At 40.8% G+C, this 121,826-nt stretch overlaps 4 protein-coding genes and 1 non-coding gene across 5 annotated transcripts; 4 read left to right on the plus strand and 1 right to left on the minus strand.

The window, feature by feature from the left end:
- The first annotated feature begins 31,614 nt into the window (after nucleotides 1-31,614).
- Nucleotides 31,615-35,668, plus strand: LOC125229527 (uncharacterized protein DDB_G0286299-like). The gene is made up of 6 exons (XM_048134390.1): nucleotides 31,615-31,701; nucleotides 33,266-33,316; nucleotides 33,602-33,662; nucleotides 34,336-34,365; nucleotides 34,760-34,786; nucleotides 34,888-35,668. The coding sequence occupies exons 1-6, from the start codon at nucleotides 31,660-31,662 to the stop codon at nucleotides 35,460-35,462; spliced, it is 786 nt and encodes a 261-aa protein (XP_047990347.1). The 5' UTR covers nucleotides 31,615-31,659; the 3' UTR covers nucleotides 35,463-35,668.
- Trnak-cuu lies at nucleotides 34,607-34,678 on the plus strand. Its single transcript has one exon. It is a non-coding gene; the product is annotated as a tRNA-Lys (tRNA).
- An 11,603-nt stretch (nucleotides 35,669-47,271) lies between the features above and the next one.
- On the plus strand, nucleotides 47,272-55,228 carry LOC125229521. Its single transcript, XM_048134383.1, has 7 exons — nucleotides 47,272-47,378; nucleotides 48,769-48,801; nucleotides 49,571-49,607; nucleotides 52,149-52,178; nucleotides 52,454-52,480; nucleotides 53,348-53,599; nucleotides 55,028-55,228. Exons 1-7 carry the CDS (start codon nucleotides 47,337-47,339, stop codon nucleotides 55,198-55,200), a joined length of 594 nt encoding a protein of 197 aa, XP_047990340.1. The 5' UTR covers nucleotides 47,272-47,336; the 3' UTR covers nucleotides 55,201-55,228.
- A 1,320-nt stretch (nucleotides 55,229-56,548) lies between these two features.
- On the plus strand, nucleotides 56,549-105,120 carry LOC125229588 (organic cation transporter protein-like). The gene is made up of 8 exons (XM_048134463.1): nucleotides 56,549-57,240; nucleotides 74,709-74,904; nucleotides 79,364-79,464; nucleotides 84,665-84,819; nucleotides 85,436-86,080; nucleotides 86,433-86,614; nucleotides 97,241-97,360; nucleotides 104,175-105,120. Exons 1-8 carry the CDS (start codon nucleotides 57,086-57,088, stop codon nucleotides 104,232-104,234), a joined length of 1,614 nt encoding a protein of 537 aa, XP_047990420.1. The 5' UTR covers nucleotides 56,549-57,085; the 3' UTR covers nucleotides 104,235-105,120.
- A 5,561-nt stretch (nucleotides 105,121-110,681) lies between these two features.
- On the minus strand, nucleotides 110,682-116,602 carry LOC125229361 (organic cation transporter protein-like). The gene is made up of 8 exons (XM_048134183.1): nucleotides 116,583-116,602; nucleotides 116,231-116,327; nucleotides 115,244-115,344; nucleotides 114,551-114,717; nucleotides 113,816-114,203; nucleotides 112,675-112,913; nucleotides 111,787-111,968; nucleotides 110,682-110,852 (listed from the first exon to the last, which is right to left on the minus strand). Exons 1-8 carry the CDS (start codon nucleotides 116,600-116,602, stop codon nucleotides 110,712-110,714), a joined length of 1,335 nt encoding a protein of 444 aa, XP_047990140.1. The 3' UTR covers nucleotides 110,682-110,711.
- Nucleotides 116,603-121,826: the final 5,224 nt, after the last annotated feature.

Below are 121,826 nucleotides of genomic sequence, written 5' to 3' on the forward strand. Positions count from 1 at the left end.
CTGGCCGACCTGTGTCTCAGGTGACGTGATGTCTTGTACACAGTACTAGTCTAGTATCGCGGCTAGTCGCTCTGTCTCTCGTCGTCCGCGTCGGCCGCGCGCGGCAAGCGGCCCCCGCTCGCCACGCACCGCGCGCAGGCGTGGCTGCTGCTGGCCGACCTGTGTCTCAGGTGACGTGATGTCTTGTACACAGTACTAGTCTAGTATCGCGGCTAGTCGCTCTGTCTCTCGTCGTCCGCGTCGGCCGCGCGCGGCAAGCGGCCCCCGCTCGCCACGCACCGCGCGCAGGCGTGGCTGCTGCTGGCCGACCTGTGTCTCAGGTGACGTGATGTCTTGTACACAGTACTAGTCTAGTATCGCGGCTAGTCGCTCTGTCTCTCGTCGTCCGCGTCGGCCGCGCGCGGCAAGCGGCCCCCGCTCGCCACGCACCGCGCGCAGGCGTGGCTGCTGCTGGCCGACCTGTGTCTCAGGTGACGTGATGTCTTGTACACAGTACTAGTCTAGTATCGCGGCTAGTCGCTCTGTCTCTCGTCGTCCGCGTCGGCCGCGCGCGGCAAGCGGCCCCCGCTCGCCACGCACCGCGCGCAGGCGTGGCTGCTGCTGGCCGACCTGTGTCTCAGGTGACGTGATGTCTTGTACACAGTACTAGTCTAGTATCGCGGCTAGTCGCTCTGTCTCTCGTCGTCCGCGTCGGCCGCGCGCGGCAAGCGGCCCCCGCTCGCCACGCACCGCGCGCAGGCGTGGCTGCTGCTGGCCGACCTGTGTCTCAGGTGACGTGATGTCTTGTACACAGTACTAGTCTAGTATCGCGGCTAGTCGCTCTGTCTCTCGTCGTCCGCGTCGGCCGCGCGCGGCAAGCGGCCCCCGCTCGCCACGCACCGCGCGCAGGCGTGGCTGCTGCTGGCCGACCTGTGTCTCAGGTGACGTGATGTCTTGTACACAGTACTAGTCTAGTATCGCGGCTAGTCGCTCTGTCTCTCGTCGTCCGCGTCGGCCGCGCGCGGCAAGCGGCCCCCGCTCGCCACGCACCGCGCGCAGGCGTGGCTGCTGCTGGCCGACCTGTGTCTCAGGTGACGTGATGTCTTGTACACAGTACTAGTCTAGTATCGCGGCTAGTCGCTCTGTCTCTCGTCGTCCGCGTCGGCCGCGCGCGGCAAGCGGCCCCCGCTCGCCACGCACCGCGCGCAGGCGTGGCTGCTGCTGGCCGACCTGTGTCTCAGGTGACGTGATGTCTTGTACACAGTACTAGTCTAGTATCGCGGCTAGTCGCTCTGTCTCTCGTCGTCCGCGTCGGCCGCGCGCGGCAAGCGGCCCCCGCTCGCCACGCACCGCGCGCAGGCGTGGCTGCTGCTGGCCGACCTGTGTCTCAGGTGACGTGATGTCTTGTACACAGTACTAGTCTAGTATCGCGGCTAGTCGCTCTGTCTCTCGTCGTCCGCGTCGGCCGCGCGCGGCAAGCGGCCCCCGCTCGCCACGCACCGCGCGCAGGCGTGGCTGCTGCTGGCCGACCTGTGTCTCAGGTGACGTGATGTCTTGTACACAGTACTAGTCTAGTATCGCGGCTAGTCGCTCTGTCTCTCGTCGTCCGCGTCGGCCGCGCGCGGCAAGCGGCCCCCGCTCGCCACGCACCGCGCGCAGGCGTGGCTGCTGCTGGCCGACCTGTGTCTCAGGTGACGTGATGTCTTGTACACAGTACTAGTCTAGTATCGCGGCTAGTCGCTCTGTCTCTCGTCGTCCGCGTCGGCCGCGCGCGGCAAGCGGCCCCCGCTCGCCACGCACCGCGCGCAGGCGTGGCTGCTGCTGGCCGACCTGTGTCTCAGGTGACGTGATGTCTTGTACACAGTACTAGTCTAGTATCGCGGCTAGTCGCTCTGTCTCTCGTCGTCCGCGTCGGCCGCGCGCGGCAAGCGGCCCCGCTCGCCACGCACCGCGCGCAGGCGTGGCTGCTGCTGGCCGACCTGTGTCTCAGGTGACGTGATGTCTTGTACACAGTACTAGTCTAGTATCGCGGCTAGTCGCTCTGTCTCTCGTCGTCCGCGTCGGCCGCGCGCGGCAAGCGGCCCCCGCTCGCCACGCACCGCGCGCAGGCGTGGCTGCTGCTGGCCGACCTGTGTCTCAGGTGACGTGATGTCTTGTACACAGTACTAGTCTAGTATCGCGGCTAGTCGCTCTGTCTCTCGTCGTCCGCGTCGGCCGCGCGCGGCAAGCGGCCCCCGCTCGCCACGCACCGCGCGCAGGCGTGGCTGCTGCTGGCCGACCTGTGTCTCAGGTGACGTGATGTCTTGTACACAGTACTAGTCTAGTATCGCGGCTAGTCGCTCTGTCTCTCGTCGTCCGCGTCGGCCGCGCGCGGCAAGCGGCCCCCGCTCGCCACGCACCGCGCGCAGGCGTGGCTGCTGCTGGCCGACCTGTGTCTCAGGTGACGTGATGTCTTGTACACAGTACTAGTCTAGTATCGCGGCTAGTCGCTCTGTCTCTCGTCGTCCGCGTCGGCCGCGCGCGGCAAGCGGCCCCCGCTCGCCACGCACCGCGCGCAGGCGTGGCTGCTGCTGGCCGACCTGTGTCTCAGGTGACGTGATGTCTTGTACACAGTACTAGTCTAGTATCGCGGCTAGTCGCTCTGTCTCTCGTCGTCCGCGTCGGCCGCGCGCGGCAAGCGGCCCCCGCTCGCCACGCACCGCGCGCAGGCGTGGCTGCTGCTGGCCGACCTGTGTCTCAGGTGACGTGATGTCTTGTACACAGTACTAGTCTAGTATCGCGGCTAGTCGCTCTGTCTCTCGTCGTCCGCGTCGGCCGCGCGCGGCAAGCGGCCCCCGCTCGCCACGCACCGCGCGCAGGCGTGGCTGCTGCTGGCCGACCTGTGTCTCAGGTGACGTGATGTCTTGTACACAGTACTAGTCTAGTATCGCGGCTAGTCGCTCTGTCTCTCGTCGTCCGCGTCGGCCGCGCGCGGCAAGCGGCCCCCGCTCGCCACGCACCGCGCGCAGGCGTGGCTGCTGCTGGCCGACCTGTGTCTCAGGTGACGTGATGTCTTGTACACAGTACTAGTCTAGTATCGCGGCTAGTCGCTCTGTCTCTCGTCGTCCGCGTCGGCCGCGCGCGGCAAGCGGCCCCCGCTCGCCACGCACCGCGCGCAGGCGTGGCTGCTGCTGGCCGACCTGTGTCTCAGGTGACGTGATGTCTTGTACACAGTACTAGTCTAGTATCGCGGCTAGTCGCTCTGTCTCTCGTCGTCCGCGTCGGCCGCGCGCGGCAAGCGGCCCCCGCTCGCCACGCACCGCGCGCAGGCGTGGCTGCTGCTGGCCGACCTGTGTCTCAGGTGACGTGATGTCTTGTACACAGTACTAGTCTAGTATCGCGGCTAGTCGCTCTGTCTCTCGTCGTCCGCGTCGGCCGCGCGCGGCAAGCGGCCCCCGCTCGCCACGCACCGCGCGCAGGCGTGGCTGCTGCTGGCCGACCTGTGTCTCAGGTGACGTGATGTCTTGTACACAGTACTAGTCTAGTATCGCGGCTAGTCGCTCTGTCTCTCGTCGTCCGCGTCGGCCGCGCGCGGCAAGCGGCCCCGCTCGCCACGCACCGCGCGCAGGCGTGGCTGCTGCTGGCCGACCTGTGTCTCAGGTGACGTGATGTCTTGTACACAGTACTAGTCTAGTATCGCGGCTAGTCGCTCTGTCTCTCGTCGTCCGCGTCGGCCGCGCGCGGCAAGCGGCCCCCGCTCGCCACGCACCGCGCGCAGGCGTGGCTGCTGCTGGCCGACCTGTGTCTCAGGTGACGTGATGTCTTGTACACAGTACTAGTCTAGTATCGCGGCTAGTCGCTCTGTCTCTCGTCGTCCGCGTCGGCCGCGCGCGGCAAGCGGCCCCCGCTCGCCACGCACCGCGCGCAGGCGTGGCTGCTGCTGGCCGACCTGTGTCTCAGGTGACGTGATGTCTTGTACACAGTACTAGTCTAGTATCGCGGCTAGTCGCTCTGTCTCTCGTCGTCCGCGTCGGCCGCGCGCGGCAAGCGGCCCCCGCTCGCCACGCACCGCGCGCAGGCGTGGCTGCTGCTGGCCGACCTGTGTCTCAGGTGACGTGATGTCTTGTACACAGTACTAGTCTAGTATCGCGGCTAGTCGCTCTGTCTCTCGTCGTCCGCGTCGGCCGCGCGCGGCAAGCGGCCCCCGCTCGCCACGCACCGCGCGCAGGCGTGGCTGCTGCTGGCCGACCTGTGTCTCAGGTGACGTGATGTCTTGTACACAGTACTAGTCTAGTATCGCGGCTAGTCGCTCTGTCTCTCGTCGTCCGCGTCGGCCGCGCGCGCAAAGCGGCCCCCGCTCGCCACGCACCGCGCGCAGGCGTGGCTGCTGCTGGCCGACCTGTGTCTCAGGTGACGTGATGTCTTGTACACAGTACTAGTCTAGTATCGCGGCTAGTCGCTCTGTCTCTCGTCGTCCGCGTCGGCCGCGCGCGGCAAGCGGCCCCGCTCGCCACGCACCGCGCGCAGGCGTGGCTGCTGCTGGCCGACCTGTGTCTCAGGTGACGTGATGTCTTGTACACAGTACTAGTCTAGTATCGCGGCTAGTCGCTCTGTCTCTCGTCGTCCGCGTCGGCCGCGCGCGGCAAGCGGCCCCCGCTCGCCACGCACCGCGCGCAGGCGTGGCTGCTGCTGGCCGACCTGTGTCTCAGGTGACGTGATGTCTTGTACACAGTACTAGTCTAGTATCGCGGCTAGTCGCTCTGTCTCTCGTCGTCCGCGTCGGCCGCGCGCGGCAAGCGGCCCCCGCTCGCCACGCACCGCGCGCAGGCGTGGCTGCTGCTGGCCGACCTGTGTCTCAGGTGACGTGATGTCTTGTACACAGTACTAGTCTAGTATCGCGGCTAGTCGCTCTGTCTCTCGTCGTCCGCGTCGGCCGCGCGCGGCAAGCGGCCCCCGCTCGCCACGCACCGCGCGCAGGCGTGGCTGCTGCTGGCCGACCTGTGTCTCAGGTGACGTGATGTCTTGTACACAGTACTAGTCTAGTATCGCGGCTAGTCGCTCTGTCTCTCGTCGTCCGCGTCGGCCGCGCGCGGCAAGCGGCCCCCGCTCGCCACGCACCGCGCGCAGGCGTGGCTGCTGCTGGCCGACCTGTGTCTCAGGTGACGTGATGTCTTGTACACAGTACTAGTCTAGTATCGCGGCTAGTCGCTCTGTCTCTCGTCGTCCGCGTCGGCCGCGCGCGGCAAGCGGCCCCCGCTCGCCACGCACCGCGCGCAGGCGTGGCTGCTGCTGGCCGACCTGTGTCTCAGGTGACGTGATGTCTTGTACACAGTACTAGTCTAGTATCGCGGCTAGTCGCTCTGTCTCTCGTCGTCCGCGTCGGCCGCGCGCGGCAAGCGGCCCCCGCTCGCCACGCACCGCGCGCAGGCGTGGCTGCTGCTGGCCGACCTGTGTCTCAGGTGACGTGATGTCTTGTACACAGTACTAGTCTAGTATCGCGGCTAGTCGCTCTGTCTCTCGTCGTCCGCGTCGGCCGCGCGCGGCAAGCGGCCCCCGCTCGCCACGCACCGCGCGCAGGCGTGGCTGCTGCTGGCCGACCTGTGTCTCAGGTGACGTGATGTCTTGTACACAGTACTAGTCTAGTATCGCGGCTAGTCGCTCTGTCTCTCGTCGTCCGCGTCGGCCGCGCGCGGCAAGCGGCCCCGCTCGCCACGCACCGCGCGCAGGCGTGGCTGCTGCTGGCCGACCTGTGTCTCAGGTGACGTGATGTCTTGTACACAGTACTAGTCTAGTATCGCGGCTAGTCGCTCTGTCTCTCGTCGTCCGCGTCGGCCGCGCGCGGCAAGCGGCCCCCGCTCGCCACGCACCGCGCGCAGGCGTGGCTGCTGCTGGCCGACCTGTGTCTCAGGTGACGTGATGTCTTGTACACAGTACTAGTCTAGTATCGCGGCTAGTCGCTCTGTCTCTCGTCGTCCGCGTCGGCCGCGCGCGGCAAGCGGCCCCCGCTCGCCACGCACCGCGCGCAGGCGTGGCTGCTGCTGGCCGACCTGTGTCTCAGGTGACGTGATGTCTTGTACACAGTACTAGTCTAGTATCGCGGCTAGTCGCTCTGTCTCTCGTCGTCCGCGTCGGCCGCGCGCGGCAAGCGGCCCCCGCTCGCCACGCACCGCGCGCAGGCGTGGCTGCTGCTGGCCGACCTGTGTCTCAGGTGACGTGATGTCTTGTACACAGTACTAGTCTAGTATCGCGGCTAGTCGCTCTGTCTCTCGTCGTCCGCGTCGGCCGCGCGCGGCAAGCGGCCCCCGCTCGCCACGCACCGCGCGCAGGCGTGGCTGCTGCTGGCCGACCTGTGTCTCAGGTGACGTGATGTCTTGTACACAGTACTAGTCTAGTATCGCGGCTAGTCGCTCTGTCTCTCGTCGTCCGCGTCGGCCGCGCGCGGCAAGCGGCCCCCGCTCGCCACGCACCGCGCGCAGGCGTGGCTGCTGCTGGCCGACCTGTGTCTCAGGTGACGTGATGTCTTGTACACAGTACTAGTCTAGTATCGCGGCTAGTCGCTCTGTCTCTCGTCGTCCGCGTCGGCCGCGCGCGGCAAGCGGCCCCCGCTCGCCACGCACCGCGCGCAGGCGTGGCTGCTGCTGGCCGACCTGTGTCTCAGGTGACGTGATGTCTTGTACACAGTACTAGTCTAGTATCGCGGCTAGTCGCTCTGTCTCTCGTCGTCCGCGTCGGCCGCGCGCGGCAAGCGGCCCCCGCTCGCCACGCACCGCGCGCAGGCGTGGCTGCTGCTGGCCGACCTGTGTCTCAGGTGACGTGATGTCTTGTACACAGTACTAGTCTAGTATCGCGGCTATTAGTCGCTCTGTCTCTCGTCGTCCGCGTCGGCCGCGCGCGGCAAGCGGCCCCCGCTCGCCACGCACCGCGCGCAGGCGTGGCTGCTGCTGGCCGACCTGTGTCTCAGGTGACGTGATGTCTTGTACACAGTACTAGTCTAGTATCGCGGCTATTAGTCGCTCTGTCTCTCGTCGTCCGCGTCGGCCGCGCGCGGCAAGCGGCCCCCGCTCGCCACGCACCGCGCGCAGGCGTGGCTGCTGCTGGCCGACCTGTGTCTCAGGTGACGTGATGTCTTGTACACAGTACTAGTCTAGTATCGCGGCTATTAGTCGCTCTGTCTCTCGTCGTCCGCGTCGGCCGCGCGCGGCAAGCGGCCCCCGCTCGCCACGCACCGCGCGCAGGCGTGGCTGCTGCTGGCCGACCTGTGTCTCAGGTGACGTGATGTCTTGTACACAGTACTAGTCTAGTATCGCGGCTATTAGTCGCTCTGTCTCTCGTCGTCCGCGTCGGCCGCGCGCGGCAAGCGGCCCCCGCTCGCCACGCACCGCGCGCAGGCGTGGCTGCTGCTGGCCGACCTGTGTCTCAGGTGACGTGATGTCTTGTACACAGTACTAGTCTAGTATCGCGGCTATTAGTCGCTCTGTCTCTCGTCGTCCGCGTCGGCCGCGCGCGGCAAGCGGCCCCCGCTCGCCACGCACCGCGCGCAGGCGTGGCTGCTGCTGGCCGACCTGTGTCTCAGGTGACGTGATGTCTTGTACACAGTACTAGTCTAGTATCGCGGCTATTAGTCGCTCTGTCTCTCGTCGTCCGCGTCGGCCGCGCGCGGCAAGCGGCCCCCGCTCGCCACGCACCGCGCGCAGGCGTGGCTGCTGCTGGCCGACCTGTGTCTCAGGTGACGTGATGTCTTGTACACAGTACTAGTCTAGTATCGCGGCTATTAGTCGCTCTGTCTCTCGTCGTCCGCGTCGGCCGCGCGCGGCAAGCGGCCCCCGCTCGCCACGCACCGCGCGCAGGCGTGGCTGCTGCTGGCCGACCTGTGTCTCAGGTGACGTGATGTCTTGTACACAGTACTAGTCTAGTATCGCGGCTATTAGTCGCTCTGTCTCTCGTCGTCCGCGTCGGCCGCGCGCGGCAAGCGGCCCCCGCTCGCCACGCACCGCGCGCAGGCGTGGCTGCTGCTGGCCGACCTGTGTCTCAGGTGACGTGATGTCTTGTACACAGTACTAGTCTAGTATCGCGGCTATTAGTCGCTCTGTCTCTCGTCGTCCGCGTCGGCCGCGCGCGGCAAGCGGCCCCCGCTCGCCACGCACCGCGCGCAGGCGTGGCTGCTGCTGGCCGACCTGTGTCTCAGGTGACGTGATGTCTTGTACACAGTACTAGTCTAGTATCGCGGCTAGTCGCTCTGTCTCTCGTCGTCCGCGTCGGCCGCGCGCGGCAAGCGGCCCCCGCTCGCCACGCACCGCGCGCAGGCGTGGCTGCTGCTGGCCGACCTGTGTCTCAGGTGACGTGATGTCTTGTACACAGTACTAGTCTAGTATCGCGGCTAGTCGCTCTGTCTCTCGTCGTCCGCGTCGGCCGCGCGCGGCAAGCGGCCCCCGCTCGCCACGCACCGCGCGCAGGCGTGGCTGCTGCTGGCCGACCTGTGTCTCAGGTGACGTGATGTCTTGTACACAGTACTAGTCTAGTATCGCGGCTAGTCGCTCTGTCTCTCGTCGTCCGCGTCGGCCGCGCGCGGCAAGCGGCCCCCGCTCGCCACGCACCGCGCGCAGGCGTGGCTGCTGCTGGCCGACCTGTGTCTCAGGTGACGTGATGTCTTGTACACAGTACTAGTCTAGTATCGCGGCTAGTCGCTCTGTCTCTCGTCGTCCGCGTCGGCCGCGCGCGGCAAGCGGCCCCCGCTCGCCACGCACCGCGCGCAGGCGTGGCTGCTGCTGGCCGACCTGTGTCTCAGGTGACGTGATGTCTTGTACACAGTACTAGTCTAGTATCGCGGCTAGTCGCTCTGTCTCTCGTCGTCCGCGTCGGCCGCGCGCGGCAAGCGGCCCCCGCTCGCCACGCACCGCGCGCAGGCGTGGCTGCTGCTGGCCGACCTGTGTCTCAGGTGACGTGATGTCTTGTACACAGTACTAGTCTAGTATCGCGGCTAGTCGCTCTGTCTCTCGTCGTCCGCGTCGGCCGCGCGCGGCAAGCGGCCCCCGCTCGCCACGCACCGCGCGCAGGCGTGGCTGCTGCTGGCCGACCTGTGTCTCAGGTGACGTGATGTCTTGTACACAGTACTAGTCTAGTATCGCGGCTAGTCGCTCTGTCTCTCGTCGTCCGCGTCGGCCGCGCGCGGCAAGCGGCCCCCGCTCGCCACGCACCGCGCGCAGGCGTGGCTGCTGCTGGCCGACCTGTGTCTCAGGTGACGTGATGTCTTGTACACAGTACTAGTCTAGTATCGCGGCTAGTCGCTCTGTCTCTCGTCGTCCGCGTCGGCCGCGCGCGGCAAGCGGCCCCCGCTCGCCACGCACCGCGCGCAGGCGTGGCTGCTGCTGGCCGACCTGTGTCTCAGGTGACGTGATGTCTTGTACACAGTACTAGTCTAGTATCGCGGCTAGTCGCTCTGTCTCTCGTCGTCCGCGTCGGCCGCGCGCGGCAAGCGGCCCCCGCTCGCCACGCACCGCGCGCAGGCGTGGCTGCTGCTGGCCGACCTGTGTCTCAGGTGACGTGATGTCTTGTACACAGTACTAGTCTAGTATCGCGGCTAGTCGCTCTGTCTCTCGTCGTCCGCGTCGGCCGCGCGCGGCAAGCGGCCCCCGCTCGCCACGCACCGCGCGCAGGCGTGGCTGCTGCTGGCCGACCTGTGTCTCAGGTGACGTGATGTCTTGTACACAGTACTAGTCTAGTATCGCGGCTAGTCGCTCTGTCTCTCGTCGTCCGCGTCGGCCGCGCGCGGCAAGCGGCCCCCGCTCGCCACGCACCGCGCGCAGGCGTGGCTGCTGCTGGCCGACCTGTGTCTCAGGTGACGTGATGTCTTGTACACAGTACTAGTCTAGTATCGCGGCTAGTCGCTCTGTCTCTCGTCGTCCGCGTCGGCCGCGCGCGGCAAGCGGCCCCCGCTCGCCACGCACCGCGCGCAGGCGTGGCTGCTGCTGGCCGACCTGTGTCTCAGGTGACGTGATGTCTTGTACACAGTACTAGTCTAGTATCGCGGCTAGTCGCTCTGTCTCTCGTCGTCCGCGTCGGCCGCGCGCGGCAAGCGGCCCCCGCTCGCCACGCACCGCGCGCAGGCGTGGCTGCTGCTGGCCGACCTGTGTCTCAGGTGACGTGATGTCTTGTACACAGTACTAGTCTAGTATCGCGGCTAGTCGCTCTGTCTCTCGTCGTCCGCGTCGGCCGCGCGCGGCAAGCGGCCCCCGCTCGCCACGCACCGCGCGCAGGCGTGGCTGCTGCTGGCCGACCTGTGTCTCAGGTGACGTGATGTCTTGTACACAGTACTAGTCTAGTATCGCGGCTAGTCGCTCTGTCTCTCGTCGTCCGCGTCGGCCGCGCGCGGCAAGCGGCCCCCGCTCGCCACGCACCGCGCGCAGGCGTGGCTGCTGCTGGCCGACCTGTGTCTCAGGTGACGTGATGTCTTGTACACAGTACTAGTCTAGTATCGCGGCTAGTCGCTCTGTCTCTCGTCGTCCGCGTCGGCCGCGCGCGGCAAGCGGCCCCCGCTCGCCACGCACCGCGCGCAGGCGTGGCTGCTGCTGGCCGACCTGTGTCTCAGGTGACGTGATGTCTTGTACACAGTACTAGTCTAGTATCGCGGCTAGTCGCTCTGTCTCTCGTCGTCCGCGTCGGCCGCGCGCGGCAAGCGGCCCCCGCTCGCCACGCACCGCGCGCAGGCGTGGCTGCTGCTGGCCGACCTGTGTCTCAGGTGACGTGATGTCTTGTACACAGTACTAGTCTAGTATCGCGGCTAGTCGCTCTGTCTCTCGTCGTCCGCGTCGGCCGCGCGCGGCAAGCGGCCCCCGCTCGCCACGCACCGCGCGCAGGCGTGGCTGCTGCTGGCCGACCTGTGTCTCAGGTGACGTGATGTCTTGTACACAGTACTAGTCTAGTATCGCGGCTAGTCGCTCTGTCTCTCGTCGTCCGCGTCGGCCGCGCGCGGCAAGCGGCCCCCGCTCGCCACGCACCGCGCGCAGGCGTGGCTGCTGCTGGCCGACCTGTGTCTCAGGTGACGTGATGTCTTGTACACAGTACTAGTCTAGTATCGCGGCTAGTCGCTCTGTCTCTCGTCGTCCGCGTCGGCCGCGCGCGGCAAGCGGCCCCCGCTCGCCACGCACCGCGCGCAGGCGTGGCTGCTGCTGGCCGACCTGTGTCTCAGGTGACGTGATGTCTTGTACACAGTACTAGTCTAGTATCGCGGCTAGTCGCTCTGTCTCTCGTCGTCCGCGTCGGCCGCGCGCGGCAAGCGGCCCCCGCTCGCCACGCACCGCGCGCAGGCGTGGCTGCTGCTGGCCGACCTGTGTCTCAGGTGACGTGATGTCTTGTACACAGTACTAGTCTAGTATCGCGGCTAGTCGCTCTGTCTCTCGTCGTCCGCGTCGGCCGCGCGCGGCAAGCGGCCCCCGCTCGCCACGCACCGCGCGCAGGCGTGGCTGCTGCTGGCCGACCTGTGTCTCAGGTGACGTGATGTCTTGTACACAGTACTAGTCTAGTATCGCGGCTAGTCGCTCTGTCTCTCGTCGTCCGCGTCGGCCGCGCGCGGCAAGCGGCCCCCGCTCGCCACGCACCGCGCGCAGGCGTGGCTGCTGCTGGCCGACCTGTGTCTCAGGTGACGTGATGTCTTGTACACAGTACTAGTCTAGTATCGCGGCTAGTCGCTCTGTCTCTCGTCGTCCGCGTCGGCCGCGCGCGGCAAGCGGCCCCCGCTCGCCACGCACCGCGCGCAGGCGTGGCTGCTGCTGGCCGACCTGTGTCTCAGGTGACGTGATGTCTTGTACACAGTACTAGTCTAGTATCGCGGCTAGTCGCTCTGTCTCTCGTCGTCCGCGTCGGCCGCGCGCGGCAAGCGGCCCCCGCTCGCCACGCACCGCGCGCAGGCGTGGCTGCTGCTGGCCGACCTGTGTCTCCGGTAACTCTTGCAATTATATACAGGGTGTAAACCTAATACGGGCGAACCTCTTAACGGTGGTGATTATAGGACATAAAAAATGGAATTATTGGACTTTTACTTAAAATTGAAATATTTTTTTTATCCATACAAAATAATTCGGCCCGCAACGTAATGCAAACACACTCGCGTTAACCGCTCGTTGACAGTTGTCATTGATTGTCATCGCAACCACGTTTACAGTACATTGCTGCTGGGAAATTTTTCAAAAATTCATTATGAGGTGAAAATTAAAAGTAACTAAAAAACACCTCTTAATTAATGATAACAATATTGAATTATATGCCTGGTTTCATTTATCGCCCTTATTAGGTTTACGCGCTGTATAACTATCTAACGCCCGCGACTTCGTTCGCGGTAAATTCAAAAATTGCGGAATACTCCATACAAACTTCCACCCATATTAGGAAAGTGGGGGGTTACAAGAGACAAAAAGTAGCTTATGTCACTCTCTATCCCTTCAACTATCTCCCCCTTGCTCTGTTTTGCCGTGAAAGACGGACAAACAAACAGACACACACACTTTCCCATTATAATATTATAGTATGGATATTGGATTATAATGTTATTGTACTACTCCTAACCATACTATATAAGTTGCGGCACAATAAACTTGTATTCAGTAACAGTCTCCACGTCACATGGCGACCCTGCCAGTGCGGCCTCATGCTGCACTGGTGGCCGGGAGTTTTAGTCCCCACATCACACCTTTAATCGACTAATTCTTAACTATTTGTTTATTCATGTGGTTTAATTTTGTAATAATAATGTCTGATTCACAGCATTTTACAAATACTCTTTATAAAGATTATTGATAGGTACATAACATTTGTAATAATATCGAATTTACAAAAATGAAAATATACGTACAACAGTGATAGAACTTTGATTGTTTGTGTAACACCTATATCAATATTGGAAAACCCATTCGTTTGATTAATCACTTCGATACGGTAACCCTATAAATAAATAATAAGTAAATAAATAATAAAATAAATAAATCCTTTTGCAATGTAGGTTTGGAGTAAAATGGGGTGATGATAGCTTAAATGTTTACCGCTTACTGTTTAGTAGGGTTACTCTACTCCCTAATTTGTTGTTTTTGTGTGTGTACGTTAATGTTAGAAAATACTATTAGGAATTGATAATTATCACTTCCTGACTATTTTCGCCGGCCGTAGCTTGAGAAATTAAGGTGTGTTAGGGAGACTTTAGCCACAGTGCTATGTTCTTGCCGGTGAGTAAGGCTGTCAGAGCTCAACGAGGGTCCGGTGCGCTGGCGACGGAAGGACTTTCGGAACTAATATGTTCCACCCGTCTATTGTCCTTTGAGTCGTCTGCAAACACTCCTTTTTGCGGTGTACTTAACACAGCAAAAAGGAGTGTACAAGTTTGTAATGGATTGGCAACGCGCATGTGACACTTCTTGAGTTGCAGGTTACAGTGACCGCTTTTTATCAGGTGGACGGTATGCTCGTTTGCCACCGACGTAGTCTAAAAAAATACTTTCAAACGTGTGATAAGAATGTCCTATAATATTTAATCGATTACTAGTAAAGTACCTATTTGTTAAGGTAGGTTTCTTTTTGCTCAGTGTTGCCACTATTGCTGCCTATCGGGCATCTACTGTATAAGAAAGGAACCTCGACACGATAAGAAGAAGGAAGTTAAAGGCTCTGGCTCTCGGTCTATTGTAAACGAACCTGGAGTATAGTGCGGCCCTAACGGGATGTTCTGTCGCAGGCTCGGGCGCGCGGCGGCGGCGGCGGGCTGCGTGGCGGAGGCGGCGGCGCTGGCGCCCGCCAGCCACGAGGTCCTGTACACGGTCAGTATTCATTCAAACCTCGCCAGAGGTGGCGTGCGAGCTTGACGCCTTTGAAAAAGACTGGAGACTTCAGGGGATAAGGATACGGGACAGGGGATAAGAATAATTTGAGGGAGGCCTTCGCTCATAAGTGGAACGATAATATTGGCCGTATTATGAATGTCTGTGAAGTTGGCATATCAAAGTCTAGCAAATCAAGTTTTTATTGGAGTTCTATTAGCATGCACAATAGTTCTAGAGTTCCTGATACTTTATAACAATAGTTCTGGCATATTTATACAAAAAATCGTTACTATGGATTTTGACAAATTGATATGCTAACTTCCCACTCCAGCATATCATTTGTTCCCGAATGGATTAAAATTTAGTAGACAGCTCCACCACACGAAAACCAGGAGTTCCTGACAAAAATAAACCAAAGCACTGACCATCACCAGGATTTGGCAGTTATTTTCAAATAAATTGATATGCTAACTTCACACATGCTCTGCTGGTGTAATTTATAAACACACAAACGTAATTTTGGACCCAAATAAAAGATCTAGCTCCATCGTTTACAGAACTCACGAGTTCTAGGCTCTTACTCAAGTAACAAATCCAAAAAAAAACAAAACATTAATAATATATAATTTTTCAAACATAATACAGTGCTATGCTCAAATATTTCATGGAGTTCCAGGCCGTAATTAGGTCTTAAATGATAGCTGTGGCCCTAGACTGTACAGAACAAAAGAGTTCTAGGTATTCAGGACCCTTTTAGAATTTTTTTAAATCAAGTTTGAAATTTCGATTTTGTCAAGTTACAGGTGTGATCTGCTGAAAGATTTTCACGAGTTCCAGGAGAGAACTAGGTCTTAAATGATACCTGTGGCCCTAGACTGTACAGAACAAAAGAGTTCTAGGTATTCAGGACCCTTTTAGATTTTTTTTTAAATCAAGCTTGAAATTTCGATTTTGTCAAGTTAGTTGATAAATAATAAAATATATACGTATTCATTAATCAATAAAAACTGGCTAAATGCCTGTTTTAGGATATTCGAAAAATTGTAAAGTAAATTACGTAACATTTGCACTAACCATATATGACTAAAACAGAGTGTTATCTTTATAACTGGCAATCCTTTATAACATAGGCTTGCTATGTAAAGAAATATCATTATTTTGTTAAATGCTACCTAGACTTTACCCCTCATTTCATCTTAAAAACATTGTGTAGTCAGTTGATTTGCACCGCCGTGCGCTTGATGGATTTACGAAAATTTGTAAAAAATTGGGCAAAACTAAGGTTCAATCAGCTATATGATCACTTGCATTCTCTAGCAGTCCAACATAGGGCCAAACAGAAACACTATTGGTGTAGGGGAAAACAAACGATTCAATAAAGATAATGAACAAATACATTATAAATGGTAACATTGTAGCATATATTTTCAAAAATTGCCGGTTAAGAAAATGACAACCTGTACAAATATGACTGTAAAGTAATTGTGTTTACAGCGCGGCTTGGTCCACGAAGCAAACCAAGAGTGGGAAGAAGCCAGGCAGTGTTTCCAGAACGCTTTAGCCTTGCATCCCACACATCTCGACAGTATTGTGCATTTAGGTAAGTCCAAAAACATATTTAATTTCGCATAGGCATAGACAGATAAAAGTCTAGGAAAACGTACCTCAGAACCGTCAAGTATGGTCGTCTTCGTCGTCTAGATGGCGCTACAGTTTTGGTTGATACTCCGCTAGTTGGCGCTAATAAGAATACAGTAGAACCCGGTTAAAACGATCACGTTTAATACGATTTCCCGCATTATACGCCATTTTACGCCGGTCCCTACAATTTGAGACTTGTTTTCAGACATTTTTTCACGGTTAATACGACTCGCGTCCCCGCTTAATACACCATCTAAAACCACTCACCTTGCATTACTTTACAACTTTATTTATGCGGGTGACAATAATCGGAACTAACTGTACTGTACTAATTACGAGATTCTGGCGACACCGCCACCCGTAAAGATTAATTTGTAATTTGTCGTCCTAACTCAGCGGTTAGTGCGATAGTTCGTACCTACCTACATACACTTCGCTCATTATCACTGCTGCGGTGTTGAGTGTCGGTGTTGAGTCTCTGAATTCTTTGTCCCATCTTTGGTTCAGTGATGTCAAAAATAAGAAGAAAAACATTAATGCTCCAAGAAAAAGTAACCATATTAAAAGTTTACGATGAAAAATCACAATTTTTTCTCGTTTAATACGATTTCCCGTATAATACGCTTTTTTGGCTGGGTCCCCTCAGAATCGTTTTAAGCGGGTTCTACTGTATTAGCCAAATTATCAAAACAGAGGTTCAAAGTTTTAATCCTGTGTCGAGAGATAGAAGTTTATACATTGTAATTGTAATAAATAAATGTCATATATAAAGAAAAAAAAATACAAAGGCCTTCAAATGTCCAAAGCTGGATTCGTACCAGTGTCCTCCGTTATAGTCACACAGTTGTGGCGCTTCTACAAGTCTTCTGTGAGTCACAGAAGACTGTAAAATGTGTAGTCACAGACTGTGACTACACATTTTACTTTGATAGTACTTTCCTATATACAGGGTGGAAAAATCGAATGCCACATGGATGGCAACTACCTTAAATATTGTAAATACCACATTTTGTGTAAGGGAGACTTTCCTCTGTTTTTAAAAACAATAAATTCTGCATTTAAGGATTTATGAAAAATCGCTTGCCTCAGTTGGGACTCGAACCGGTCAAATGTGACAAAAAATAACGTGCCAAGTAATGTGCCAAATTTTCATGGTCTTCCGTTATTCTGATTGTATTTGTTATTTAGAGAAAAATGAACCTTATCAGTAACCCTTTCTATCTGCATTATAAAATAGGGCACGTTATTTTTTGTCACATTTGACCGGTTCGAGTCCCGACTGAGGCAAGCGATTTTTCATAAATCCTTAAATGCAGAATTTATTGTTTTTAAAAACAAAGGAATGTCTCCCCTACACAAAATGTGCTATTTACAATATTTAAGGTAGTTGCCATTGATGTGGCATTCGATTTTTCCACACTGTATGTGTATAATCAGAACGGTGTATTGTAACTATTGTAAGAGAGATGGCCTATCGGTGAAGGGCATTCATTAAACCACTTCAAATGAGATTAATAGACTATATTTTTTTATTCCATTGGAGTTAAATTACAATCAACTGCTCTCAATCGCTGCTTGTAAAAACAGTATACACCGTATTTCCGGTATCACTCAAAACCTCAGACACCCCAACTGATTTTTATTTTTCTAAACGTATCTAGGATAACTATTTTTTAATCTGATGATATTTTTTTTAATTGAATTTTTAATTTCTGTACAGCTCTACTCGATTTTTAACTCTACACTCAATAAAATAATTGCTAGCTACCATCATAAACCTTAAAACTATTTATTTGTGTACGTTACTGCAACGACATAAGGTTTACCAATAGATAGCTATGTCACTGTAAAGCATTTTAAAGCTTTGTCACAGTAAACTTCAAATTGAACAGGTGACGCAGTAAACAGACTATTTAAACCCAATATTCAAAATGACAAGGTTGTAATTAGGTACGAGTTCAACTTGTTATGACTTATGATAAACTTTAAAATGGAATTGACAAACAACGTGAAACTTGTAGCGGAAAAAATAATCGTCTAAGTAACCAGCCATTATTAATACCCCTAAATACTAAAAAAGGTATACGACCTCTAGCAATGTGACATGCATAGTTTCGTATTACGAATTTGTAGGATGGGCATGTAAAAAATAACTAATAATACAAATCAAAACAAAAAATATTAACCCCATCAAGATATAGCTCAATCCTTTTTGCTGTGTACTTAACACAGCAAAAGGGAATGTACAAGTTTCTAATGGGGTGGCAACGCGTATGTGCCACTGTTTGAGTCGCAGGCGTCCATAGGTTACGGTGACCGCTTTACATCAGGCGGGCCGTATGCTTGTTTGCCACCGACGTAGTATAAAAAAAAAACGATTATACTCTCGATTCTAAACGAACGGTTTTCAGGTTTTTAGTGTTAAGTGAAACACGGTGTATTTTCAGGTGCAGCGTACTACAACCTAGGTTGGCTGCGGCTCGCGGAGAAGACGCTCCGCGAGGCGGGCGCGCTGGAGCCTCTGCGCGCCGACACGTGGCGCCGCCTCGCGCTCGTGCTGGCCGCGCTCGGCGACCACGCCGCCGCCGCCGACACCGCCGCCGCCGCGCTCGCGCTGCACCCGCTAGCTCATCTACCGCTATGAGGTCCTGCCAGTGAGACCACTGTCCTTACCCATCATTGTGTATCTTCTAGCGCTCCGCTGAACGTTTATTGAGCGAGGCATACTACGATCCTAATTACGGATAGGCCGAATATGGACTTTGAAGAATACGAACATTCGGTTACGCCATATTTTTAAAGTGGATATTAAGATTAAAACCGTTAAATGATTGATAACGGTTACATATGTTACTACAACTATGTTTTTATGATTTAGTGGATAACTAAAACGGTTAAAACGACTCTGAAATCTCCTCAGGTCTCAAACTACCTACGGTTTTTTTTTAACTTTTTTACAAAACAGTTGTATTTATATTTTTACGCATAGGTTTCTCTCTTTTTAGCAGTTCCTTAAAAGCTACTAAAATAGGAGCTTATTATTCAATGGAATACGTAAAATCTTCATTAGTTATTTACTTTGTTTATTCGATAAATATTCGGCAATGCAACCGAATTATTCGGCCGAATACGAAACATTCAAAAACTTGCCGAATATACCGAATATTTACCGAATATTCGGCCCATCTTTAATCCTAATCGGACTTTTAATAACAGATGATTTAAGCGGCCTCCTTCCGACACGTTCGTGGCTGTATAGCCCGATTCAAGAGATGATCCCTCGTCCGCACACATGACAGGTGTATACTCCCCCAGATGGGCGAGAGGCTCGTGAGGCCTCATACGTTTATCATTCGAGGAGGAGAAACAGGCATTGTCGTGCTCGGATTGACCGTCCTGGACAACACGACGCCACGTGGGTCGGTCTTCGGCCAGTCACTGCCACTGGTTGCATGGAATATCAAATGTGACCATGTCACGCTTCACGCGATCTTTAAAGCGAAGCATTGGCCGTCCGACCGATCTCTTTGCGTCTACGACCTCTCCCAGCAGGATTTGGCTTATAAATACAATATACGACTGTTATAGATGGCCACGATTGAACGCATCTGCCGCTATGAGAGATAGGGCCGGTGCGTACTGTAGTTATCAACCTACACTAACTATATCTAAGTTCGACTGTAACATTAGCCGTTGCGCTCGCGCTGCACCCACTGGCCCATCTGCCGCTATGAGGGATACCGGTACTCTAATCATTATCGTTACTGTTACCGATCATTGTTTACGTTTTAGCTAAGCTAAGTAAATCTTCACTGAGGACTGCCAGTACTGTAGCTAACCATTATGTATCTTTTAGCGTTCGACTGTTCGATCCTAATCCGACTTTTAATGACCTTTTAGACCATGAAATATAATAGACGACCTAAATTCTTATTTTAAAACGTTCAACTGTAACTTTGATTTAGATACAGTGATTTTTAAGACCACGAACATATATGAACATATATGTAACTATCTAGCTCACATTACACCCGCTGCGCGAGCTATGAGACACTTCGAGTGAGAGTACTATACCTACCCATCATTGTGTATCTCTTAGCATTCCACTGAAAATTTACTGAACGGATTCGTCAGTTCTTTGACCGGTTTGACTTTTACAAATCATTTGGCTTATAAATCTATTTTCTTAGACAACTTCTTTAGACGACCAAGATTCTAATCTTACAACGTTTAATTGTCAATTTTGTTTAAAATTAGCTACCAAGACACTTAACAAATATACAGCGTGTGGATTCCATACGGGCGAATAATGTATCCAGTTATAGTATCTAATCATACGAATCATATAGGACAATCATTTTATTAAAAGGTGTTATTAATTAAGAGTAATTATTTTTTTTTAATCTGACCAAGCAGCAATGTACGCCGTCCATATTAACTTGACATGACATAAACGTCATGTCGTAATGACGTTTAGGTAGGTACGCTAATTGATGTGGACGTAATACATTGCGTGCTGAATTATTATGTATGAAAAAAAATATCTCATCTATTCAATAAAAAAACCATGTAGTTAGGCTCCTTAGGTCCAATACTAATCGTTATTCAAATATTCGCCCGTATGGAATACACACGCTGTATATCAACTGACGAAATAATTTAGTGCTGTAGCTACTCAGTAAATTATTATTCTAGTTCGATTTCAAAAGCGACTTATTACAGCAATAATTTAAATTTGACTGTTTACCATTATATTGACGTCGGATACTAAAAAATCGTGTATAAAACTTCAGTAACTCAACTGGTTACCATATTAGCTCGGTTTTATTAAATACTGCGAAAATGCTAATTTGATTTTTAACAATCACATTGATAAATGAGCATTTTCAGAATTTGGGACACCCCAATTAGCGTAAGTTGTTGCTCTCAGTTTTATGACGACAATTAAGCATAAAATCTGTCTAAAAAAATTAGTTTTTTCACATTCTGAATGTAGATTATCGCTCAAAGTTTATGTAATTAACACAAAAACAATATTTTGAAAGAAATTTCATGCTTAATTATTGTCACAAAACTGAAAGTGAGTTATTTTTTTGTTAACAAAATCTGAAAATGCCCAGATACTAACAAAGCATGCAAAAAAACTTCAGTAACTAAATTAGTTACTGTTCTGGTTCGATTTTAATAGCGACTTATTGCAGCAATAATCCAATTTTGACTTTAACTATCATAATGACATCGGATGCTCATAACAACCTAACCACAAAATTAAAATTTTGAAAAAACCCTCGACCGCGACATAGTGGACCTATTTTCATGAAACATGGCTAAGAACACTCCCGACTAACTCAGCTTTCAAACAAAAAAAAAACTAAATCGAAATCGGATCATCCGTTCGGGAGCTACGGTGCCACAGACAGACACACACACAGACAGACAGACAGACACGTTTTTGCGTTGGGGGTTAAAAGCCATAAACAGTGACGACCAAGACGCGCAATATTTCAACAGGCTAGTTTCCTATACTTAAAATAAAATATTTTAAGCTGTGCACGAAATAAAGCATCAACAAACTGGAAGAAAAATATGGACACTAGTTATGTTTCAACATAACTTCTATTTAATTAGTCAAATAGAAATATATAAAGTAAATGAATTGACCGTGACGTCACTCCTCAGTATTTCATATTAATTCCATATTAGCAAATCGTTTTGACAGTTCATAAAAAGAAACTGATTTGACTACTAGGAAACTAGCCTACTGTAAAAAATACTGAACTACGATATTACTACGCATCTAGATATACCTATCTTTAAAGTTAATCAAATGCGTTGCAATTATTTCATCGAATGCAGATAATAAACAGATTACGTGTTATCTCTACTAGTATTACGTTTAATATTTTATTTCGCTTGAAACTTCAATACTGAAGATAACCTTGACGAAGTGAAAAACGTAATTGAATATTTTCTAGTTACATTTAGCGTACAACCAACCCTGGGCCACTCTACAACCATGTCAAAATGACAGGCAGTAAGAGATTTATTACAATTTGATTTATAACGTCACTATGACATAGTTCTACAGTGGTTCTAATTGGTTGACTGTACTGTGTTGTTGGGTTTGGGCCTAGTCTATGCATTGCCAATTCCTTGTTAAGTTTTATTATACTGTTTATTCTTACTAAGAGTTTGAATAATAATTTTCAATACTAAATAAGGTACAGCGGGACAAATTTCGACTGGGGTGCAAATGTAACTGGTAAATTTTTTCTATGTTTTACGATGTTTGCATTATTAAATAGAGTGTCCACCGGTTATATATGGTAGGCGTGTTCAGTGGATACATGTAGAACTCAACATCATAGTGTAATAATGGAAAAAATGGATCGGTTACAATTGCCTCCCAGTCGAGATTTGCCCCGCTGTACCTTACACAGTCTAACGTGCTATATTAAATATTTAAATATTGAGATGTAGGTAATGTAAATAAGTATATAACCTTTTGACCGCGACATTAAAGTATAGATAGTGATAATAAATGAAAGGAGCAAAACGGCTAGTGGTGTTTGTGTCGTGGTGGTTAAAAGGTTATATACTTTCTACAAAAATGGATTGAATATAAATTATATGTTTATAATTCACAAGATAATAATTTTAAAATATTATTAATACACTTACTTACATATACATACATATAATCACGCCTGTATCCCATAAAGGGGTAGGCAGAGCACATGAACTACTAAGTTTCAGTGCCATTCTTGGCAAAAAAGGGTTGAAAGAAATCCAAATTGTGACATTGCAGTGACAGGTTGTCAGCCTCTCGCCTACGCCACAATTTCACCCATATCCCACAGTCGATTATTAATAATAAAGGAAATTGTCCTTTTTTTGATCTGTTATCGATCAATATACTACTGTTTTTTTAAAAACAAATTCGTTTGCTGTTTTGGGCATTATTTTATTGGGCATAGTTTAATGGTTTGCGGGTATCGGTGTTTGATCGTTACGGTTGTCAAAATACATTGGCATTATCTAAAAGGGCTTTAATTAAATAAACGATTTACTTAAAATATAACTGGGGTTTTGTCTGTCTTAGACATCTTTTTATATCGAATTTGACAGCTAACTTTAACATTTTCGCCCTCACATACTTCAAAATTTTATGAAAACATCAAAAGGATTTTAATTTTTTAATTGTATCGGGACCTATTCGTAAAACAACATTTAAACTATTGACCCAAATGTAAACGATAGTGTTTAAACATAAGTAATGTATAAAAATCGTTTTACTTAATCAACACACCATGAATCCTGCCACATGCCGCCAATGCTTTGTTAGTTCATTTATCTGTGGTAAAGGTTTATACGTATCAACGACCTCTGGGTGTGTTACCTGTCATATTTTTATATTTTCCTGTAAATATTACATGTAAAAAAGAATATTACTGTCGTTCAAAATTATCTGTGTTTTTGAGATCATCTGTCAATATCTAAATTTAAAAAATAGAATACCTATTTAATATGAATAAAAAAAGATACCTTGACTGTATTCAAATGTGAATCTTAACGTAATGTAAACAAGGTTGTTATTCGAACAGCGACGATTTTGAAAAAATATTTTAAAAGTAATATCTACCGCGGCTAGACGTATTAGTGTGGAAATGGTCAAAAGGTTAAACTTTGGCTTTCACATTTGTTGCGCAGGTCAGTTACCTGATGTGTGCGACTGAGACAGATATATAGATATTATAGCGCCGTCTCACTCACACACTGCATCAAAGTGATCGCCGTATGATCAAATGTGCCAATTTTCTTTGGAACATTGGCTTATTCATAACGTGTACGTTTTAGAGAACTACTGTATAATGTATCGATTAGTTACTTGTGAGGGATAAATAACAGTGTATCTGACCAAGTTAATTTAACTTAAACTAGGATTATAAAGTGTAACATTGAAAACGGGTTACTTTGTATGGCGAGTTGCCCATAAAGAAACCCGTTTAGTATCCTTGCGGAGGGATGAAAGGCATGTGACGAGAAAGGTATTACGAATGAATGTGGAAGGTGGTGGAAGTAACGGGAGGGGAAAACCGAAGAAGAGGTGGATGGACTGTGTGAGACATGATATGGAACTAAAACAAGTTAATGATGAGATGACGAGTGACAGAGATGTATGGAAGAGAAAGACATGCTGCGCCGACCCCAAGTGACTGGGATAAGGGCAGGAGAATGATGACCTAGTTATTTCTCCCCACAATTGTTTTCTTGTAACATATGTATTTAATATTATCATAAATAAATAAAAACCTGTTACTGTATAGAACTTCTTAGTGTTCATTAGTTACCCTTGTAATTAAAAAAATGTCAAAAAAAGTGTTTATGAATTGTTCGAGAAATATATAACTGTTGTTAGTAGAAACTTTTGTACAGTCAGCGTCACAAATATCTACACTAAATAAGTGAAAATATATAATTTAGCTGATTTCGCCGAAATCTGATAAGGGAGACAAATTTTCGTACAACTTCGTACCTACCGGCGAAATCAGCTTGGAACACGCTTGATAAAATTAAGTGGTTAAAAGGTTAAAGGTCACTAGTGACACCTTTGTGTCATTATTTTCATTATTAACGGCAGATAGAGTATTCTCCTATTTAATGATGCGTTTTTTTAATAATTTAACGTATCTCTTTCATAGAATAAAAAACATTATAAAAGAAAATTCATGGGAAGGAACTCTAGAATCTCGTGATCTTTGTTAATGTGCAGAGAGTAGAGAGATGTTGCATATACCTTCACGTAAGTGTATTTTCGATATCGAACGTAGGACCAATATCCTATATATTAACGTCGCCATCTTTGATTTTTGCCTTTGAAATTCTTCCTATATCCGATATCGGATAGTGTGAAAACCCTCTTAAAGTGATATATGTAACGCGGACTGTGCACTATTGACCAATCCATTCAATTTGTATACTTACATGTTATCACATTCGTGTTCCATTCTATATCATGTACATATTTAATATATTTATTACATAATATATAATTAAATTGTAATACATATGTCTTTTTAAAAAAGTCTTTAAATAGCTGTATTGTATTGACATTTGCATAATCAAATAAAAACGGAATTGCAAGCGTTCAATCTCTTACGAACAAGTGATATATGTTGTTTGCGTTTTGTGTGTATATGGTTATGGGCTCCGATTTCCGCACTTAGCCTCATAGAGAGCCATTATGCGTTTTGTGTGTACAATTGTACATATTACCTACGCTGTTAAACTGTTTTAACCTTTTGCCCACATACGTTGCGTATTTAAAAAATACTATTTTTTTTTTTTATACTACGTCGGTGGTAAACAAGTATACGGCCCGCCTGATGTAAAGCGGTCACCGTAACCTATGGACGCCTGCAACTCAAACAGTGTCACATGCGCGTTGCCACCCCATTAGAAACTTGTACATTCCCTTTTGCTGCGTTAAGTACACAGCAAAAAGGAGTGTACAAGTTCCAAGGAGGGTTCGGGTTGCCGACGACTCAAAGGACAATAAACGGAACAAGGTAGTTCCGTAAGTCCTCCCGTCATCAGCACACCGCACCCTCGTTGAGCTCTGGCAACCTTACTCACCGACAGGAACACAACACTATGAGTAGGGTCTAGTGCTATTTGGCTGCGGTCTTCTGTAAGGCGGAGGTACTACCCCAGTTGGGCTCTGCTCTAGATTCGAACGAGACGATATCCGCTGTGCTGTGCCCTACCACACAAAGCGGAATATCATTCGCTATGCCCTACCTCCTCCTAACTATTACTGAAGTTGCTTAGTAAAATTCTTACAAAGATGTAAATTATATGTGAGTGTGCTTAGTAAAACGTCCCACTTTGTCGGTTACCATTAAGGCGATATTTGCTTGTATCTTTATATGAATAAACTGACAAAGAGACTTTATAGCAATCGACAAAGTGGGACGTTTTACCGTGAACACTCACATATTACGGTATGTGATGTATGCAGATGTCAAAATCATACAGCATTTTGATGGAGATTGGTTCTTATTGTGTATGTAAAAGTCATGTAAATTTCAAAATTATCTTCCATTAAAATTACCATGTTTAACTCATGCAATAACATAATTTGTATTATAAAATTATACGAATATCTACATTTGAAGACTACTAGGAACATTTTATGTAGGTATTTATTTATTATTAAGACATATTTAAATATCTTTTTGATAATAAAGTCCAATGGATGAGCTAAAAATATGTATTATGTGTCCTGTATCTTTGTAGATTTCAAATGAAGTAAGTATCATACACTCCAGATAAATAACCTAACCACAAAATTAAAATTTTGAAAAACCCCCGACCGCGACATAGAGAACTGATTTTCATGAAACATGACTAAGAACACTCCCGACTAACTCAGCTTTCAGACAAAAAAAAACTAAATCTGAATCGGTTCATCCGGGAGCTTAGATGCCACAGACAGACACACACACAGACAGACAGACAGACAGACAAACAGACAGAGAGACAGATACGTCAAACTTATAACACCCCGTCGTTTTTGCATCGGGGGTTAATAAAAACTGTGGATTCATACAAAATGACCTGTTTCTATTTGTCTGGAGTTTCAATATGTACTTGTCTTTCCATTAAATCGGAATTTGATTTTATAGAATATGTTGTATAATATAAGGTATTGTCCGTAATAATTAGGTCACAGAACCACAGTCTAGTCGAAACACCCTAGACTATTTAATTATAATTGTATTTCTAAAGCCCGGTTTACACTTGACAAGTAACTCATCTAAGGTCGAAAATAATCGGGAATAAGGAGCGTCCTCAAGTGTGCGTGGATGGACAGGAACAGATACTTGTGCTTGTGTTAACCTTTTAACTAGGGTTACATTAGAAAACAAAAGGATTTGTTAACAAAATTTTGTCCTCGGTGTCACTCAAATTTCAACCGACATTTGGGCCATTTTTCCAAAGTTGTCCACCCCACTTTTTTATAACAATGGCGTCATCCATATATTACGTCACAGTGTAAGGGGGGGGGGGGTCATACTAAATGTGACAATCCCTGTTAAAGGGATACAAAAAAGCGTGACACAGGGGGGGGAGGGGTCCAAAAACCTGAAATTTGGTGTGACGTAATATGTGGATGATCCCCATGGGTATTTTTTACGCTATTCATAATCAGAATCGCGAGATCTTTGATCCTGATAAGAGAAAAAAAAAATGTCCCAAGATTTCCATACATTTTTCAGACCTTCCATTCCGTTACCGCCATACAAAACGTACGAAAACATGGTAACGGAATGGGAATTACCTTGGGACACTTTTTTTCTCCTATTAGGATTGAAAGAGTTCGCGATTCTGAGTGGAAATCACATAAAAATTTCCAAATCCAAAAAAAGTGGGGTGGACAACTTGGAAAAAAAAAACCGGCCAAGAGCGTGTCGGGCCACGCTCAGTGTAGGGTTCCGTAGTTTTCCGTATTTTTCTCAAAAACTACTCAACCTATCAAGTTCAAAACAATTTTCCTAGAAAGTCTTTATAAAGTTCTACTTTTGTGATTTTTTTCATATTTTTTAAACTTATGGTTCAAAAGTTAGAGGGGGGGGGGACGCACTTTTTTTCCTTTAGGAGCGATTATTTCCGAAAATATTAATATTATCAAAAAACGATCTTAGTAAACCCTTATTCATTTTTAAATACCTATCCAACAATATATCACACGTTGGGGTTGGAATGAAAAAAAATATCAGCCCCCACTTTACATGTAGGGGGGGTACCCTAATAAAACATTTTTTTCCATTTTTTATTTTTGCACTTTGTTGGCGTGATTGATATACATATCGGTACCAAATTTCAGCTTTCTAGTGCTAACGGTTACTGAGATTATGCGCGGACGGACGGACGGACGGACGGACGGACGGACGGACGGACGGACGGACAGACAGACAGACATGGCGAAACTATAAGGGTTCCTAGTTGACTACGGAACCCTAAAAATGGCCTATTTGCGCACTCTGTTATAACAGGAGACAAACCAAATTCCAGTTTATTTATGAAATGCAATATAAACCCATGCAGGTGTAAATGTTACTAGTTATGTGTAAGCCGGGTTTAATGTTTGCTACCATTACCCTTCAGTTCATTTTGATATTGCTGTTTGATACGGACATCAGTACAGTTACAAATCTAACATCAACAATAGTACATTGTGCAACAAGGGGAGGAAGTTGAATATTACTAACGAGAGTAAGTTAAATCGCGACGGCTTGCCGGAGCGATTTAAATACTCGAGTTACTAATATTCATACTTCCCGAGTTACACACAATGTTTTTCATTACACTTGCATTATAAAAAAATATGCAAAAAGGTGAAAAAGAGTTTAATACAGTACTAGAAATTTCTTAACTCCCTAGGGAGAACGATTTTTCTATAACTCACGCTCCGCCTGCGTGCAATAGCACATTTAGTGTGCGAGTGTGATGAAAATATTTGGAGCAGGCAATAGAGAAAGGGAAACGTCTTGTTGAAGTACTTTTCCAATATTGCTATCTTATGTTGTCAAACAAAGAATAGCGTATCTCAATTGATTTTTTATGCTATTGAGATAAGGGCTAGTAGTGGTCACTGAGATCTAGATGGATTCGATTGACAATATGTAGGTTAATAGGTTTATAATACGTAACTATTACAATAACAAATATATGTTTTATCAGATTTATCTTCAATCTTGTTCGTATAAAACAGGTAAAACTCGGTTTAAGGTACAGCGGGGCAAATCCCGACTGGGGGCCAATTGTAACTGATCTATTTTTTTCCATTATTACACTATTAAGTTGAGTTCCACATATGTATATCCACTGAACACGCTTGCCATATATAACCAGTGGATACTCTAATTACAGTGGGTTCATCTTTACTTGTACTATCATGTAAACAAACGAAACGTCAAATATTATCAAAGACAATTACTACTGTTTATTATGTAAAAATATTTATTAATTTAATATATAAAGTTAACAGCAATATACAAAATGTTCTGAAACTCAAAATACCAAGTTTTCAAAAGTGCATATTCCAATTAGATTCAAGATAGTTAAGACTAGAATTAAGTCTAGAAAAATAGCACTTTTGAAGCACCCAATCACTACACAGATCACTTCCACAAGATATACCGTAACATAAAACTTAGGCACTGGTCTCACAGTCACACCAAAAGCGATGAGCTATCAGCGATAGAAAAGAACAAAAGATGCGACTATCTTTTGTTATTTTCTATCCCGTGTGCTATTTATGATTCGAGCAATGAATTATAAATTGCTCACTCTCTCTTTTGGCGACGAAGTATAACTCGCTCGCTGTTTTACGGTATTTATTTTGACTGTATTCGCGACCATTACAATTGTGTTGACTAATAATTTTAGGGATGACATACGCTGTTTGCCTCGTGAGGTCCAATGCTCTTTGCATTATCTATGTTTACTTCGTTATAATCAGAGATTGGACAGTTGGGCGTCATTTGTATGACGTTTTCGGAATAATGAACCTTATGTTGTTAGAATCACGCGCAGTTGTTCGATCTCTGATTATAATTAAAATTGCGGGAACGTAGTATTTATTTTATTTAGTTTTATATTAAAATAAAATCTATCTAACTATTGTTTTGCATAATGGGTCCTAGGTAAAATAAGTAAAGTCGCCGTCAAGAGAATTTGTGAACAATGTAAACAAACCTTTTAGTCAAAATGTATTTAATTTCCATTCTAACTCATCAAATACTGGCTAAATCCATGTGTTATTTAATCAATTCATCTCACATTATGATCTTCAATTCTTCAACCTTTAAAGTAATAAAATTGTGCTAAAATGTTTATATTTTATATAATGGTTTGTCTACATTGTTGATAATTTCTATTGACAGCGATTTTAGTATAATAATTACACTGCAGTGATTTAGTGTTATTAGCCATTGTAAATGCTTCTTGATGCGGTGTCTGTGTAGTGTAATCTGTGACAGGTTTTATATACCTTCATAACCTACGTATAACTATTTCTACTGGGCAGATATTTATGTACCTGTTGTACGCTATATAATATATAACTGTATGTAGTAGGTGTTGTACGCGCATTTGATGTTTATGTAAATAAGACGGTTAAGGATATTATAATATTAATTGTTACAAATACTGTGTTTTAATTCGACCTCTGTTAGGTATCCTGGAGAGAGCCTACACTAGCACATCTCGGACACTGGCGATCAAATATATGAAATAGGTGCGTTCTTAGCACACATTCTAAGCTCGTGTAGGTGAACGCGTACCATGCTTGTGTGAGTGACATATGACAGGTGACTGACAAGAAAAGTCTTCGGAAATTCTCGCCGAGACACCTACCTATATGCCCCTTTAGGCCTAGCACATGATGGCGGCGAGAGTATGTCGCCGGGAGATAGATCACTCGTCTTCCAATTGTATCAATGACATAAGGACGAGTAGTCTATCTCGCGGCGACATACTCTCGCGGCACCATGTGCTAGGCTTACTGCTAAATAGAAATACTTTAATATGATTTTGTTTATTTCTATTTTTCTACGGGAGGATAGCCGTCCGAACTAAAATCAAGGCTAACTTGTCCCCATTCATTCATCAGATAAGATACCCTTGATTGGAAGCAGGTTATCAGAAATTAAAAAGTGCGTAACGCTCAAGAGCACTTGAACTACTTGACCTAGAAAAGTTTTCCTTCCCTTGAAGTCCCACTGCGCAATTACGAATATAGAAAACATAAATTAAACTTGATTAAACAGGAAAATAACCACAATACAAAATTTAGATTTTGACAAAATCCCCGAGATATTGGACAGATTTTTATTAAACATAAGAACACCCCCGACTAAATCAGCTTTCAAACTAATCTATAATGTATTTGATTTTGTTATATTTATTAATTAGTTTTAAATTCTAATTTATTATAGTTTATAGTTGATGACATGTAAGTACATTTATTAATAAACCATCTGAATCTGAAACAAAAAAAACGAAATCTAAATCGGTTCATCCGTTCGAAAGCTACGCCACAGGTAGACAGACAGATAAATAAACAGACAAGTCAAACTTATAACACCCCGTCGGGGGTTAAAAACTAGGCAGTAAGTGTGTAACATTTGAAGTGCTCGGAATAAAATTGGAAAGCAACGAAATTCCTTTATTCGTTTCCACTATTCTAATTACCACACCCGATCATTGGCGGTTCATCAGTGGAAAGTATCAGACCAGCAAAGGAGTTCCGTCAAATGCTGCAACCATTGCCTACCCTGGGCCCTGCCTAACATCGCCTGGCTCGAAAAATAGTGATTTATTGCCGAAAAGCCGTTTATAATAAGCTATTTATAATGGCGGTCACTGTTCTATCTCCCAAGAGTTCGATTTAGACACCTATTTTTATTAGAACTATAGAACTACCTACCGATTTAGACCCAGACAAGGCAAGGAGGCAAAGTTGCAGCATTTGGCGCTTTTAAAATATTGTAGGTATGTTAAGCTGTAAGATGACCACAGTCAGGGAAATGGACAAAATAATTGGGTAAACTACAGTTTTCAAATTTCCTCTGACGTTTCGATGTTGTCCCCGTGTGTCTTGTTCTCGGGGCATATGCAATTTTATGAGTACAAATGAAACCAGGCAGGCAAGCATGGTCGCGCGATAAATCATAAAACAGCAGGCCGTCCCTATCGCACTATTTGTAAGTTCGACATATTTTGTCGGATACAGCCGGCGTATTATGCTTCGAATTTTATCACTTATCCACGTGGATAAGATATCTGTCACTCTCTCACTGACATACTTGCCAAAGCGTGACGGATACTTTATCCACACAGCCGGCAGGTTTCTATAAACCAACGAAGTGTCATTGATCGTACCTAATTATGATGTTAATACAATTTTCTATAGGATTATTAATTGTTTACCTATCACTTTACGCGTAGTTAATTAGGTATTCATTAAAAGCCAACTACTATACGTAAATGATAAACAAACAATATTTGTTATTCATTTTTTATTACCACAAGTTGATAGAATGTTATGTCTTTTCATTTTCACCCTTATTAAAGTAACAAAACTATTAAAGCTGCATATGAATTAATATTTGCGTTGCATAAATTAGCGACAGTTGCACAGTATAAAAACGTGGCGGTATAGTCTGTGGCCGGAGACGACTTGGACGACATGCGGTGTCTATTGATATTTGGGTCTTTGTTCATAATATCGGTAAGTTTACCATTTATAAAACGTTTAGTGCGTAAAAAAACACCATCTGTACTAAAAAATATGTTAGAATTTTCTTGTAACTGAACGCGGTTTTTCAAGCTTGAATTGTTGAATTTTTATAAGGATCGCCAGTCTACCCAATGGCTTTCAGGATTTTTTTCAAAAATGCATTTTATATAAACCGTTCAGACAAATGAAACATCTGACAAACATTGCGAAATGTCATAAAAGATAAATCATAATAAATACAACAAGGAAACTTATTAAATCAGAAGAAATAAAGGAAGAAAGCGATAAATAACATTTCCACACTTAAATCAGCCCTGAAAACAGACCAATAATATTATTGATGGAATCGAACAAGGAACTAGTTTATCTAGCTTCGTGCTGAAAACAATCTATGACGTTACAGCACGACGAATTAAATTATGAAATATAACCTAACCACAAAATTAAAATTTTGAAAAAAAAACCCCGACCGCGACATAGTGGAGCGATTTTCATGAAACATGGCTAAGAACACTCCCGACTAACTCAGCTTTTAGACAAAAAACTAAATCTGAATCGGTTCATCCGGGAGCTTAGATGCCACGGACAGATACACACACAGACAGACAGACAGACAAACAGACAAACAGACAGAGAGACAGACACGTCCAACTTATAACACCCCGTCGTTTTTGCGTCGGGGATTAAAAAGAGCAGCAATTTAAAAAAAAAGTGGCTACATCGTCTTGTCATCCCTTTCTTACCAACATGTGTGAGAAAACGAAACGATGTTGCCACTTTTTAACCCCCGACGCAAAAACGACGGGGTGTTATAAGTTTGACGTGTCTGTCTGTCTGTTTGTCTGTCTGTCTGTGTGTGTTTCTGTCTGTAGCATCGTAGCTCCCGAACGGATGAACCGATTTGGATTTAGTTTTTTTTGTCTGAAAGCTGAGTAAGTCGGGAGTGTTCTTAGCCATGTTTCATGAAAATCGGTCTACTATGTCGCGGTCGGGGTTTTTTTCAAAATTTTAATTTTGTGGTTATTAATTTCTAATCTTTTTTGCCAGGTTGCACCTGTGCATTAGCCTGATCAGTTGTTTTGAATGTAGGTACCTAAGTAACCTGGGCTTGATGCTGAGAATACGCAAATGGCTCTGTCGCTGTAGTACTAATACAATTCTGTTGCTCTAGTTAAACAGGGTACAAGTCTCAAGGGTCATAAGTCATATATGTGACATACACCCTTTTTCACTTGAAATGAAATGAAATATTTATTTTCCAAGTAGGCATATTACAATGCGCTTATGAACGTCAAATAAAGCTACGTCGGCTCTAACCCTACGCCTCAGCCTCGTGAAGATTTCAGTCCCCCCTCAGTTGACTGTACCCTTTTACACTAGAGGCTCAGAATTATTATACTCTTGGCTACAGATCCTGTATTTAACAATGTATCGAATATTGCATACAATTTCTCGCGACAGAAATTTTCATAAATGTTAATAAATGACGCAGTACCTGTATTTTACTATAACGTTTTTCATGTTACTATATATGTAATGTTTGTGTTTTTATCAGGCAACCTACTGTTTGCCATCGCCATGTGAATGTGAAAGAGAGCCAGAACCGGTAAGATTTTTTTTTTAATCCTTTTTGTAAAGACCTTCCCCGTCTGAAATCCTAGGAATACTTGCAACTGAATATAATTATACTTAAACGTGTTTTAACAAAATACTTAAGGTAATGTGTAATTATTACAAAAAGTAATGATTTAGATGGTCTATCTATCCTCGTAAGGCCTTGGGCCCTACATGAGGTAGGTAATAAATACTTACCTATTCAGTCCGATGATATTCAAATCATGTAGTAGAGTAGGTACCCATATTTATTTACATTTTTTTCAATGTTTGTCAGGGCCCAGTTAACCCAAAAGACGAGCCGCCTGTAGTCCAGCCTCCCACTGACAAATATCCTGGTATGTTTTAATTTATTAATATAATAAGATTATTAATAGGCCTCTACGTGTTGGCTTTGGCTTGTCCTTTAATACCAGCGGGTAAAAACGCATTTTATCCACTAGTGGGTAAAGTAATTTGACCTTGAATAAAGTCAAATTAACTGCTTTAAAATTGATAAAAGTAGGTGAATCTAGTAATAAAGATGATTTACCACCTGTGGAACTACTGGAAGCAGTGATAAACGAATTTTTTGCATTGTAGTTTCCTCGCTATAGTGAGGGGAAAAGTTTTGTGTTACACTCGGGTGCAAATGTATTTACTTCTCGTGTCGTAAAAAACTCGCAAGTTTAGGATTCTATTCTCGAACCACTCGCTTCGCTCGTGGTTCAACTATAGAATCCTTTCACTTGCTCTTTTTCAATTCCACACTCGGCGTTAAAATACAACTTTGCCCCCTTGTATAACAAATAACTATTTTAGCCGAATTAAATTTTTCTATAGGACGTTATACATTGGCACCCACATTTTTTAAATTAGCCGGTTTTTTCTGGTAACAGCAATGGCTTCACAAATTGTATCTTCTGTCGCTAACCAAACAATATCGAATTCATTATTTTAACAGATGGTTGGTGTTCGTGCTGATTATTCGTGACAAATTTCCTTTTATTCTATTCTATTTTGTTATTACAGATGGAACTCGAACCGAAATTTTATCCCACGGTAAGAACCGCTAGTTACTTTCTAACAACGAATAAAATATCTCACTAAATAATGATTTTATCCTTACAAGTAGGGAACAAATCAAATTATTTTATTGAATATGTTTCTCGCTATATCGTAATCCTGCAAAGGATTCGTATAGGAGGTGCAAGCACTAATTGCTCGCCCTTAGAGTTGGTCAAAGGCACCTAGTTTTATCAGAGATAACATACACTAGAGAAATTTCGTCGGGTACCACGGCGGGCGGGTGGTCTAGTGGTGAAGACGTTAGCCGCTTAAGCTGAAGACCCGGGTTCGTTTCCCGGCTCGGCCACCAGTGGGCCTTGTCGTTTTTTCTTTCGTGTATGATATGTATTTAAATTTATGATTTTAACCTTGATTGTTTTGTTCACAGTTTCTAGAAATTCCTCACAACTCAAATGTAAGTCATAATTATTTTGTACTATTGGTTACTTTTTAATTTTAATGACCTTGGAAATTGATTCGGAATGGACTCGTTAACAAAGAACAATTTTTTTGCAGCCTCATCGAAGACCAAAAGCTCCGAAAAAGTAAAAATAAAGAAAAAGAAAGATGGCAGCACCGTCACTATCATCATCGATAAATCCAAGACGAAGAACAAAACGAAAGGCATCTCAGATTCCTTCGACCAAACCAACCATACGCTCATAGAAGGAGGGGTGGAAGAACAAGACAGTTTAACTAAAGAAAAACAGCAAAGAGTTAGAGAAGTAAGCGTAGCAAAGAATATAACTAAACAAATAATCGTTAGAAATCCTGACGGAACTATAAGATACGAAAAGGTAAAATCGAAAACTTCAGCGAAAGACAAAAAGTCGGTGAGGAGTAAGGAATCGGAATCTTTAGTGCGTACGAAGAAGACAATGACTACTGGAAGTACTGAAGAGCCGTGTGTGACCGTGACCGTCCCGCCGACGCCACCGCCGTGCGAGTCAACGACAACATCAACAACAGAGCCGCCGACAACAACAACAACAGAGCCGCCGCGGCTGCCGTGCGGATGTCTCCGAACGACGACGACAACTGATAAACCGGAGACGTGGCCGTGTGGTCACCCCAAGCCGACGGAAGACTAATCACCACTTGACCAGATATCGATATGTTTTCTAGCAATTTCGGTGCAGCATGGTAGAAAGAGCGAGTCGCTGAGCGATGAACTATATCACTCGGTCTCTTTTTTATTTGCACTGTGATGAGCGACTATCATTTGTTAATTTTCCCCTCACTAACTCGGAAACACGTGTTTTGTCCTTTAATACCAGCGGGTAAAAACGCATTTTATCCACTAGTGGGTAAAGTAATTTGACCTTGAATAAAGTCAAATTAACTGCTTTAAAATTGATAAAAGTAGGTGAATCTAGTAATAAAGATGATTTACCACCTGTGGAACTACTGGAAGCAGTGATAAACGCATTTTTTGCGTTGTAGTTTCCTCGCTTTAGTGAGGGGAAAAGTTTTGTGTTACACTCGGGTGCAAATGTATTTTACTTCTCGTGTGTTAAAAAACTCGCAAGTTCAGGATTGAATCCTTTCACTTGCTCGTTTCTCAATTCCACACTCGGCGTTAAAATAAAACTTTGCCCCCTTGTATAACAAATAACTATTCTATCGCCGATAGCACGTAGCTTTCGCTTGGGTACTTGTATTTGATTTACATTTTCAACATTTACTCAACATTTTTAACATTTTCGTGGTAGATGATCAATAAAGGTTTATATTATTGTTATAAACCCTAAATAACAATTCTATCTACAATCCATACTAATATTATAAATGGGAAAGTGTGTGTGTCTGTTTCTTTGTCTGCCTTTTACGGCAAAACGGAGCGACGAATTGACGTGATTTTTTAAGTGGAGATAGTTGAAGGGATGGAGAGTGACATGACATAGGCTACTTTTTGTCTCTTTCTAGCGCGAGCGAAGCTGTTGGCAAAAGCTAGTAGAACATAAATATGCCTTAATACGACAATACTGCGCCGAAATGTCTAGAAAATTTACGATGACTCCTTATTGACTGTCGCAGAGATCATGTGAATGATTTTCATGAAAAGAAGCAAATAGACGTTCACTCTTGTTTAATTGCTTACTACTTATAATATTCATTGAAAATAGTAACTTTGATTAGATAAAATAAATACCTAACCTATCTATTGTGAATTCGTGATCTAATATTGTGAAGTTAAATAAATGCATTTAAATCTCATGGTTTATTTATTGTGATTTAATTTTGTCTAATGTCTAAAGCATTGTACTTGATATACCTATCCTTCTAGCTGATAACCTATTTAAGAAGACCATCAAGTTTTATACAATGCAGTACCTATCCAAGAATATTGTTATACAGAATGTTTACGTTCATTGAAACTTCTTTCCGCCATCGCCCTACGCGACAACATTTCCATCGTCATCATTTAGATGGCTGGCAGTCCTCAACTGTGCGTTTCTCCAGAAACTTCCTGCCCCGCACAGCTAAACTGTGGAATGAATTGTCGCCTGCGGTATTTCCGGACCGATACGACCTTCAAATCTTCAAGAAAAGAGCGTACACCCATCTTAAAGGCCGGCAACGCACCTCCAACACCTCTGGTGTTTCGGGTGTCCATGGGCGGCGGTGATCGCTTACCATCAGGCGACCTGTCTGCTCGTTTGCCTCCTATCCCATAAAAAAAAACAACCTGTTTTCTGGTTTTCATTCAAAAACAGCTTTTATAAGAAATATAATTTTTAAGAAAAAAAAAACCCGCCGCTTTTGGTGTTCTGGGTTCTGGTGAAAGGTACTTGCGAATGTTGGATTATGTAGAAATGTGTAGGTATTTTTTAATGTAAATCTTTGATTATTTGATGGAAATACAAATGAATATACGTATACCGTTAAAGTTTAAGGAGTTTCCAGTATAAATACATGTCAATGTTCTGAACTTAAACGCACGCTGTTCTTACCAAAGTCACTATAAGTGCGCCGTTCAGATTTGAGGAGTTCCGTCCTGATCATCATCAGAAGTTCCACTGCACCAAATGTCACTGTTCTGAATGCAAGCTGTTCTTATAAAAACAGCAAAGTCATTATAAGCGTGTCGTTCAGATTTAAGGAGTTCCGTTCTGATCTTCATCAGCAGTTCCACTGCACCAAATGTCACTGTTCTGGATGTAAGTGCATGCTGTTCTTATAAAAATACCAAAGTCAATAGAAGTCTGCCGTTCAGATTTGAGGAGTTCCGTCCTGATCATCATCAGAAGTTCCACTGCACCAAATGTCACTGTTCTGAATGCAAGCTGTTCTTATAAAAATAACAAAGTCATCATAAGCGTGGCGTTCAGATTTAAGGAGTTCCGTTCTGATCTTCATCAGCAGTTCCACTGCACCAAAGGTCACTGTTCCGTATGTAAATGCATGCTGTTCTTATAAAAACACAAAAGTCACCATATATATGCCTTTCAGATTTGAGGAGTTCCCTCGATTTGTCCAGGATCCCATCATCAGAAGTGGGTTCTGATAAAAATGAGACCAATCTGAATACACATACATTCAATTAAAAAATAACATAAAACAAACAAACATATAATCACGCCTGTATCCCATAAAGGGGTAGGCAGAGCATATGAACTACTAAGTGTCAAAAATAAAATAATAAAAATCGGTCCAGTAACGACGGAGATAATTATCGTGAAACAAACATAAAAAAACCCAGACGAATTGAGAACCCCCTTCCTTGAGATTTGGGGCGGCGGTTAAAAAGTAAGGAATTTAATTCATTCTATGGGTGGGTGCATTCAAAAGCTTACGCATATATTTCTGAATAAACTGTCGTCTGCAGTAGGTAGTGTAGGGACTTTCATCACAAAGGCCAAGCTCCCGTCACTTCTCAGTATTTCATATTATAAAATCGTTTTGACAGTTCTCAAAAAGAAGATTTGACTCGTAGGAAACTAGCCTATTGCCAGCAATTCACATACGAGTACCATTGTCGTGTTTGCTCCATAGTTAGTTGGTGCGTATTGAACAAACGTGGCAATGGTATGTCAATTGCTGCCAATTGTGTTGCCCGTGTAACAGCACCGTAAGAGAATAGTATTTTATGCAACTGGCGTTTAAGTGAGGTCAAAAAAGACGAGTGGCGTGAGTAACAATTTGAGGCGAAGCCGAAAATTGTTAATAAAGATGCCACGAGTAGGTAGTTTTTTACTCAGTTAAACACCGTTGCATACAATACTTTTTCTACGACCATGCACTACTGCGACTGCGACATAACTTTCGTGAAATTCGCACTATTTCCTGTATTTTGTCTTGTCGGCCTCCCCTCTGTTCCTGCACTCACCCTGTCGCCCGCGCTCCCCCCGGCCCGCCGCCAGCCCCCGGCGCCCCGCGCACCCACGCTATATCCCTTAAAGGCTACCTAACAATACTTTAAGAGCTATATCGTATGCGTGGGTGCGCGGGGCGCCGGGCGGGGGCGGGCATCTTTTATGTAGGGTTTTAACGATTTATGCACGACACTGTAAATGACGAATAACAACACGGGAGTAGAAAAAGCTTTTAATGACGCAAAAAGATTTACGATAATGAAATGCTGATATTACAAGAAAATTAGTAGAATTGGTAGTGTAAATTTCTTTTGAGATTAATAAAAAAATCTTTAACCACAATTTAAGGAAGGTTATTTTTATTTTATACCACGTCGGTGGCAAACAGGTATACGGCCCGCCTGATGGAAAGCGGTCACCGTAACCTATGGACGCCTGCAACTCAAGGGGTGTCACATGCACGTTGCCGACCCATTAGAAACTTGTATACCTACTCCTTTTTTGAATAACCCCATACTGTTCTAATGAACACAAGTTAAATTATAATCTATTGAAAATATTTCAACCTGTGCTGTCTTAAAGTAGTCACACTACTATGTATATAAATTAAAACCGAAATAAATTACACATATGAAAGAAAAAGTGACCAAGTTCTCTGGTGCCTGAGGCTGGAATCGAGCCAGCGTACTCTCCAATCGCGGGAAATGCCTCTTTATCCGCTCGGCCACCCAGGTCACAGCTGTCGAGGGCGCTACGAGTCCTTGTATAGATTACTCATATGAGAGATAATTTCGACCTCGACAGCTGTGACCTGGGTGGCCGAGCGGATAAAGAGGCATTTCCCGCGATTGGAGAGTACGCTGGTTCGATTCCAGCCTCAGGCACCAGAGGACTTGGTCACTTTTTAGGGTTCCGTAGTCAACTAGGAACCCTTATAGTTTCGCCATGTCTGTCTGTCCGTCCGTCCGTCCGTCCGTCCGTCCGTCCGCGGATAATCTCAGTAACCGTAAGCACTAGAAAGCTGAAATTTGGTACCAATATGTATATCAATCACGCCAACAAAGTGCAAAAATAAAAAATGGGAAAAAATGTTTCATTAGGGTACCCCCCCCCTACATGCAAAGTGGGGGCTGATAGTTTTTTTCATTTCAACCCCAACGTGTGATATATTGTTGGATAGGTATTTAAAAATGAATAAGGGTTTACTAAGATCATTTTTTGATAATATTAATAGTTTCGGAAATAATCGCTCTTAAAGGAAAAAAAAGTGCGTCCCCCCCCTCTAACTTTTGAACCATATGTTTAAAAAATATGAAAAAAATCACCAAAGTAGAACTTTGTAAAGACTTTCTAGGAAAATTGTTTTGAACTTGATAAGTAGGTTCAGTAGTTTTTGACAAAAATACGAAAAACTACGGAACCCTAAACTGAGCGTGGCCCGACACGCTCTTGGCCGGTTTTTTCTTTCATATGTGTAATTTATTTCGGTTTTAACCCCATACTGTAGTAGTTCATCGGGAACACCTCGGCAGGGCGCTCATTCGACAGCCGGAGCGTTCGTGGGAGGAAATTCCTCTGAAACCGCACGGTGCGCGACCATTTAGGTTGCAAGGTGTGTGGATGAGCGCCCTGTCGATGGCGAGCGGTGCGATGATGAAAAGCGGCCGTTAGCATCATGTCAAACAGTTCTTCAGAACACAACCCATTTATATTTAAGTAGGTATATAACGAAGCACTGAAAGTGTTAACTGTGATTTTACTGTAATAATCCGACGGTCGCGGTTTTGGTGTACATATTAGGTAGGTAAGGTATATAAACACGGCTAAAATCACCTGGTCCGGTAACTCTGATGAAGTACCGGATTACCGGATCCGGTGCGGATTCCCTATAACGGTCGAGCAGAATATAAGTTTAGGAGTATGTACTTATAGTAAACATGTCTTAAAAATATGTGACGCTCCACGAGTTAAGATACCTTAAAGCAGCCTGTAGAATGCGACTAGAATTAATCCGCAGAATGAGCCTCGATTTATAATGCTTTATTCAGATTTGGAAACAAAATATCTCCCTAGCTTACTGCCGTGTTCTTTTTTTTTTTGTATGAATAGGTAGACGTTTGACCACGATCACACCTGTTGGTAAGTGATGATGCGGTCTACGGTGGATCACGCTTACCTATGAGATACCTATTTACTCTTGCTTTAAAGATACCTGGATTGTACTCATGTGGGAACACAGACTCAGGCAGGGCATTCCACTCCTTGGCGGTTCGCAAAATAAATGTTGAAGCGAAACGTTTAGTGCGTATTATGACTCCAACGCACTCTCCTCTGTTGTTGTGGGTGTCCATGGGCGGTAGTTGTCGCTTACCAACAGGCAACCCGTCGCCTCGTTTGCCTCATTTACCATAAAAATATGACTTAAAATATAGCTCCTTCTCCATTCCATTGACGACCGGTCTGGCTAGCGTCTGTCGCGTTATCGGCCAATCAGAGACGGTTATTACAAACAATTGGTTGCTGGGTAATTTGTGGGTAATTCGATGTTGATACAACGGTGCACGACTCTATTAAGAGGATACGATACCGAAGCACGAATTCAAATTTGAGATTTTTAGGTCTTTATCGCCGTCGCGCTGACGGGGGCGGCACCCACAGAGAGGCCCTGTGTGCGTGCGCGTGGCGCACGCACACACCCGCGTCCACAGCCGGCACAAGTACTTACTCGCGCTCAAGCGCTCTCTATATTTGTCTAGTTTCGGACTTCTGATGCAAAATGTTTTGGACTCCGTGAAGATATTAAGTGTACTGATTTGACTAAAATGCAAATTTGTAATGTTTTAAGGAATGGTAGAAACAATTCCTAATCTTATACATAATGTGATTATCTTAAAAGATGATTTCTTTTAAGAGTCACATTGTTAGCGAAATAAAGTTATTCGGTATGTAAAAAGCTAAAACCTTTTCGATTTCAAAGAGAAGCCATATTATAGGAGTAGGTACGTACAATCAACCAATTAATCTGAATCCTAGGTCATTGGCCAATCTAGACCCTTTCACAGTAAAAGTAAAACTGACTTCTGTAGCAAATAAATGACGGTGTCAATACGACAGGGTTCTAGAGTGGCCTAGGATTCTACATAATTGGTTGACAGTATCTACCTACCAAAAATGTATGTGAATCTTATTCTTTTTTTTGCACATGTTTGACAGAAGTGACAGCGTAGGAAAATTTAACTAGGTAACAATTTGGTACCTATTATATTACCAGACACCGGATTATGTTCCAAGGTAATTAGAACTTTTTAGCAGAATTCTAACAAAAAATCTGCCAAACAAAATCTTATTGCATATGAAGCATAAGGACCTTTTTCAGATGGAAAGCTACATATGCATCTTATATTTCTAATTTTCTAGGGTTGTGTATACATATTACCTACCTAGCATTAGAAATACAAGGCTTAGCACAGAACAAGACCAACCATAAAAATGCTTAACTAATTTGCCAGCTACTTAAATTTAAACCTAGGTATCGGTACTTAAACGTATAGATACTTTTGATATTTTTATTATTTAAAACTTATTTATACTTACATATTAGCATTTCTGTTACCATAGAATTAAAACGTATATAACACTCATTTCATCTACTAACTAAGGGCATCTGTAATCTACATACAAATAAGGCCCGGTTAAAAGTCTCGAAATGTTATGTACATTTTATAATTAGATAAGTGTAAATGGGTCAAAAAATTGGGTCCATGTGCAATTGTGCATTAAGTAGGTGCACTTTTCCCAAATTGCTGCATGTATGAAATAAGGCCCATCAGTAACTTAACAAAAAATAAGGTATTTCTTACATACCGAATTAAGCGTAATTGTGTCGCTTAACTTCAAACCTGGATAAATCCATTCTGCTACAAGGTTAATATATATTTTTAATATATTCAATCTTAAAGCAGAATGGATTTAAGTACCCAAGTTTGAAACTAAGCGACACACTTGATAGTATGTATCTAGGAGATATTTTCTTTACAAAATCGTATTATTCAAGAGCGCTATGATAAACGCACGTCGAAATAAAGTAAAATTGACAATATTTACCGATGAGATTGTGCTCTATGTGTAATGGTAAACATTAATAATATGAAAAGTAATTGTTTCAGTCAATTGACGAGTGAAGATGCTCATCTTCACTCGTCAATTTCGTCTTACTCTTTAGTTGTGAAACATGGGTGACAAAGGACGGTCGCCAGAAGGAAAAGAATAAAAATATATGGATACCTATATATATTATAATATTTTCAGTACAGATGGTGTTTTTTTACGCACTAGTGCGAGAAGTGGTTCATTATATGGCAGGTCGAAATTTCGGAGGCTCATCTGTACTGAAAAACGTCGTACGATACACGTGCGAAAAGGAAATTCGTAACTCGTGTCTATTTAAAACACTCCCTTCGGTCGTGTTTTAATTTATCGCCACTCGTTTCGAACTTCCTTTTTTACGCACTTATATCGTAATGTACTATTATCCCGTAGGACAGCAGGTTACTTCAAAGTACTTTAATTAACTACCTAATTTTAATGTTGTCTTCGATTCCCGTCGTCGTTCGTCGAATCCCGGTAAGGGTATTTATTTGTGTAATGAGCACAGATATTTGTTCCTGAGTCATGGATGTTTTCTATGTATATAAGTATGTATTTATCTATTTAAGTATGATTTTGTATTTATCTACGGGATATGGGTTAAATTGAGGCGTAGGCGAGAGGCTGGCAACCTGTTACTGCAATGTCACAGTTTCGTTTTCTTTCAACCCCTTATTTGCCAAGAGTGGCACTGAAGCTTTAGTAGTTTCATGTGTTCTGCCTACCCCTTTATGGGATACAGGCGTGATTGTATGTATGTATGTTATCTATTTAAGTATGTATTATTTATTTATTTATTAGTAAAAACATGTTTACATGACATTACAGTAAAACCAATGCGTCACGAAACTTAGATAACAAAAAAGAAAAAAAAAACAGTAAGTAAGAACATGAAAAAAAAAAACAAACAATAAAGTTTAAAACTAAACAATTTATTTGGGCGATGACGTAACAGCGTGGCTCCGTTGCATCGTTTGCCAGAAGTCTGCGCTCGCGATGGTGTCCTGCGCTATATCGTCGCCTAGCACCCATAGTATAAGCTTTGCTTAGTTTGGGGCTAAGTTGATCTGTGTAAGGTGTCCCCAATATTTATATAATTATTTAATTACTTACCATAATCATAATGTAATAAAATGTGCATTTTTTCGTGGTTACCAACATGCATACCAACCATAAAAATGCTTAACTAATTTTCCAGCTATATTTAAACCTAGGCTATTTAAACGTATAGATACTTTATATACTTTTATTATTTAGATCTTATTTATACTTTTCGGCAAAGCATTTTTGTTACCGCAGAATTAAAACGTTGGTAATACTCATTTCATCTACCTACTAAGGGAATATGTAATGTCAATGCAAACAAGGCCCGGCTATTAAGTTTCGAAATGTTATGTACATTTTATAACTTGATAAGTGTAAATGGTTCAAAAATTTCGTGCAGTAAGTAAAAAAGTAAAAAGTAAGTATTATTAAACAGAAAAACTATGGGTCTTATTTGATGCAGGTATGAAATAAGGCCCATTCCGCCCATGTGTCTACATGTTCACAACCTTCGATACCCAAGAAGTAGCGCTGCGGAAATAGAGATGGATCGGATATAATCTTCAAAGATGAGCTATCAACAGCGCCAATATTTGAGTGGTGGCCTCAGAGTGGAAGGCGACCCCGCAAACGCCCAGTACTTATGATACAAAATACACATAAACACAATACATTATAATATTTATTGCCCCGTAGGACAGCAGGCTACCCCACACTACTTTAATTAAGTACCTAATTTTGTCCCTTTAAACTTAATATGAAATAAAGTCTGCCTATCTTGACCACATTGACCTTGACGCACTGCTTGTTAAGACTTGAACCCCTCTAATTTAGAGTGCCATATCCTAAATGCATAGTCCTGAATAAATGTGTTTTAGACGACAGACCGTAGTATAAATACTATCACAAAAATTGATGATTGAATTCATGAACACAATGTTTACACAAAGTTATAAAACTTAAGAAGCGAGCGATGGGCCTTATTTAGAGAAGTAACTATTTAGGGCATTTTTTGATTCTATGTCTGCGAAGAAAATATACAAAACGGCATGATTGATAAAACTTAGAAGAAATATAAGCACTGGGCCTTATTAAGGGCAGGTACTGGTACCAACCTGAACAAACTATGTATTACTAAATAAGGCCCATCGTTTTTTTAAATATTTTAAAACATGACTTAAATTATTAATATTATGTCTGTTTTTATTGTGTGTAAATAAGTACATATAATATGACTAATATAACTACTTACCTAATTGGTGTTCGGCAGAATAGTAATAAATAAACAATGATGACCGAATACCAAATTTTCGGCAAAATGGCTGAAAAGACCGAATACCAAATAGTTGCCTAATATTCGTGGAATCTATCGTAAAATACAGCATAACTTTATAATTGTTACTAGTAAACCAATGACGAGAAAAGTTATGCATGTATAAAATAAACCTATACCTGTATGCAATTGTTACGTACCTATACTTATAAAAATATGGACTTAGTATTTCCACAGAATATATAAACAGATTCAAACTTTCACGATTTTTACACATATTTAAAATTGCAAACGGGACTTAATCGCGTATTTACTATGTTTTAAACACTAACCTCCGACGTTTCAAGGACGGCATTGTCCCCGTGGTCTCGGAGCAGACTGGTCTTTTTGGACCACCAATTTTAAATATGAACATATAATAGTACGTATTTCTAACTAAAAAGTTCGTCAAACACGGTATGTCGATATTTCGACGAAGTATATCGATAACTTTTCACATCACTAGATTATCGACATTAGATGTCGAGTATTTCCCATCACTTTATTTCAGTGTACGTATATAAAAACTTAGCCCCGCCCCTAAATTTGGTGCGATAGGGACAACTGCAGCTCAGGCGCGAAATCCCGCGTAAAAACTGCAAAAATCGAGGTTCCGCTCTCGACTGTTTCCTCCTCCAAAACTTAACCAATCGTTACGAAATTTGGAAATCAGAATGACAAGGAAATTATCTGTGTCGGACCGTTTCGTTTTTTTGGATAATTGATCTCAGTTTTGAATACCACGCCTTTCTTTCTGGCAAATTCAATTAAGCCGTTTTGGCCAACTTTGAGAGGCTCTAATTCCTTTTAAAACAAAAATATCAAAAAAAGCAAAACGGTCCGACACAGATATTGATAATAAAAGTCTATGTTGAAAAAACCATTGATCTAGCTTCAAAAACCAGAGAGGAAACAGGCGAGAGCGTTTGTATGGAGAAATGAGGGGTATCGTAGCGTCTTAACATTAATTTTAACTTGCATGAATGATGATATTTCCGTCCATTGATGATGAAGATGATGACTCATAGAAAAAGTATTGTATACAATAGTGATATAATTAAGCTTTTCACTCTCGTACCGTACTATTAGGCCACTCAACAAGCTTCGTGGCCTAAACATGGTACACTCGACTGAAAAGCTTTGTATTATATCACGATTGTATAAAATTTTCTTTTAACCCCTTATTTGCCAAGAGTGGCCCTGAAGCTTTAGTTTCATTTGATCTGCCTACCCCTTTATGGGATACAGGCGTGATTATATGTATGTATGTATGTATAAAATACTATTTCGCTTTTAAGTACCTGACAGGTCAATATCGCCCAGCGAACTCATAGGTACCTGTGACGGACGCACGTCAGATGGCCCGCATGCTTATCTGAAATTCTGAATGCACAAACGCTCATGAGACGAAAAGCTCGTAGATATCTATTTATCCCTATCGCTCTTACGTATTAACACGACAGAGCCAGACTACCTTTCGCGGCGTTTCGTTTTCGGTTTGCGTCGTAGAAATGCCATTCGGCTTCCATTCCAAATATAACATACGACATTGTTGTGTTTGTCTTAGTGATGTGTAGGCATATTTTGACATGTTGGTTTTGAAATCTCGGTAGTGTAGTAAATGACTCAACAGGTAGTTAACGTTTCATGCGAATTTTCAACGCATCATGTACTCTTATCATGTACAATTGTACATTAATTACTACTTAAACCGACGTTTTTAATAAATAAACAAAATGTGAGACAAATTACAATGACGCTTTTCATCAATTAGTTCATCAACCATGACAACTTCATAAAAGAATCTTGATCCATTTTCAATTGGCAACCTTAAACATTTACGATACAGTTCAAAATTCAAATTCTTGATACTTTGTAACATCAAAAGATCGCATTCTCGTGTCGATTTCGTGTCATCCAGGTTGTCGCGTAGACTTGTTAAATTACCTTTAATAATATGACATTATGAGTAAAAGCACGCGACTTCTTGAATAACACTGTCTCTGTTTGATCACCTGGGTAATTAAAGGTATGGTGGTGTATTGTATGGTGGTCGTGGTTGATAATATTTGCCATGAATATATTAGCGGTAGTATAAAGTGGGTTGATGGGTGGTTGACAGTCTGTATTGGTAGTCGGACCAGAAAATGAGGCTTTGTGTGATACTGGGCACGGGGCTGATATTGTCGGTGAGTTACTTTAAAATCCTAAAAAAATAATCATCACGCTTTATTTTTTTTTATACTACGTCGGTGGCAAACAAGCATACGGTCCGCCTGATGTAAATCGGTCACCGTAACCTATGGACGCCTGCAACTCAAACAGTGTCAGTGAAACTTGTACATTCCCTTTTGCTGTGTTAAGTACACAGCAAAAAGGAGTGTGCAAGCCACAGAACACCCCACTAGAAGCCAAATGCAAGCGATATTGTTCGAGACGCAAATCACCAATCCTTGCGGGGTGAGGCGGGCGCGCACGGTGCTGCCATTGGTCGTTTCAAATAATGGCGCGCCTTTATGATTAGCAGTAGGGATGGGAATGGGACATGTCTATTATAGACAATGGTACCGGTACCAGTACTGTGGTGAATTTGTTTTGCAACAAATTATAATATTATAATTAAATTATAATAAGGCCTAGTTAGAAGGTTGGAAGGTCAGATGGCAGTCGCTTTCATAAAACTAGTGCCTACGCCAAATCTTGGTAGTAGTTTCCAAAGCGGACCCCAGGCTCCCATGAGCCGTGGCGAATGCCGATGCCGGGATAACGCAAGGAGGATGATAATTGTGATAGCATCTCAATAAAAATCATTCTAGTAACTAATAACTAAACTTTGCATTTTTACTTACGTTTACTAAGTTAAATAACCAACTAAATATTCTAAACTAATCAATGAACTAAATACCACTACAGACTCTACAGATTCTAGATAATTATTCACTATTACAAATCTGCTTTCTTTTATATTTCATAAAATGGTAGCACATGGTACGAACGGCAGTACGAAGTTCCCGCAACAGACATAAACTAACATGGCCCCATGTCTAGTCGTTTACGTGAAAGGGATAGCATATCACATTGCTAACTCGGTAAAGAAGGATGGACGCGCCTCGGCGCCGCTCAGCACAACCATATTGACCAGTATAAATGAACTCCGCGGACAATAAACAATATTCAACAAAATAATTAATTTGACTTAACTGTGGAATGTTGTTCCATCTTTTTTACATGTAGAAGTGTTAGAAGACTTGCCACACCACTTTATGCTGTAAGAGACCATTGTTTGCAACCAAAATTGATTATTTAAGATTTTTTCCCGAGCGGACACGGACACTGTTAGCGGGTCGTATACTTGGGCGCTACTGATCGGTGTCGCACGCGTTCAAACTTTTATAAACCTGATTTGTCGTATGCTTGGTGACCGCGAGTCGCCCTGTAAGGGCCATCTTGTTGTATTGATCTGTGGTGCAAGCTTATGTTTATTGTATTCAACTTTACCTTCACTGGTGATAGTGGTGATGTATTCTGCTTCCCAATTTATTGATGTTGCAAATTCTTATTTTCTATGACATGTTTCAGGTGATCTTTGCCGGCGCAGCCCCCACTGACGAAGTAAGTCTATATAATTATATTGATTTAAAGTAAGGAAGTCTGTATTTAAGGTAAGTCTGGGCCTGAAGTCAAGTGGCGAGTTCACGCTCCAAATTGTATTGTAGCTAGCCACATGACATGTACCTCATCATCCTCCTTGCGTTATCCCGGCATTTGCCACGGCTCATGGGAGCCTGGAGTTCGCTTTAACAACTAATCCCAAGATTTGGCGTAGGCACAGTCTTTACGAAAGCGACTGCCATCTGACCTTCCAACCCGAAGGGTAAACTAGACCTTATTGGAATTAGTCCTTTCCTCACGATGTTTTCCTTCACCGAAAAGCGACTGGCATATATCAAATGACATTTAGAATAGAATAGAATAGAATAAACATTTATTCGTGAACACAGACAAGACAAAGAACACATAATAATAACAACAAGACAGAAAGTAATGAAGTGCCACCAAATGGCCTCATCTCAGCGTGTTGCTGGTGACTTCCAGACATAAATTCCAAAAAACTCATTGGTGCGAACCGGGGTTCGAACCCGCGACCTCCGGAACGAAAGTCGCACGTACTTACCGCTAGGCTACCAGCGCTTTCGATAATAACTATGTAACTAATTGTAATTATCTGTGTAGCACTAATATGGGTGAACTATAATAGAGAGGGATCAGTGCAATACTGAACGACTCGCTATTGGTTTACCTAGAGCAAATGAAAGCTGTGAAATATATTTCATTACGAAGTTGTATCCTTCCTTTTTTGTTAAGTCTTTTTTTCTCTCAGGTGCCATCAGAAGATTGCGATAGCCCAGCACCAGAAGGTTTGTGACTTTTTTATATTATATATTTTTAGTTTTATAGTAGTGTGGACTGTATATATGTACTTATCCCCTTATAAACGTAGGTACTCTAAAGTTATCAAGCCGATAAAGTTCGTTTGTCCTTTTCTATCACGCCAATACGTCGGAAAGGGACAACGAACTTTATCGGCTTGATAACTTTAGAATAAGTTTATGAATAAGGGGGTTATAGGTTAGTAATTACTAATTACTAATTAGTAACCTCATAACCTGCCTCTGAAATATTAAGTTCGGTTTCTTTCCACCCTTTTATTGCTAACGTGTTAATGAAACAGCGTTTGCATGTGTTCTGCCTTTGAATACAGGCATTAATTTATCTATTAACTAGCTTCTGCCCGCGGCTTCCCTCGCGTTAAATTCGAAAATTCCGGAATGCTCCATACAAACTTCCACCCTCCATTTTAGGGAAGTAGGGGGGTTAGAAAGATACAAAAAGTAGCCTATGTCACTCTCCGTCCCTCCAACTATCTCCACTTAAAAAATCACGTCAATTCGTCGGTCCGTTTTGCCGTGAAAGACGGACAAACAAACAGACACACACACTTTCCCAGTATGGATTATTTATTATGTTGACTCGTAGGTATATATACAGTAAGCTCGGCAGCAGCGATTGAACCGGTGTTCAATGGTCGCAAGTTTGAGTCTTGCTGGAGGTCAATATTTCGATACCGTCGTTCACAGTTGTACTAATTATGACGAAAATGATGATGCTTGTAATTAATTAGTACCTACATAGTGCATCCACATTAAGATATTTTTCAGTACAGATGGTGTTCTTTTTACGCACTAGTGCGAGAAGTGGTTCATTATATGCCAGGTCGAAACTTCGGAGGCTCATCTGTACTGAAAAACGTCGTACGATACACGTGCGAAAAGGAAATTCATAACTCGTGTCGATTTAAAACACTCCCTTCGGTCGTGTTTTAATTTATCGCCACTCGTTTCGAACTTCCTTTTTTACGCACTTGTATCGTAATGTACTATAGTTGGATAAACGTACTCTAAAGTTAGTCGGTAAAGTTCGTTTGTCCTTTTCTATCACGCCAGTACGTCGGAAAGGGACAACGAACTTTATCGGCTTGATAACTTTAGAATAAGTTTATGAATAAGGGGGTTATAGGTTAGTAATTACTAATTACTAATTAGTAACCTCATAACCTGCCTCTGAAATATTAAGTTCGGTTTCTTTCCACCCTTTTATTGCTAACGTGTTAATGAAACAGCGTTTGCATGTGTTCTGCCTTTGAATACAGGCATTAATTTATCTATTAACTAGCTTCTGCCCGCGGCTTCCTCGCGTTAAATTCGAAAATTCCGGAATGCTCCATACAAACTTCCACCCTCCATTTTAGGGAAGTAGGGGGTTAGAAAGATACAAAAAGTAGCCTATGTCACTCTCCGTCCCTCCAACTATCTCCACTTAAAAAATCACGTCAATTCGTCGGTCCGTTTTGCCGTGAAAGACGGACAAACAAACAGACACACACACTTTCCCAGTATGGATTATTTATTATGTTGACTCGTAGGTATATATATAGTAAGCTCGGCAGCAGCGATTGAACCGGTGTTCAATGGTCGCAAGTTTGAGTCTTGCTGGAGGTCAATATTTCGATACCGTCGTTCACAGTTGTACTAATTATGACGAAAATGATGATGCTTGTAATTAATTAGTACCTACATAGTGCATCCACATTAAGATATTTTTCAGTACAGATGGTGTTCTTTTTACGCACTAGTGCGAGAAGTGGTTCATTATATGCCAGGTCGAAACTTCGGAGGCTCATCTGTACTGAAAAACGTCGTACGATACACGTGCGAAAAGGAAATTCATAACTCGTGTCTCTCGATTTATCGCCACTCGTTTCGAACTTCCTTTTTTACGCACTTGTATCGTAATGTACTATAGTTGGATTGTGAACTAGGGTGACGATTTGTAGTTTTGAATAAGGAAAGGCATGGAAAAGCTAAATAATTATCAATCAATATTTTTTTTTATACTACCTCGGTGGCAAACAAGCATACGGCCCGCCTGATGTAAAGCGGTCACCGTAACCTATGGACGCCTGCAACTCAAACCGTGTCACATGCGCGTTGCCACCATATTAGAAACTTGTACACTCCCTTTTGCTGTGTTAAGTACACAGCAAAAAGGAATATAGTACATTACGATACAAGTGCGTAAAAAAGGAAGTTCGAAACGAGTGGCGATAAATTAAAACACGACCGAAGGGAGTGTTTTAAATCGACACGAGTTACGAATTTCCTTTTCGCACGTGTATCGTACGACTTTTTTCAGTACAGATGAGCCTCCGAAGTTTCGACCTGGCATATAATGAACCACTTCTCGCACTAGTGCGTAAAAAAAACACCATCTGTACTGAAAAAGTAGTTTTTATGGATATTCTTGGAATGTAGCAATAGAAAACTTTCGGCTGAAAGTGACGATTTTAATATATGATTTTTATTATTGGATTCGACTGACCATATTTTTTGACCTTTCAGTTCACTATAGGCAGGAGACGCTGGATACAGGTTAGTATTTATTTTATTACAAGTATGTTTAGTGTGTAGTTTTTTTTGCCAATTTTATTCTTCCTTTTGAAGTATACATATAGTTCTTGCTTTCTTTTATCTAAGCCCTTGATTTTTAATTACGTACCTAAATAGTATTTTTTAAGTACCTATCTAGTAGGAAATAGTGTAATATATATAATACGTGTAAATTTTGAAGTAATAGGCAATAGGCATAATTATTATACTAACTTGTGTTGGATTGTATATAACAATCGTACTTTTTCTAATTACAGTAAGCAAGAGTTCGTCCAAAGACACATGTAAGTATTTTCAATTGTTTTTGGCAAAAAACGTTTAGTACAGCATAATATAAGTTAACCGCGTACCTGACTACCAGTGGCCCGTTTCTCGAAAGGTACAAGCCTTGTATTACAAGTGTGTTTCCATGACAACCCATACGATTTGACAGTTCGCGCACTTGTAATACAAGGCTTGTACCTTTCGAGAAACGGGCCGCAGGGCCCCATTTCTCGAAAGGTACAACCCTTGTATTACAAGTGTGTTTCCATGGAAACCCATACGATTTGACAGTTCGCGCACTTGTAATACAAGGCTTGTACCTTTCGAGCGGGCCCCAGTTCGTCGCACGATATTGGTCTGTCAGGTAAAATGAAACTGTGCAGAGTAACTGACAGACGGTTATCGTCCGGCGAACTTGATGGGCCTTCTACATATAGCATGATAGCCATCGGGAATCGTCGGGATGAATTGTAAATTAATTATACGCGATATAGTCCGTTTCCATAGTTTTATTTCATGATTAGACATCGTTTATAAGTCGTTATTGAAACATTTTTGAATGAAATCAATCTGAACTATCCTTAATGGTTATTAAGGATAGGCATTATTCAGATTGATTTCATATTTATGACGTCCTTAAGAAAGTTTTCTTTTATTTCGATTTTAATCTAACACTGAACTAATTTTGAATTAAGACTAGTTTTTAATCCCCGACGCAAAAACGACGGGGTGTTATTAAGTTTGACGTCGTAACGTAGCTCCTAATTTAGATTGCGTTTTTTTTTTTGTTTGAAGGCTGAATTAGCCGGGAATGTTCTTAGCTATGTTTGATCGAAATCGGTCCACTTTATCGTATATTTTTTTTATCGATAAATTATGTATTCCAGCAAATACCAAGACCAAAACGAAAGAGAAGGTAAAAGTGAAGCACCTCAAAGGCGGTCTAACAAAGACCATTATAGTGGACAACACCAGTATCAAAACTAAGAAGTCTTCTGTAGAAGACGACTACAACCAGACGAACCATACTCTGAATGTAGACGGGGTTGAAGACGCTGACAGTCTGACTAACAAGCATAAGCATGTGATGAAGGAGACGGATTCTCTGAAGGATAAAAAGACCCACATCATTATAACAGGTAAATACGAACATTTAGATATTTTAGATATTATATCTACAGATGAGCTAAAAAAAATGAGCTAAAATTAAAAAAATTAGCTACGAGCGGCTGGTTTGAGCTGGAGCGAGGCCACAAGGGTCGCTGAAGATAGGAAGTCGTGGCGCGAGCTTGTGAAGGCCCTTTGCACCTCTGGGGTGCTTTAGGACTACAACAACAACAACATCTATATATTTTATATAAATTGTCACTATCGTAGTCCGTGGGTCCCACCCACGGACTACGATAGATGGTGTAGGTAGAGGTACAGGCAGACCAAAAAGGAGATGGTGCGACGACCTGGAAAATTTTTATCCCAACTGGTGGGGAAATGCGAGTGATAGGGTCGAGTGGAGGAAGAGAGGGGGGGCCTTTGCCCAGCAGTGGGACACTAACGCAGGCTAGAAAAAAAAAATTGTCACTATATCCATACTAATATTATAAATGGGAAAGTGTGTGTGTCTGTTTGTTTGTTCGTCTTTCACGGCAAAAGGGAGCAACGTATTGACGTGATTTTTTAAGTGTAGATAGCTGAAGGGATGGAGAGTGACATAGGCTACTTTCTGTCTCTTTCTAACGCGAGCGAAGCCGCGGGCAAAAGCTAGTATTTTATATAAATTGTCACTACCAGTGAGTTCCTGTAATTGGCTTCCCGTATCTACTGTCTCTTATATACTTATGTCATAGCTGTTGGATCTCGAAATTAATAAATATAAATATAAATAAATATAACATCTACCGATGTTTCGAGTCACACAGAGACTGAGGCATGAGTGCTTGCGGCCTAGCCAAAGTGACAATCGTTGACGCTGCGTGGCGATCGAAGCTCACTGTGCGTAGCCGAATGCACAAACGCTCACGAAACGCTCACGATAACTTCTCTTTCGTAGCTATCTATCTCTATCGCTCTTGCGTATTGGCGCGACAGAGCCAGACTACATTCCTGCAGCGTTTCTCCGGCGTTTCGCGTCGCAGAAACGCCATTCGGCGATCGAAGCTCAGTCTGGATATGGTTACGCTAACAGAAGAGCTATCGATAGGGATAGTTAGCTACAAAAGGCCATACTGAGTTCATCCAGATTCATCAGCAAAGGCTAGAAAGAGTAGAAAACAAACTTGGTATAAAAATCAACTAAGTCAGATATGTATATAAGTATGTATGTATCTATTTAAGTTTGTATATCGTCGCTTAGCACCCATAGTACAAGCTATACTTAGTTTGGGGCTAAGTTGATCTGTGTAAGGTGTCCCCAATATTTTTTTTTTAACTTATATGTATAGGTATTTTTATTTGGAGCATTTTACAGTAATTCGTGTATCACTTTTTAATAATCTCTCATTACTATCCAGTAATAAAATTTATATTCGTAACCTTCAAATATTTCAAAATATTCTCCATATTTCCCACAGACAAAAACGGCAACATAGTATCGGACACAACGAACGAGAAAAAGAAGGAGAAGAAAAAAAAGAAGGAGAAAGACCGTTCCTCGTCCAAGCTGGTGCACACCAAGAAGAATGTTGGTATCCCAAAAGATTGCGAGTCCCCGCCCGTCGAACCTGCGCCGGCGCCAGACTGCTGAGTTCTGACAATAAACTAGCTTTCTAGTGTTTCATTTGTTTCATTACCTAGACCAAAACCATAGAGCAACAAGCAAGGGAAAAGTAGTAACTCCATACATCTGTAAATGCAAGTTATTTGTAGTGACATCTAGCGACAATCACACGTCAATCACGCGTCAAATAGCGTAAATTATCACTACTGCTACTTGTCAATAGATGTCGCGACGAACAATAATTTTTAAGAAAAAAAAACCGCCGCCTTTGGGGTTCTGGTGAAAGGTACTTGCGAATGTTGGATTATGTAGAAATGTGTAGGTATTTTTTTAGAACTGCTTTTAATGTAAATCATTAATTATTGATGGATACAAAAATGAATAATATGTATACTGTTAAGGTTTGAGGAGTTTCCTCAATTCCTCATGAATCCGATTATAAGAAATCGAAGCTTGACAGAATTTGACTTGAAAAGTCAATATGCTTAACAAACATAACAAATCTCCTAACAAATAAATGTCACTGTTCTGGACGTAAGTGCATGCTGCAATGCTGTTCTTATAAAAATACCAAAGTGACTAATAAGTGTGCCGTTAAGATTTGAGGAGTTCCGTTCTGACCATCATCAGAAGTGCCACTGCCATGTTGTTCTTATAAAAACACAAAAATAAAATCACCATATATGTATGCCTTTCAGATTTGAGGAGTTCCCTCGACTTCTCCAGGATCCCGTCATCAGATGGGTTCTGATAAAAATGGGACCAATCTTCAAAATCGGTCCAGTAACGACCGACGAATTGAGAACCACCTTCCTTGAGATTTGGGGCGGCGGTTAAAAAGTCTTGCTAAACCACTTGTTGATATTTATTACTCACGTTTCATGTTTGTCATTTCACTGTTGATGGGGAGAAAATCGTAAGTTGTCAAATATAATACAATACCTAGAATAACTCCGGATGTATCCACAGTTGTACAAAAGTTTAGCGACCGATGTTCATAAGCAAATTCATCATTTTATCCGTACTAATGTAATATTATAAATGGGAAACTGCATGTTTGTTCGTCCGTCGTTCAAGGCAAAACGGACGAATTGACGTGTTTTTTTTAAGCGGAGATAGTTGAAGGAATGGAGAGTGATAGGCTACTTTTCGTCTTTTTCTAAACTCCCCTCCCCACTTCCCTGAAAAGGGGGGAGTGGAAATTTCTATGGAGCATTCCGCAATTTTAGAATTTTACACGAGCGAAGCCGCGGGCAAAAGTTAGGTACTTAAATCATAAACGTCTCGTCGTTTGGGATTTCGTTAACTATAACATGTTTCTATAGTATTCGTCCTCTCGGGCATACGTTCCATTTCATTGCGATATCGACATTCAGGGCATTCGGAAGTGAATCTCGCAGACCTTAAAGGTCCTGCCACACCTGCGCGCGCGCTTATCACCCGCTATCAGACGTCCGCGGCGCGTCGTCCGACACACACGTGTATCGAACAAAACGTGTACGGAATACGTGACCAAAGTTTACTTTCGTGTGTAGGTACAGAATTCGCGACCAAATTTTATTTTTTTTGGGTTAACAATTCGGTCGATTTTTTTTGATTGATTTAACTTGACCAGTAGGAAAAGTTACGACTAACGCCTTGTGTTTTGAATTGATTTTTTGTACCATATATGCCAACTACAACAGTGCTTTTTCTCTGTATTCAAACAAGTGATTTAAGCTTAAAACAGTGTTTTTATTGACTTTATAGTTTTTTTGGAAATTTTCTGTTTTTGGGCAGCTTTTACGGGCCAAATAACTACCTACAATAGTGCACTTTCTTAATCGTAAATCTGGATAAGTTTTTGAAGGGAAAAATTAAAGTGTTTTAAAGAACAATAATTTTATCTGACTTTATTGTGTGAATTGCTAAAATGGGGAAAGATGTGAACTGTGACGCTATTTTAGCGGAGTTAGGCCAGTTCGGGAGATACCAGATCCTGAACTATTGCCTAGTGGTGGTCCCTATTATGTTCAGCGCGGTATATAATGCGCAATATGTCTTCAATGCTGGCTTGGTCGATCACAGGTTTGTATTTTATACTTATGCAGTCTATTAAATTATAACCTATACTATAAGGTACAGCGGGGCAAATCTCGACTTGGGGGCAATTGTAACTGATCAATTTTTTTCTGTTATTACACTATGATGTTGAGTTCTACATGTATCCACTGTACACGCCTACCATACATGTGGACACTCTATTTAATAATGCAAACATTGTAAAACATGGAAAAAAATGGACTAGTTACATTTGCCCCCCAGTCGAGATTTGCTCCGCTGTACCTTAGTATATTTTTGTGGTGGCGACGAGCACAGGTCTCGTGAGCAAGGACCCTGCGAAGGGTACGTCCATACCAGCCGCCATCAGTTTTCCCTTGGCGCCTTATAAGACACCTACAGGGGCTACTGGATGATTTGGGGTAGTTCAATTCTTTTCTGATGCACCACACTACACATATGGCTTGCGTGACCAACACTGAATCAAGTGCCAATACTGTTTTAATGACTATGACGTATCGGGCTAATTTTACCACCCTCTTTCCTCCCATGTGTGTCATAGAAGTCGACTGTGAGAAGAACATTGGGTTCAATTCTGGTGTGGGCGATATGCTAGCAACCCGTCACGGTAAAAGTCGCACAATTTCGTTTTCTTTCAATATCCTAATTGCTAAGAGTGGCACTGATACTTGAGAATTTTCATGTGCTGATTTTCATAGACGTGAGATTTTGTGTGTATGTATGTAAACAGATATAGTTGAAACGACCGGCAGTCGGTCTCTTGACACACATCAGGACAAAAGTACGAAAAACAAAAGATTTTGAAGACAATAGCAATTTCGTGACATGCATTTTGAAAAGAAACAAAATTGTTATTAAACTCCAAATACAACCTGCACGGTTTTACAAAATAAGCGTTACCTTAATTAGCGTTCAAATCAAGAGTGAACAGGCATCTTCTGGGCGAGCTCACTCCATCGTAGGCCACGTCTTTGCCTTTGGCTAGTCTGTGGCCAAGAGTAAGCCCATTTATAAGAAAAAACCTTTGGACTTATTTATTAGAATAGAATAGCAGAATAAGAATAGTTTATTATTAATCCATACTAATATTATAAATGGGAAAGTGTGTGTCTCTTTGTTTGTCCGTCTTTCACGGCAAAACGGAGCGACGAATTGACGTGATTTTTTGAGTGGAGGTAGTTGAAGGGATGGAGAGTGACATAGGCTATTTTTTTCTCTTTCTAACGCGAGCGAAGCCGCGGGCAAAAGCTAGTAATAAATAATTTCAATTACATTTTGTCTATGGCCCCACACTAGGCTTAGCCTGTCACGTGGCAGCCAAATTAAAATAACTATACCTACGGGTGCTAGGAGTTTCTACGAGCATTGCAACCATGATTACATTGCTGTTGAGAAAATTTCCAAAAATATATATGTGGAGAAAATTAAGAGTATCTAACTTAAAACACCTCTTGAATAATCATAAATTCATAACACTAATAAATGTCTGGTTTAATCTATCGCCCGTATGAGGCTTACACACTGTATGATACTTCGTGGCAAAAAGAAAACGAAGCAGTTCAGACAAACAAGTAAACAAGTACTTTATATAAAAAAGCAATCAAGTAAGTAACTAGACCAATTCGTTCAATCGAATGCTTCAATGGATTATCTAAGTCCAATTGACTGAAATCACTGATGCATTACTTATACCTCATTATTTAAAACTATTTGTCACTAACAAATCGGTTATCTCGTATTGTTCGTCATATTGTTACATACATACATATAATCACGCCTGTATCCCATAAAGGGGTAGGCAGAGCACATGAACTACTAAGTGTCTGTGCCACTCTTGGCAAAAAGGGGCTGAAAGAAAACCAAATTGTGACTCGCTTCGCTCGTGGTTCAACTATAGAATCCTTTCACTTGCTCGTTTTTCAATTCCACACTCGGCGTTAAAATACAACTTTGCACCCTTGTATAACAAATAACTATTAAATCCTAGTAATGCCTCTATGACCACAAGCGTCGCCGCGAGATTATGATTATATTCTGGCTAATAGACAGGTAGGTATCTATATCATTGTAATAATAATAGTAAGGGTTATTGACCTTTGCCCAAATGAAGGCGGAATTGTGAGCATACAGAAGGCGTTACTACGCATTATTTTATTGCTTTGCATCAGCAATATCAATGATATTGCAAAAAATGCTGATAAGTTAATGCTAAGATAAAAAGAAATACCTTCTAATTGATAATGTACATGTACAAAGGTATCAGTCTCGTATCAGTCTATTTCATTTTCATTTTCATTTTATTTCATTTATTTATTTATTCTGCTATCAACATAGGCTCATAATTATATTATTAAAATTATAATACATTAAATTAATTAAAATATAATATTAATAAAATATAATTTAATTAATTAAAATATTGGGATATGGGTTAAATTGTGGCGTAGGCGAGAGGCTGGCAACCTGTCACTGCAATGTCACAGTTTCGTTTTCTTTCAACCCCTTATTTGCCAAGAGTGGCACTGAAACTTTAGTAGTTTCATGTGTTCTGCCTACCCCTATATGATTGTATGTATGTATGTAAATTAATTAAATTAAAATACACTAGAGCTAAATTATAATTATCATACTTAAAAATTAACTTAATTAAATTTATAATAGTCCAGAGGACTTTGCTACCAGCATGTGAATCATGTGACACTGTTTGAGTTGCAGGCGTCCATAGGTTACGGTGACCGCTTTACATCAGGCGGACCGTATACTTGTTTGCCACCGACGTAGTATAAAAAAAAAAAGACAATGGTTCAGATACTGGCAGTCAAACCTCTCCGCCAACGCCCTCAAGATGCTGCTGGAACAAGCCCGCAGTCTGCGCACCTGGGATTGTACAGCGTTTCCTTATTGTATTGTAGATCTATAATGACGTAAAAGTACCTTACATTCCGCAATGAAAACGTTCCACTTTGTCGATTACTATGAAGCCGTTTTGTCAGCTTATTCATAATAAAGGTACAAGTAAATCTAAATGGTAACCGACAAAGTGGGACGTTTTACTAAACACACTCACATATAATGGTGTTTTTATGTGACTTTCGAAATTAGACGACTTTCGAAATTACCCCAACGCACCCTATATCCCGGTCAATATAAGTCTAATGAAAATACATGTGATCAATGTCGTGGTGACATACTGAAGCGCAGATCAAATGCTAGCCCAGCAGGACTTGGTACAGTCAACCAATTTTCCAATTCTACAACCATACCCTAACCCTAGGCCATTCTACAACCATACACCACCACACCACACACTCACATAATAAAAAGTTTATAATTGATGTGATTCTCCTCCTCCCTTCGATTGGTATCAGTTACATTGCACCCCAAGTACCTAAAATGAGAGCATATGTGGGACTCCCGGGTGGAAACCGACCGCATGGGCGTCCCAGATATCGCTGGTGCGAGGAAGCCCTGAAAGACCTATCCGCACTCGGTGGACCCAACTGGCGTGAAGTGGCGCAGGATAGGGCAGAGTGGCGATCTCTTGTGTCGGAGGCCAAGATCCTTTATGGGTCGCTGAGCCAGTGAAGTAAGTAATTGATGTAATTAACACTTTTAATAATATTTCTACAAATAATCAAAATTGCAATGATTGCAATGGTTTACTATCAAAACTTCAAAAAGACAGTTTAATTATTACAACCCATGAACCCACTTACAATTGACTTACAACCTTTGCTTACAACCAAATTATAACTATCAAACCTTCATAAATACTAAGATCACAAATGTCAAATCCTAAAATCTTCTGTCAACAGTCAAAATATAATCAAAATTTCTAAGTTTACATACGCGTTTCTACTTTAGATGATTTTAATGTCCATTTAGACGAATATAATTTCAATTTATCATTTAATGTGTTCAAAATACTTCGTACCTTGTACTTACGCGGGAATAAATACTTTTGTTGCAAAACTTAATAAAATGACGTTTAAATAATGCAAAACCGTGGCGACGCATCCCTCCAAACAGACTATTTAGTGTACAATAATGCGGTGGCAATGTCCAGCAATGTCCTATTTTCTTTGGACAAGATCCTTAGAGAGCTCGGCGAATGCGGGACCTATCAGAGGAGAACCTACTGTTTCATTGTGTTTCCTATTATGTTTAGTGCTTTCTGGAAGTCTCAGTATGTCTTCAATGCTGGTAAAACGCCTCACAGGTACTCTTCTTTTTATTTTATTTTATATTAAGACCACAAAATTAAAATTTTGAAAAAACCCCCGACCGAGTAGACCGATTTTCATGAAACATGTCTAAGAACACTCCCGACTAACTCAGCTTTTAGATAAAAAACTAAATCTAATTCGGTTCGACCCAGACAGACATACAGACAGACAGACACGTCAAACATATAACACCCCGTCGTTGGCGTCGGGGGTTAAAAATCAACACCATCAATCCTTTATCGCCCACTGCTGAGCATAGACCTCTTTTCTACGCCACTTGTCCCGGTCCTCGTGCCGTAGCCGAATGGCATTTCTGCGACGCAAAACGCCAGGTTTGCTGCGAAAGGTAACCTGGCTCTGTCGCGCCAATACGCAAGTGCGATAGAGGTAGATAAGATATCTACGAGCGTTTCGTTTCGTGAGCGTTTGTGCCATTCGGCTATGTAACCTGGGTGGCTAGCCGAATGGCACAATCGCTCACGAAACGCTCACGAAACGAAGCGCTAGTAGATATCTATCTCTATCGCGCTTGCGTATTGGCGCGACAGAGCCAGCGGCGTATCGCTTTCGTTTGGCGTCGGAGAAATGCCATTCGGCTACGGGGCCTGAGCTAGTCTCATCCAGTTATTATTTATCTGTAATTTTGTAAGTATACATACATGTCTCCTAATGGTCAGCGATCACCGCTGTAAAATCGTAGTGCTTTTCTTGAAGAGTGTCGCTGAAACTTGAGCAGTTTCATACCCCGTTTGGGAATGCAGGCGTGACTTTATGTATGTTTTAACTTCGCTCATCTGTGGGCTATTCCACCATAGTGACTCTTGACACTGACAATTTTGTGCCTATTTCTGGGTTGATAAATAAAATTTTAAATTTCGAGCTCACTCCATCGTAGGCCACGTCTTTGCCTTAAATGGCTAGTCTGTGGCCAAGAGTAAGCCCATTTATAATAAATAAATAAAAAAAAAACCGGTCAAGTGCGAGTTGGACTCGCCAACCGAGGGTTCCGTACAAACTTTCAAACTCCCCAGTTAAAATAATCTCATGTTTTCACATAACTCTAACGACTTGACTAGAAGACAAAAGTATAGGTACTAATGAGCATTATTGTGTATAGCGCCATCTCTCGGTGAATTCGCTAACTAATTTGCGCGACCATAGTATGTTGGTTTTTCAGGGATTATTCTTTATAATGTTAACCGAGTTAAACAATTTTTACTTTATTGGAAAGAAGATGATTTACATAACATCTCGTATTAATTTGAAGTACTATATACATCCGCAAAGGTGGGTAAATTAAAAGTAAAAATGTGAAAAGTTTTTTGTGAATTAAAAAAAAAGTATTCAAGATACAAACACGATTATATTTTTCCTGTAATATTTAGTATAAAACCAATGTTTTCTAAAATTTTCATAATTTTTCGTTGGTAAACTTCGGAGATAAGGGGGGGGGGGGACGGTATTTTTTTTTTTACATTTTCCTTCAAAATTCTTTTTTTTTCCACAACAAAAAAATTATAAAAAATAGTTTATTTACGTTCAATTTAAGCTCTTTCTAACGATACCCCACTTGACCTAGTAACTTGAAATTTACAGTTTGCCCCCCTTTCATTTTGGCCATTTTCTACAATTAAAATGAATAAATTAAAAAAAATTATACATTCTATTTGTAGAGGTTCACAATGTTCACAACTATTCCAAATTTCAAGTTGATAGCATTAGTAGTTCTCGAGATATTTAGGAATGTGACAGACGGACAGACAGACGGACAGAGTCGCACCATAAGGGTTCCTGTTGTACCTTTTTGGTACGGAACCCTAAAAATGCTGACGGTTCGAGCCGAGCGCCATCTTAGCGGTCTCGTGTCTTGGATAATTTTTTTTTTTTGCTCATTAATGTTGTTTAAAGTGTAATATCGATAGCTTAAGTTTTAATCTTATTACGCAGTAAACTAATTTTGTAGTGAGAAGCTGATGAAGAATTAATCTCGAAACGCGTTTAGCCTCTTTTTTGTCGTCAACGGCCGGTAGTCCACGTGCTCTTGTAAAATCTAGCTATCAATTTACAAGTGCTAACTCACCGTACACTGTCGTACTTACCGTACCAAAATCACTAATTAATATTAGCTGATATCACCTTGACACTGGCGAAATAGCACAGAATCTTATATCTTTAAACGAGCAATTCTTGTATATTTATTTATTTATATATTTATTTATACTGACGATCTCGGAAATTAACCGCTCTAACGATTTCGCTGAAATTTGTTATGTGGGGGTTTTTGGGGGTGAAAAATCGGTCTAACTTATCCTTAGGTCCCGGAAAACGCGACTTTTCGAGTTTTCATGTGTTTTTCTTCGCGCGCCATCTCGTGTGCAGTAGTTGATGTACTGTTAAGACAGAATTCTTTCGGTCGATGTAAGTACTATTTATTGCAAACACTAGATGGCGACACAGGTCAAGGCTAAAATGAATAGAAAAATACACTGAGTTTTTGTGGCGAATCGCGCGCCATCTCGTGTGGAGTAGTTGTGTTGTTAAGGCTGAGAATTCTTTCGCTCGATGTAGGTACTATTCATTTTTGAACTAGATGGCGACACATGTCAAGGATACGAAACAGAACCGAGCGAAGCTCGGTCGCCCAGATATTATATAATAGTACAAGTACAGAAGGCTCACTCCTTTGATGTTCACAAAATGCCGCCATTCTAAATTCGTACCTACATTAACAAACGGACCGCACGCGAGCAGCTAACATTGAATTTTATTGCGCCGCGCGAAGGTCGTCGCCAATGAATGGGCCGCGAACTCGCGGCCGCTGGCATGTACTTGTAGCGCGGCGATAGACTCGCGGAGTGAGCCGCCCCTGGAAATAGTCCCAATGATGGACTGAAGCCATTTATTTAAAAAAAGTTAAATTGCTACTCCGTGTCAATATTTCCTTGTTGAACAGGCAATGAACGGCGAAATCACTGTCAGGCGACAATTGTCACTCTGAAATAGGTCACAGTGAGTTTAATCCATTTCTCGACATCACAGTAGGTACGGAGAAACGATTATGGGCATGGAATACCGAACATATTTGTTGCGTCATGCTTTGTTTTAATATTGATTTAATGACCGATTCGTTTTTAAAATGGAGTTTTTAATGGCTGTTTGTTGTGTGGAATAATGTCTGACGTGGAGGGCTCGTCTTTTATTACACACCTCATAATAATGTACTCCATTGACATACATAATCGTCACTACTTTGAAAAAATCTCATATCTCACGCTGTTCCTCAAAGTTAAAACGCAGTAAGTCTATATGTATTCCATACATACTTACTACAATTTTCTTTTCATTGACAGACGAAGATACAAGTTTTTTTTTAAAGTAGTGACGATATGTTATCTTATAACTAAGACCTAAATAAAAGCCGTAGTTCACGCTCCATGGGATATAGTAGTTGTCTCTCTCTTATCTCTCTATACAACCTGGCAAAAAGAGTAGACAATAATAAGGGCGCAAATAAACCGTTTTGCATGTGGCAACTACTGAGTCACTTTTGTATGAGAACAGCAACTGTTGCTAAAGAGAAATTAACGATGAGGCGCAAAAACGACGGGGTGTTATAAGTTTGACTTGTCTGTCTGTCTATCTGTGTGTGTGTGTCTGTCTGTGACATCGTAGCTCCCGAACGGTTTTTTTTGTCTGAAAGCTGAGTTAGTCGGCAGTGTACTTAGCCATGAAAATGAAAAAATTAAAATGTAATATTTATTTTTCAAGTAGGCATATAACAATGCGCATATGAACGTTGAATAAAGCTACGCCGGCTCTAACCCTACGCCTCAGCCTCGAGAAGATTTCAGTCCCCCTCAATTGGGAGGGAGTATCCACTGTGGGACCGGCAAGAAACTCGGCGGGCCACTTCGTTTCAAAACATACATCTTATAATTAACATGCATTAAATAACAAGATACAATTTAAAACGGTGTATCATGTTTCATGAAAATCGGTCTACTATTTCGCGGTCGGGGGTTTTTTCAAAATTTAAATTTTGTGGTTAGGTTATTGCCAAGTAAGGTTTGCATGGGTAACCAATAGTAGCTGAAGCGATTTTGATGAATTCACGTCTACATCCTGGGGGGCGATTTTTGAATCTCGCATACGGGATTTTGTCACTACAATACCGGTTGAAAACGGTGACTTGCTTATTATTTTCAGTAACAATTTTCTGAATTCGAACGCGTGAGACTCAAAAATCGGCCCCCACCTATCTTTTGTTCATTTATCGCCCACACCAGAGTTGAACCCCCCACGGTCGACTTCTACGACAACACTCATGGTAGGACTTGTTTGTATAATTTTCTTTTTAACTGGTAATGAATACGCTGGTTGCCATCATCGTCGCATGCCGGTAAATGACAATTACTGCAATGTCATAGTGGTCATAGTACACTGACGACTAACTATACAGGTCATTTCGTATGGATGTATAATTAAACTATTTATTTCTTAAAAAAATAAATAATTCTGTGACTTGTGGTATGAAGAGAGATGATGAGAATAGAATGAATAGAAGCCTAAGTAAGCATAAGCATAGGGATGAAATACCTTCTTAAAAATACAGAAATTTGTAAAGTAAATAAAAAAAAAGTTTCCAACGAATTGAGAACCTCCTTCTTCGAAGTCGGTTAATGGAGTAATTTTATTTTATGAATTCATTGTATTAAACACAACCCTAAACAAGTCGTTGAAATTGAAAGTTCAAGATTCAGCGTTGAAATTATAAATTTTGAAACTATTGTCGGACTTCTGATTCAAAATACCTACACAGTTTATTTGCTCTCAAGTGTATATAATCACGTTTTCTGCAATCAGATGGGAAGACCCTATTGTGAACTAATCTACAACATTCTGTGGTACTGTTTGCCAGTTTTATCCCCACGGTGGCTAACAAGCACACATCCTGTTTGATTAACAGTAACCACTATAAAGGGTTATGTGTGCAGATCGAGTTTGGGCATTTCATCAGTAATCTCAGAGGAGAAATTTGTAGGAGTTGTAAGTCTTGAAATTTTAACCGTTTCTGTGCGTAGGTATGACACGGGAGCTGTGTCATTATTGTGTAATACGCCAGTTTTAGTAATACTATGACACGGCTAGCGTGTAATCTAAAGTTGTTTGCCGCCACTGCGTAAACTTTTAGTAAATGGGCATTTTCGCGAGAAGAATCATCAAAAAAATGTTTTGTAAGGTAGGTCAATATTACGTTTTTCCTACTCAGAATCACGAGCCCTTTCGATTCTTTTTTCACGAAAATGCCTAAATGGAACAAATATATCAATAAATTGACATTGAGTATCGAGTAAACAAGTATTTAGGTAAGAGTTTACAGTTTTACATACATACATACAATCACGCCTGTATCCCATAAAGGGGTAGGCAGAACACATGAAACTACTAAAGCTTCAGTGCCACTCTTACAGTTTACAGTTTTAACAGTTGTATATTAGAATTGACATTTAGCATGTAAACGACTTGGTGATATTACTATGTATAAGTTTATTATGTGACTGAATAAATGAAATGAAATAGGTAGGAGAAGAAAATGGGGATTTAAAATTTTTGAAAAAATTAAAGAATTATTTTCAAGAAAAATTCCCGATCTAGCTCCTGGTCGTTGTTTATTTAATTTAAATTGGCGGTAGGAAATACATCGTTAGGGTTTCTTGTAAGATACGCTTATGAAATAATGAGCGAATGATTCCATTGTGCAATAATCTTACCAACTCAGTTAAAGTGGATCAATTTGTTTATTATGCTGTCGCGTATTTTTATTCGGCCGTACAGTGGACTATTTCAACACAGCTACATGACACTTGATACTGAAAAGTCTGTGCCTATTTCTGGGTTGATAAGTAACATTGTTACTCAGCGTCAATATTTCCTTGTTGAACATGCAATGAACGGCGAAGTCACTGTCGGGCAACTGTCATTATTTGTGAAATAGGCCACTGATATATCTGATTGGCCGGGGCGCGCAGAAATATGCCTAAGAAACAACACAAACAGCATACTCACTGTGTAATGGGATATATGGACGCCGTGTTATGAAGCGTTTTCAAAGAGCGCGGGGCCATTAGACATAATTATGACAAATACTGTTAAATACCACAATTTCAACAATGCAGGTTCAAACCTAAAATATTTTTTTATAAATACCTATTTATTTATTTATTTATTTAAACTTTATTGCACAATACAAAAAAGTACAAATGGCGGACTTAATGCCAGATGGCATTCTCTACCAGTCAACCTATTCCTAAATTACACGAGCACTGGCCCCGTAGCCGAATGGCATTTCTGCGACGCTAAACGAAAACTAAACGCCGTGAAAGGTAGTCTGGCTCTGTCGCGCCAATACGCACGAGCGATAGAGATAGAAATCTACTAGCGTTTCGTTTCGTGAGCGTTTGTGCCATTCGGCTACGTACCCTGGTTGTGAACGTTGACACAACTATATCAAGGGATTGCGTTCCCATACTAAATTAATAACTATGAGAAATAATTATGCGACTATGAGTTGGCTTCAATGCTCCGTCTAATCTTACAGTTGAGGTGGTCTGTGGGAAGACCAATATTGTCGTGTGACACGACTCATGAGTCATCCTCAATTTGAATGCAGATTTAGTCTGTCTCGTAAGTTTGTCTACACCGGAAGAAAGGCAAGGCCGTGCGTGTCTAGGACAGGAAAATGGGGGTAAATCATACACAGATCTTGTAACACTTCCTATTAATTAGAATTAGATGAGGAAAACTATAGTATCTAGTAATTAGTAATGGTAACTGTAAGTTGCAATTAAAACTACATTTTCCTTCAAAAAGGCCGTGTAGGTAAGGTAATTCAGGGGCAGATCAGAGGTAGACTGGTGAATGATAGTAAAGTAATGTTAGTGAATGATACTTTTTTAACCGACTTCAAAAAAAGGAGGAGGTTCTCAATTCGACTGATTCTTTTTTGTATGTATGTTACTCGATATCTCCGAGAATCATGGACCGATTTTCAAAAATTTTTTTTTAATCGATCAGGTTAATCAGGTATAACCCCGAGATGGTCCCATTGGCACCAAGTCGGGGTCTGATGATGGGATCCTGGAGAAATCGAGGGAACTCTTCAAATGTTATAGGCACATGTAATGTTTTTAGTGTATTTTTTAAAGGTATACCAGTATTTACGCCTGATGGTAATAATTTTATGTGGCTGAGCTGATGATGGAAGGTCAACTCCTCAATGGTTAGGAGTTAAAGGATAATTCTTTCACTAGTGTACATATATTCGGACTGATACATATAATATCAATAGGAACCACTATTATTTTTGAAGGCGGTTTTATTTTTTGTTAAAAAGTTTATTTTTTAAGGTTACAATCTTACTATTGGAGTACTAATATATATTCTGTGCTATTAGCAATTAGCTGGCACTGATTGTCACAAAGTGAGGGCAGCACCAGTCGTAAATAATAATATGTGAGTGTGTTTAGTAAAACGTCCCACTTTGTCGGTTACCATTAAGGCGAGACTTGTATTGTGACTTTATATGAATAAACTGACAAAACGGCATTATAGCAATCGACAAAGTGGGACGTTTTCCCGTGTACTCTCACGAATTTACGTACAGTCAAGTGTAAAAATACGTATCGAAAAAATCGTCTCATAAATATGGTACTACGCTCTTATTACACCGGACTAAGATGCTATGGGACATATCTTTGAGTAAGATGTGTACACCCATTATGTTTAAACTTGACTGTTATTACTTTTAAATATGCATGCCATGCTCATAATGTAATTATAGGTACTTAAAAGAATGTAGCAGTCTCGAGATGCCATTGGTTACAAAACCGTCGGAACTAAACGTGACCTATGAAATGACTGCTCTTGACGTTCTAATGAACACAAGTTAAATTATAATCTATTGAAAATATTTCAACTTGTGCTGTCTTAAAGTATAGTCACACTACTATGTATATAAATTAAAACCAAAATAAATTACACATATGAAAGAAAAAGTGACCAAGTCCTCTGGTGCCTGAGGCTGGAACCAGAGGCCTCCAGCCTCAGGCACCAGAGGACTTGGTCACTTTTTCTTTCATATGTGTAATTTATTTCGGTTTTAGCTCTTGACGTTGTTACATTTTCTTAGGTACCTACTCTTATTAAGATGTTAATACGAGTAGGTTATGCACCACCCGCTTAACTCAAGGTTAGTGGGCTGTCAACTGTTAAATTCTATATAAAGTGGTGGGTTAGCCATGGGTTAACCCTCCATTTTCGGTGGTGCAAGTGACCCTAATATTTATATATTCTATGATTAAGGTAGCTAGCTAGCTATTCCACGTCTCGATTTTTCTTCTTGTAGAATGCTCCAAATTCTAGGTAAGTACGTTTCTTCTACAATCAGTAAAATATCTTTCAGAAAACAGCTGCATTCCGTTCCTGCAATCTTAACCTTGACCGTGACTTATCCATAAAATAGTTTTTAGGGTTCCGTCACCAAAGCACAAGAGCACTTTATTGCATGTTTATTTATTTATGATGTAAATTGAAATGTTAGTTTTATCTCTTGATAAACTTTTAATCATTAGATAAATTTAATAGATATTAACTTTTTCGCCATTGATAAAAAACCAACACTCAAAAACACAATATGACAATAAACATTACAAATTGAAATAGATATCATACACGAAAGAAAAAATGGCAAGGCCCACTGGTGGCCGAGCCGGGAATCGAACCCGGGTCTTCAGCTTACGCTATTTCTTTCGTGTATGTTATCTATTTCAATTTATAATTTATATATAGTAGTGTGACTACTTGAAAAAATAACAAATCAAAAAATATTCAATAAGATAATTTGATTTGTTCCCTAGTTGTAATAAACATTACATTTCATTAATTTAATTTCAATAATTTGGTAATATTACTATCTTACGTGGAATTTATCATCAACACAACATGAAACAAAAAACGAATATACAACTGAATTAAAAAAAGTGGATTGCCGTTTTTATAGTTTTTTTTTGTTAACGTACATATATACAATCACGCCTGTATCCCATAAAGGGGTAGGAAGAGCACATGAAACTAATAAAGCTTCAGTGCCACTCTTGGCAAATAAGGGGTTGAAAGAAAACGAAACTGTGACATTGCAGTGACGACAGGTTGCCAGCCTCTCGCCTACGCCACAATTTAATCCATGTCCCACAGTCGCCTTCTACGATACCCACGGGAAGAAAGGGGGTGGTGAAATTCTTAACCCGTCACCACACAGGTTTTTTTTTGTTATATAAGAAATCAAAAATCAAAATCAAAATCAAAATAATTTATTCAGCAAATAGGCCACAGGGGCACTTTTACACGTCACATGTACATAGGTATTTAAAAAAATATTTAAAATTGAGTTGAAATTACAATTGATACTATTATATACTAATTCTAAGTTCTAACTAAAGTTAACTCTATACAATTAATTAGAGATGTAGAAGGTCTCTAAATGTCGAATTACAACCAAGAACTACACTAAATTTTAATATAAAAAGTACAAATACAAAAAAAAAAAGTCTAAAATTACTTTAGAGGTGCAAATGACTCTAAATGTCACAACTAAAAATAAAATGTATATCTACTTAATCTAATTCTCCTTAGAGATGTATATGGTCTCCATGAGTCAAAATCATATATTTAAAATATTCACTAAAAGAAAGAAAACAAACGACAACCGAACAAAGTGTCCTAATTTAATAAAAATTAGAATTAAAGTTACTAAGTTATAACAGCCCCAGTAAGCTTAAACAGACCGGTCTTCACAGACGGCACCCGTTCACGAGTATGACGCGTATCTCAGCCATCGCCTCCCTCAACCTTTATTCGGGAAGGTGGCGACCCGATCAACGACGCCACCGCAGCAAAGACTTTTAAGTGTGCATGACATGTTCAAGCTGCCAGGCTAAATTAAATATTCAAATAATAAAACATAGCTGTAAGACACTATATTCTGTGCTCGTATGTTACAAAGGAAGGAAATATAGATTTATACAATAAAATTAAAGTAAGATAAACATTAAACACATAATCTTGGAGATGTATAAGGTCTCCAAGTGTCCACAACTAAACTTAAATAAAAACAATATAATCAGACGAGAATATGTTCTCATACGTCAATTGAACACTAGTATGCTTAATTACACAATGCAGAGAAAATGAAAAAATATATACGACTTCATTCATCTATTGACAAGCAACCACCTTAAAGGCATCCCTATCATCTATAAAATCCTTCACAGTGTAGTACGCCTTACATAACAACAAACGCTTAATGCATGCCTTAAATTTGTCAAATGGCAAATCCACTATATCGGTTGGTACTTTGTTATAAAAACGTGTACAGTTCCCGACGAAAGACGTACCAACCTTACGGAGACGGTGGGCGGTCACAGCAAGTTTATGTTTGTTCCTTGTGTTATAGTTATGGATGTCACTGTTAAGCTTGAATTCGTGGATATTTTTCCGAACATACATAATATTTTCGTATATGTATTGAGAGGCAACGGTAAGAATGTTCACCTCTTTGAAGAGGCAAACGAGTAGACAGGGTGACCTGGCCCCGTAGCCAAATGGCATTTCTGCGACGCGAAACGAAAACGAAACGCCGCGAAAGGTAGTCTGGCTCTGTCTCGCCAAAACGTAAGAGCTCAAGAGATGTCTACGAGCGTTTCGTTTCGTGAGCGTTTGTGCCATTCGGATAAGTACCCTGATAAGTAGTTAAGCGAGTTGGAGATGCGTTACCGGCCTTTAAAATAGTGGTACGGCACCTGTCTTGCGCGAGTCAGACTCGCACTTGGCCGGTTATTTATACCTGATCGCCACGAAATGCCCATATAAGTTGTAAGGATTCTTTACACCGACCGAGGTAACCTGCGGTATGTGGGTCGCGGTCGTTCTGTTTCGCAACTTTGAGCATCAACAGGAAACGCTATTGTGATCAAATAAAAGTCGTTTAGTAAAGAAATATCTGGTGCTTTATGAGTAAATACTAGATTATTATTAATAGAGATATTAGATAGATAGAAAAAAAAATGATTATTTGCATTATTAAGAATACTTTATTTGGAGTAGGTAAGTATTATAAGCAATAAACCGCCGCCAAAGATGGAGATTTGTTATTCTTTTTTTTAATATAGACCTGCAGTGTTGTTTATGGCACCACATGGTACAGTCACCGGCATAAATCTGTAATGATTTGAACCTTGTCACATTAACGTCTTGTTTGAAATGTCATACGAAATTAAGTAAAAAAGTAAGGAAGATTAAGAACTCGGGCCGTCTTCTTACGCATGCTTTTAGCGACGACGACGCGTAGGTAAGCGTCTTCATACTAATTTGGTCGGCTGGAGCCGATTTCACGTCGATAGATTTGGGGGGGGGGGACCCGGCGCCAAAACAAAACACCACATTATTCTAATGAGAGGTCGTTTATGTGATGGTATGTATGAGTATGTGTGACATTCTTCTTCTTCTTCAGGCCTTAGTCCCATCTCTATTTGGGGTCGGCTCTCCTAGTCCTAAGTCTCCAGAGTGGTCTTTTCTGGGTCGTCTCTGTGTTCGTGTTGGAATTCTTTAGGTCTTTCCTTATGACAGACATCCATGTAGTTCGAGATCCCCCGCGAAGTCTTGGTTTCGATTCCAGTTCCAGCACTTTTCGTGTCATGTGATTGACTGGCCTCCTCATGACATGGCCGTACCAGCGTAGTCGTGTTTCTTCCAGCTTGTCAGGTATTGGCCTTATTTTAAAGCTGCCACGGATATACCGGTTAGGTACCCTGTCTAGTAGTGTGACCCCTGATGACCACCTCAGCATCTTCATTTCAGCAACGTGCAGCTTGTCGGTCTGTTGCTTTTTCAAGGGCCAGCATTCCGCTCCGTATGTCATCGCTGGTCTGACTGCTGTTTTATAGACTTTTCCTTTAACCCTTACTGGCATTCTAGTATCGCACAGCGGTAGTAATGGTATGCCATAATAATGTCACACAGTATGTGTGACATTATTATGGCATACCATTAACTTTTATCTGTCATTATTTTATTACACCTAACAATTCTAACATGACAATCCTATATATTTTGCAGTTGAATAACCTAACCGAAAAATTAAAATTTTTAAAAATCGCCCGACCGCGACATAGTGGACCGATTTTCATAAAACATGGCTTAGACCACTTCCGACTAACTCAGCTTTCAGACAAAAAAAATCCAAATCGGTTCATCCGTTCGGAAGCTACGATGCCACAGACGGACACACACACACACACACACAGACAGACAAACAGACAGACACACACACACAGACAGACACGTCAAACTTATAACACTCCGTCGTTTTTGCGTCGGGGGTTAAAAAATGAGAGGTCGTCTATGTGATGGTATGAGTATGTGTGACATTATTATGGCACATGTTTTGACCATTAACTTTTATCTGTCATAATTTTTTTACACCTAACAATCCTAACATGACAATTGTATATTCTGCAGTTTAATAAAAACGTTTTACGAACAAGATAAAGTTGAAAATTACGACGAATTATATTTAATGGTACAGGAAAATCTAATGAAGGAAAATAGTCCTTTAGATAAGGAAGAGCTCACTTTATCTTGACACAGTTTTATTTTACATAAACCATGAATATAATTCAAACGTGTTGTTGTAATAAATTAGTACCTACTTATTTTAATTACTCAGTAAAGCGTAAAAATACTAAAGTGGCCTAGAATTATATTAACTGGGATATAGACCTTGATTACCACAGAGGAATACTGCTTGTAATATAAGTTAAAACTGTTCTAATATTATTTTTTTGGCAGACGAGACACAGTTGCTGCCTAGTATCGGGTAGTGGTACTATTTGATGCGCTATTTGATGCGTGATTGACGCGTGATTGTCGCTAGATGTCACTATAACTATGCCTATACAAATAACTCGCATTTACTGGTGTAGGGAGTTACAACTCTTCCCTTACTTATTCCTCTATGTTGATTACCTATTTTGTCAAGCAACCGATATTTAAAATACAGTGCATTTTTTTAGAGCAATGATCTGAAATTGTTTTGTTTCTATCACACCAAAGAGATTATATAGAGAATAACGGTCAAAATGTACTTTCCATTAATCCTTCAAATAATTTATATCTAAATTTGATCTTCTCCAGATGCGCCGTCCCAGAATGCGAGTCCCCACCCTACAAGTTCGAGACGGGCGAGTGGGGCCTCTGGGCCCTGGGGTCCCAGTGCCAGCGGCCGGCGCCCAGCGACGATGGCGCCTGTGCCCAGGGCGCCTTTAGCGCCAACGTTACTGTCACGTGCGATAAACATGTGTATGGCAGCCGAGATACTATAGTAGCTGAGGTAAGTTCAGGGGGCACTATTGTATGAGACGGCCGAGTGGGTCCTTTGGGTTCGGGGCGTCCTTAGTCCCAACGTTACTGTCACGTGCGATAAACATGTGTATGGCAGCCAAGATACTATAGTCGCTGAGGTAAGTTCAAGGGACACTTGTAAATGACGGACGAGTGGCGCCTTAGCCCAAATCTTACTGTCACGAGCGATAAACATGTGTATGGCAGCCAAGACACTATAGTTGCTGAGGTAAGTTCAAGGGACACTATTGTAAATGACGGAGGAGTGGCTCCTAAGCCCCAATCTTACTGTCACGTGCGATAAACATGTATATGGCAGCTGAGATACTATAGTCGGTAAGTTCAAGGTGATACTAAGAGACAGGTGAGTGGAGCCTCTCATCTGGGCCCGGGGGTCCCAGTGCCAGCGGCCGGCGCCCAGCAACGATGGCGCCTGTGCCCAGGGTGCCTTTAGCGCCAATGTTACTGTCACGTGCGATAAACATGTGTATGGCAGCCGAGGTACTATAGTCACTGAGGTAAGTTCAAGGGACACTATTGTATATGACGGACGAGTGGCGACTGGCGACTTAGCCCCAACCTTAATGTCACGTGCGATAAACATGTGTATGGTAGCCGAGATACTATAGTAGCTGAGGTAAGTTCAAGGGAGGTAAGAGACGGGTGAATGGGGTCATTGGTCCCAGGGTGCCTTTAGCGCCAACCGTAATATCACTTGTGAGGAAAGCATGTGTCCATACACCATTGCCAACCATTGGCTACCGTTAGCCATAATACTATATTTGCCGAGGTAAGTTCAAGGGTATGATACGATTATTGATAAACCACGAAAATTGGTTCGTATCATTAGAGTGTCCTTATGTTCAAGCGAACTTTGGTTTGAAAACAGCACATTTTATTACATACCTAAATTGTAAGTTACAAGTGATGTTAATATAAAATGTTGGAGATTATCGTCTCGTGTCGTCAAGTAGGGATTATTGTTTTGTAATCATTTTGTCTAAATCCCTTTAAGTGGCAGTAGTTTATTGACAGATAAAGTCGAGTGCATGTCGCGTTTGGTTGGACTAAAGAAGTCTGTACGTAGATTCACTTTCAGTGGAGTGGAAAACTTCATTTATTTTAAGACGATATGGTTTAAACTTATACTGTGTACAGTCAACCAATTGGAACCCTAGACCACTGTAGAACTATGTCACAGTGACGATATAAATCAGATTGTAAGAAATCTCTTACTGCGTGTTATTTTGACACATGGTTGTAGAATTGGTTGACTGTACCAAGTCCTGCTGGGTTAACATTTGATCTGCGCTTCAGTATGTCACCACGACATTGATCACATGTATTTTAATTAGACTTATATTGACCGGGATATAGGGTGCATTGGGATAATTTCGAATATTGTAAAGTCGTCTAATTTCGAAAGTCACATAAAAAACACCATTATATCTATCATATCAAGATTCCCCTTTCGAAATTACCCGAGCATTTCTGATGTACTTCGAAATTATCCCAATGCACCCTAGATCATGATATCCTCTTTGATTTCTGTTGAGCTCCTGATAACTCGACGCAGATACATGCATCATGATCACGGGAAAACATAATTCATCATGATCACGTGTATTATACTATGTTTTTTGGCAGAATGACGTGATGTGTCGCCAATCATTCGCTAGCCAAACTGGAGACTGGACAAGGGTGAACCATTTCATTATAATAAAAAAGAAAGAAAGAAAGAAACGTTTATTTGGTGTATAAAAATAAATGAAAACTTAACCTATTACATCTTAGTTTAATAACACTTTATACACCAAAATGGTTGCCACTCAGCTTTTGCCGATGACTAACTAAACTTAGTTAGTTAGTAGTGGCTAACTAGCCATGGCGTTGGTTTTCAGGGCAACCAAATAAATAAGTTAACTGAATAGAAACATGCAAAAATATTTATAACATGAGGGAGAGGTGGAGGAGGAGGTCTAGACATCAAATTACTTGTTTTATCAGCAATGTAATATCGACGATATCTATCTGGACAAGACACGTGCATGATAAACCCTCTGCCACCGATGTGAGCGATGTGACGTCCAACAGACCATTTTCACCTTTATGATTTTGATAATATTAATAAGACGTCAGGCTGGTTAGAGGTAGCAAAGGATAGAGAAACCTGGACGTCTTTGGAGGAGGCTTTCACCCGAAGGGGGTCCACACAGATTAATAAGAATAGTAATTAGCATATACATAATAAATAATATACATAATTAAAATGTTAATCTATAGCAAAATACATACCCAATTGAAATATCACATATAAAACATATATATATTGCATGCTGTTATTCAAATGTCTTACTAATTTATATTCGAATTACATTCTCTAAAAAAAAAAAAAATAATAATAATTAATTAATATTTATCAATAAATTTAATTAACGAAATTTTTGTTATGTACAACAAAGCATGTTAGTTAAAAAATAAAAATTAAAAAGTCAAATTATTTATGTAAAAAAAAATCTGTATGGAATATAATAAAGCTTTATTCATTCATTCATTCATTCATTCATTCATTCATTCAATAAGACGTCACATGGCACGTCCTTGGCAGAGGTTAAAGAATATTTAAATTTTAACTTAACAATTTCCTTTATTTTAAAATATAACTTTGAATTGAATCTACGGGAAGGGATTCCTCCTTACCTTGTGGAGGTTTGATGCGTTTATTACGCTTATAATGAAGCTCCAATACTTGGTTCATGATTCCACCAACGTCTAGGTTTAGAACAACACGCGCTTTTTGAAGACAGATGGACGGTGAACCCTTCATTTTTCATATTTGCCGGATTTCTTTGTGCCAAGATTTGGTTGGCAATCTATAGTTATGAATGTTATGATAGGCTTAGGAAGCGTCGGCGATGTGATGTTCGTAGCAGGATTCTTAGGATTTTTATAAATAATAAATAGTCTACGCTACTCAGATATTTATTACACGTGTGATAAGTACGGTTTTTATTATAAATACATAATATCTTACGCTACCGTAATTAAATCAATAAACACGTGTATCATAGCTACATACTAATGTTCTTATTAACCTATGTCTGCAACTTTGCATTCTTATATTTTATTAACCCCCGACGCAAAAACGACGGGGTGTTATAAGTTTGACGTGTCTGTCTATCTGTCTGTCTGTCTGTCTGTCTGTTTGTCTGTCTGTGTGTGTGTCTGTCTGTGGCATCGTAGCTCCCGAACGGATGAACCGATTTCGATTTAGTTATTTTTATTTGAAAGCTGTGTTAGTCGGGAGTGTTCTTAGCCATGTTTCATGAAAATCGGTCCACTATGTCGCGGTCGGGGGTTTTTCAAAATTTTAATTTTGTGGTTAGGTTATTACCTAGACGTACAAAATGTCCGTTTTCACTAATTAAGTGATAGACAAAAGAAGCAACTATAATTTATTTTTCCCCTCACTAGCTCGGAAACACGTGTTTTGTTCTTTAATACCAGCGGGTAAAAACCCATTTTATCCACTAGTGGGTAAAGTAATCTGAACTTGAATATAGCCAAATTTTCTGCTTTAAAATTGATAGAAGTGGGTGAATCTAGTGATGAAGATGTTTTACCACCTGTGGAACTACTGGAAGCAGTGATATACGCGTTTTTTGCGTTGTGCTTTCCTCGCTATAGTGAGGGGAAAAGTTTTGTGTTACACTCGGGTGCAAATGTATTTTTCTTCTCATGTGTTGAAAAACTCGCCAAGTTCAGGATTCTATTTCCAACTATAGAATCCTTTCACGTGCTCGTTTTTCTATTCCACACTCGGCGTTAAAATACAACTTTGCACCCTTGTATAACAAATAACTATTTCTGCTGTCCTCCGGTCGGAAAGCGTCAAATTTCAGGCCGCAGCGCTAAACGAAGTTACCGCTTCCCGCCTCCATCGAATAGAAAATAAAACATTACAATAAGATACAAATGCGGAAAAAAGGAAGTTCGAAACGAGTGGCGATAAATTAAAACACGACCGGGGTGTTTTAAATCGACACGTGTTACAAATTTCCTTTTCGCACGTGTATCGTACGATGTTTCAAGTACAAATTACGCTCTAATGTTTAGGCCTGACAAAAAATAAACCACTTCTGGTATCGAGTAGTGGTACTGATAATTCACACTATTTGACGCGCGATTGACGCGTGATTGTCGCTAGATGTCACTTAACTATACCCATACAAATAACTCGCATTTACTGATGTATGGAGTTACAACTCTCCCCTTACTCATTCCTGTATGGTAGGTACTGAAAATAGTAGACGTCTTATTAGAACTATCTAATAAGACGTCACACGTATGCGTTCAATGTCGTGTGACATCTTGTATAAGGCCTCATACATTACTACGCGCACGCTTACCATTGGCGCGGTCTTTACATGTTCTACGCTTTGTTTCAGTTCGACCTGGCGTGTCAGGAGTGGAAACGCACCTTGGTGGGCACCATACATAGCGCGGGGCTCTTCGCTGCGTTACCGCTCACTGGCTACATTTCCGACACGTGAGTTACACCATAAATTAAATATAACAAGATCATACCACCCCATACATTAAAATGCGACCGCCTAAGACCGCGCTTACACTCCACCACACATAGATGGCGCCACAAAAATGTCACTGTCACTTTTGACATAGATTTACGGCTCTGAATTGACACTTAATGCCAATCTACAAATAATCGGTGGCAACAAGGCATTTTTTTGTGGAGTATAAGCGCGTTCGTAGGCGGTCGCATTTTAATATTTTTAATGTATGGGGTGGTATGACCTTGTTATATTTAATTTATGGTTACACCGAAACAAGCAACTAACTTGGCCCAATGGCCCAAACCACAAGAATCATAAGACCTGGGGCCCGTTTCTCGAAAGGTACAAGCCTTGTATTACAAGTGTGTTTCCAGGACAACCCATACTATTTGACAGTTCGCGCACTTGTAATGACAAGACTGGTACCTTTCGAGAAACGGGCCCCAGGGGATCGGTTTTTGAATTTCGCACGCACGAATTTGCCGTTTGAAAGTCTGTGGAAAACGACGTAATGCTATTTTTGAAAAGGGACGGCTAGTAATTTTAAATCTAGTGGTCAGGTAATGACCACTCGTTTTCGATTCTGTTAGTAGAATTTAAATCGCTAGTAGTGGAGATATTATTGAACGAATTTCACGAAATCGTATGGCCGAGATTCAAATATCGGCCCCCAGTAGCCTGTTTAACCACAGGTCCCTCAGGGCTCAGTTCTCTCCGCGACCCTCTTTTTGCTGCACATCAATGACCTGCTTAAGCCCGGTATCGTTGGGTATGCGGATGACAGCACGGTCACGGAAAGATATCTTTCCGATGCGAGGGCCAGTGTGAATGACACCAGATCCCTCAGGGAGGCGATGGTGGAACGCCTGAACTTGTCCCTGGACGCCGTATCCAGCTGGGGCGAGGCCAATTTGGTTGGATTTAACGCCACCAAAACCCAGGCGTGTTTATTCACCGCGAAGCGGAGCCAATTTACCTTGGCTCCCACTTTCCAGAATGTGTCCCTTCCGCTAACCGACCACTTAGAACTTCTCGGTGTAAGCTTGAAGTCCAACCTGAACTTTGGGTCGACCATAGAGTCCAGGGCTAAAAATGCTGCCAAAAAACTTGGTGTCCTATTTAAGGTGAAGCGGTATTTTACGCCGAATCAGCTTATCTCCCTGTACCAAGCACAGGTCCGATCGTGCGTGGAATACTGCTGTCACCTTTGGGACGGTTCCGCCAAGTATCAGCTGGCGGCCCTGGATGCGATAGAGCGTCGGGCACATAGGCTCTTCGGCGATGACCCTACTATTAAGGCAAAATTGCAGACCCTAGAACATCGCCGTCGAGTCGCTTGTCTGTCGATATTCTACCGGATACATTCTGGGGAGTGCGCTCAAGAACTGCACGACCTAATTCCTCCTTCTCCTTTCCATCTTCGGACGTCCAGGCGAGGGGAACGAATGCACCCGTATGTGGTTAGTGTTCCATTTATCCGCACAAAGCGATTTGCCTCATCCTTTGTAATGCGGACTGCAAAGGAGTGGAATGCGCTCCCAGCATCGGTGTTCCCAGAGAAATACGACCTCGGTCTCTTTAAACGTAGAGTGAATAGGCTATTACTGAATCGGTAAGCTCCATCTTAGACTCTGTCTTCACTTCCCATCAGGTGTGACTAGGGTCAATCGCCGATCAGTCCATAATAAAAAAAAAAAAAAAAAAGTGACTATTGTCGCCCGACATCGAAAGTGACACTTCGTCGTTCATTCCCTGTTTAATATAGAAATAACAATGTTACTTGTCGACCCAAAAATAGGCACAGAATTGTCAGTGGCAAGTGTCATGTCACTGTGGTGAAATAAGCCACGGAAATAATTTTTCTAACAAACTTACATGACGCAGTAGGTACAGTCAACCAATTGGAACCCTAGGCCACTCTACAACCATGTCAAAATGACAAGCAGTAAGAGATTTCTTACAATCTGATTTATAACGTCACTATGACATAGTTCTACAGTGGCCTAGGGTTCCAATTGGTTGACTGTGCTGTGCGTGTGTATGCGAACCATGAAAGTAGGTCCTCAATAAGGTGTAAGTGGATGAGAATGAACGCGAATGAATCATTCTTTCATGTACTAGAGGCGCCCTCTGAACAGTTTTGCAAAAAAATTTGATTTTAAAACTGAGTTTGAAAAAATATATGAGTGTGTTTAGTAAAACGTGCCAATTTGTCGGTAACCATTAAGGCGAGATTTACTGGTATGTTTATATGAATAGACTGACAAAGTGGCTTTATAGCAATCGACAAAGTGGGACGTTTTCCCGTGCACACTCGCATATGGTAAGTCACCGGCATAAATAAGTGATGATTTCTGTACCTTATCACTTTAGCGACGTGAATGAAATATCATACGAAATAGGCTACTTGCCCCTTTTTAAAAGTCTATCTTATATTATTAATTACTGTCCAATTAACCAAAAAAAAAAATTACCATATTTTATTACGACTTGAAAACCGCAAAAAACATTTTTAAAGTATACTTTCACCTAATCAGGCAAAAACAACATTAACCATGTTAATCTATAGATTGTCTGCATGTTGTCAATCGAATTAAACACAAATCTTTCTGACATTACCTAAGTATGGGGCATAAAGTTCAGTATGTCAGTGATTGACTTCATTGACTTGACATGAAGTTAAGTTAGGTTCTATAAATAAATAAATATTGGGGACACCTTACACAGATCAACTTAGCCCCAAACTAAGCAACGCTTGTACTATGGGTGCTAAGCGACGATATACATACTTAAATAGATAAATACATACTTATATACATAGAAAACATCCATGACTCAGGAACAAATATCAGTGCTCATCACACAAATAAATGCCTTTACCGGGATTCGAACCCAGGACCGCGGCTTAGCAGGCAGGGTCACTACCGACTGAGCCAGACCGGTCTATGACGTCACTACGTGACTGTCAGCGTTTTAGGTGGCCAAAGTTTAAAAAAATGTTATACACATTTCTAATCGAAAATACGTAGTCATCATTTTTTTAATAACAAAAATCTATAAATATTGGTGTTTTATGTAAAATACTACAAAAAACAATCATCTCTTCTGCCAAATTCTATATGAGTCTAGTAGCCAAACGATTAAAAGCGACAAGGTACAGAAATCATCACTTATTTATGCCGGTGACTGTACATCAGCGCTAGAAAACCGGTTTTCAAATAAAATAAACGCATAAAAATCGATTTACCCCATAAAATATTATGTCACGACTTATTAAAGTTGTTCACGCTAAATTAACTGGTGATATTGATAAGGTGGGATAAATACCACGTTTGTCATGTTTATTACCATACCGTATTGACATTTTGTAATTTCTTTGCATTTTATCGTTGCTAAAGTCAATGCCATGCGCCGGACATAAAATATTGTATCCTTATTAAGTACAAAAGGTTATGACCTTGGAAAATTGCCTTTAATATTTTTTTATTACATCTACAATACCTTCGCTACTTTATGTACAGTGAATGAATTTATTTTCCTCAAGGCAGTAAGTAGTTCGTACGGGTTCTAAAAGATTGGTGAAAAGCACATGTGAAGTTTTGCATATTATAACCCAGTATTTAGAAAAATTGAAAATAAAAAACTAAAAAGTATGGAGTTATAGCCGCTACGTCTATGTAATGTAAGTTGTTATTATGTCTAGTTAAACACGGGCACAAAAAAAAACACCTGACTAAACAGAGCAGTTCCAGCGACGTAGTAAATAAAATAAATACATACATACCTACTAGAGGTACATGTTACACAAGGGCGGATCCAGCTTCGTGCCCAGGGCAGGGGGGGGGGGGTGTCACGTGGTCTATTTGTATGGCCAACCTAGGCTGCGGGGGGGTTAAGACCCCCTTGCCCCCCCCCCCCCTGGATCCGCGCATAATATTACATTACGTACTCGTGAACATAATATATGCACGAGTTTCTATAATGGGTAGACAAATCACTGCTGGAATTTCACTGCTTTTGATTGAAAGATAACAAAATTGTCATATTTCAGTGACAGGTTGACATCCCATCGCCTATACTCTCACTCAGTCAGGCGGAAATGTGGTATCTTTCTTAGCCTGTCACGTCACGACACGAGCTAATGAAAATATAAAAAAGTGGAAACGTGTTTAATTGTGTGAATATTTTTCTATCCATAAATTCACAACCCATTAGTGGTATTAGAAAAAGGTATAGATAATTACTTTAATTTATTGTTTTTTGTAATTCTGTAAATTATCCAACGACGTAGATATTAGCTGAAGAAAAATTTAAATTTTCCTGTCTTTGGTAACATTTTATGCAACGACAGATTACGATTGCTAATACAATTTATCAGGCGTTGATTTTATGTCTTATCCATACTAATATTATAAATGGGAAAGTGTGTGTGTCTGTTTGTTTGTTCGTCTTTCACGACAAAACGGAGCGACGAATTGATGAGGTTTTTTAAGTGGAGATAGTTGAAGGAATTGAGAGTGACATAGACTACTTTTTGTCTCTTTCTAACGCGAGCGAAGCGGCGGGCAAAAGCTAGTACAAAATATGCGGTTTTCCTTTACAAAGGCCCTCAAGCACCAAGTTGAAGTTGAAATTATTTTAGACGAAACATATTTATTGTAGGTACTACGTATATTCACCCCCTCCTTACTCCCAGTGTGTGGTCAGTGGTTAAGAATTTCACCACCCCTGTTCTGTTGCGCCCCTATTCTTTTCGTGTCGACTGTAGAAATAGGTCTAGTTGTGGTTTGGGCGTTGGGTTATCCCTGTCGCTGCCCCCTTTAATACCCTCTATAACCTCTTTAGTCGCTCCCTTCTATCTTTTGTTCGTTTCCATCACCGATCTCATCATACTTAAATAGTTAGTTACTTTTGGTGGGACCAGGGGGGTTACCATGAAGTGCTAAAGCCGTTCAGTTTAGGTTGAGAGAAAGGGACGAAGCTATAACAGTTCCATAGCTCCGTCCCTCTCTCTCAACCTAAACTGAACGGCTTTAGCACTTCATGGTAACCCCCCTGTGCCTTAGTTGCTAAAAGTGACACTGAGAACTTCAGCTGTTTTATGTGCTCTGTCTACGCCTTAAAATAGGTGTGATTTTATGTATTGTGTATATTAATTTCAATATGTATTTTCAGTTTCGGCCGGCGCACGGCGTTCGTGCTAACAGCTGTGATGGCAGCACTGATGGGTCTCATCCGCTCTTTCTCCGTCAACTACGCCATGTATCTCGTCTTCGAGTTCTTGGACGCCACGCTTGGCTCCGGCGTGTACAGTACTGGCTTTATTCTAGGTTGGTATTTATGGTTATTCTTTGTTACTAATGAGGCCTACTCATGGAAACAATCATTTTTTTAGTAGGTTGTAGGGCATTTGTGTCGCTTAGTTTCAAAATTGTTTAAATCCATTGTGCTTTAAGGTTGAATATTTGAAAAATATGATATAATCTGAAAGATAATCTACCTTATAGCAGAATGGATTTACCCAAGTTTGAGGTTAAGCGACACATTTTTGCTAGAGTATATTTTTTTCAAATGATATTATGTTGTTAGTTCTCAGAATAAAAAGTAAAAAGTGTCCCAAAAATTTCAGACATTTTATTGGAGAGTAAGTACCCTATGTTCAGTTTGTTACCACCATAATAAAATTGAAAAATGGTCGCACATATGAAATGTTTCTTCTAAAAGGGTGGAAAGAGCTCGTGTTTTCGAGCAAAAAAAAAAACATTAAATGCTCGTAACATGCTGAAAACATTCGAAAATGTACATCTAAATAACTTTCCAGCATTTCAGAAGACTTCGCTACTGAATCGGAAAAGGAAAAAAAAAACGTAAAAAATACCTTTCACAGCACCTTGCTAATGCATATCAAAGAACCTGATGATGTAAAATATTATTTCTTCATTTCAGCGCTAGAAATGGTGGGCCTAAAACGGCGAGTACTCGGCGGCAACATCATCTCCAGCTCCTTCGCCACCGGCCAAGTGATCCTCGCCCTCATCGCCTGGCACGTCCCCTACTGGAGACACCTCACCCGGGTCCTCTACATCCCGTCCTTCCTCTTTATCTTCTACTACTTCCTCATCGAAGAAAGCGTCAGGTGGCTCCTGAGCAAAGGCAGGAAACAAGAAGCCGCTAGAATCATTTACAAGGCTGCTGCTATTAATAGGAAAGAACTTTCTACAGAATCCCTGAAGCAGTTGGAGTCTCCTGATGAACCTACGGAAGTGGCAACCCCTGACCAGTCTATAAGCGCAGTGGTGCAGAAGAAATCGCTGTTCAAACAAGTTTTGAAGTCAAAGATTCTTATGTCGCGGTTGTTCATTTGTTCTTTCTGGTGGATAACTGTGACGTTCATCTACTATGGACTGTCGATCAACTCGGTTTCCCTGGCTGGGAATCAGTACGTGAACTTCATGTTGACGTCTCTGGTGGAGATCCCTGGGTACGCGCTGAGTGTGCTGACGCTGGACCGCTTCGGGCGCAAGAGTTCCATCATGACAGCCTTCTTTGTCTGTGGGTCCGCTCTCATCGCTTTGCCTTTTGTTCCTGAACGTAAGTTTATTTAAATTTTGATAGTCAATATCAGCTTTTAATCGAAACATATCATTAGAAACAATTGTACATAATCTAGTAATCATCCAATAATTTGTTAGACTAACATCTTGCTGACTTGAAGTACTCAGCATAGTTGATAGACACATTTCGCCTATTTTCCCGTATTTCGTTTTTTGAATTTAATCAAACATAAGATATGCATCTTTAGTTTATACTGTAATTAAATCATCTGTAATGGTAATTTCTTACATAAAAGTACCTTGAATAATCACTTGAACTATCATGACCATTTCACTCAATACATTGTAGTAGAAAGTAGTTTCTAGATATCCCTCTATCCACTTTTCAGACCTAACTTGGATCGGCACTTGCCTCACGATGCTGGGCAAGCTGTGCATTAGCATGGCCTTCAGCTCCATTTACATCTACACATCGGAGCTGTTCCCAACTGAGGCGCGGCATTCTATGCTTGGTACCTGTTCTATGATTGGAAGGATTGGCAGCATTGTGGCTCCTCAGACACCGCTGTTGGTCAGTATACAAATAGCAGCTGAGTGCGAAAGCATTCTTTTCAACCGGCGTAGCCGAATGGCAATCGTCGACGGTAGATGCCGACAGAAATGCAGTCTACTCCTGTCACGCCAATACCTAGATACAAAGCAGATAATGTGAGCGTTTGTGCATTCGGTTACGCACACAGTGCTCTATAAAAGTAAAAGGTTCTTTGTTTCATTCGTGGGGTAATATCGATGAGAGATTTTTGTGAGAATTCGGTTCTAAAGGTTTTCATCATCTTTTTCTGTTAAGAGGGGGTAGAGCAGGGAGAATTTTCAGAATCTGTCAAATTACCCCATTACACACACAAACACCCTTCACTCACACTACCTCAATTTACTGTGAAAGGTCAGTGACCCTTAATTTTTTTCAAGAGTGTTATTTTCAGTTTGTAGTCAACTACTGACCTCCTTCGAGAAATTAAAACTCTAAAAAGGGTAACATACAAGAAGACAGAGAAAGAATACGCGTCATCTAGCTTTCCTTCTCTGTTCATGTCTCATGTGAATTTAATTTACTTACCTAAATATGTAGATAACGTTCCTTACTCAGTTGATTGTTTACCTAGGTGTATTTCAAATTACTTTGCACTTCATTTTGCGTTACTTTTCTACATTTAGATAAAAAATCGTCAGCCTGCCTATCTCTGCAAAACATTAATCAAAGACGCGTGTGAAGGCCGATACCTCCAGGCAGACAATTATGGTCGCGTGATAAATGATAAAACATCAGGCTGTCCCTATCGCACTATTTGTAAGTGCGATAGGGACGGCACGATGTTTTTATCATTTATCGCGCGACCATGATTGCCCTGCAGGTCTTCAGAGGCCTGCACGGAAGCATGGTCGCGCGATAGACGATAAAATATCAGGCCGTCCCTATCGCACTTACAAATAGTGCGATAGGGACGGCCTGCTATTTTATCACTTATCGCGCGACCATAATTGCCTGCCTGTGCTGCGCATTACGTATATACAGGTAGTATTAAAGACTATCAGATATTTTCTTTATTCTTTTTGGTCGTTAGGTTTTTTATCATTTATTTTAATACAAAAATAAAGCATAGTGTATAAAATTAAACCTAATGAATAGAGTACAGAGCTAGTAGCAGTCAAGTCAAAGACACAAAGAAAGACAAGGAATATCGACGCATATCTTATCCAATACCGATACCGCCATCGCCATCTGCATCTTCTCATCATCTGACTCTTGATCTTACCCAATTTCCGAGTCTCTTCTCTTAATTTCAGTTCCTTGAGTTGAAAATGTTGAAACTCATACTTAGTATTAAATAAAACACAAATACATATAAAAATCACAATATAATTTTAAATTATGGCTTAGGCCCTGTACCAGTTGTAGTCGCCACGTCTGTAAAGCCCCTTGTAGTTTCTTTTAAATGGCTAAATACCTAGATGTCATGTCATAAACATCTGTGATGTAACTGAAAATTAAAAAACATCGCTCAAAGATAAGGTTTAAATTAGCATGGCAAAAAATACAGTGCAGTCAAAATACCATCAAAATACGAAAAAGCATATGTCAATGTCAATATCACTGCCGTATGCCCTATTTCAGGCCATAAGGGCTGTTTTCTCAACATACATACATACAATCACGCCTGTATCCCATAAAGGGGTAGGCAGAACACATGAAACTACTTAGCTTCAGTGCCACTCTTGGCAAATAAGGGGTTGAAAGAAAACGAAACTGTGTCAAATATGAAAAAATCTCAAAAGCAGAACTTTAAAAAGACTTTCTAGGAAAATTATTATTATTAGGGATAAGTCCGCCTACATTGTATATTACTGACTCTGTAACTGTGTCTCTTTTGTTTCCTTTATGTACAATAAAGCTTATACATACATACATACATTATTTTGAACTTGATATGTAGAACAATTTTTAAAAGTTGTACAAAAAAATCTGAACTAAGTTTGTAACTATATGAAAAGCATTTTTTATCTTAGATTGCATATTTTAGTATCGAAACGAATTTTCTTTCAAATAAAAAGAGAATTATTAGAATAGGTTGACGGTGTCTACCGTAAACTGGGGTTACATTGACCGATTTGGGAATTTAAACTTCTCTAGTTTCTACATTTAATGGGTATTTTTACCCATTAAATGTAGGAGTAAGAGAACTATAAATTCCAAAATTGGTCAACGTAACGTAACTAAGAAAGAAAAAAAATGGGACCATCAACTTTTTAAGTCTTTTCCTGCTAAAAATCTAAAAAGGTAACAAAATAAGTGATATCAGGATTATTGTTTTCTGTCACGATGCCTGCACGTATCAAATGTTTCTTTTTAACCCAGTGGTTGACTGGTAGAGAATGCCTTAAGGCATTATGTCCACCATTTGTACTTGGTGTTTTATGTGCAATAAAGAATAAATAAATAAATAAAATAATGTACGCAGAAAAAAAATGATGTGATCAAACTTATATTGACCGGGATATAAACCGTGATTTCCTTTTTGATTTTTGCCGAGCTCCCGATATTTCGACGCAGTTCCATGCATCATGATCACGGAAAACTGACGAACGCTGAAAGTGAACGCAGCCGACGCGCGCGAAGGAGGGTAGATCGCGCGCTGTCTATGCAACTTTAACATCCACCCGCCTTCGTCAGTTTTCCGTGATCATGATGCATGCAACTGCGTCGAAATATCGGGAGCTCGGCAAAAATCAAAAAGGTAATCACGGTCTATATCCCGGTCAATATAAGTCTAATGAAAATAACCGTGAATCATTCAAAACTGTTATGATGTGATCAAACTTAAACTGACATTGGGGTTACTTTGATACACTATATTTTTATAATGATAATCGAATGTAATCCCTTACAAAAGTATTTTATCTCAAGAAAAGATAAAAAAAATGGTTCACAGAGTCAAATATTACAACTATTTAACGCTATTTTGAGGTTACTTTGATCAAGAATAAAAATTACCATCTTCAAAAAACCAACTTTATTTGCAATTGTTTCAATATTTATCATAAGAAGAGATCCAATTATCAGCCTCAACTCAACAAGTACCGTGACATAATCAGACAATAATCAACTATGTGTCATTATGGTCAATGTTACCCCATGCAAGTGATCAAAGACACCCCACAGAGTAAATCATTAGTAGTAAATACCTAGTTTGACTTTATGATACAAAATTCAATACAATGGTATAGATAAACACATTTCTGGCAAGCTAATATTCACTGTGAACCTTTTTCTTTAATACCCACTTCGTTAGTTTAGAAGTTTATTCGTTCTCTCGTTTATTAGTTCACAAAATCCGGCTCCGCAGTGAACGTGTTAAACATGAAAAATAACAACAAACTATGCTTTTATTTTGACACGTTATCCGCACTGCCCACGACCATACTTACTTATTCACCGCGTCAGAGCACCATCTAACTATAGAGGTTGGTTAAGGGTTATGATATGTGTAGATTTCATTACCGACTACTCATAACATATTAAATCCTTATTTTTTTGGTCAAATAAATATAATATGCTCGTGACAGGTCATATTTTGTTCGCAATCCGAAAGAGTCAACCCTAGCACTTTTCCCTATTCACCCCCTTCCCGACTCTATTCACCCCAACGTTAGGGTGAGCGAAAATTACTAAATAAAACGTCATATTTTCAAAGACAAACCAAAGTTCACACTGTCGGAAGATTTTTTGTGTAAAAAATTAGCATGGCACATATAAAAAAACTGCTATCGACGTTCAAAAGTCGGTTTTGGCTCTATTCACTATAAATTACGTTAGTTTATACCCGTTCCGACCCCATGAACCCAAAATCTTCAGAAAACGATGTACTATGTAGCCCAATTTTAATTGGTATTTTGGAGGTAACTAGTAAAAATAATTTAGTCTTACAATTGTGCGAAAATAGATTCTCATTTGGCCGGTTTTTTTAACCTGGCCTGGTGGCCTAGTGGTAATAACGTTAGCTGCGTGAGCTGAAGGCCCGGATTCGATTTCCGGCTCAGCCACCGTGGGCCTTGTCGTTTTTTTCTTTCGTGTATGATATCTATTTAAATATATGTATGTATGTATGTGGACACTTTATTGTACAAGTACATAAGACAAGTTAGGACATAAAAATAAAGTATAGTTATGATGTACAAAGGCGATCTTATCCCTATAAGGGATCTCATCCAACCTTTGAGCGAATTGAAAATTTATTATTTATATGAACCTGAAAAAGAACAAATCAAAAATTATTCAATAAAATAAACTTTTTAACAAAAAAAAAAAACTGCCTACCAGACCTGTTCGTCGCCTTGCTATTGCCTGTTTGCCCCACCCAACCATACACAGGCTGGTACCGACTCCAAAAATAATTGATTTGTTTATAATTTGGATGTTTAGATTATTGCAATACGATAAGAAATCTGAATTCAAAGGTTTTTTTTTTTGGATTTTTAGTTTCTCCGTGTTTTGTAACGCGCTTACTTTTGAAGGCGGTTTTAATTTTTTTTGTTAAAAAGTTTATTTATTTGTTGATTTTTAGTGGTTCCTATTGATATTATATGTATCAGTCCAAATATATGCACACTAGTGAAAGAATTATCCTTTAACTCCTAACCATTGAGGAGTTGACCTTCCATCATCAGGCGTAAATACTGGTGTACCTTTGAAAAATACACTAAAAACATTACATGTGCCTATAACATTTGAAGAGTTCCCTCAATTTCTCCAGGATCCCATCATCAGACTCCGACTTGGTGCCAATGGGACCATCTCGGGGTTATACCCGTACGATCAAAAAAAAAATTTTGAAAATCGGTCCACAATTCTCGGAGATATCGAGTAACATACATACAAAAAAAAAACATTCAGTCGAATTGAGAACCTCCTCCTTTTTTGAAGTCGGTTAAAAATAATTTTATTTCTTCCCTAGTTGTATAGTTTCATACTTATGATTTTTATTTTAAAGTAATCCGTTTAAAGCAACCATGGGTGATTTTTGCGGACTTAAGTAGAAACATAGAGGTTGACAGAGGTGTGATTAATATTTCTAAGTGTTAATTTCTTGTATCTAGTCTAACTACGAAGCAATACATTGACGTATAAATTGCGTCCATATACAGAGAGGTCATTCATAGAAATATCACTTTAGGTAACAAGTTATATATCTTTTATACAATGTGACAAGCATTGACCATACATCCCAATTCACCCCTCATCCGACCCTAATCCCCCCTTCGTAAACCTATTCACCCCCTTTGCGACCCGATTCCCCCCATTCCTGATCCCATTCACCCCTCAGGCCGTGGATATTTATTCATCCCGTAAAAATTCCCCAACACAGTTGCATCGCTTTCTTCATGAAAACCATTATAAAAATGAAAATATGCCTTATGATTTTCTGTTATACATAAACTTTAGAAGTGTATACACATTCAAAAGGATAATGAACGATTAAAATAAGTAAAAATCCAATAAATTTTAACGTCAACTTTGACAGACATGAAACTGTAAATATATTACTTTCCTACTTTGATTGCGGAAAATAGAAGGAATATGTCAAGAAATATAATAACATTATATACCCCCGGAACCCTTTTCACCCCAAATTACGGTATTTATTAAATTGTCATTATGTAAAATGTCGGAAACTACGGAACCCTACACTGACGCGCTCTTGATCGGTTTTTCTTCTTAATGCTATTTAAGAGATAATAAAAAATTACACCTCCCAATTTATAATAAGTTTTTTTTGCAAAAATTTCATTTTTGGCACAAGCTATTATCGCCGACTTTACCTTTCTTTCAACAATCATCTATTGCTCTCCGAGACATTTCTAAAAAACCCTGACTCAATGGGGATACGACGTTTCATAACAGAGTTCCTATGATCACCTTTCTGCTCCATCATCAGATTAGTAAGTAAGTAAAAAGTAAGTAAGTAAGTTTATTTGCGAAGAATAAGTAGGTACATTAGTGTCTTAGTTGGTAGGTGACATTTGGTTGCTTATTCTGCTATTTGTGCTGTTGTATTTGTATTAGCTCCATGATACCATAATATTGCATTGTCACTTGATTTACACATGTGTGCAAAATTTCAGCTCAATCGGAAACCGAAAAGTGGGTCAAATTTAGCTTCTACGTTTTGACTCAAACTAACATACCTACTAACAAGGCACGTTGAATAAAAACTTGTATAAAGGCTTCTGATACTAGATTTGCAATAAGTTTACTTGTCATAATTTAAGAACAGATGAGACAGACATATCCAATGACAAGTCTACACCGTTTTCATGAACTGTCAAATCACCTCATACAACTTACGGCTGTAAGGCAACCAGGTAGGGTTTGTTATTGCACTTTAATAACATATTAATGATTTCTATCCCGTAAGATATATATTTGCTTAAACAATGGATAGATATTTATGCGGATGAGAGTGAGTGTAATTTAGGTTTTTATAAGGAATCAAAGCAAAAATTTTTAAGCGACCCGATCAGATATTTATCCGGATAAGGACCCTCTCACATCTACCGTCTTGCGATCGTAGCGTCGGGCCAACTGTATGGCTAAGCCGGGCTGACGCGGCGTCTTTTTCCATACAGTTGGCCCGACGCTACGCTCGCGAGACGCTAGAAAGAGAGACGATGTTTTTGACGGTCACGGAGCATCACCAATTTTTGCCGGGAACATGTCATATACTTATGGCCCCCTATAGAAAATCTGATATTTTTGCACGGCCGTTCATAGTCATTTTATGCTGGTCACCAGCTGGTATTCCATGAATATTTGGTCTAGTTGAGTGGAGAAGTGCCATTTAAAACAAGCGCTTTCTAAACAACGATGTATTTAGGTACTTTATAATTATTATTGTTTTCAACTTACGGTTACGTGTTCGCGGTATGCACAGAGTAAATTTTTAATGAAATTGAGACATTGTTTTATATATACAATTAAATTTGAACCAGAAGCACTATACCTATACCCGCTCGCATTCCCTTTTTTTCTATTCTAAGTAAGAATCGATTAATAAGTATCTAAATATGTATGGATAAATTAAATTGTAATTGTTTACATACAACCTGTGAAGTTTGGTTGACAAAATTTGACGTAGGTGCTGTCATATATATTTTTAAAATGACGTACTGTTAATACCAGCGTAATGAAAATGTATTCCAATGAGTAAAAGAAAACATGAAACTTTTTTCAATTTAACCGAACTAGAATGAAATCATTTATACTCATTCGGTTGTGTTCGTTATTTTCTTTAATAATGTGATATATTTTTATTTATTATTTATGCACAAGCCATGCACCTTTAAACTTTAAATGAGATTGGATCTCCACCTGACATATTTGATTTACCCTATTTATTTTGAGCACAGTTTTACACTGGTATGGTTTTTCGTGTACGTACACTATTTTCTGTCAAAATATTTGTCAAATTTAATTGTCAACACGGAGCGACCGGCGACACGTCTACCTCCGATGAGCCGCTCACGGCGTCTAATCGAAAGGAGAATTCTGACAGCAATGGCGAATGTATGGAAATTTTACGATAGTTTAAATTTAAGGTAAAATTTCTGTGTTGCCTTTGAGAGGAAAAATATAAAAAACCTCAAAACTTCTAGTCCATTTATCTGGCTTTTAGAATCACTTAATGTTATAACTAAAGTATTGAATTTTTTTAACAAAGTTTACTAAACGGCGACATACGTTTTTCTCATTTTGGGTCAACTTTGCGTGGGTTTATTTATTATACCCTTAATAATTAGAGATTCTGAATAGTCAAAAGTTGTAGACACACTCTTTAAGATAATAACTACATTTATTTTATTTCATTTGATTGAGAAATGTGAGCAGCATTTGTTAAACGCCGAATGCTCTTTTCGAGGATTTCGTACGACCCCCTCTTAAACATGCCAACCATTCCCCAGAAATCGATTTTCGATGGTATCACAAGATGTCCAATCTAAACCCAGATTCGGAATCTTAACAGGTCCGATAGCGATTTACACGTTGTCTACCGCTACAGATACATAGATAGATTGTAGATTTACATCATTCCAGACCTAAAATGGGTCCGGATCGGCCTAACAATGCTGGGGAAGCTCTGCATCAGCATGACCTTCGCGTCCATTTACATCTACACGATCGAGCTGTTCCCGACCGAGGGCCGCGCCTCCTGCATGAGCTTCTGCTCCATGATGGGCAGGATCGGGAGCCTCATGGCGCCCAGCACGCCCTTGTTGGTTGGTCAGTTTGTAGACCTGTCGTAATCTATTTGGTGTTTGTAGGTGTAGATGTAGTCATTTGTTTGTAGAGGTTGTAGAAATTTGTAGTTGTAGTTGCTTATTTTAGATTTAGAAGCCAACGTATATTATCTATTTCGGGGTTGATAAGTGACATTATTAACGTAAATTTCCTTTTTGAACAGGCAATGAACAATGAAGCTTGTGTTACTATCGGGTGGCAATTGTCTGTTGTAAAATAGACTGCTCTTGTTGTTTTGTTAGTTTTGACAGGGGATCTGTCAGATGTTGAAACGAAGTTTAGGTGTGTTTGAGTCAATTTCCCTCCTCCAACTTATTATAATTTAGGTACAGTTTGTGTTAATACTGAAGTAAATCAGAATTTGGTATTGCAGACTAGAACTATCTCAATATGTAGATCTTTTGAGAAAAAGTCAGGAGCAGTCAAAGCTCTGCAACAGCATGACCTTCGCGTCTATCTACATCTGTTCCCGACCGAGGGCCGCACCTCCTGCATGAGCTACTCCATGATGGGCAGGATCGGGAGCCTCATGGCGCCCAGCACGCCCTTGTTGGTTGGTCAGTTTGTAGACCTGTGGTCATCTACATTTTGGTGTTTGTAGTAGGGTATAAGTAGTCATTTTGTTTGTAGAAGTTGTAGAAATATTTAGTTGTCGCTTACCTATTTTAGATTTAGAATCTAACGTATATCATCCCATCTTGTGGGCCATTGCACCACAGTTTACACTTGACACTGATAATTCTGTGCCTTGTGCCTATTTCTAGGTTGATAAGTGACATTGTTATTCAACGTACCTTGTTGAACAGGCAATTAACAACGAAGTGACGGGCGACTATTTGTCACTGTTGCTGTTGTGAGATAGACTACTGCTTTTGTTGTTTCGTTTGTTTTGACAGGGGATCTGTCAGATGTTCAAACGAGGTTTAGGAGTGCTTTAGTCAATTTGCTGGAACATTTAACTGTCTCCTACGGGTTATTAGAATCGCTTTGTAATGAATGGACGTAGTATTTTGTATACACCGTGATTTTATTATGTTCCGTTAACTTCGGCATATAGTTAGGTCCATTGAAACAGAATAGCATTTTTTTTTAAATTCGTAACTTTTTCCTGAAAAACACCATACACCTGCGATAGATGTTACATCAATTGCCGTTAAGAAACTGGCTTTGTGTGTTCGATATGCGATTGACATGCCATAGTTTTCTCAATCAGGAATTGAAGTAACACCTACCGCAGGTGTATGGTTTTTTTTAGAAAAAAATACGAATTTAAGAAAACTAACTATGCCATTCTGTTTCCTCTAATGGACCTAACTATATGCCGAAGTTAACGGAATTCAATAAACACACGGTGTATAATTTAGCCTGTGTTGTGAATCAGAATTTGTTATTCTTTAATGAGTATGTATTTAAAATAGAAAAATATTAATGTGTAGATCTTTTAATAAGAAAAAGACAGAGAGTGAAACAGCTATTACTCTCTTAGAATTTCTTGAAACTGTCTGATCCAGAATACGCAGTCGCTGTGGCTGAAATCAGTCGTGACGTGACAGCATCTGTCCCCACCGTAACGGAATAACTATTTGAATAAAATGTTTAATTGGTTTAAGATTAAGAGTGAATTTTAAAAAGAAAGGTCTTATGTTTTATTGAAGGAATTGCAAGGACGTCAGAAGAAAGGAATAACAATGTTAGTAGTGCATCGCGTTTGACCGAGTCAGTGTCACTAAATATGTGTACGGAACGCCAGAATCTAAAGGCTTGTGGGCTTCACGGGAGACCAGTGGCCCGTTTCTCGAAAGGTACAAGACTTGTATTCCATGACAACCCATATGATTTGACAGTTCGCGCACTTGTAATACAACTTACAAGGCTTGTATCTTTCGAGAAACGGGCCCCAGTGCTGTTGCATTATATGCTGGAGCATATGCTGAGTGGAGTCCTTTTGTGGCCTCTATCTGCAGCGTCAGCATCTTTTGTTGCATGCTAAGTAATAACAAGCAATATAGTTTTAAGTTAACGATGGGTTAAATTGTGGCGTAGGCGAGAGGCTGGCAACCTGTCACTGCAATGTCACAATTTGGATTTCTTTCAACCCCTTTTTGCCAAGAGTGGCACTGAAACTTAGTAGTTCATGTGCTCTGCCTATCCCTTTACGGGACACAGGCGTGATTATATGTATGTATGTATAGTTTTAAGTATCTAGTTCATAAGATCTCTTTTTTCTCCTTTCAAATGTATGTAGTGCTGTATGATGGTTTCTGCAATAAACGTTTTTCTATTCTATTCTATTCTAAAGTTTTTTTTCTTGAAGTATTCTCAAAATGAAATTTTACTGGTTTTCAGATGCAAATAATGGTGTCGCTCCCGTACCTGATATTCGGCGTGATGGCGGGCGTGTCCGGGGGCCTCATGCTGCTCACGCCGGAAACTCTCCGGTTACGGTTACCGGACACCATCGAACAGGTAATGTACATTACTGTACATGTGCAATAATGATGTCGCTCCCGTACCTGATATTCGGCGTGATGGCGGGCGTGTCCGGGGGCCTCATGCTGCTCACGCCGGAAACTCTCCGGTTACAGCAAATAATTGTGTCTCTCGTAGGTACCTGGTCTTTGGTGTGGTGTTTTGTTTATCACATCAGAAACTCTTCGATTACGGTTACCCACCGGTTACCGGACATCATCGAACAGGTAATGTTTAAAATTGTTGTAGAATAGATAATGGTGTCGCTTGCGTACCTGAGTAAGCGTGATGGTTTGTTTCTGGCAGTCTCATCACGTCAGGAAGTCTTTGACTAGGTAGGTAATGTACACATTATTGTACAGTCGAGTTCATAAATATATGAGCATCTCATTAAAACTGTACCATTCTATGCGCAATTATTTTTGAAGCCTTAGATTTGCTCATATATTTATGAACTCGACTGTATAACGTTTCTAGTAGTCGGTCTCATGATAGGCTGCTCATATCAAGCGTCACTTTTAGCAATGAAGGGTTAATAATTTTTAAGAAAAAAAAACCGCCGCCTTTGTGGTTCTGGTGAAAGCTACTTGCGAATGTTGGATTATGTAGAAATGTAGGTATTTTTTTAAACTGCTTTTATGCTTTAATTATTTGATGGCAACAGAAATCAATATACGTATACCGTTAAGGTTTGAAGAGTTTCCTCAATTCCTCATGAATCCGATTATAAGAAATCGAAGCTTGACAAAATTTGACTTGAAAAGTCAATATGCTTAACAAATATAACTAAATAAATGTTACTGTTCTGAACATGCATGCTGTTCTTATAAAAATACCAAAGTCACTGTAAGTGTGCCGTTCAGATTTGAGGAGTTCGGTTCTGACCATCATCTGCAGTTCCACTGCACTAAATGCTACTATTCTGGACGTAAGTGCATGCTGTTCTTATAAAAATACCAAAGCCACTATAAGCGCCGTGCCGTTCAGATTTGAGGAGTTCCGTTCTGACCATCATCAGGAGTTCCACTGCACCAAATGTCACTGTTCTGGACGTAAGTGCATGCTGTTCTTATAAAAATACCAAAGTCACTATAAGCGTGCCGTTCAGATTTGAGGAGTTCCGTTCTGACCATCATCAGTAGTTCCACTGCACCAAATGTCACTGTTCCGTACGTAAATGCATGCTGTTCTTTTAAAAACACAAAAATCGCCATATGTATGCCTTTCAGATTTGAGGAGTTCCCTCGATTTCTCCAGGATCCCATCATCAGAACTGGGTTCTGAGAAAAATGGGACCAATCTGTATGCATATTATTATACATTAAATAAAAAAAAAATTCAAAACCGGTCCAGTAACGACGGAGATATCGAGGAACAAACATTTAAAAAAATATAGACGAATAGAGAACCACCTTCTTTTAAAATAAAATAAATAAAAATATATTTATTTACCAACACAGCACAAAATGGACATGTAAGGACTTAAAAAACTCAGTAAGTAAAATTACAGATATGAGTGCAGTAAAATGGATGAGACTCAGCGAGACCGCTGATTTTCAGTCCCCGACCAATAAACTGGCATGGAAGTGGTAAACAATAAAATCTGAAATGTGCCGATTGCACCCCGCAACACGCAGTCCCCTCTATGCTCCCCCCGCAATCTTTCCCCGTGCGCGCGCTTTTTAACACGGTTGTGTACGTCATGAATGTCATGACTGTCATCGTGGATCGCAACCGCCCGTTGCATTAGGACATAGACATCTTAGAGCTGTAATGTAATTTATATTTTAAATTTGTGTATTCATAACAGACTACAAATAATTTGTACCTGCTAATTCGACACGTTCATTATATACCTACATATGTATGTAATTATTAGGATGATATTACAGACTTCCTATTGGAAGTGAATATTACTCGCATAATTGTGGTTAGGACTTTCAAGCAAATACACAGTATTTTATGTTTGTATGTACCAAATATTTTTTTACAAGGAACAGTGAAATCATTGATACCCGTTTTCAAGACTTTCAAGATACGTAGGTACGTGTAGTGAAATTGTAATAAATTCATACAAGCATAGAAGATAAAATTACCTACTAGGGTGAAATCACCAATAGATGAACAGGTAAGCGAATTTCCTAACTTTGACAATTTATTTCTATATGTTTTTTTATGTGATAGCGCATTTAATTGAGTTTAGAGTAAGCTACTTTCGGGACTCGTGTTACGATTCAGTAATTTTATAAAAATGATTATATCTAAAAAGGGGTCAAAATTCCCAGTAGTTGAACAAAGTGCCCTATCTCTGAACGATTTGACCCCGATAGATGAACCAGGATAAAGTCAGAATAAGGTGCCCAATATATGAACGATGTAACTCCAACAGATGAACAGACGGGGGCAAAAGTAGCATTTGTGGGAAACAGTTTAACTTTGCGCCTATTGTAAATGCATTAGTATTAATATAAAATGGTCTTACAATATTTAAAAACAACATGCGTTAGTTAAAAATATAGAAATATTCTGAAGATTAAAGCGTTCATTTTTGCAACCACTACCTAAAACTTGGACGAATTAATTTATTTGGTTCATGTTCTGGACACAACATAAATGAATTGAACGAACTAATTTGACGCAAAATTCATTTACTAGAATCCTAAAAGAACGCAACCTAAAAGATGAACCAGAAAATTTTCCTAGTTCACGTTTTGGGTACAGATTCTTTAGTTGATCATACCCATTAAATAAAACTATGGAAACGGATTAAATCGCGTATAATGAATTTAAAATACATCCCGACGTTTCGAACTCTTTACAGCGTTCGTAGTCAACGGGTGACTGAGGATAAATTAAAATGTGTGTGTGTGTGGTCATGGTTCGTTAATATTTCTTGTAAGTGGGTAGCTTTTGCACATTTTAATTTATCCTCAGTCACCCGTTGACCACGAACGCTGTAAAGAGTTCGAAACGTCGGGATGTATTTTAAATTCATTATACGCGATTTAATCCGTTTCCATAGTTTTATTTCATGAGTAACTATCGCGGTAACCGAAGACAATATTTTGAACATACCCGTTTTCATACAAATTAAAACTTAAATAAATCCTTATTATATAGAAAACGCTCCGTTCATCTTTTGGCTAAGAAATCAACGACCAACAAACAATCGACTTGATGTAACTGTACGGACTACAATTGCGTTAATAGGTGAATTTCTCAGCGTGATTTTTTTGTGGCGGAGCTAAAATTCATTGTGTGGGCTAATTGTTTTTTTTTTTATGAAAACCAATCCTAAAATACTACCTTCGGCAACATTGCAAATTGTTACAAGTGTTATGTATATTTATTTAAAAATAATTTTCCATCGAAATTCTAATTTTGGTGTAGCGTCCAGAGCCTGTTTTTAGCGGATTATTGCTATGGTAAATCCAGTAAATCCGCAGTTATAAAGATAACTTGCCATAACTTCATTCTTTATTACATTAAGTATATTTTAAGATGACATAAGTCAATATTATTATACAATTTGACACTTATAACTGAGCACCAAAAGTTGTCCGGGGGAAAGAACCAATTTTGGTGGTAAGTATTGAAATAATTTTTATGGTTAAACGAGACGCAGCAAGACGAACAAACGTGTCGTAACATGACCATTCAGGTTCGTTCCTGCATTTAAACATGACACAAGTGTCATACCTTGCTGGATTGGTCCGCCCCACACAAAAATATCTAATTTTGGTGGGTCGTAATACTTTTTCCACCAAAATTGCATAAATTTTGGTGGTGAACATATTGAGGGCAGTAACGTTTTTGTTTGTATTTGAAAAGTATTTATTACATGTTAAAAGTTTTTTATTTCAAGTAGAAAATAATATAAAAATGAATAAAAGGCTTTATTTTTCATTTTATTTTTTATTTTTGTGGGTAGACCAATTTTGGTGGCGACCATGTCATTGAAATCGTAATCTCTCTAAAACTACTTATTATAATTAAAGGTCATTGATACATAACATTGCTAATAATTAGTTATGTAACATCAGTACATAATTTCAACAAAAATTACAAAACTAAAAAAATCCACCAAAATTAGGCAAATTTCGAGTATGTTGAAATTCACCCTAATATTAAATAAAATTGATTAATTTGAAGTAGCTCCTGAAAATATTGCATTAAATTCTTACTGTAGCTTTAGAAGTGACTTCGGCGTCACGTGGTATGTTTTTGCCATCCTCATAATACCTGAAAATTGATATTGATACACGTGAATATTTACAATCTACGTGCCAAACCATAACCACTGGCAATATTTAGGAATGTTATTTTTAATCTTACGTGAATGTTACTGTACCAAAGAACCTCCCCGCCACCCGATTGGCGTGAGTTTGGGTTCTTTGGACAAAAGGGCGCTGGTTCTGTCCGGAAATCGGCACCTAAGGAAGATTTTCACCGTTTCGGGGTGCAAAACAAAAATGAAGAGAACTTAAAGGAAACATATATATATAAATAAGCCCTACACTCACCCGCGCTTCGTGTTGTAGGTCGCCGCGTAATATGGTACGGCTTTTCCGCTCGCCGTATATTAAACACAAATTTTCTTTAATTTTATCCGCAGTCCACCACCGCCGTGGACGTCAATTTTCTTTCTTCCACTGACATTATTTTTTTCTCTTGTCATAAAATTTTTAAACTTAGTTCCAAATATAAGTAGCGTCTTTTGCGCATGCCCCATTCCCCATACGAAATAAATATATATGATAAAGTGATGTGCGAGTGAGACATGACATGTAAACAATTTAGAAACGTTCCGAAACTGGTATTAAAACTAAACAGTCACATTTTCTAATTCGGTGTATTTCAGTGGAGCATTGTCGCGTTTCCTATAAAATAAAATAATTAGTTTGCATCTCAATAGTCACAATACCTTAATGCTTCAGAAAATCATAAAAAGATACATACCCTTCCGAATCACATGACATTTGGTCCAATGACGACTCCAATGGTTTGATTTTCAAACTCTGTTCTAATTTTCTGAAATATGTGTTCATTACCAAATATTGAAATAAATTTTGTTTAATAAAACCTTTTTAATACTGTTAATTATTAAATATACGTTGTATGATGTTAAATTTAATTATATAGAAAGGTATAGGTACTTGTTAGTTTTTTATTTTATTTATTTATTTATATCTCCATATTCCAGGACGTTAGAACTATTTCAATCAGATGAAATTTTGTCTAGATATCTTGACAAATACTTTAAAAAAACTCATTTGATTAGACGATGTGACAAATAGTAAGTCAAATGATAATATTTACCTTTTCTTTACCATATTCTTAGCACGTTCAATCATCATAGCCTTTCTTTTTCTGATTTTACCTTGTTTATTCGCCATTTTATGTAGTGTTTTTCTCACGGATGAGCTTTTTGTGGAGTTTGTTTTTAGAAGCAAAAACGACTAACGTCCTACGCTTGTGGCCGGTGACGGCGGAGTGAAGGGGCAGCGATCTCATACAAAAATGCTTGCGCGCTAGCTTATTCTATAAGGACGTATGCGGAAAAACGGTTTTTACCGCTTATAGTATAGAAAACAACAATTATTCGATAAATCACAGTGATATTATTGAAGTGTGTGTTGCGACTAATCTAAATGGTAAGTTTAAAGCTTTAAATCCGCCCCATTTGTCTGTACCAACCAAATCTTTGTAAAAAACCGGCCAAGAGCGTGTCGGGCCATGCTCAGTGTAGGGTTCCGTAGTTTTCCGTATTTTTCTCAGAAACTACTGAACCTATCAAGTTCAAAACAATTTTCCTAGAAAGTCTTTATAAAGTTCTACTTTTGTGATTTTTTTCATATTTTTTAAACTTATGGTTCAAAAGTTAGAGGGGGGGGGGGGACGCACTTTTTTTTCCTTTAGGAGCGATTATTCCCGAAAATACTAATATTATCAAAAAACGATATTAGTAAACCCTTATTCATTTTTAAATACCTATCCAACAATATATCACACGTTGGGGTTGGAATGAAAAAAAATATCAGCCCCCACTTTACATGTAGGGGGGATACCCTAATAAAACATTTTTTTCCATTTTTTATTTTTGCACTTTGTTGGCGTGATTGATATACATATTGGTACCAAATTTCAGCTTTCTAGTGCTAACGGTTACCGAGATTATCCGCGGACGGACGGACGGACGGACGGACGGACAGACAGACATGGCGAAACTATAAGGGTTCCTAGTTGACTACGGAACCCTAAAAAAGAGTCATCTTTGAGCCGAAAATCTCTGCTATGAAAGTTAAATAATCGTGTAACGACGATTACAATAATGTAGTAAATATCCTCAATAGTAAAATTGTCATTCAATATTCTAATCGGTTGTGTAATTACTGAGATACATTGGTATATCTGCCGCTAATATATACGCTACCACGTCTTAAATCTAATACTTAACTAAATAACTAGCTTACTAGCTAACCTGGCGAATAGATCGCTGCCAAGGCGATGTAAGTACTTAATAATTACAGGGCGAAAGGGATACAGAATTTTTTTTTTTATATTTTGAATTTGAATAAAAGGTTTAAAGAGCAAAACAGAATAAATTAGATTATTACTTTTGAGAGATTTGAGGCGGCGGTTAAAAAACTAGCATTGACAGAGGTTGCTAGCTTATCGCCCGCACCACAGTCATCTAAGTATCTTTCTAAATAGTATCTTATAATATGTGTAAATTATATTTCTATTTACTCTGATAAGTGTAAATATTTGGTTTTATGCTTTATAATATCCAATTATCTTTTGGTTTCAGGCGGAAGCTATGGCGGTCGCGCCGCGGACGACCAAACGCACAGATATCATTGTGGACTAACCTGACCATGATGGGTCACATAATTAAGGTTACAACGCCCAGTCTAATGAGGTTTCTTAAGAGAGCGGTCCAATACAAACGAACAGAATCATTACAAGTCCCTCATAGTGTAGAACTCGTAGTGTAGAATATAGTACAATTGTACTCAGGGTACAATTTTATTTAATCATCGCTCGATGCTCTATAAATGTCGAAACTTCTAAAGAAAATACATCATAAATGTGTAATAATATATAATTTCTTAAGTAATGTAGTTATATATTGAGGGAAAGCGCAGAAAGAGATACTACGCTAGTTATTACTAAACATATAAGGTTGCATAACTTTTTGAATCCCGCTGACTGTGGAGGCAGCTAAAAATTAAATTCATTTAAGTACAATGGGGATCAAAATGCTAAAGTTAGACTAAACAATAAAAGTACCCACTTCGGGAGTAAAATTTACAGCTAGGGTTGTACTATATTTATATTTTTCTGATATCTTTATGATGGAATCTGTCATCTCCATCTTTTGGATCGTCCCATTCGTTTTTTGCTTAGTTCTTAAAGTCGTCCCATTTGGCTTTTGTGGTATTTATTTAATTTAAACCCAAAATAGAAAGCCTATAAACATCTACCAAGCTATGAGAAGTATCCTAAAGTGATTACACTTGGTCAGTCAGTTATTAATAAGATTTTTTCACCACCCAACTGGTAAAGGCTCTCTTTGCTATTCGAAAACAGATAGCAAAATTGTATTTTATCCATTAGAGACTGTAAAATAATTTCAGACAAAATGTAACTTGATGTCTTAAGCTGACTGATAGATTTTACTTATAAACAGAGATCGGATTTTTGTGCGTCATCTCATACTAAAAGTCATTAAAATGACGTAAATCACTAAGAATGTCGCAAATCTGTCCGATCTCTGCTTATAAATGATGATTTTGAATCATAAATATTGAATTTAAATTGATGGATTTGATTTATTTTGATGTTATATAGTCAGTATTTTGATCGTGTTGGTGTGGTGAAAAATGTTGTTATTCACTCGGTGGCAAAGTTTGTTTAACTTACCTGACTTGATACCCTCACAACGCTCAAGATTCCACTTTTTAAATACTGGAATCTTTCGCCTGCTCGGGTATCAATATTGGCACGTGCGGTTAAACAACAACTTTGCTCCTTTGTAAAACAAATAACTATTATCATATTGTAGGTAATTTATTTTTATAATTTTACTAAATTAACATTGTTTTTGTGCCATTACGTTAATAGCTAAGATTAATTATAAGGTATACCTACCTATGTCCAAGAAAGCAAGAAATGTCTTATTTCGAATTATACAAGTATCTGTCCTATTCGAACAATTGTTATCTCGTATCTCTGCGATACGCTACTGATCTGTCAGTGTCAAAATTTTAAAACTGAAGCTTATTCCATTTGAATTAGGTACTTATGTCGTCACTACTTTTAAAAAATCTCGTATCTCACACTGCTCCTAAAAGTTAAAACGCAGTAAGTCTATATGCATTCCATACATACTACAATTTTCTTTTCATTTACAGACGAAGATACAAGTTTTTTTAAATGTAGTGACGATATACCTAAATGCGCTGGTCGTATTCATATACAAATGAATTGTCTGTTATTATTACTTATAATTATTGTCTACAATACCTTTTAAAGACTTTTACTATAATATTATGTTGACATCATTTGTTCAACAGGGTATGCTGCTATAGCATGTACCTACACCATTTTATTTATTTATGAATCGTTAGTCTTAATATTTAATGATGAAATCTAATTTTATAATTAAAATATATTTAAATAGCTAAATAAACGAGTGAAAAGTATAGTTTCGTTGCGGTTTGTCAACGTTCGCAACTATACCTAATTAGTTATATTGATGTAAATTGTGATTTTATCTTTAACTTTTTAGGAATTTTATTTATTAAATAAGTACTTTGATAGAATTCTGTTTACTTATTTATACCACTTTATATGTACTACTATTTATACACTTGTCAAAGTCGATGAAATTATATGTATATTTTATGATGTTTACTTAACGACCATTCTGACTGTGACTCTAAATTCTAAGGGCCACTTGCACCACTTGTGACTCTAAATTCTAACCGCTTAACTCAAGGTTTAGTGGGCTGTCAACTGTCAAATTTCATATAAAATGGAGGGTTAACCTCGGGTCCTAAGGCCCACTTGCACCAACGAAAATGGAGGGTTAACCCACCATTTTATATCGAATTTGACAGATGACAACCCACTAACCCTGAGTTAAGTGATTGATGCAAGTGCGCCTTAGGGAGTTCCCAAAACGTTTACTAAAGTTATCAAGCCGATAAGTGCGTCTATCCCTTTCCGACGTATTGGTGTGATAGAAAGGGACAAACGTACTTTATCAACTTTAGTGTACAGTCAAGTGTAAAAATATGGGTGTACACATCTTACTCAAAAATATGTCCTATAGCATCTTAGTCCGGTGTACTCAGAGCGTAGTACCATATTTATGAGACGATTTTTTCGATACATATTTTTGCACTTGACTGTACGACTGTACGTTAATGAATCGGCTTAGGACTTTTTGTGGCATACCGTGGTTCTAAAATCCGTGGAATCGACATATGAAAAATTTTCGAAGTCAAAGTCAAAGTCCAACAGTATGATGTCATATTAAATATAAATATTTATACATATTGTCACAACGTTACCTAGTTAATTTTAATCGAACGTAGTTAATTTTAACTAATAATGTTATTTATTAGTTTTTATCATAATCCTATAATTATATTACAGCTTCCTACTATCACAGCCATACTAAAGAAGAGGCGACTGAGGTGGCTCGGGCATGTGTATCGAATGGAGCAGACTCGTTTACCACGTCAAATCCTGCTGGGAGAGGTTGCAGATGCAAAGAGACCGGTCGGACGGCCAATGCTGCGCTTTAAAGATTGCGTGAAGCGTGACATGGTCACATTTGATATTCCATGCAACCAGTGGCAGCGGCTGGCCGAAGACCGACCCACGTGGCGCCGTGTTGTCCATGACGGTCAATCCAAGCACGACAACGCCTGGTTCTCCTCCTTGAATGATAAACGCATGAGGCGTCACGAGCAGGCCTCTAACCCCCGCCCATCTGGGGGAGCATACACCTGCCATGTGTGCGGACGAGGGATCCTCTCTCGAATTGGGCTATACAGCCACGAACGTAAGTGTCGCAAGGATGCTGCTTGAATCATCTGTTATAGATGCAAAGGCCTGTTATTATAATTATAATAATACCAAAAAAATACTAGTAGTAGTAGTAGTAAAACACTTTATTGTACCAGAAAATAATACAACACACAGGAAAAGAGCTTATTACAAGTACAAAGGCGAACTTATCCCTTTAAGGGATCTCTTCCAGTTAACCTTTGAGCAATTGAGGGAGAATTGGAGATGGTAGGCATACAGTACAAACGGCGCAGAAAACGGATCCTAGGTAATAATAAATTAATTATAACTTATACTAACATGCAATATATACGAATAAATACATAATATAACCATACAAATAGCAAATAATATAAATATATATACATATATACTTAATATATAAATTAAATATATATTTACATAATAAAAACGACAACTACAAAACCGCATACATCCAATACCTTAGTCTTCATCAGAGAGCCAGAGCTTTTTTAGATTAGCCTTCAGCGACGCGACCGACTGACACTGTCGAAGAGATAAAGGCAAGGAGTTCCACAATTTAACTGCGTAGATTGTAAACGATTTATTATAAGACCTATGCTTGTGGGGCGGGATACTCAAAGTGAGATTCACACTGGAACGGAGCCGGTGCCCGCTACCGTCAGCCAAGTATTTAAATCGTTCTGAAAGATAGGGAGGGGAAGAAGGAGAAAATAAAACATTATACAGGAGCGAAACCACATGCAAGTCTCTACGGCGACGGATGGGTAGCCACTCCAGCTGAGAGCGGAAATGAGAGATGTGGTCAAATTTTCTTAGATTAAAAATGTATCTGATGCAGACATTCTGCAAACGTTCGAGCTTGTCAAGTAGCTCCTCGGTGAGGTCCAAAAATGCGATATCCGCATAATCCAGGAGTGGAATCAGAAGCGACTGCGCAAGGACAACCTTTGTACGGAACGGAAGGAAGCTTTGGAGACGCCGAAGCGAGTGAAGAGAGGCAAAGAGTCGCCTGCTAATTTCAGTCACATGGGGTGCCCAAGAGAGAGTCTGATCAATGACAATGCCTAAGTTCCTGACGGTAGAAGAGAAAGGAATGAGTGTTCCATCGAAGAAGATTTCAGGCACTGTCACTTCAGACAACTTGGAGATGAAATGGGGACTCCCAATCAGAATCGCTTGCGACTTCTTCGCATTAACCATAAGACCAAAAGAAGCTGCCCAGGAACAAATAGAGTCAAGATCCCGGTTGATTCGGCTTATTAAAAAATCTAAATTGTCTATGCTTGCCGCTGAGTAGATTTGCAGGTCATCTGCATAGAGATGATAGGACGAAGCAAGAGACTTCGTGATCCCATCGATAAACAACGAGAAAAGTAAAGGGGATAGCACAGCGCCCTGCGGCACCCCCGCTGACAGATCGCACCAGGAGGAGACTGTGTCATCGACCATGACCCGTTGGCGTCTTCCAAGTAGGTAGTCACGAAACCAAGAGAGAGTTAAAGGAGATAGGTTATAATTACGAAGAATAGCCAGAAGAATATCAAAATCTACGGAGTTAAAGGCACTGCTGAAATCTAAGAGAACCAGAGCTGTAACCTCTTTGTTTTCTATGTTGAGGCGGAAGTCGTCAGTAACCTTAACTAACGCCGAAACAGTACTATGCCCTGGGCGGAAGCCAGATTGAAAGGGATTAAAGAGATTATGTCTGTTAAGAAACGAAGAGAGAAGTCTGTTGGCATAGTGTTCAATTACTTTAGAGAGAATTGGAAGAATAGAGATTGGGCGGTACTGGGAGAATGAAGTCGGACTAGAGACCTTTGGCAACGGGATCACATTAGCAAGTTTCCAAGATGAGGGAAAGGAGCCAGAAGCAAAAGAGAAATTGATGATTTCGGCCAGGACAGGTGCGATAAAATCCGCTACCAACATGATCATGGCCAAACTGAACCCATCTTCACCGACGGCTTTAGTTTTGATAGTTCGCAGAATAGCAAGAACCTCCTGTGGAGCAATAGGGCGGAACTGGAACAGAGACGCATCGGGTCGAGGAACACTGGCTAGAAGGGAGAGAGTTCGTTGCTTAACTGAGGAGTCAAGCTCGACCGGAGAAGAGCTGAAATGTCGATTAATGGCATCTAAGTCTAGGCCACCCACCTGATCTTGCTGACTTTTGCCCACCCCAAGAGATTTGAGAAATTTCCACAGCTTTGTGGGGGGACAGTCATCAATTGCCTGGTGTATATACCGACGTCTTGCATCTCTACATGCCTTATTACAACGGTTGCGTAAGGTCATGTAAGCACTCTGATTAGCAGATGAAGAATCATTTCGGAGTCTGACGCGAGCACGATTCCGCTTCGCCATGAGTGCCTTAATCTCATCTGTAAGCCATGGCGCGGGGTAGTGCTTGACTCGAGTAGGCTTTAGAGGAGCGTGCTTATCAAAGATCGCGAGCAATACGTCGTTGAAAGTCCCCAGCTTAACGTCAATATCATCAGCCAACTGTAAGGCTGACCAGTCAGACATGCGCAGGTCATCTTGGAGAGCCTGTCTGTCAACGTCTAGAAGGTTTCGGCGCATCACTATTTTATGACGCTTTTTGGGGGGACGAATTTTGAAAGAAGCGAAAATAAGGTCGTGATTAGAGAAGGCGGGTGCATTAAATTGTCCATGACGTGCCACTATTTCGGCGGAAGAAGTAAGAATCAAATCAAGTTGGGAGGGAGGACCATTATGTGGAAAGTGAGTGGGGCCGAGGGGTAAGATTTCAAAATTTAGGGAGGATGCCAGTGAGTTAAGCTTGCGAGACCGGTGATCATTTTTTATGAGACACGTATTGAAATCCCCCATAATAATACGATGATCAAAGTTGGGCGTTAAATCCACTAGAGCATACTATTAAGATAAAATATTAAGATAATACTATTAAGATAAAATCAACTACGTTCGATTAAAATGAACTCAGTGACGATGTGTATGTAGTATGTATAAATATTTATATTTAATGTGACATCATACCGTTGGACTTTGACTTTGACTTTTAAAATTTTTTACATGGCGACTCCACGGATTTTAGAACCACGGTATGGGTGTTAAGATCCACTACCACCATAAAAGCATTGCCTATCAAATTTGAATGAATAGGGTTACAAAAGAGGAGAGTTTATTTTCTTTTGTTTGAAAATCAAACGAAACAAAACAAAATCAACTCTTAACTGAGATTCAATTTTTATTACAAGTAATTTGTACTAGTACTAGGATATTGAAGAACCTCGAGAGGTTATTTATGAAACGCTTTAGCTTGCGCGACGGTGTCGGGTAGATCTCGCTTTAATGTCTCGGGCGTCGAGAGTGTCAGCAATGCTGCCATCAACGCAGAACCACCAAAGAGGAGCGTTGGAAATGGCTGCCACCAGGTACCCTGAAACATTACCAGTAGGTAGACTGGGAATCGACTACAGTCAAAGTGAAAATGGAGCTTACATTTAATGTACTGCCGTCTTTCGACACAATTAAGATTAGGACAAGGACCTCATATTTACAAAAATAAAAGCCCGACCACCTGCAGCCATCAACTATAATTTGATCGGAGGGGTGCTGACATGCAGTGAGTGTGGTCGTACATTTACTGCAAAAATAGGCTACGTCAGCCACCTGAGAGCTCACGACCGTCGCTCTCAATAATAAGCCAATACCCAGTCGCTGAGGCCGAAACCGGTCGGGACAGGATGATGATGATTTACAAAAAATTTGACCCAAAACTTTGAATAGGGTCAAAACAGAAGTAACTCAATTCACCATGTTAAATACGCACTAAGGATCTTTGCTCGCTGTTTGGCTGGTCTATGAGTATAAACACACAAGTCCATGGGCCCATTTCTCGAAGCTACAAGTTACAATTTACGAGTAACCAATGTCTAATATGACAAGTTGGAAAGAGACTTCCGCTTGTAACTTGTAACTTTCAGGTTTGAGAGATGGGCCCCAGCTTTCACCAATTATAGCCACCATTATGTATTTCTCATTTAAGCAGTTTTGTGTCTGTCTGTCCGCTTTTTTACTCGCCAGCAGTGTAGTGAACTTTAGCTACCATAGAACAAGCCCTAACTAGGTATCTTCGCATGATGTATGTCAATCCGTTTTCTGGTAGACTCCTCTAGTAGTGCTATTATTGGTGCCACCACCGAGCCAATTCTAGCTACCATGGGACAAGAGCCAAATAAGCATCCTCGCATGATGTATGTTTGTCCGTTTGCTTGGAAGACACTCCAGCAGTAGAGTAGCTACCATGGAACGTGCTCCAACTAAGCATCCTGGCTCTGTCGATCTGCCCGTTTGTTTGGTAATATACTCACCAGCAGTGGAGTCAAGGGTGCCAGCACAGACCCAACTCGAGCTACCATAGAACAGGCCCCAACTAAGCATCCTCTAGCGCTGGTCGGGACCAGCTCTGAAGTGTACACATAAATGCCGTTGAAGCAGATGGATATGCACATCTTGCCGATCAGGAATATCACTATCAATTCGGTTTTGGCAGCTGGAACAGTTGAATTATATTTTTTTCACAACAATTACTACTTATAAATACAAGACATTCTAAGTCTGCAATGCCACAGTTTCGTTTTCTTTCAACCCCTTATTTGCCAAGAGTGGCACTGAAGCTTTAGTAGTTTCATGTGCTCTGCCTACCCCTTTATGGGATACAGGCGTGACTGTATGTATGTATGTATGTACATTCTAAGAACAAGCCATATTTTTTGTGTGATTAGACATAATTTAGGTGTAGCTGGATAACACCATAATAATTTATAATAGTCCTTATGGTTTTGTTGTAGCTAAATAGGACACCATAATTTGATAGATTCTTAAAAATATAGTACAAGTCTATTACATAGACTAGTTTCAAGACCGGTATAAGCGCAATAATAACACCCATCTGCGAGGCCACCAGTAAATACAAACTAATATCTGAACTGTCTAAAAACAACCCTCGCAAACATTTTCTCAGCAACAGAGTGGTCAAAACCTGGAACAAATTACCAGAAGACGTGATTTCAGCACCGAATGTCAACCAGTTTAAGAACCGACTAGATAACTATTTAACAAATTTAAAGAACACATACAGGCAACTATCAGTTGTTATAACTGCCTGCCTGATTAATAAATTATATAATAATAAGTTGGTAATCCTGATTGCTCCCAAAGAAGAATCTTATAAATAACCTAAGTAATATTATCCTCACCTTTCGGCACAAAAGCTTCCGTGACACAAGCGACCCCACAAACCAGAAACCCTCCCAGCAGAGTATACTTCCTCCCGACCTTATTAAGGAAGAAGTAGGCGATGAACTCTCCGATGAGGGTGGAGACGGCTGAGAGAGCGAAGTTGGCTATCCTGTTGCCGGGGAGAGCCACGGAGTTGATGAGGAGACCGTAGTAGACGAACGCTGCGGTGAACCACCACCACGAGCATACGACCAATCTGGAAGATTATAGATAACGTAGGCGAACGTCACAAACGCTCACGAAATGAAACGCTCGTAGATATCTATTTCTATCGCTCTTGCGTATTGGCGCGACAGAGCCAGACTACCTTTCGCGGCGCTTCGTTTTCGTTTCGCGTCGCAGAAATGCCATTTGGCTACGGCACCTGATAAGGATACGCTGACCATGTTATAAGGAAACTGGATGGTTTTGTAAAGATTTGAAGGATTCAGTCCATTGGTAAGTCCCGTTCGAAAGAAATTAAGTGCTCGTCATGATATCCTAAGGTTTTTGGACGCGGGAATGATTTACACTTGCCAAATAATTAATAGTTATTTGTTTTACAAGGGGGCAAAGGAGTTGTCTAACCGCACGTGCCAATATTGATAACTGAGCGAGCGAAAGATCCCAATATTGAACCGCGAGCGCAGCGAGTGGTTCAAAAAGTGTAATCTTGAGCGTTGCGAGGGTTTCAAGGTACGAAGGTTAAACAAACTTTGCCACCGAGTGAAAGACAATATTTTTCACCACACCAACACGAACAAAATACAGACTATAAAACATGAAAATAAATGAAATCTATTAATTTATTCAATATTTATGATTCAAAATCATCATTTGTAGGTAAATTCTACCATCCAGCTCAAGATATCAAGTTAAAATTTGTATGAAATTACTTTGCACTCTTGTGGATAAAATGCAATTTTGCTATCTGTTTTCGAATAGCAAAGTAAGCCTTTACCAGTTGGTGTGGTGAAAAATAATTTTATTACTGAATTAGAGGTAATCCTATTACCCAAAGAATTCTAAAATCACGTCCAAGTTTTAGAACTTAGAAAATGGATGAAACACATTGTTAATCGATGAACCCGAAAAATATGAAGTAAAAAGCACTTTTACCTTTTAACCAACATTGCCGAAGAGAACAGAAGCTTCGGATGAAATTTCTCCTTCTCCACTTCTTTATCCGCATCGAACCCCACTTTCGAATTCCGAATAGCATCTATCATCTTCCGCGACAACGCCACACCGTTCCATTTCGAAATCTTCTGCACCAGCATGACAGCTTTGTCATTCTTCTCATTGACAATCAACCAGCGCAAGGATTCTTCTAGAAGGAAGATGTATGCGAGGAAGATGAAGGCAGGACAGTAGAGGAAGAGCTGGAAGTGTCTCCAGTAAGGGACTTGCCAGACGATCAGGGTCAAGAGGAGTTCGCCAGAGGAAATCATGATTCCGAGGACTAGGGCGCTGACTATGCGTTTGTTCTTGCCAACTAGTTCCAGCACTGAAATATCAATTATTACAGAATTATTATTGGAGCTTATCTCGGAGGATTTAAGTTAAAAACAATCTTAAAGAAAATAAATGAAAAGAAATTCGCCTTCTATATTCGCATGTGTATGAGGTAACAGAATAAGTAAAATTGTCTCCTAATCTCAGGTTTCTAATTATGCCATACGATAATTAGATTAATTAGACTAAAAAAAGATGTAGTAGAAAGTAAAACATGAAATGACTAAGGAAGAGAAAAATATGGTGCGACATCAAGTAGGTACTGGAAGTAAGAATTAGAATAAAATTAAAACTTAGTAATATATAAGTACTTACTTCAATACAAATAAAAAACCTTACTCAGCACAAAACAAGTGGTGTAAGTTCCAGTGACCAGCGCAGCCTCCAGAAGCTCTAGTAGCAAGTAAAGGGGATATCCGGTCCAGCCCGGACCCGTGGTTAGGGTCTTGAAAGCCCCTACTACCAGACCTAGCCCGCTGGCTATTATGGATTTCCTTCGACCCCATCTGAAACACATCAGTGTGATTTTAAAAAGTATACAAACAGAGAAGAACAACTAACAAGAGATAGATAAATACATTTTCAGTCGAAGTTAATTTTATACAAAAATAAACTCGGCCATGCCTTTATTCCCAAAAGAGGTAGGCAGAGCACATAAAACCGCTCAAGTTTCAGTGCCACTCATGCAAGCAGCAAGGAAAATAAAACGAAATTGTAATATCTCAGTAAGAGATTGCTATCCCACCCCACACACCACAATTGGACGTAGTTTAGGAAAAAGGAACCAAGCATAATCCAACGACAAAAAATTGATATTGAAGTACAAATTGACAGAAACTTTATTAAATAGACAATTTTTTGTCGGTTGGATCCTTTTTCGTAAACTACGTCCAATTGAACCCATATCCCACTCTTTTACGACACCCACAAGAGGAAAAGGGATGGTGAAGTTCTTAACCCTTCACCGCACGGGAAAGTTATATATCTAAGGCAATAACAATATACTTAATTGATTCATGGCTGACCACTGACCTGTCTGAAACAAAGCCCATCAAAGGCATGGATATCATCACTCCCACGTTGTGAACCGTGCCCACCAGCGTCCTCTTCCACTCTTGGCAGGCCAAGTCGAACTGCATAAAACGTAAGGAACAATTGTTTGTGTCACAAGAGAGCGAAATTACATATTTGCAACGAGGGCGTAGATTGAACCCTTAAAGAACCAAAAGATTCTGTAGCTGAGTTCTGACTTTGAAATAGAATCCTTACTGTTGTGAAAGATTCCAATCTTAACGACCAAAGTGGGAATTATTTTACAGAATTTAGTGCGAAAAGATTTGCCTTCGTATTGTTACGGAAACGTAGGTACGAACGTGTCATGCTATTTCAGTCAGTGTCAGTATAAGATGTACTGACATTGACTGAACTAGCATGACAAATACGAACGTTTCCAAAGGAAACCCTTTTCGCACTACATCTGTACTACCATTTAACACTGCCTTTCATATCACCTGTGAGAATATTTTAGGCAAATAAGACATTGAAACAGGATAAGAAGCATTAGAACATGAAACGACTTATAATTTTCATGGTGGCAACTTGAGGAGATATATTACTTAAATATGTACCCCAGACACCATGTAAGTACTTAGAGTTGGTTGAAGGGCTAGAAGAATGACAGAACAGGGTGGCTAGCCGAATGGCACAATCGCTCACGAAACGCTCACGAAACGAAGCGCTAGTAGATATCTATCTCTATCGCGCTTGCGTATTGGCGCGACAGAGCCAGCGGCGTATCGCTTTCGTTTGGCGTCGGAGAAATGCCATTCGGCTACGGGGCCTGGGTGCATAGCCGAATGCACGAACGCTCACGCATATCTCTATCGCTCTTGCGTATTGGCACGACAGAGCCAGACTACCTTTCTGCGGCGTTTCGATGGCGTTTTGCGTCGCAGAAAGGCCATTCGGCTACGGGGCTGGTAAACTTGAAGTTTTACTCGTAGTACCGTTTGTACTTACCTCAGACACTATAGAGTTCCTGGAGCCATACACCCACTTGTCACAAGGCACAGTCTGGTTGATGAAGTTTTGAACGGCACAGTTGCCAAGAATACTACTAGCCAGCACAGGGCAGGTGCAGCGATGTTAGATAGAAAGCTACCAGGGTACGTAACCGAATGGCACAAACGCTCACGAAACGAAACGCTTGTAGATATCTCTATCGCTTTTGCGTTTTGGCGTGACAGAGCCAGACTACCTTTCACGGCATTTGGTTTTCGTTTCGCGTCGCAGAAATGCCATTCGACTACAGCACCAGGGTAGGATAAGTGGTGAGAAGTTTCTAGTATCATCATGTATCTACCTCTGATACTATAGAGTTCCTGGAGCCATACACCCACTTGTCACAAGGCACAGTCTGGTTCATGAAGCTATGTACGGTACAGTTGCCAACAACGCTACTAGGCAGAACAGGGCGGGTGCAACGATGTTCGACAGACGGCCACCAGGATGGCAAGGCTGGTGTGGAGTTTGCCGACTCGCATGCTGGCACGACACATCTGTAGACAATTTAACTAAAGTTACAAGATATTCTATGTTGTTATAAATAAATCTCAGAACTGATCATTGAACTTGGCAACCATTTAGATCTCACTTTTTTTGTCGTCGAAGTCAACAAGCTAGGCATATATCATTGAATTTGGCTCTCATTTCACATTTATGTTTTTGATAGGATTTGTATTAAAAACCAAATTGTTGCTTGCGGTATTTTTGGACCGATATGACCTTCAAACCTTCAAGAAAAGAGCGTAACCTATCTTAAAGTGCGGCTACGTACCTTCAATATTTTTATTCATATTTTTTGGGATAGTGTCAGCTCACTGACTATAATGCATTACTAAACAACGAAGCAATTTTATCGATTTATTTCCCAAGCCTTAAGGTTATTACGGGTAAGTGTACTATAGCAGACTTAGTACCTACACACACGTGTCTGCATGCTTAGCACATGATAGCCGCGAGAGTATGTCGCCGCGAGATAGATCACACGTCTTCTTCTAATTGTATTAATGACATGAGGACGGGTAGTCTATCTCGCGGCGACATACTCTCGTAGCAATAAAAAATAAGTTCGAAAACTAAAACCCGACTACTATAAAATGTGCTCTAAAAAGTATGAAACAAGATAGAATTATTTTATGAAATTATCATGCATGAAATTCACAGATGTGTATTCTTTTCAATACATAAATTCAATGTTATAATAATTTTGTAAATTTTATAAATACTTGCGGAGATTCCGAAGATAACCGTGGTCGTATGCCACAATTATAAACTTTAAGGTAAGTATATAACGTGGCATACGACCACGGCTATATTCTGAATCTCTGCAAGTATTTATAAAATTTACAAAATTATTATAAATTGAATTTATGTATTGAAAAGAATACACATCTGTGAATTTCATGCATGATAATTTTCATAAAATAATTCTATCTTGTTTAATACTTTTTAGAGCACATTTTATAGTAGTCAGGTTTTAGTTTTTGAACTTATTTTTTATTACTAATTGTCACAGGTGTTTTTGCGAGTTCATACTCGTAATTTTGTTACTTGTTACTCACGATCAGTGGTAAACGTATAAATCCTCAAACACTAACAGGCCAAATGTGAAGGCCGGACACACTTCTTACCCGTATTGACCTTACTACTTCTAACTTACATAATAAAAATAACCCAACTCCTGAAAATTATTCATATCATTGTATATTCTAGTTTCAGTGGAACCGATTGCTATGGAGTTGTTACTGTTGTTAGCAGCAATCATAATAATCAAAGCAATCATGATGATGAGCCTGTTAAAGCATTATGGCATGGCAAACAAAATGAAGGCAAACAAATGACAACATAATGTCAAAAGATAAGGGGCTTCTGAAGGACCTATATTTTCACTGCAATAGGTTACCTGACCCTTTTTTAACCCCCGACGCAAAAACGACGGGGTGTTATAAGTTTGACGTGTCTGTGTGTCCGTCTGTCTATCTGTTTGTCTGTCTGTGTAACGTGTGTCTGTGGTATCGTAGCTCCCGAACGGATGAACCGATTTAGATTTAGTTTTTTTTTGTCTGAAAGCTGAGTTAGTCGGGAGTGTTCTTAGCCATGTTTCAGGAAAATCGGTCCACTATGTCGCGGTCGGGGGTTTTTTCAAAATGTTAATTTTATGGTTAGGTTATTAAAGTCTGTCTTATATGACAAAGTACTGTCCAATTAACCGAAATAAAATATTACCATAATTATTTTATTGTGACTGAAAACTAGCAAAAAATATTTTTAAAGTATACTTTTACGTAATCAGGCGAAAACAACACATTCATGTTAATCTATATAATTATCTGGGTATCCGGTCATTCTAATCGAAAACAACATTTTTTATGTCTGAAGTAAGAGTTCAATATGTCAGTTATTGTTTTGACATGCAGTAAGTTTCGAATTCGGTGACGTCACTACATCGCTGACAGCGTTTTCGGTGGCCAAAATGAATAAAAAATTACACACATTTTGTAATCGAAAATACGTAGTCATCATACACTTTTAATACCCAAAATCTACAGAAGACAATCATTTCGTCACTACTTTTAAAAAAACTTGTATCTTCGTCTGTCAATGAAAAGAAAATTGTAGTAAGTATGTATGGATGGAATGCATATAGACTTACTGCGTTTTAACTTTGAGGAACAGCGTGAGATACGAGATTTTTGAAAAGTAGTGACGATTTGTTGTGCCAAATTCGATATGAGTCTAGTAGCCTATACATGTATGTGGCTGGCAAGTACTGGTATCCCTCACTTACAAACATGTTAGAGAAAGAAGCCAATAGTTTGTTGGCCACATAATACAGAGAAAATATGGCCAACAGGAGGCCTAGCACAGATGGCCGCGGGAGTATGTCGCCGCGAGATAGATGACACGTCTTTGTCTAATTGTATTAATGACATAAGGACAGGTAGTCTATCTCGCGGCGACATACTCCCGCGGCCATCATGTGCTAGGCCTGCTGATGTCATATATACCATATATACTACTTAGTTTTTTATTTTTTTATTTATTGTTATTAATATACAGTGACAAACTTATGTCTAACATATAGTCCCACAAAACTCTGGAACAGAACGAGTTTGTCTGTGGGATCAACAGTCTCTCAATTACATAAACAATTAAATTAACTTAAAGAAAAATCATTAAACTTCTTAAATAATAGATAATGTAAATTATTCGGTCGGAGGGCGACTGTGCGCAGGCGCGCGCGACCGCCGCCGCGCATGCCTTAAACCGGTATTACACTACAGCTAATTCCCACAACCCGAAACCATGTCCTACGGACGCGCTCGCCTATTTAGAGAAATACCTACCGACTGAGCTCATAGAATTTCAATTTAGGCATTTTACCCTTGATGAGTTTATTCTAACGCTAAAGAAAATAAAATGTAAGCCGTCGAAAGATAGCAATGATATGAATACTAGAATACTAGGATTTCTACCACCGAACTTAGTATCATTATTGCTTATGTTGTTGAATGATTGTGTCAACGCGGGAGTGTACCCTAATCCTCTCAAAATTATTAAAATTCAGCCTATCTACAAGGGCCAAGGCGAGATGCATATACTTAAGAATTTTAGACCTGTCGCGCTGATACCTATTGTCTCCAAAGTTTTCGAGAAACTATTAAGTAACCGGATAATGAATCACCTTCTAGATAATAACATCCTCAACAAACATCAGTACGCGTATCAAGCAGGCCGGTCCACTGTGAGCGCAGCGCGCGACCTGAAGGCGCGGGTGCTCGCGCATCGTGACGGCGGGCGGCAGGTCGCAGCCGTCTTCTGCGACCTGTCGCGCGCCTTCGAGATGGTCGATCACCAGCTCCTTCTGCAAAAAATGTGGTGCTATGGAGTGGGGGGTAGCTTTCACAGGGTAGTTGCGTCCTTCTTAGAAAACCGAGTACAGCGCACCCACGTCCTGAACTCCAAGTCCAGCTTGGAGACGGTGGGCGAATGTGCCGTGCCCCAAGGATCCATGATTGGTAACTACTTGTTTTTATTGCTCGTCAACGACATAACCGCTGCTAGCTCAGATGCGGAATACGTAATTTACGCGGACGACACTTGTATTATAGTCAGCGATAACAATACTGAAAAACTTAAGCTTAAACTCACTCACATAGCTTACCTGTGGCTCTGGCAGCTGTAGACCTTCGCGAAAAGCTTAGAGAACGCAGAACGGAAATTAATAAGGAGGCACACTCAAAGGTTATGACAGATGGCGCCACCCTATTAGTCCATACGTGAGGGCGAGAAGATTATATGTTTTTTTCTCTTTCTCACACATATGAATGACAGTGACATGCCTAGACACTTGCACAGGCGCCGCCTGGGGGGATAAAATGTCAGTGTGCCTCCTCATTAGTGATTATCTCAGTCACAGATGTCATATAATACCATAGATCAAGCAAACGTATCTACTTAGCGTGTCAAATGAACTCAGTAAAATCCACTGAGTTGTCCGTCTTTACTCGCAGCTTGCAGCTTTCGGGCGTCAATTTTTGTAAGTTGTTGTCAACATAAACATTAAAAATGCCTCGTTAAGTGATATTAAATTTGGTTGCAACAACACAAAAATTATGAACACTCAAGGGTCTGAGACATATTTAAAATCACAGACAAGTAACAACTTCAGTACAAAATCTGACACGCTCGGCCTCTATACAAAAAGATGAACTTGTTTCTTCTATCTAAATCTAGTTCTGTGATATGTCCAGTGTAGAAGGTCCTAAATTAGAATACCTACATTGAAAATTCTCGTCTCGGCTATTCTAGGTTATGTTATCAAGCTATTGCTTAATGTGTACATTAAAAAGAATAGATTGAAGTAATTTGAAGTATTGGTGATATTCAGCCTGTGATAGACATCAAAAATAGTACTAGGACTACTAGGTACGATGTCGATGGTTTTTGTTTGAAGCCGACATTATATTTATATGGAGGTATCCGATCCTTACCGTATTGAGAGCTAATTTTTGAAGTTTATTAATGTTAGAATCGCTCTGTGATTATTTAATAAGTTTCTTAATGTGTGTCTTCGGTTATTTATTTAAATAAAAAAAAAAAAAAAAATATTGGGGACACCTTACACAGATCAACTTAGCCCCAAACTAAGCAAAGCTTGTACTATGGGTGCTAAGCGACGATATACATACTTAAATAGATAAATACATACTTATATACATAGAAAACATCCATGACTCAGGAACAAATATCAGTGCTCATCACACAAATAAATGCCCTTACCGGGATTCGAACCCAGGACCGCGGCTTAGCAGGCAGGGTCACTACCGACTGAGCCAGACCGGTCGTCAATTTATAATCCATTCCTAGGAATATTTTTCAACATGTTAGAAACTACATTAGGTAACTATTTGAAATAACATCTTTACGTCTTCTTACCAACTGTGAAGCCTAATGTTTTTATAATGTGTGATGTTTGTTGTTTGTCACATTGCTATCATCATTATTTTGATTTTATTGCCAGTTTTATTGTTTGATTATCTCAATAGATAAT

Source organism: Leguminivora glycinivorella, chromosome 9 (genome assembly GCF_023078275.1).
Source record: "Leguminivora glycinivorella isolate SPB_JAAS2020 chromosome 9, LegGlyc_1.1, whole genome shotgun sequence".
NCBI classification, from domain to species: Eukaryota; Metazoa; Arthropoda; class Insecta; order Lepidoptera; family Tortricidae; genus Leguminivora; species Leguminivora glycinivorella.

What these genes read in the sequence shown, in the direction of transcription:
- LOC125229527 (XM_048134390.1), top strand. Translation starts at nt 31,660, where the DNA reads ATGCGGTGTCTATTGATATTTGGGTCTTTGTTCATAATATCG. An exon ending in GTGAAAGAGAGCCAGAACCG is followed by an intron (nt 33,317 to 33,601) that starts GTAAGATTTTTT and finishes AATGTTTGTCAG; the next exon opens with GGCCCAGTTAACCCAAAAGA. An exon ending in TCCCACTGACAAATATCCTG is followed by an intron (nt 33,663 to 34,335) that starts GTATGTTTTAAT and finishes TTGTTATTACAG; the next exon opens with ATGGAACTCGAACCGAAATT.
- LOC125229521 (XM_048134383.1), top strand. Translation starts at nt 47,337, where the DNA reads ATGAGGCTTTGTGTGATACTGGGCACGGGGCTGATATTGTCG. An exon ending in GCACGGGGCTGATATTGTCG is followed by an intron (nt 47,379 to 48,768) that starts GTGAGTTACTTT and finishes GACATGTTTCAG; the next exon opens with GTGATCTTTGCCGGCGCAGC. An exon ending in GAGTTCGTCCAAAGACACAT is followed by an intron (nt 52,481 to 53,347) that starts GTAAGTATTTTC and finishes TATGTATTCCAG; the next exon opens with CAAATACCAAGACCAAAACG.
- LOC125229588 (XM_048134463.1), top strand. Translation starts at nt 57,086, where the DNA reads ATGGGGAAAGATGTGAACTGTGACGCTATTTTAGCGGAGTTAGGCCAG. An exon ending in GCTGGCTTGGTCGATCACAG is followed by an intron (nt 57,241 to 74,708) that starts GTTTGTATTTTA and finishes GATCTTCTCCAG; the next exon opens with ATGCGCCGTCCCAGAATGCG. An exon ending in CTCCTCAGACACCGCTGTTG is followed by an intron (nt 86,615 to 97,240) that starts GTCAGTATACAA and finishes ACTGGTTTTCAG; the next exon opens with ATGCAAATAATGGTGTCGCT.
- LOC125229361 (XM_048134183.1), bottom strand. Translation starts at nt 116,602, where the DNA reads ATGGCTCCAGGAACTCTATA. An exon ending in CACCACTTGTTTTGTGCTGA is followed by an intron (nt 114,204 to 114,550) that starts GTAAGGTTTTTT and finishes TTGATATTTCAG; the next exon opens with TGCTGGAACTAGTTGGCAAG. An exon ending in TCGGCAATGTTGGTTAAAAG is followed by an intron (nt 112,914 to 113,815) that starts GTAAAAGTGCTT and finishes ATAATCTTCCAG; the next exon opens with ATTGGTCGTATGCTCGTGGT.